General features: G+C 34.1%; 3 protein-coding genes and 4 long non-coding RNA genes across 8 annotated transcripts; 1 reads left to right on the forward strand and 6 right to left on the reverse strand.

Moving 5' to 3' along the window:
* Positions 1–1,095: 1,095 nt before the first annotated feature.
* LOC144855429 (uncharacterized) lies at positions 1,096–2,318 on the reverse strand. The gene is made up of 3 exons (XR_013614812.1): positions 2,200–2,318; positions 1,885–1,955; positions 1,096–1,175 (listed from the first exon to the last, which is right to left on the reverse strand). It is a non-coding gene; the product is annotated as an uncharacterized LOC144855429 (long non-coding RNA).
* A 21,561-nt stretch (positions 2,319–23,879) lies between these two features.
* LOC144856263 (uncharacterized) lies at positions 23,880–24,633 on the reverse strand. The gene is made up of 2 exons (XR_013614910.1): positions 24,266–24,633; positions 23,880–24,157 (listed from the first exon to the last, which is right to left on the reverse strand). It is a non-coding gene; the product is annotated as an uncharacterized LOC144856263 (long non-coding RNA).
* Positions 24,634–25,778: 1,145 nt separating this feature from the next.
* On the reverse strand, positions 25,779–26,447 carry LOC144856156 (uncharacterized). The gene is made up of 2 exons (XR_013614905.1): positions 26,165–26,447; positions 25,779–26,056 (listed from the first exon to the last, which is right to left on the reverse strand). It is a non-coding gene; the product is annotated as an uncharacterized LOC144856156 (long non-coding RNA).
* A 14,193-nt stretch (positions 26,448–40,640) lies between these two features.
* On the reverse strand, positions 40,641–43,063 carry LOC144856040 (uncharacterized). Its single transcript, XR_013614899.1, has 2 exons — positions 42,357–43,063; positions 40,641–40,913 (listed from the first exon to the last, which is right to left on the reverse strand). It is a non-coding gene; the product is annotated as an uncharacterized LOC144856040 (long non-coding RNA).
* A 6,015-nt stretch (positions 43,064–49,078) lies between these two features.
* On the reverse strand, positions 49,079–62,130 carry LOC144855869 (uncharacterized). Of its 2 annotated transcripts, XM_078713821.1 has the most exons (4): positions 61,894–62,130; positions 51,331–51,474; positions 50,780–50,882; positions 49,079–50,536 (listed from the first exon to the last, which is right to left on the reverse strand). In XM_078713821.1, the coding sequence occupies exons 2-3, from the start codon at positions 51,469–51,471 to the stop codon at positions 50,787–50,789; spliced, it is 237 nt and encodes a 78-aa protein (XP_078569947.1). In that variant the 5' UTR covers positions 51,472–51,474; positions 61,894–62,130; the 3' UTR covers positions 49,079–50,536; positions 50,780–50,786. The 2 variants fall into 2 exon arrangements, with proteins under 2 accessions (XP_078569947.1, XP_078569946.1); XM_078713820.1 differs by lacking the exons at positions 51,331–51,474; positions 61,894–62,130 and having other exon boundaries at positions 50,780–50,867.
* Positions 62,131–62,550: 420 nt separating this feature from the next.
* LOC144856399 (stabilin-2-like) lies at positions 62,551–118,595 on the forward strand. The gene is made up of 62 exons (XM_078714401.1): positions 62,551–63,177; positions 64,012–64,155; positions 64,388–64,483; positions 64,825–64,947; positions 66,663–66,859; positions 67,362–67,556; positions 67,983–68,150; positions 68,789–68,938; positions 69,640–69,774; positions 70,482–70,544; positions 70,803–70,922; positions 71,064–71,117; positions 72,466–72,546; positions 73,034–73,189; positions 74,021–74,089; positions 74,466–74,558; positions 75,523–75,609; positions 75,880–75,991; positions 76,327–76,504; positions 77,035–77,128; positions 78,021–78,179; positions 78,620–78,706; positions 80,258–80,350; positions 83,295–83,342; positions 83,512–83,636; positions 84,487–84,601; positions 86,847–86,924; positions 87,618–87,734; positions 88,158–88,244; positions 88,566–88,697; positions 89,689–89,817; positions 90,050–90,106; positions 90,447–90,527; positions 92,106–92,148; positions 92,478–92,630; positions 93,113–93,208; positions 95,359–95,401; positions 95,697–95,758; positions 96,128–96,250; positions 96,929–97,002; positions 98,626–98,820; positions 99,352–99,405; positions 99,701–99,790; positions 100,328–100,471; positions 100,896–101,009; positions 102,709–102,942; positions 103,236–103,325; positions 103,700–103,843; positions 104,235–104,291; positions 104,516–104,645; positions 108,895–109,041; positions 109,586–109,798; positions 110,244–110,434; positions 110,658–110,808; positions 111,188–111,312; positions 111,544–111,645; positions 112,472–112,591; positions 112,813–112,941; positions 114,015–114,173; positions 115,329–115,445; positions 115,675–115,726; positions 117,608–118,595. Exons 1-61 carry the CDS (start codon positions 62,619–62,621, stop codon positions 115,699–115,701), a joined length of 7,509 nt encoding a protein of 2,502 aa, XP_078570527.1. The 5' UTR covers positions 62,551–62,618; the 3' UTR covers positions 115,702–115,726; positions 117,608–118,595.
* Positions 104,950–107,870, reverse strand: LOC144856401 (uncharacterized). Its single transcript, XM_078714402.1, has 2 exons — positions 107,753–107,870; positions 104,950–106,020 (listed from the first exon to the last, which is right to left on the reverse strand). Exons 1-2 carry the CDS (start codon positions 107,761–107,763, stop codon positions 105,222–105,224), a joined length of 810 nt encoding a protein of 269 aa, XP_078570528.1. The 5' UTR covers positions 107,764–107,870; the 3' UTR covers positions 104,950–105,221.
* Positions 118,596–119,678: the final 1,083 nt, after the last annotated feature.

The raw sequence follows: 119,678 nt of genomic DNA on the forward strand, positions 1-119,678 counted from the left end.
TCTCGTTTCGAATCTTTGCAAATTCATCCATTTTACTTGTCTCTACTAAACTTTCGATCAACACGACAGAAAATTTTTTGAACGGCACAAATTCGGAATATACCATTCACGGACAGGGGTGATATGTTTATCGTCACGAAAACATGTGCCTTTGTTATATCATGGATTATTATTGGTTATTCTTTCCCCCGGACTACAATGGTTGAATCTTTCAATTTCCAACGGAATTCTCACTTCATACGCCGTTTTAAAAATATAGATCGCTTAATTACCATAAAAAATACATTTTAAAACCATGTTTTATTGAATTGAACATAGGTTTGGCTCTAATTTAATACCAAAATCCACAAGATTTTTATACAAATAGTGATTGAAAACACACGTTTTGTCACAAAAATCAACATTTCATGATGATAAACCTGTCCATACAAGCCGATTTACCCATCAAATTGAAGCCCATTCAAAGCTTAATAGAATACAACAAAAATTAATCCGCTAGCTTTAATGGTAATCGTGCGATCTTGTTTTGAAAACTGATGGGGATTTTCCAAAGAGGTATTCGACTCGACTGGATTTTAGAACCGTTTTAAAATCGCATTTTCTCAGCAACTACTTCATTAATTTTAATTGTAAACACACTAAATACATAGATTAAAACAAGTACTTTCAAACAATGTAAGTATTAAGAGTGAATACGATTTATTTACCATCAAAGTCATACTACTTTTTCGAATTTTGTTAATATTTCAAAAGTGATACCCCTCTGTGCGCTTTCATTAGGATACCTACTATTATGTCTATTAATTGCTATAGTAGTAGGCCTATAGACTTAAGTTGCGTTTAGATAAGCCCTCTTCACTTCGTTTTGGTTGTTGGTCCTAGACTAATTGGTCGTTTCTGTGCTGTTATTTGTTGCGGGACAGCTGCGTCTTTAATTGGAGTACTTGCATCTCCCTCTGCCTCCGCAGCTACTCTGCCATGTCCTCTCGGGCTTCTCCATGATATGCTCGTATCTCACGCGCAATCCTATGCTTGATACGATCAAAATTATCGTTCCAGGTCTACTTCCCTTATCATACACGTAAATGGCAACATTTCAAACATGTCATTTATCTCTCCAACTACTTCCTTCTGACATGTCAGGGCAATATTCTTATCCGTCAATAGAACATATCCTGACCTGCACAAACAAAAATACATAGTCAAGATAAATTCAAAATATTAATTTCAGAACCAGAAGATATCCACTTTCTTGTATTAACAGACTTTACATTTGACTTTAAAAAATACAAATAAACGATAATTATGTGTCGTATAAGAATGAAACACCGAATATATTAATATTGTCACCAAAAAATTTAAAAAAAATCATTACAACAATACATTACTGCATTTAGGAAAAATTATCAGACGAAAACATTGAAGTTTAAGTAATTTACAAACAGACATTGTTTTAATAAATTATTATTTAGTTTTTCCATAATTCACAACATGGTACAAAAATCATATAAATAAAAGAAATACATGAATTTAAACTGCGACTATTGCTACGTAAATGATATGAGAGTACTTTTCGCTTCTTAAATTAATCTAACATGGACGGACAAAGTTTATTAATAACAAATTAAAACATAAGATGCAACTTGAACTTTGTGAATGTCACAAAATTTTAATGTATATTCAATTCTTTAAAAAAAAACGATCATAGTGGCTTATGTCAGATAACAAAGTAATAATTCATATAATTTGTTACAATAGTAAATCTTTAAAGTTTAATTAGTTGGTTTTATTGACATTAGACAGATTATCAGAGACCCATCCCAAGCAGAAAACATTCTTATGGCGTGCACATGCAGAAATATAATAACGTCAAAATATACATACTCATCTTCATCAACACCAACAATTGTAACCTTCTCTTCTTCAGGCTCTACAATGACGTCGTCTTCAGAAATCTAAAAAAAACACACTTCCTAGTTATTTCAATAATTAACAAACTAGTAAACAGACTTTCACATTAAACGATATTGTAACCATTGTTTAACACATTTCCCGACAAAACATTTATTACAATGACAATGAAAACCATGATTACAGTAATAATAACATATCTTGAAAATCCAAGTACAGTATAATATACACCTTGTCAACAATACATTTATTTAATATCGATAAATAATTTTTTTAAAAACACCTTACCTCTACTGTTGTTAAATCTGTCGACTGTAGGCATTTTACATTGTTGTAGGTATCTACCTCCACATTATTTAGTATGATCTTCCATCCAACATTTTGTTCCCCCACCTCGGAGGCGAACTCATTCCACAATTTACATTTAATATTATATTTCAATTGTTGCCAGGCTCTGGTGGAGAGATTGCAATTCTTTATCCTGTCTAGCTATCTTGCGTCTCTATGTGCTCTTCCAACTGCCATACTTTGCGTCGTAGATCATAAACGTCTGTTGATTCTTGGCGATCAAATTCGGCTACTCTCGGAGGTTGCTTTCAGTTAACCACAAAGAACTTAATGTAATTAGCATTTTGCAATTTAAATGATTGAAATCCGATTACTCATTCTGAAGTTATTATGGTTATTTAAAGTGGTAAAAAATACTCGATTTTTTGCAGTTAAAATTGGAAGCATTTTCAAAAGGTTATAACTTTTACAATAATCAGTTAAAAGTTTTGATTTTAAACCTATAGATATCACAGAGTTGTACAACTCAATTTTTTTTGGAGTCTCAACGAAACCTATTTTTAAAATTATTGGTCCGCAAAGTTGGTCCGAAAGCATTTTGCGCCCATTTTTGCTGGAATTCCCTAAAAAATGAAAAAACTGCAATTTTTCAATGATCTGTAACTTTTGAACTACTGTACTAATTCATTTAATTTTTTTTTGTACTTGTTAGAATGTAGTGTATATTTCATTAATAAATATATTTGATATGTGTAATATGAAAAAAAAAAATTAAAAAGTATGTTAAAAACTGTGTGTACTGTTTCCTTTCTTTCACACTAAGTTTACATGAATAGTATATATAACATTATAAAAATGGTTTTCTTTTCGTATTTCTAACCGCAAGTACGTTATTAAATTGAAATACGGAGCTAAAGTTTAGGCCAAGTAACGGCTTACTCGCGATCAGCAGTCGCTCCCGTAAAAGTATTTCGGTCGCAGTTAATGACTTTCGGCCGCCGTATACAGAGTCAAATGTAATGTTGGTAAATTAGCTTAATAAATTTGCATTTGCATTGTATACTTGCATAATAAATCTTCTGCACATTACACCAATTTTAAGTTGTTAAATTAATGCGTAAAACCAGATATTCTACGACGGAAAAGGACATGTCAATCTCCGACATCGCTGCTGTCACACATCTCGCGTCGATCTTGCCAAGAGAAAGCAATAGGCATAGGCTGAACAGAATTAACTGGTCAATTTGTGGAGTAAAAATACTTACGACATTTGTACTTTCCTAAACACAGCCTAAAAAGAGAAGCATTATATATGCACTCAAATGCTAGAGTTTGGCAGGTAGTGATCACACGACTTTTACCAAACCCTCCTGGTTCTGATAATTTTTCTAAAGCCAAAAAAAAAAAGCTCATGTGTTTCTAGTTAATGGACATTGTATAAGATAAACATTTATATATACCTGTGTGAAGTGAAACAAACAGCCTGATATTTCTATATTAGGCATTACAGATCTAAATGATTGCCAAATGGAGGCTTTATAATCGGCAAACACTTTCTGGACATCATGGTTAGGAACTACTTCCAAAACCGCTCTCAAGACAGCTAAGTAAACGAGGATGCTACATGCCTACATCAATACAAACAAAAGTGGAACCTGTTTCATAGATGTTCCTGATTTCACAAAACCATGTACACTAAATAGTTGTTGGAAAGGCTTTTTGACCAGTTTGAACGTAGCATCAACATACCTACGTCAGAACGATAAAATTAAGATAGATAAATTCAGGTGAATGAACGTGAAGTAACATTATTATACACAAGAATTGATAATCAGACACCTACCAAACTGTTAAAAGATTTAACATTTTCTCTGTTGCAAACACAAGGTGTCTCTGGCCGTTTACTTGTATGTCCTTTTGCCCAAATGACCAATTCAATATCTATAGTTCTAGAATCTTAAAAAACAAATAAAATCAAAGTGAAGTGCTTCATACAGGAACCATTCAAATAGGCTGTAATCGACTGCTGGTTTGTTTAGAGCATTTTAATACTTCATTATGATCACTTTTGACATGTAACAGCATTTGGTTATGGTTGCTTCAGGTAGAAACCATACTTGAAGCACATCAATTTTTAACATTTTGTCCCAAAAGCATCAAATTTTGCCAGTATAGATCAAAATATTTTTTCTAGGGCCAAATTGTATAATATTTAAGTAAATTGTTTGTGTTAAGTGTGTTGTGACTATCTTCTGAAACCTGTGCACTAAATTGTAGTCATGACTTAGATCATCACTTAACATGACACAGCTTTCCGTTACTGGTTTGCAGCATATATTACACTTGTAATATATGTTACAATTGGGTGGACAGTTGCCAAGTCATGCGAATAGTAGGCACTCTGTACCTCACGCTGGTAGGCTCTGCATTTGAAATTCTTAGCAAAGTCGAACACACCCAAAACTTCATACTCATTCAACTTTCCCCTCAGCTCGCATTCCTGTTGGTGTTGCCAATCTTGATTGAGCTCAGCAAATGGAGTCAGTTCCTTCTTCAGATGGTGGATGCTTTGTTAACAAAGGTCCAGTGATGTTGTGATGCAATGGGATTTCCTTCTGGGCAAAGATTTGCGTGCACGATGCAGAGCCTGTTGTTTCGCTGCATTGGTCCTAAGTTCAAGATCATGTCCACTTGGAAGAAGGTTGTTTTTCATTATAGCAATCAAATGCAGATTTTCCCTCCTTGTTTTTTTACTGCAAAACACACACAAAAGTATTCTTGTGTTCTTCATAAGGAAGGTTTGCTTTAGACATAGCAGTGTCTCCATTTTTGTTTTCGTGATTTAAGTCATCATGTTTGGCCAATGCTATGCAGCATGCAGTATGACCGAAGCTAGCAGCTACCAAGAGTGGTGTATTTCCTTTCTTAGTGAAAAAAGGAGGCAAAGAGTATTTACTCGTAGAGGCTGCCTCCTCTCATAGTGTTTATGTGTGTGTCATATTTTTGCTTGAAAGTGTTAAGTGTTGGGCTTTAAACAATGTGAAATGGTAATGAGTTCCATATGTTAATGATATGTAAATCAAAGAAAGAAGCTCTTCTAAAGGTATTAAACCGAGGTTTACACAACTTAAAAAGATGACCTCGTGTAAAATGGCCAGCGGAAAGTAAAAAAGTCGGAAAAACAAGCATTTTCGAGACCATGAACAATCTTATAAGTTTCACCTCTACTATGTCTATCTTCGAGTGATGATAGACCCAACCTAGAAAGCCGTTCTTGTTCAGAAAGATTTTGGAGTTCTGGCACTAACTTAGTTGCACGATTTTGAACCTTCTCAAGTTTCTAATGTCCTTCTTTAGATGCGGTGACCATGATTGAACAGAAAACTCCAAAATAGGACAAACAAAGTTTTGTATAAGGTAAGAAACATTTCGGAATCCATAAAAGTAAAGGCGGGCATTTTCCGTTTTGGGGGAGATACAGATCTGCACCGCCTTTCATTTAACCGGACGATCCTGTGTTTGGCACTTCTTGGCCTCGCCCTTTCTGATTATTTCTTTGTATTTAAGACCATGTACCCTGATGGAATTATTTTGCTATTTTCGAAAGGGAAGTCATGATTAAGGTAATCTGGTTGATCGTCCACTGGGTAATACATAGACTGTATTATATTAAATTATTATTACTGTACATGGATTTCTCAAACTATGCAGACCATATTATACTACCCATACAGATAGAGATTTCTCAATATTATATCTCCATTTAACGGCAATTCTAAGAGCAGTAGTAACAATAGACCTTTGAAAGGGTGAAAGTACATGTTACCAAAGCACCTGCCATCGCCATCCTCATCATGATTCATGATGATGATGATCGCATTTCCCTACTACGGCCTAATTTCACACAGAAATTCTTAAATATCTTTCTAAATAAAATACAATCAGTACAGATTGTATCTGTACTATTATATAAATATATAAACTGTAAAAACACTCACAGAAGTACTTGTCGGGTCCATAACAAAACGCATCTTCCAGGCAACGCCAAATCAGCCGAATCCTGTCTCGCGATAAGCAGGCCGAATGAATTGGCTTTGCTCCCACATGCGCAGTAGGATTTCACGGTCTGTTGCATCTCGATAATCGCTGCGTCGTGTGTTTCGAAAGCTGCCTAATAACTGTACAACTCCAGGCGAGTTTTCACCCGCAGAGTCCCCTCAGCTCGCATTCCTTTATTGAACAAGTGCTCAGCAAATGGAGTCAGTTCCTTCTTCAGATGGGAGATGCTTTGTTAACAAAGGTCCAGTGATGTTGTGATGCAATGGAATTTCCTTCTGGGCAAAGATTTGCGTGCACGATGCAGAGCCTGTTGTTTCGCTGCATTGGTCCTAAGGTCCAGATCATGTCCACTTGGAAGAAGGTTGTTTTTCATTATAGCAATCAAATGCAGTTTCTAATGTCCTTCTTGTTTTTACTGCAAAACACACACAAAAGTATTCTTGTGTTCTTCATAAGGAAGGTTTGCTTTAGCACATAAATGCATAGCAGTGTCTCCATTTTTGTTTTCGTGATTTAAGTCATCATGTTTGGCCAATGCTAAGCAGCATGCAGTATGACCGAAGCTAGCAGCTACCAAGAAAGTAAATACTCTTTGTCTCCTTATTTCACTAAGAAAGGAAATACACCAAAGAGTATTTACTCGTAGAGGCTGCCTCCTCTCTCATAGTGTTTATGTGTGTGTCATATTTTTGCTTGAAAGTGTTAAGTGTTGTTTTAATGTGAAAGGGTAATGAGTTCCATGTGTTAATGATATGTAAATCAAATAAAGAAGCTCTTCTAAAGGTATTAAACCGAGGTTTACACAACTTAAAAAGATGACCTCGTGTAAAATGGCCAGCAGAATTTTGGAAAGTAAAAAAGTTGAAAAAACAAGCATTTTCGAGACCATGAACAATCTTATAAGTTTCAATCATGTCACCTCTACTATGTCTATCTTCGAGTGATGATAGACCCAACCTAGAAAGCCGTTCCTGTGCAGAAAGATTTTGGAGTTCTGGCACTAACTTAGTTGCACGATTTTCAACCTTCTCTAGTTTAATAATGTCCTTCTTTAGATGCGGTGACCATGATTGAACAGAAAACTCCAAAATAGGACAAACAAAGTTTTGTATAAGGCAAGAAACATTTCGGAATCCATAAAAGTAAAGGCGGGCGTTTTGGGGAAGATACAGATCTGCACCGCCTTTCATTTTCCCGGACGATCCTGTGTTCGGCACTTCTTGGCCTCGCCCGTTCTGATGATTTCTTTGTATTTAAGACCATGTACCCTGATGGAATTATTTTGCTATTTTCGAAAGGGAAGTCATGATTAAGGTAATCTGGTTGATCGTCCACTGGGTAATACATAGACTGTATTATATTAAATTATTATTACTGTACATGGATTTCTCAAACTATGCAGACCATATTATACTACCCATACAGATAGAGATTTCTCAATATTATATCTCCATTTAACAGCAATTCTAAGAGCAGTAGTAACAATAGACCTTTGAAAGGGTGAAAGTACATGTTACCAAAGCACCTGCCATCGCCATCCTCATCATGATTCATAATGATGATGATCGCATTTCCCTACTAGGGTCTAGGCCTAATTTCACACAGAAATTCTTAAATATCTTTCTAAATAAAATACAATCAGTACAGATTGTATCTGTACTATTATATAAATATATAAACTGTAAAAACACTCACAGAAGTACTTGTCGGGTCCATAACAAATCGCATCTTCCAGGCAACGCCAAATCAGCCGAATCCTGTCTTGCGATAAGCAGGCCGAATGAATTGGCTTTGCTCCCACATGCGCAGTAGGATTTCACGGTCTGTTGCATCTCGATAATCGCCGCGTCGTGTGTTTCGAAAGCTGCCTAATAACTGTACAACTCCAGGTGAGTTTTCACCCGCAGAGTCCCCTCAGCTCGCATTCCTTTATTGAACAAGTGCTCAGCAAATGGAGTCAGTTCCTTCTTCAGATGGGAGATGCTTTGTTAACAAAGGTCCAGTGATGTTGTGATGCAATGGAATTTCCTTCTGGGCAAAGATTTGCGTGCACGATGCAGAGCCTATTGTTTCGCTGCATTGGTCCTAAGGTCCAGATCATGTCCACTTGGAAGAAGCTTGTTTTTCATTATAGCAATCAAATGCAGATTTTCCCTCCTTGTTTTTACTGCAAAACACACACAAAAGTATTCTTGTGTTCTTCATAAGGAAGGTTTGCTTTAGCACATAAATGCATAGCATTGTCTCCATTTTTGTTTTCGTGATTTAAGTCATCATGTTTGGCCAATGCTATGCAGCATGCAGTATGACCGAAGCTAGCAGCTACCAAGAAAATAAATACTCTTTGCCTCCTTATTTCACTAAGAAAGGAAATACACCAAAGAGTATTTACTCGTAGAGGCTGCCTCCTCTCATAGTGTTTATGTGTGTGTCATATTTTTGCTTGAAAGTGTTAAGTGTTGGGCTTGAAACAATGTGAAAGGGTAATGAGTTCCATGTGTTAATGATATGTAAATCAAATAAAGAAGCTCTTCTAAAGGTATTAAACCGAGGTTTACACAACTTAAAAAGATGACCTCGTGTAAAATGGCCAGCAGAATTTTGGAAAGTAAAAAAGTCGGAAAAACAAGCATTTTCGAGACCATGAACAATCTTATAAGTTTCAATCATGTCACCTCTACTATGTCTATCTTCGAGTGATGATAGACCCAACCTAGAAAGCCGTTCTTGTGCAGAAAGATTTTGGAGTTCTGGCACTAACTTAGTTGCACGATTTTGAACCTTCTCAAGTTTCTAATGTCCTCCTTTAGATGCGGTGACCATGATTGAACAGAAAACTCCAAAATAGGGCAAGAAACATTTCGGAATCCATAAAAGTAAAGGCGGGCATTTTCCGTTTTGGGGGAGATACAGATCTGCACCGCCTTTCATTTTCCCGGACGATCCTGTGTTCGGCACTTCTTGGCCCTTTCTGATGATTTCTTTGTATTTAAGACCATGTACCCTGATGGAATTATTTTGCTATTTTCGAAAGGGAAGTCATGATTAAGGTAATCTGGTTGATCGTCCACTGGGTAATACATAGACTGTATTATATTAAATTATTATTACTGTACATGGATTTCTCAAACTATGCAGACCATATTATACTACCCATACAGATAGAGATTTCTCAATATTATATCTCCATTTAACGGCAATTCTAAGAGCAGTAGTAACAATAGACCTTTGAAAGGGTGAAAGTACATGTTACCAAAGCACCTGCCATCGCCATCCTCATCATGATTCATAATGATGATGATTGCATTTCCCTACTAGGGTCTAGGCCTAATTTCACACAGAAATTCTTAAATATCTTTCTAAATAAAATACAATCAGTACAGATTGTATCTGTACTAATATATAAATATATAAACTGTAAAAACACTCACAGAAGTACTTGTCGGGTCCATAACAAATCGCATCTTCCAGGCAACGCCAAATCAGCCGAATCCTGTCTTGCGATAAGCAGGCCGAATGAATTGGCTTTGCTCCCACATGCGCAGTAGGATTTCACGGTCTGTTGCATCTCGATAATCGCCGCGTCGTGTGTTTTGAAAGCTGCCTAATAACTGTACAACTCCAGGTGAGTTTTCACCTGCAGAGTCCCCTCAGCTCGCATTCCTTTATTGAACAAGTGCTCAGCAAATGGAGTCAGTTCCTTCTTCAGATGGGAGATGCTTTGTTAACAAAGGTCCAGTGATGTTGTGATGCAATGGAATTTCCTTCTGGGCAAAGATTTGCGTGCACGATGCAGAGCCTGTTGTTTCGCTGCATTGGTCCTAAGGTCCAGATCATGTCCACTTGGAAGAAGGTTGTTTTTCATTATAGCAATCAAATGCAGATTTTCCCTCCTTGTTTTTACTGCAAAACACACACAAAAGTATTCTTGTGTTCTTCATAAGGAAGGTTTGCTTTAGCACATAAATGCATAGCATTGTCTCCATTTTTGTTTTCGTGATTTAAGTCATCATGTTTGGCCAATGCTATGCAGCATGCAGTATGACCGAAGCTAGCAGCTACCAAGAGTGGTGTATTTCCTTTCTTAGTGAAATAAGAAGGCAAAGAGTATTTACTCGTAGAGGCTGCCTCCTCTCATAGTGTTTATGTGTGTCATATTTTTGCTTGAAAGTGTTGGGCTTGAAACAATGTGAAAGGGTAATGAGTTCCATGTGTTAATGATATGTAAATCAAAGAAAGAGGCTCTACTAAAGGTATTAAACCTCGTGTAAAATGGCCAGCAGAATTTTGGAAAGTAAAAAAGTAAAAAAAAAACAAACATTGTCGACACCATGAACAATCTTATAAGTTTCAATCATGTCACCTCTACTATGTCTATCTTCGAGTGATGATAGACCCAACCTAGAAAGCCGTTCCTGTGCAGAAAGATTTTGGAGTTCTGGCACTAACTTAGTTGCACGATTTTGAACCTTCTCAAGTTTAATAATCCTTCTTTAGATGCGGTGACCATGATTGAACAGAAAACTCCAAAATAGGACAAACAAAGTTTTGTATAAGGCAAGAAACATTTCGGAATCCATAAAAGTAAAGGCGGGCATTTTCCGTTTTGGGGGAGATACAGATCTGCACCGCCTTTCATTTAACCGGATGATCCTGTGTTCGGCACTTCTTGGCCTTGCCCTTTCTGATTATTTCTTTGTATTTAAGACCATGTACCCTGATGGAATTATTTTGCTATTTTCGAAAGGGAAGTCATGATTAAGGTAATCTGGTTGATCGTCCACTGGGTAATACATAGACTGTATTATATTAAATTATTATTACTGTACATGGATTTCTCAAACTATGCAGACCATATTATACTACCCATACAGATCGAGATTTCTCAATATTATATCTCCATTTAACAGCAATTCTAAGAGCAGTAGTAACAATAGACCTTTGAAAGGGTGAAAGTACATGTTACCAAAGCACCTGCCATCGCCATCCTCATCATGATTCATGATGATGATGTTCGCATTTCCCTACTACGGCCTAGGTCTAGGCCTATTTCACACAGAAATTCTTAAATATCTTTCTAAATAAAATACAATCAGTACAGATTGTATCTGTACTAATATATAAATATATAAACTGTAAAAACACTCACAGAAGTACTTGTCGGGTTCATAACAAATCGCATTTTCCAGGCAACGCCAAATCAGCCGAATCCTGTCTCGCGATAAGCAGGCCGAATGAATTGGCTTTGCTCCCACATGCGTAGTAGGATTTCACGATCTGTTGCATCTCGATAATCGCCGCGTCATGTGTTGCGAAAGCTGCCTAATAACTGTACAACTCCAGGCGAGTTGTCACCCGCAGAGTCCCCTCTGCTCGCATTCCTTTATTGAACAAGTGCTCAGCAAATGGAGTCAGTTCCTTCTTCAGATGGGAGATGCTTTGTTAACAAAGGTCCAGTGATGTTGTGTTGCAATGGAATTTCCTTCTGGGCAAAGATTTGCGTGCACGATGCAGAGCCTGTTGTTTCGCTGCATTGGTCCTAAGGTCCAGATCATGTCCACTTAGAAGAAGGTTGTTTTTCATTATAGCAATTAAATGCAGACTTTCCCTCCTTGTTTTTACTGCAAAACACACACAAAAGTATTCTTGTGTTCTTCATAAGGAAGGTTTGCTTCAGCACATAAATGCATAGCAGTGTCTTCATTTTTGTTTTCGTGATTTAAGTCATCATGTTTGGCCAATGCTATGCAGCATGCAGTATGACCGAAGCTAGCAGCTACCAAGAAAATACTCTTTGCCTCCTTATTTCACTAGGTAATACCGTGAATTCTGGTGATATCTACTCACAGCAACATTTACCTTGTTTTTGTCATCGCACGACAACCGCAAACATTCATCATCAAAAAAGGCACACGCCTCGGACAACATAGAACATTGCGAGCGACAAAAATGATGGTCCGGATGCTTGCTCTTAGTTGCGTTGTTTGATGTTGGCGGGACTCTAGCTTTTACAAGCCCTTTATAACTTACACTGTTCCTAGATTTAGATTTTGGCGGCATCATCAAATGGTGCACCGTAGTTTTACTAATGCCTGCCTCCTTCAAATCCGGAACTGTTCGGAGCAAATAGTTTTTTACATCATCAAGTCTCGCGCCTGAGCTCATCTCTACCTCGGTCCTTCTCCTCTCCTGCGCAGCAAACCCGTGTACCTGGAGACAATTCCTGGCTTCGTCGACAATAGTCGGAAATTGCCGATGTTTTGCTGGCCGTCCAATTTTCGCCTTCTTTTTCAATACTTGGGGTTCCTTCGGTTCCAACTCTTGCAACAAATCGTGGAGTTCATTTTAGAGAAAGATTAAACAAACTAAATTTAGGTATTACTTACAAATACTCCATCATTAAAGGGAGGGAGCGGTTGGGCACATAATATCTACCACTACTATTACTTCATGAAATAGGGATCAAACTTAAGGTAAGTTCTCGTTTGCATGTCTGTGAGAAAGGGGCGTAATAAACAAAAAAACGAATTGTTATTACAGAACTCTATCCATACGAAACAGGTCTTTTTCTATTTGGGACCAATACCACCCTACTATCATTTGCAATATTAAATCCTACATATTTTTACATCAAAACAACAATAGATTTCTCATACCTGGAGTACTTTTTGGTACTTTTTCTGTGAATACAAGATGGAAATAATTTCATTAAAAAAAAATACAATCAGTACAGATTGTATCTGTACTATTATATAAATATATAAACTGTAAAAACACTCACAGAAGTACTTGTCGGGTCCATAACAAATCGCATCTTCCAGGCAAGGCTAAATCAGCCGAATCCTGTCTCGCGATAAGCAGGCCGAATGAATTGGCGCAGTAGGATTTCACGGTCTGTTGCATCTCGATAATCGCCGCGTCGTGTGTTTCGAAAGCTGCCTAATAACTGTACAACTACAGGTGAGTTTTCACCCGCAGAGTCCCCACAGCTCGCATTCCTTTATTGAACAAGTGCTCAGCAAATGGAGTCAGTTCCTTCTTCAGATGGGAGATGCTTTGTTAACAAAGGTCCAGTGATGTTGTGATGCAATGGAATTTCCTTCTGGGCAAAGATTTGCGTGCACGATGCAGAGCCTGTTGTTTCGCTGCATTGGTCCTAAGGTCCAGATCATGTCCACTTGGAAGAAGGTTGTTTTTCATTATAGCAATTAAATGCAGATTTTCCCTCCTTGTTTTTACTGCAAAACACACACAAAAGTATTCTTGTGTTCTTCATAAGGAAGGTTTGCTTTAGCACATAAATGCATAGCAGTGTCTCCATTTTTGTTTTCGTGATTTAAGTCATCATGTTTGGCCAAAGCTATGCAGCATGCAGTATGACCGAAGCTAGCAGCTACCAAGAAAGTAAATACTCTTTGCCTCCTTATTTCACTAAGAAAGGAAATACACCAAAGAGTATTTACTCGTAGAGGCTGCCTCCTCTCATAGTGTTTATGTGTGTGTCATATTTTTGCTTGAAAGTGTTAAGTGTTGGGCTTGAAACAATGTGAAAGGGTAATGAGTTCCATGTGTTAATGATATGTAAATCAAATAAAGAAGCTCTTCTAAAGGTATTAAACCGAGGTTTACACAACTTAAAAAGATGAACTCGTGTAAAATGGCCAGCAGAATTTTGGAAAGTAAAAAAGTCGGAATGTTGGAAATGTTGGAAGAATTTCATCTGGTTGTGGAATAGGTATTAAATAAAATTTCTTTTGAACAACCAAAAATAGTATAAGCGAACTTACAGTACGTTTCGAAACCTATCAGGTTTCATTCTCAACTGGCGTTTCATCGTCTAGCGTTGTTAATTCCATGACGACGATGAGTTGGTATAGCGCCACCAATAGGTCCAAAAGGACGTGCCCCCTTCTCCTTCTTCAATAGTTGATCATAAATGTGTGATTACCACATCAGACAGGCTTTGAAGAAATGCGACTACCCAGATTGGACATTCAAGAAGGTAGAAAAACAACGACTCCAAAAACAGCAACGACAGCTTGATCAAAATCGCAGCAAAGGGACAACATCTACTAAAGAAAAGTCACGTTGTAACATCGGGATCCCATACACAAAAGGTCTGTCTGAACGCATAAAAAGAGTATCAACCAACATCAAATTGACACCTTTTTCATCCCATCTAATAAGATCAGGCAAAACCTCGTTCATCCGAAAGACCGCATCGAAAAAGACCAAGTATGCGGTTGCATCTACAACCTACAATGTTTGAACTGTCCACAAGCTTACATAGGGGAAACAGGGAGGGCTTTAAAAACACGCATAAAAGAACATCGCACAGGCACAGAAAACAACACGGGAGGGATTTTAACTAGGGCTCAAAGATCGTCTACATCTTCAATCATACATAAATCTGCAATAACAGATCATGCACTACAACACAATCACCTCATTGATTGGAACGCTGCTATCCTTGAGAAAGAATGCAACACTCAAAAAAGGCAAATAAAAGAGTCGATCAACATCAGAAAACATGGAAAAATCATGAACAGAGATGAAGGAGCCCACGGGGGGCACGTCCTTTTGGACCTATTGGTGGCGCTATACCAACTCATCGTCGTCATGGAATTAACAACGCTAGACGATGAAACGCCAGTTGAGAATGAAACCTTGGCTGAATGGCCCATGCTGTCACACCTCCCATCTCCACCAACGATCACCTATTCATCACGAGAAGCATTTTTCTTGTGCATTTTTTCACACATTCGTTATAGCGGGAATAAGGTACAGACGTTGATGCCCGAAATAAGTATGCCTTTCATACGTCTTTACACCCCAGAAACGAAGAACTTTTAGCACTTTGCTTGGAAGTAGGTATCCCAATGAATGCGCGATACGTTGTGACAGTTTTGAAAAATTCACGAAATTCTATAAAGTGATATGACTTTGATGTTAAAATTACTACACTAATTTTGATTGTATTTTAATACAAATTAAATATATTGAAAGAGTGTGTTTTATTGTTCACTTACATGTGTTATTTATTAAAATTGATCAAGTATTTCCAGCGAAAACTTCATTTCAAAATTAGTCTAAAACGGAAACCAGCGAATTTTCGCGCGATAAAAAATATTCGGAAAACCCCTAGCCTGTTTTCAAAATACGATCGCTTGATGGCCGTCAGAGCTAGCGGAGTGATTTCTTTTGTATGTTATCAGATTTTGAATAAGCTTTAATTTGATACGTAAAAAGGCTGATACGGACAGGTTTATCAGTCTGAAATATCAATTTTCGTGTGAAAAGTTGTATTTTGACCCATTGCGCATGATCAAAAAATATCGAATTCGGTAATAATTTGAAGCGAAATCATTATTTTATTCGATAAAACATCGTTTATTAATGTATTTCCTATGGTCGTCAAGCGATCTACATTTTTAAACTGGTGCATGAGGCGTAAATCCCGTTCGGAATTTTAAAGATTCAACCATTATAATCCGGTGAATATTGTAGTGAGTAAAATATTGTACTGTAAAATATGCGCGCGTTTGTTGTGGTGTTTTCCGTTAAAAACATTAATGAACCCTATCAGCGAATGGTACGTTCCATATTTTCAACACGTCGTTTTAGTTTTCCTCGCTCGAGTTCGGCCGGCTCGACGCAAGATGTGTGACAGCAGCGATGTCGGAGCTTGACATGTCCTTTTCTATCGTAGAATATCTGATTTTAGACATTAATTTAACAACTTTAAATTGGTGTAATGTGCGGAAGATTTATTATGCAAGTATACAATGCAAATGCGTTAGGTATAAATGTACCGAAGACATTTATTAAGCTAATTTACCAACGTTACATTTGACTCTGTATACGGCGGTCGAAAGTCATTAACTGCGACCAAAATACATTGACGGGAGCTACTGCTGATCGCGAGTAAGCCGTTACTTGGCCTAAACTTTAGCTCCGTATTTCAATTTAATAACATACTTACGGTTAGAAATACGAAAAGAAAACCATTTTTATAATGTTATATATACTATTCAGGTAAACAATTAATTGTTTTAATTAACATTGATTATTTTAAATGAGTTTATTTTGACCCATTGTGTGTTTGCCTAAAAGAGCATATCTTAGCCCGGCTTAGATTTGGTGTCATAATCATACGGGCCTAAAATTTTGTTTTACGTATTCAAAAGTTATATATAATAGTATTTATGATTGAAATTATGAATATAAAGTACATTAAAATAATATAATAATCATACTTACCAAAAATAGAGTTGTTCAACTCTGTGATATCTATAGGTTTAACAAGATTCAAAACTTTTAACTCATTATTGTAAAAGTTATAACCTTTTAAAAATGCTTCCAATTTTAATTGCAAAAAAACATATATTTTTACCACTTTAAATAACCATAACTTTAGAACGGGTAATCGGATTTCAATCATTTAAATTGCAAAATGCTAATTACATTAAGTCCTTTATGGTTAACTGAAAGAAAAAGTAGCAGTAGATTTCCCGCAGGAATTGAGCTGATGTACGGTTGGCTCATCCAACGATAACTTCCTCCACATAGTCGACAAGACTGGTTAACAATCAGCGAAGTGCCTATGCAGGTTGTCGTTGCCCTTGCATATTTTTGTCAACCTAGTTAGGAAGCCTAGGCTAAGTTTGTTATTATCATTGGACAATATGAATACAATCACTTAGAATTTCGAAGCATTCTTATATGTAATAATTGAAAAATTGTTTTAACATACCCACTACCAAATCCAAGCTGACCTTTGACGGCATTGTCAAGGAATTGGTCGCAATTCTAGTATAGCACTATCATTTTTATCCATTTTCTACTTGATTAAGTAGTTTGGACGTACATCCATTATTGCTTTGCAAGTCTATACTCTGCGTGCGATATTTTTTTCTTATTTAAGTGAGCACTTGCCAGTAATCTTTGATCTTTAAGGAATGAGGTGTCATTCTTTTTTTTCTCATGTTTTCTGTTATTTAACTCTTGAAAATGTGAAGCCCATTTTCCTTTGTTTATACCAATGCAGCTTTTTTTTCGACTACCTGGCCCTACGCTGACGATGTCGTGCATTCTCTCGTTCTTAAAACATTTCCACTCTTCTGGATGTTTCTTTAATCTTTTTACGATTTTGAATGGACGTCAGCTCTGGAAATAGTTTTCGAGGTTGGTAGGTCCTTATCTTTCTTATCTCTTCCATATTTAACTTTAATTTTTAACACCATTCTGAAAATAGTACTTTACTTACTTATTTTCGTTTTATTACATTCCCATTTTCTGTATTCCCGTTTATTTCCATCTTTAATTTCTTAGTCGAGTTAGTTTGTACTGAAGCTAAGTCGTCATCAATAAATATAGCCAAAGCTGCCTCTGACTCTTCTAGCTTTCTTTCCAATTGAGATGTTTTGTTCAACGCATTTGTATATGGCTTTTGTCGACTGGTCTGAACCATTCGTAGTACAGTTTGCAGCGTTCTAATATTGAATTGTTGAATGTATGTGGCATTTGTGTGATCGATAATCTGTATAGCACTGAGATAAAATAGTAGCTTAATTTTTTTATTTTCTGTACTTGTTTTTAAAACATATTTTTTGAGTATTATATTTTCTGTTAGCACTTTCAGCACAAGCTCTGCTTTTTTAAATCTGTGCCTCCTTTAGTTTGTATATTATATTAGAAATTATATTTGTTTGTTTATGAACGAAGTAAATAATGTTTTTTTGATTTTTGATCTATCTTGAAATCTGTCATTGTTGTAAAGCAGCAATTAATATAGTAGCCAAGCATCTTAACCACAAATCTAAATCCACTACAAAATGTAAAACATTATAATTTTTTGATTCTTACCAGAAAAATATACAGTGACCAGCTGATTTAAAATATTATCAAGCGGGCAGTTTTGTTTAACTCTTAGATTTTTTAGTTGACCAATGAACATGTTTTACAAGATTGTTGCAAGGACTTCCTTACTTTGGTGGTTAATGTGTTCCGGTTCATCTACAGCTCTGACCCACTAATGGTCGCCATATTCTGTTGGTCTACTAGGGTCGATACGTTGTAAATTATGACCCGGGTCACTGTGAAATCCAGATTTGAAGTATGAGGTTCCTTATACCATGTATCTGCTCAATATTGCTAATGGCAGAATCTTCCCATGGTGGGACTCCATTTCTTTCTTTTTTTACATCTCTTCTGTCTAGATTGATATCGATTGTTACACCTTCACAGTCCAACAAACTCTGCAAACTCCAAATCTGATCCATGTTTTATCTTCTTGTTTTTTTTTTTTTCTTTTTGTTTTATTGGCTTCTGTGGGTCCAAATTGGTGTGGGAACCAGTTGTAACGGTGGTATTTTAGTGTATACGTTACTATATCATATAGTCTCAGCGGCAGGATTTCACACAGTCACAAAATGTACCAACAGCAAATATGGTTTATGGTCAGATACAGTTTTATTTAAATATGCAATGTAATACAGTCTGTCCTGGCTATATTACATACGTTTCCTTCTCTCTATTATAAACGTTTTACTCTATCAAGTTCTCTTTTTCTTCTCTCTCTCCTCTTACCAGTACATCCATATTTTAAGAAACGGTCCTAATTAATATGCATGTACTGGGAGGGGACTATTTAGTAAAGGGAACATTCCTTGATGATGAGGAAACAGTAATTGATTAAGGATGTGGGTTATAGGATAGTGAACAAAGGGTACCTAGGGATAGGAAGAAACCACTAGGAATGTTAATAGATGGAGTAGGGAGAAATAGTGAAAAAGGGTTGTTGACCTGATGGTCAGAGTGTTACACTAGGTTCAATTCCTTATTTCCAAGAGATTAGAGCTTTAGTGCTTTAACACCTTGTAATTCTACTTTTACTGAACTTGCTGTTCACCAAACATGTTAACTGCTGTGGTGCTGTACTGTTTTTACATTTTTTTCAAAATTGAGATTTTTGTCTTTTGTCGATTAATCAAAAGTAGCATTTTGTAGATAAGCCCATTTCTCAAAGTAGGGCAGTGCACATAACTTGATGTATTACATGGTTGCTTTTCAATCCCAAAATTGTGTTTGATGCCTCTCAGAATATCCATTCTGGTAAAAAAAAAAAACAATTCCACTTCTTTTAATCCCGTTTCTACTGACATGTTATGGCACTTTTCACCTAACTTATTCCAATTTGTGAATACTTTTTATAGTTTTACAATTACAAATTACAAGTGGGAGTGGATGGTTGTTTGTTTTGGTTTTTTATTTTTGGTTCAGCCAACCTTTACCAAATAGATGGCAGCAAATACTATTTGGTATCTTGCATCATTATTATTATTTTTATAACCAGAATCAAACAAATTATCTACTATATTCCTGAGTATAATGTCGTCTTGCTCATAATCATCCTCCTTATCTGAATCATCTGGCTCATCTATCAATACAGGAATAAGATCATTTTGCATAAAGAGTACGCTGACAAACTAGCTTTCCATTTTCAATACACAAATGGTATCTTGTCCTTTGGTAGAACCACAAGTGCTGTTAAGAGCTTGATATGAAGAGGGTGTTTAGATTCTCATTAGGTGCTATGCATTTGGGCACTATAATAGCAACATGTGACTGAATACTTGTGAAAATAATCAAGTCAACATTCAAGGACTGACTGGATCCAATGAGATGGCTCCACTACTAGCACAGACTGATTTACTGTACTGAGTACATTTGGAAAGCTAACAGAGTTCTTGACTTTCTGACAAATGTACATATACTCCACTGGCCATCAATTTCAATGGACTGCACAAAGGATTTTCCAAATACCATCTAAGCAGACCAAAGTTATACAAGACTGGAAAGATTTTCCTTCCAACAATAAAAATGTCCATCTTAATGAATGGAAAAAGTATGTACTAAAGCTTAATGGAAGACAAGTTGTATTCAACTATAAGAACATGGATAATTCTGATGGTGATGATGCTCAAGAAACCACAAACAAGACATTTCAGAAGTTATAAACATAGGAAGAAAGTGAGCCACAATGTAAGCAAATTGAAATACAATCACAGCAAGATTACACTTCATTATGAACACTATTGTCTTCATTCTGCTGCTCCAAAACACCAAGAAACTGAATCAAATAACATTGTTTCACGCTGTTATAAATGTGCACATAAGCTCAGTTGTTAATGATATCAACAATTTATAACATCAACAATTTCCAGATTTGTGTAAAGGCAAGGTGTGTTGCTTTCAAATTATGATGACATCCTTCCGACTTGCAGAATTGAAAATGCATACAAATAAAGTGAATTATATCAAGCACTATCTGTGTATCCGGTAGATTATGCCGTGCCAAATATAAAGCAACCAGATGGCCATTTGATGTATTGAAAATAGAAAGATAGGTGTTCTTCCCACATTCACAATTTTGGCTATGATTGAACATGCTATGAATTACACATGTTCATGGTCAATGGTCATCGTAGTGAATCGTAAAGTACTGTAATTTACAAAGGAGATAATTGAGATATATTAGCCAGAGGTTTCGGATTAAAGGAGGAGCTGATGATAAACTGGGCAGACATTTAATACCATATTTGATGATTCATTTCGGCACACATTTATGCATCTTAATGTGGTTCATCTAGTTCCTATTGCTGCTTTCTATTTTTTATAGGGGTAATTGCTGTCTGAATATTTAACTCTCTAATTATCTCAAATTTCTTGTTGTGGGCATACAGCGTCTTCATTGATCTTCCTTTAAATTATGAGTATATTATTAATGTATTATTACTGTTTGTCTCAGAGATCAAAGGTCAGAAATTTGATTTCTACATAATTGAAAAAATAGCGTACATGCTTGATGATTTCATGAAAATAAGCCAATTAAAAAGGTTATTCATTTACCACACAGCACTAATTTCAAATTTATTTGTTAAATAAGATGTTCCTTCAGGATAAACGGAAAGAAGTTATCCAGCTTTATTAGATTATGAAGTACAAGTTATATATCAGAATTTAATACTACCATTTGTCACTTTCCATTTTAAAAGTCTCTGATATAGTCTTTGCCTTTGAAGGTGATTTATTGACTAATAATGTAATAATCTATTTTCTTATTTTCTCTTTAGATATTCTCGTTCTTTAATTATGTTTTGTAATTCAATTTACAAAACAGACAATAACACATACATCACACATGCTAGACCCGGGGGATAACGAACTCAATCAATCGATGGGACGTCCCAGCCTGCACAAATGAATTAAATAACTTGCTTAAGACCAAACATTTGTTACAAATCAGATCAAATATATATATAATATAATACTCATATAAGATCATAATAAATACATTAAATTAGATTAAATAAAAAGATAAGCAACCATTTTGTCTCGTAACAATTTAAAGTTTTCTTTCATAGATTACTTAATTAAGGTGAACAGAAAAAGCCTAACATCTAGTCCTGGACATCTGACGGGATTAGTCCCAGATTCGAGGGAATCTAATGAACGTACTGTTAAAGAAAGCATTAGTTCTATATCTTTGGTGTATGAATTTTAGGTGATATGAGTTTCTATGGCTGGGTTCTGGAAGTTTTGATGATGGAACAATGGTGAACAGATTATAGAGGTATTTTTACAACAACCATAATATAAATAGGTTTCCTGCTCCATGTAATTTGCATAATCTTACATTTTTTACTATTTAGTGCCATGTTATTTTTAATTCCCCACTTAACAACAACATTTAAATCATATGTCCATATTTCTCTTTGTGACGTTATAATTGGTTAAATTAATACAGATCAAGGTAGAAAGAGCTACAAAGCTATCAACCGTACTGTTCCATATCAGGCTATATTAGATACATTCCAGGCCGGGTACGTACAAAGGCTTGCTTCCATTTAGCGTCTCTGGTTACCACGGTTAGCGCTCCTGGTTACCAGTTTGTAAAAAAAATGTTGATAGTTGCATCAAGGGCCTAGCTGCCAAAGATGTAAGAGGCAGCAGTACCTCAGGTATTTATTCATAAAATAAACTACTGTACTGTATGTATTTTTATACGGCAGTGAACACTCATGTTTCCAAAGTTAAAATAAACTACAGTAGAGCCTTCGTTTTACGTACGGTACGGGACCAAAATCGATATCTGTTTCTTTTTTTTAATATATTTTTTTATTTTCTCTTTCTCTCCGACTTGTTTGTTTGTTTTCTTCGTCTGATTCAATGACGCTGCTCTCATTTGTGCAGCTTCTCTCCACCGACGAATCTGTCTTACATGACATGGATCTTTCTGCATTTGCTCAAACCACTCTACCACAACTCCCTGTTCTGGCTTCACTCGTCAAATATTTGCACCTTGCTTCTCTTCTCCTTCTTCGTCCTCCACTTTCACGTTTTATGTTATGTTTGTATTGTCTTTACTGAAAGGAATAAAATAAAATAAAATACCGATGCCAAATTCATCAACAATTTCTTCATCTGTTAACCACTGGTGTTCAGGATCTTCAGTATCTTCGGCTAACCACTCATCATGTTTTCAGAGGCTCCCAGTTCTTGAAACATAGTTTCGAAAATGTCCCTATCCTCTACTTCGTCTGTAGCTGTTTGATCATCTGCTTGATCATCTGCTTCATTGTTCTGTTTTCATTTACTTGTTCCACGGTCGCTTTAGGTTTTCTTCAGTTGCCGATTCCCACGCATCAGCAATCCAATATACCGCATCTTTTATAGTCGGTTGTTTGACTGCCTCAGGAATTGGAGTGTCTGGTGTAAAAGATTACATTGCAAGCCTCGTCCTACCTTGGGATATGCAGATTTTGATAAGTATGATTTCTCCAAAAACAGACTGGGTAACTCACATTTCGAAAACAGAGTTTTCTATTTCGTAACGTTTTGCCCAGATAGTGGATACAGTCGACTTGGGTAGGCCAAACTGAGTTGCTACCACAACATTCGAAAGACCTTTTCTTTGTGCTGCAATAATTTTTAATTTAGTATCAATAGAGACACTTTGACATTATCGCGTTGGAGCCATGATTATGGATGAATTTAAGAGTTTAAAACGGTCTTATAAACAAAAAAGAATGATAAGATTGATTATTATTTGCGGCATAATATTGTGTCGGCATCAGCGCTGTACAGGAAGTTTGTTATCGCCGCTGTTAGACGCACAGCTACTCTGTGTAGGCAGCGATTTGTTGATGTCGAACAGCGTGTCAAAAAGAATGTTACCAGATAAACAAGAAAAGAATGGTGATCGTTTTGAGATCTAATTAGCACTGTTAAATGACTCATAATAAGTGAAACACAAGGATTAAAACATAAAAATGTTTAATGAATAGAAAATACATTTAAAGCAGCATGCTACTAGGACCTATAATGTATCACATTATTTTAAAATTATGACGTCATCAGTAATTTTTTTGCATATCGTTACCCTCATAACAAAAATGCCTAAGTCATTTTTTGTAGTTTTGAGAAAAAGACAAAAAACCTCATAAATTCTTTAAAAACAAATATTTATTCTTTTTTTTTTCTATAAATATAGATAGATGCAAACACATCACTACTCAAATCGCCAAAGCAGGGTTAAGTATTTGAATAATAATGAAGAGATGCTATTTGCATAGCATTATACATTGTTAGAGTTTTGTAAAAGTTACATGCTTTTTTTCGTTATACCTGTACGAGGTCTATGAGGATTATCTGCCTTTGGTGCGTCTTGGTCGTTGTTTAGCCAATTAACAACAGTTCTCTGCAAAAGGCCAAGGGTGGATGCAAACATCGACTTGCAAACCTGGACAGATGTACCATCATTCAGCTGAAGTCTGTATGAAAATGAACACTTTCTTCTTGACTGATTTACTGGAACTTTCTTTTGTTTTATGTCAACCTGTATTAAAGAAAAGAAAATTGAATAAATAGTCTCTATAGTCTGATTCATTACAGCTCCACAATTTCACCCTCTTAAATTTCCTTTGTATAATTTATTTGAAATTACCTTAGAAACTAATGTCCGAACATATAAACGGCGTTCATTCCATGATTTCATTTTTAAAAAATTTTGAATTTTGATTGGCAATCTCTTAATTTTGATTTCCTACAGAAGTTTAAGTCGCATCCTTTGCCCATCTTTTTCTCAAGTTTTTCAATCCCTTTTCTGTTTTTATAGGCTTTTCCTTCTAGACGTCCTCTTTTGCAGATATTCTGGTTCCAAGTGTCGGTTGCTGGCCGTTTATGACACTTAATCACAGTTACATTCTAAAAAATATATTACAGTTATTATATTAGTAAAAAAGTACAAAAAAAATTACCACTGGCAAAATAATAAATAGAAACTGTTTTTAATTTTGAAATAGACTCGCATTATCATCTTCCTGTGTATCATCCTCTTGCTCGGATTGGTCGTCGTCTTTTTTGTTTTCATCTCCAACATCCTCCTGCTCTGGTTGGTCTTTCTCTCCATTATCTTCCTGCTCTGGTCCGTCTTCTATTTTGCTTTTTTGCTTTCATCTCCAACATCCTCCTTCTCTGGTCGATCTTCTTCATTAGATGGTGTTGACACATCATTGGGATTAGCATTAGGGACAAAGTCTGGATCCATATCTGAATCATCAGGTTCTTCAAATAAAAAAAAAAGTAAATATTGTATTTTCAATTTAATGTAGGCCTAGGCTCAGGGCCTAGCTATATAATATAGCGGAATTGTTAATACCGATAACGCAACTTTACTCAAAATTGGGAGTTTCCCTTTAAATTAAAAATTCTTCTTCCAGTTCATCCATGGTACGCGGGTCGTTAATCAGATCTTTATGAATGTGCTCAAGTAATGCTAAAACATGTTCAACGTGATCCATTCTTTGAAGGAAGTCAATGAAAACTTTTCATTAATGGGTCATCAAGTGGAAGCCACTTAGCGCAGTATTGGAATGCTGTACTATAGAAGCTTCTCACGCCATCATAAAAAGCGTCAACTTGTCTGACATCGATGTCTCCATCCGCCAAAAGCCGTCTTAGTTTCACTTTTGTCACAAGGCCGATAGAAAGACTTTCGTCTGGCTTCTGATTTTCAAATGAAAATTTCAAAGTTCCAAACTCTTCCCTGTGCTTCATAACCTCCTCGGGCTTTACAAATTTAACTGCCAGCTTATTCATAAAATTTTCTAATCTAATTAGCACTGTTAAATGACTCATAATAAGTGAAACACAAGGATTAAAACATAAAAATGTTTAATGAATAGAAAATACATATAAAGCAGCATGCTACTAGGACCTATAATGTATCACATTATTTTAAAATTATGACGTCATCAGTAATTTTTTTGCATATCGTTACCCTCATAACAAAAGTGCCTAAGTCATTTTTTGTAGTTTTGAGAAAAAGACAAAAAACCTCATAAATTCTTAAAAAACAAATATTTATTCTTTATTTTTTCTATAAATATAGATAGATGCAAACACATCACTACTCAAATCGCCAAAGCAGGATTAAGTATTTGAATAATAATGAAGAGATGCTATTTGCATAGCATTATACATTGTTAGAGTTTTGTAAAAGTCACATGCTGTTTTTCGTTATACCTGTACGAGGTCTATGCAGATTGTCTGCCTTAGGTGCGTCTTGGTCGTTGTTTAGCCAATCAACAACAGTTCTCTGCGAAAGGCCAAGGGTGGATGCAAACATCGACTTGCAAACCTGGACAGATGTACCATCATTCAGCTGAAGTCTGTATGAAAATGAACACTTTCTTCTTGACTGATTTACTGGAACTTTCTTTTGTTTTATGTCAACCTGTATTAAAGAAAAGAAAATTGAATAAATAGTCTCTATAGTTTGATTCATTACAGCTCCACAATTTCACCCTCTTAAATTTCCTTTGTATAATTTATTTGAAATTACCTTAGAAACTAATGTCCGAACATATAAACGGCGTTCATTCCATGATTTCATTTTTAAAAAATTTTGAATTTAATATCCATTCCCGTTTTTCTTCATCCAAAGATTGGCAATCTCTTAATTTTGATTTCCTACAGAAGTTTAAGTCGCATCCTTTGCCCATCTTTTTCTCAGGTTTTTCAATCCCTTTTCTGTTTTTATAGGCTTTTCCTTCTAGACGTCCTCTTTTGCAGATATTCTGGTTCCAAGTGTCGGTTGCTGGCCATTTATGACACTTAATCACAGTTACATTCTAAAAAATATATTACAGTTATTATATTAGTAAAAAAGTACCAAAAAAAGTACCACTGGCAAAATAATAAATAGACACTGTTTTTAATTTTGAAATAGACTCACATTATCATCTTCCTGTGTATCATCCTCTTGCTCGGATTGGTCGTCGTCTTCTTTTTTGTTTTCATCTCCAACATCCTCCTGCTCTGGTTGGTCTTTATCATCTTTCTCTCCATTATCTTCCTGCTCTGGTCCGTCTTCTATTTTGCTTTTTTGCTTTTTTGCTTTCATCTCCAACATCCTCCTGCTCTGGTCGATCTTCTTCATTAGATGGTGTTGACACATCATTGGGATTAGCATTAGGGACAAAGTCTGGATCCATATCTGAATCATCAGGTTCTTCAAATAAAAAAAAAAGTAAACATTGTATTTTCAATTTAATGTAGGCCTAGGCCCAGGGCCTAGCTATATAATATAGCGGAATTGTTAATACCGATAACGCAACTTTACTCAAAATTGGGAGTTTCCCTTTAAATTAAAAATTCTTCTTCCAGTTCATCCATGGTACGCGGGTCGTTAATCAGATCTTTATGAATGTGCTCAAGTAATGCTAAAACATGTTCAACGTGATCCATTCTTTGAAGGAAGTCAATGAAAACTTTTCATTAATGGGTCATCAAGTGGAAGCCACTTAGCGCAGTATTGGAATGCTGTACTATAGAAGCTTCTCACGCCATCATAAAAAGCATCAACTTGTCTGACATCGATGTCTCCATCCGCCAAAAGCCGTCTTAGTTTCACTTTTGTCACAAGGCCGATAGAAAGACTTTCGTCTGGCTTCTGATTTTCAAGTGAAAATTTCAAAGTTCCAAACTCTTCCCTGTGCTTCATAACCTCCTCGGGCTTTACAAATTTAACTGCCAGCTTATTCATAAAATTTTCCATCTGCTCATGCAGGAGATATATCAGCGGGTCTTCTCTTTGAAGAAACCGATTAAACTTAGTAAACATAGCTATTGTAGACTGAAAAAACCTCACTGATCGGCTTACTGAATGCAGATTTTAATCGCTGAAATCTGCCATCACGTTCGCTTTCTGATAAAAAGTATGACTTAACACCATCAAACTTCTTAAGTTCTCTGTTTAAGCAACGCTCCAAAGAAAGCCACCTAACAGAAATATACTTCATTACCTCATCATACTCCATGTCACAAAATTCAAAATATTCTTTTAGAGCTCCTTTTCTTTTGGTTGACTTGTCAAACCAGTAAAACAGATCAACACAATGATCCTCGACGTCAAATTTGGTTGCAACGGCGAAGGCACTTGATGCTTTGCCTGCTGCATTGTGTACCATATGACATGGGCATCCCGCAATGACAATAGTTGGTTCTTTTTCCAACACACGACTTATAATTGAATTGTGTTCTCCGATATTAGTATTGGTGTTGTCAACACCAAGTCCGGTGACCGAACTCCAATTAAGTCCCTCTCTCTGAAACAGAGCGTCTATGTGCTCGAAGATTGTTGCAGCTGTAGCACTTGTACGACCTTCTATCAGATTGATATCCAGGAACTTGGTCATTACTCTGCCAAATTCAGGATCGAAGATACGTACGGTTATAGGGTACATTTTTGCAATGCCTGTGTCGTTGCTACCATCAATCATTATACTGAATGGTTGCTTTTTCATTTCAGTAACAAGCTGTGTTCTTAGCTCAACACCAATGCAATTAACAATTGCGGACGTTTTTGTTCGTCCGCACGCAAACTGCTCGGCTGCAGCGCTGCCACGAAACTCATGATTTATAATTTTTGTTAGGTGATCAGAAATATTGAAGAAAGTATTATGATGAACTATCATCAATGTCATCTTTACCTCAGCCTGAATAGAAGGGTGAACAGTTGGCTGATCAATTGGTCGTTGTTTTAAAAACCGTCGCATTGAAGTATTTCTGATCGATTTTTCATTCAAATTGTGCTTCTGAGTTCCTTTAGTAAGATAACACAAAAAAGGAACTTAATTGATGATGATATATTTAAACCTTATATTTTACTAACTTTAATAATAATTATGTTTGTAAGGCCTAAGTATTATTTATTGCATTAATAAAAGTGAACTATTGGCTGATTGCTTTTTGAAAACTATCGTAATAAATAAAGTGCCTTTTCTGATTGATTTTGCAGTTACGTTTTGCTTTGAGTTGAGAGATACAGTAATACAAACAAAAAGAAAAGAACTTGTTTGGTGATTATAAATCAAACTTTATTTACTAACTTTATATTGTTGTATACACTTAAATAAAAAACCATTCACAGTACAAATCAAATCTGTACTTAGTTGTATTAATTAATTAACAAAAATACAAATTAAAACAAACAACTTACTGGAGTGTACAGCAACATCGTTGATTCCTCCCTGTGAGCATGACAAATTCATGTTACAAATATTGCAAAAAAACTTGTATTCACTCTCGGTAACGTGTTGATTACTCGCACTAACAAACGGAAACGTATTTTTCCATTCATTAGAAAATCTAGTCTTATATTTTTTCTTTTTACAACTTTCTTTAGTCTCTAAAACTACGCTACTACTTTTTTCCGACATACTGTAAAACCAGAAAATTTCACGAGTGATTGCAATTCGCGAAAGTATGTACGCAAAATACAGTACTACAAGTACTTTCCCGGTACATGCGCAGTGAGAATATATACAGTACTGTACGATGGTACGATCGATGCCTGGGCATTGGAATTGGGTCAAAGAACTTGTAACTAGCAATTTCAGTACTACTGATACTGTAGATTCATCGCGTACTGTCGGTAAACACAAAGGACGTCGCATAGCACTACTACTACTACACTGACGATGATGCCTTCCCTGGGCATGGGAATTGGGTCAAACTTGTAACCAGGAAAAAGTTTCAGTACACGTGCGCCTACTCTACTGATGAAGCGATACTGTAGCGTACTGTCGGTAAACACAAAGGACGTCGCCTTACAGTATGCTATACAATCTTTACATACATTACATGTTCGTTGTATCATACGGGGTGGTACGTACGACGTGTGAGATTAAATTAATTTGTAATATTAACTTTCGTGGGAAGATAGATTTTAATTTTAAACGTAAAATCAGGGTACGTAAAATGTAGGTTCTACTGTACTGTAAATACTGTACATAGATTTGTATTTATGTGACTGATGACTTAAAGCTTGTGTTAATTTATAAAATAAACTAAACACATAGAGATACTGTAGTATTCGTCTTCATCCAATCGAGGATATTTAAATCCTGTTAATTTTCCCCAGGGTCAGGAAAAGCTTCTCTTATTTAATTATTACACAGGATGTAATTGTGAAATGCCTGCCTCGTCCGAGATACCTCCAACACCAAAACTGTCAGTAAGCTGTATACCTGTACAAACAAAAATTAACTTTTAGAAAATAATTTTATAAATAAAAATAAAGGCAAAGCAGTTACAAATTTAACTATTCTGCAAAAATAATGTGTTTACCTTTCTGTTCTTCCTTCCACAACGAGTTTGTCATATTGAGACGCATACTGCCAATATGCAATTTGGAGAGTTGCTGGATTTAGAATTGCAGCTTAGAACCAGGGATGGGTGGTGATGCATCCATTATGTGCATTTTCAATATCCATTATCTTCTCTACCTGCTTATGTAAAAAATGGTCATAATTTCACTAATGGAATCTGTTTGCTATCATAATATACAAAATGTATGACAGTTTTAACATTTTTATTTTCAATAAAATTTTATTTAATTAATACATAATTTAACACTGCTTACTTCTTGACAACAATATCTATTTTCCCACATCTCTTCTACAACACAGTTTCCACACCCACACCTGTAGAAAAAAAGAAGGGATGATTATTTAACCCAAGGCCCAAATATAATTTTATTGTTTAAAAAAAATATTTAGTTTTTATTACTTATTACACATCATTAATCAGTTCCATATGTTAATTTGGGTTTAATATTAGACAACAAAATCATTTTTTTAAACAGCGAAATATTTATTTACATTTCCAAAAAAAGATCAGAAAATCACATCATAAACTTCAGTAAAAGGATTTATAAATTTTCTGTTTGAAGCAGCACCGTCACAAACTATATTGGTCTAACTTGGAAGCCCAGAATTTCCATTGTCTGAATAGCATCCCAAACAATTGGATAGAGTGAACAGCTTGCAATATACCTTCAGTACCTTCGAAATTCCCCTAACCATCAAAATAAGTACATGGGTAGCTAGACTAGCATCATTCTTTTCTTTTGACCATTTCAGTTCAAAGTCATTTATCTCATTAGCTATCTCCCCAACATCTGTGAATCCAACCAATTGTCCAGAACGAGACATTACGCTGGCAACATAAGTCTCAATGATTCCGGGAGTTGGGGAAGTAAAGTGCGCGTGTACTTTTGTAAAGTTTTAACATGTGGAAGTTTTAAAAATCCACTATTTCTGAGAACTTCATACCCTGACGTAGACTTGCAATACACCATCTCAGAACAGCTGGGTGCCATCGCATCTGTTTATTTTTTTAAAATAATTATTATTATCAAACATGATTAAGCAAACAATATATGTATGCATTAAACAACGTACAGCACACTGAGGGCTGTCTAAATTGACATCTGTCATGAATGTATACAATACATAGTTCTATCTACTTAGACGTTAATGATCAGAGTGATTTAAACGCAGAAAAAGAAAATCTTGTTCTATAGTGTATTTTAAATAGTGAAGATTTTTAACAAAAACTAACTTTCTCAGCAAACTTGCATCAAATAAATTGTTGTAGTTGCCATTACACAATTTGTTCATTTCTGTCACAGCCTGATTAGTTTGTTTGCTAGAATAATTCCTCGTTGTAAGTAAAATCATTTTATGTAATTTGTTTACAGTAACTACAAGTACAATCTTATTTTAAGTTTTAACTCATACCTCTGGTGTTTTTTTCTTGTCATAATTTGAATATTTTATATATTCCTTGCTGCCAGTCTATTCCAAAAATAAAAAAAAATATTTGTTGTGAAAGCTCAAATGTTCAATGATAAAATACATATTAAATGTCTAACACTAAATGATTACTTTTTAGTAAGAAAATTATTTAGACCATAAGTTATTCTTGCTACCAAAACTATTAAGTGGGCAAAAAATCCTGTTTTAGCTTATGTTCTATCCTTCCTCACAAGAAGAACTACAATTAGCACTTATTTTTTTAGTATTAAAAAAAATTATCTCAAAACTATGCACCTTTTTTAGGTGCTTATCCAGTCTCATGATATATGCATTGCACGTGTACCCCACATTTCTTTAAATTGTTTTTAGTTGGGTTAGCTTCTCTCTTTCTATAATTATAAATAAATTACCATTACCAATAATTTACAAAAAAAGGTAGTTTGTAAGATAAATCAAGCTAAAGTCTGTATGTCCTCATTATTAGATGGGTTTATATTCTACAAGTTACAAACAAATTATTTACAGGGTGGTTATGTTTTACATAAAATTAGTTTGTCTTACTTTTTTTTCATTGCTGACAAAAATGCCTTTCTGCAAACGTCACTCACTCTTTTATGAACTTGTTTGATATGTCTGGATGTGTCAAGCATTTTCTTTCCGCATAAAGGGCAAGACTATTCAAGAATTAAAACACAAAATAAGCAACATTTTTAAAAGTTAAAAACAAAAGGAATGCAAAAGAATTATGCATTACAGTATATACCTGTTTTTTTAGGCCCTTTTCTTCTTTTTTTCCTAGTTTATTTTTACCCTCTATGTCACTGTCCTGTACTTCACTGGCCTCTTTACACTCTTCTACTTCTTCACTGCCCTTTTTCCATGCATCTTCTTCTTCACTGCCCTCAAGGCATTGGAATGTTGCTCGTTGTGTCTGAACACCATGGATATCGTACGCCTTGCGTTAGATAACAAACCCAACGTCTGGACATACCATTAGTCCATTGTAAAATATTAAGAAAAAGATTACCGTTGTAAATAATATATTCTCGTCTTGCTTTGACCACATTGAGTTTCTTCAAAATCTGATATTGCATCTGTATCTGACTCTGGATTCTGTGAAAATTAAATTTCGGACACAAATTGTTTGAGCCACAGCGACCCATAACTAAGCAGGCATTAGTAAAGTAGCAGACCTCCCAACTGGGAAAATGAGATATTGGGATTGGGGTTTGTATGAAATCCCAATATCTCAAAGATATTGGCATGTCAGGTGTCAAAAGTAGAAAATGTGGTGCAAACTCGTTATTTCTTTGTTGATTAAAAACATCTTACAGACTGATGTTTTCTATTCTGTTATCAAAATCATAACTTTAGCATTTTAACAGTAAATGAATCAAAATATCAGGAGACTCCTGAATTGGTTGAGTTTGGAGGTAAAGTAGTCATTTTCTTAAGGTTTGACTATATGTATGCCACAATCTGTAGTTATCAGAACCAAACATTTGAACTAATAAATAAAACAATATACGCATTACATGAATACACAATAAAGTATCAGGCAAGTGGTAATATGTAACATGTTAAAATGTTTAGCTATAAAAAGGGTTACCTTTTGTGTTGTAAAAATGTAGATTCTGGTTTTTCGAGGGATTTCCGTGAGTCATAATTATCACACAACATTATTATTATTCACTTTTATTTCTTTTATTTCAAATATCAAAAAATTGACCAAAATTACAACTCGTGGCTAAGAGCCAAATTGCTTGTAAAATACATGTCATATCAAAAATATAAATATATATATAAAATATGAAATAAAAAAAAAACAACAAAGAGGGGAGAGCAGTCGCAAGCTTGCAGGGGAGAAAATTAAGAATTTAGTAATTTGATGAAGTAGGGTATAGGGCTATTGGTAAATCTGGATGTTTTAGACGCTAGCTGGGTAATTTTGTTTTTATTTCTCAAATTCCTACCATGACAGCTATGTCTGGTCGGTGGGATTAAATCAGCTGTTTGTTTAATTTTGGGGAGATACTCAGCGAACTTGCGACAATGCTCCACCCTTCTTTGAGCCAAAGTCTCTAATTTAAGAAATTCAAGGGCACCAGAGTAGTTGGTACGTCCCCAAAAAATAGCTCTTTGGCAACATCCAAAGTTGACGCGGAGTAGTGGACATTGCAATAGCCACCTGAAGTGTTCCTCCTCCATTCTGCTTTCTAACTTCTTTAAAATTTCCTGTAATTGAGCATTTATTAAAGCCAACCCACATCAATTCATCTCTCAGCTCTCCGAGCATTGGCAGCATTTGTATTTCCTTTTAGACGTACTGTTGTCAGTTTCTAAGTCACTGCTTGTGCTTTTCTCTTTTTAATTTAAGTTTTTTCGAAGCCTACATAATATAGTTTGACTAAAGTACTAACCAAATTGTGAGGAAATTTTGTCTGTAATGGAGGTAACAGGTGATGTCATAATGTATTAATTAGCTTGTGAAGAACCATCCGTTTTGGTTAAAGTTAACATACTTTTAACAAGTTCTTTTTGGTAAACAGCTTAAAAACAAAAAGTTTAAAAAGAACAAACATCCATTATGTTTTACTATTTTAAGGCCTTGAGGACCGACTCTGCTCTTGATAGGTATGCAGTTTCCTGCTGCATAGTTATCATTTCGGCTATAGGAAATCACAAAAAGATAACCTTTTTATTTTGCGTGGCTAGTTTTTTAGTAAATAATTCAAATAAAATCAAAAATGTAATTACAATGTTTAACAAAATGAATATAATTTACTGTTTATGGCAGCTTTCTTCCTTTCACGTTGGAATGAGATATGCCCTTCGCTAAAGATTTTATCAAAATCTTTAGGATTTTTTCGCTTCTTGGAATTTTGTTGATATTTATATCAGGTTTTTCAAAGGAGCAGAACTCCAGGTACACAAAGGCACTTGTAGTGCCTTATTGTACTAGGTGTTTTTCCAATTGATAATTCATTCACTCTCCTATGTTTAAAAATAAAAGAAGAAAACATTAGCTAACTTTGTTTTAAAATATTTGACATTTGAAATAATAGACATTTACATAATGAATGGTTAATATTGATTTTAACAGGTAGTGGAAAAGATCATAAGAAAATCTTGTTCTATAGTGTATTTTAAATAGTGAAGATTTTTAACACTTATAGAATAATTTAAAAAAAACTAACTTCCTCAGCAAACTTGCATCAAATAAATTGTTGTAGTTGCCATTACACAATTTGTTCATTTCTGTCACAGCCTGATTAGTTTGTTTGCTAGAATAATTCCTTGTTGTAAGTAAAAAACTGGTAAATGGGTCCATTTCTAATAAAAGCATAATTATGAAAATTCTTACTTTTTTGACAGATTAATAAAGCAGAAGGCTGGCTGTGCTAAAATCATTTTATGTAAGCCAATTTGTTTAATATGCAGAATTATTTAATTTGTTAATTATTTAGACCATAAGTTATTCTTGCTACCAAAACTATTAAGTGGGCAAAAAATCCTGTTTTAGCTTATGTTTCATCCTTCCTCACAAGAAGAACTACAATTAGCACTTATTTTTTTAGTTTTAAAACAAATTACCTAAAAACTATGCACCTTTTTTAGGTGCTTATCCAGTCTCATGATATATGCATTGCACACCCCACATTTCTTTAAATTATTTTTAGTTGGGTTAGCTTCTCTCTTTCTATAATTATAAATAAATTACCATGTTGTGTAAATAATTTACAAAAAAAGTAGTTTGTTAGATAAATCAAGCTAACGTCTGTATGTTCTCATTATTAGATGGGTTTATATTCTACAGGTTGGCAAACATAATCTCAGTTACAAACAAATTATTTACAGGGTGGTTATGTTTTACATAAAATTAGTTTGTCTTCTTCTTCACTCTCTTCTACTTCTTCACTGCCCTTTTTCCATGCATCTTCTTCTTCACTGTTGTCTTGTTACTTTCTTCACTTGATTTCCCACTGACCTCACTAAAAAGTTCAACAGATGAATCACATTCACTAAAAAAAGAAAACACATATAATAATACATTTATTTAAAGGCATGTTAATCTGACCAACAATGAAGAAAATAAAATTAAACTTACCCATCTTCTATGCTCTTCAAATATTGTACAGCTTTGTTCACACTTACAGAATAATTTAAAAAAAACTAACTTTCTCAGCAAACTTGCATCAAATAAATTGTTGTAGTTGCCATTACACAATTTGTTCATTTCTGTCACAGCCTGATTAGTTTGTTTGCTAGAATAATTCCTCACTGTAAGTAAAAAACTGGTAAATGGGTCCATTTCTAATAAAATCATAATTATGAAAATCCTTACTTTTTTGACAGATTAATAAAGCAGAAGACTGGCTGTGCTAAAATCATTTTATGTAAGCCAATTTGTTTAATATGCAGAATTATTTAATTTGTTAATTATTTAGACCATAAGTTATTCTTGCTACCAAAACTATTAAGTGGGCAAAAAATCCTGTTTTAGCTTATGTTCTATCCTTCCTCACAAGAAGAACTACAATTAGCACTTGTTTTTTTAGTATTAAAACAAATTACCTAAAAACTATGCACCTTTTTTAGGTGCTTATCCAGTCTCATGATATATGCATTGCACACCCCACATTTCTTTAAATTATTTTTAGTTGGGTTAGCTTCTCTCTTTCTATAATTATAAATAAATTACCATGTTGTGTAAATAATTTACAAAAAAAGGTAGTTTGTAAGATAAATCAAGCTAACGTCTGTATGTTCTCATTATTAGATGGGTTTATATTCTACAGGTTGGCAAACATAATCTCAGTTACAAACAAATTATTTACAGGGTGGTTATGTTTTACATAAAATTAGTTTGTCTTACTTTTTTTTAATTGCTGACAAAAATGCCTTTCTGCAAACGTCACTCACTCTTTTATGAACTTGTTGTTCCTCACAAGAAGAACTACAATTAGCACTTATTTTTTTAGTATTAAAACAAATTACCTAAAAACTATGCACCTTTTTTAGGTGCTTATCCAGTCTCATGATATATGCATTGCACACCCCACATTTCTTTAAATTGTTTTTAGTTGGGTTAGCTTCTCTCTTTCTATAATTATAAATAAATTACCAATAATTTACAAAAAAAGTAGTTTGTTAGATAAATCAAGCTAACGTCTGTATGTCCTCATTATTAGATGGGTTTATATTCTACAGGTTGGCGAACATAATCTCAGTTACAAACAAATTATTTACAGGGTGGTTATGTTTTACATAAAATTAGTTTGTCTTCTTCTTCACTCTCTTCTACTTCTTCACTGCCCTTTTTCCATGCATCTTCTTCTTCACTGTTGTCTTGTTACTTTCTTCACTTGATTTCCCACTGACCTCACTAAAAAGTTCAACAGATGAATCACATTCACTAAAAAAAGAAAACACATATAATAATACATTTATTTAAAGGCATGTTAATCTGACCAACAATGAAGAAAATAAAACTGAAAACAAAAATATACAAATACTCAAAAGTACATAAAAAACGTACAAGTATAGTTTACTGAAGTGTGTCTCTTTTATTTATTAGTGAAGAGAAAAAAGTAAAGTGTAAACAAACTACATTTTATTTATTTTGTTGTGGTTAATAACAATTCTACTTTCTTACCTGCTTATCTGTAAAATCAGACATCTTTATTGCTTTAAAAAAAGTTAATACATTGAATGTTATACATGTTTTTGTTTTAAATGAGATAAAAATTTTGAATAAATGTAAATTTACTCAATTTTCCATCATTACCCTATCGAAGTAGTGTAATCTTAACCTAATCAAGAAACAAAATATGAATGATACTATGCTGTATATTGTTTAGATATACTGGATTTAGTTTTCTATCTTTTAAAAGTTTGAATTATTGACTAATTATTGATAAAATATGTTAACTTTCTTTGAATATTGAATTAATTTTGTATTCCAGACACTGCAGTCAAAAAAACACTGGCAATCAATAGAGCAAGCTCTTGGTGGCGATATGAAACGAAAAAGATCAAGGTACAACAAAAATTAAAAGAAAAGTAATAGCCAACCGAAAGTGTGATGTCAGACAATGATTATTTGGGTAGTATAATGTAAACGTTTCTGTCATTTTTATTATCGTTATACTTTGTGGGGTTTTTTTTAAGCCATTTTGAATAACTGTTTATCATTTTTCAATAATCCAATCACAGCATTCAATTAACCAAAAAATGGAAACCCTTGAGAATGTGTGGCTTTCAATACATTTTATTGGTAGAGTTAACTAGTAGAATATTCTATGAAAAAGAACTACAAACAAAACTAAGATAAATACAAATATGTAATTTATTATGTTAGGGCATGTAAAAAATAATGTTTCTCGTCCGGGTTTTGAAAAAAAAGGAGGATAAGGAGCTTTTTACTTTTTATTTTTCAAAATGGGCGCCATTTTAGATTTTTTAACAATTCCTGGTGTTTTTAGGGCAACATAAAATATTAAATATAGAAAATAACAGACATTCACACAAGAACTGAACTTTATGATGTTTTATTTGTATATTCGGTAACTTGTATTTAGCAACAACATAAAAAAGATATACAGTATATCAGTAAAAGATTCTACCAAAATGTTATATCTGACCATGTAGAATAGAACACTGTATGATGCAAACAGTTTCACTTCCACAGTAAAAACACAAGGGATCATTAAAGATGACGTAGTACGGTGCTTCGATTGGGGAGTCACATATTAGTTCGTTCATTGACAAATACAACATCGAAGATGGAATCATTCTCATCATCATCATTTGCTACATCAAGGAAACAGGTACCACATGAGTACAAAATAAAGTCCCACAATGGTCCAACTCACTCCCAATCAAATTAATTTGACGGATCCATTAAAACCTTTTCCACTGTAATGACGGTACTGTAATGACAGTACTGTCCGTCTTCTCTGGTTCATAATTGCTGTTAGCAAGTTAGCATACACAAAATAAAACTGTTATTCCAATACCTAATGTTAACTTGATGAAACATTAGTTTTTGCAGAACAGTATGTTACAGCTAATTTAGTGACCTACCATCTTTGCATTATTTGATCGATGTGATGATGGAGAGAAGGGCATTTTGTGGCATTGGGCAGCACGATGTATCTTAGACGGAACATGCAATTCTACAGCAGGGGACACTTCTTCTTTGCCATACACATCTATTTTCATATGAAACAATAATACAGAGAACTAATACAATACATTGTTTGAATAAATCTGTAGAAGCACTTGTTAAGACTGTGAAAGCTTGTCTGTGTATCTAAATGATATTAATAAATCCAATAAAGGTAAAACATGTTGAGAAGCAATAATCGAATGAAAGATGTTTAATCTTAAAAATGATGAATGTTTGCATGGCGAAGTAATATTATATAAATCTTGCATTACACCACATGGATAGTTCTGTAAAGAACTGAGAGTTTCTCGATGTTTCGATCAATATACTTTGATCGTTCTCGGGAGTAAGCGAGTAAATTTCTCACTCCTGAGGACGATCAAAGTATATTGATCAAAACATTGAAAAAAACTCTCAGTTCTTGACAGAACTATCCATGTGGTGTAACGCAAGATTTATTTATATAATAATGATGGTCTTACCTTAAAATGTTTGTACTTCTCATAAGAAACTGGAAAGGGGAGGTGATGTAGCTGATTAAACACATCTGGGGTGGTCCTTGGCACACCACACACACAGCCAACTAGTCCACACTTCTTAACCTGAAAGTTTCGTCCCTTCAACTGTAGCCTTGAAAATACATTGCCAAGAAGTATCTTAAGACTGTCCAGGCATACCACCCTTTTATGATTGAATGCTGTGTTCGTATCGCTATGCACACGAAAACCATTGTTGTTGACGTGCGTGCCTAGATTTCAAAAGCACTGCAGCACCTGATTTCCACTCGATCACCACATGGCCACATGCAAAACAAAAATCTACGTGCTTGATGCAGGTTGAGTGCCCTCTCGCTAAAGGATCCAGAGCAGACAATGGCCTAAGAAGTGGGTTTTTTAAGGGCAGCTTTGCTTGAAGGTTCACCCCACATTTATGATGTATTGTCCCCCAAAAACATGAGAAATGAAGATTAATTAAATCAGACTTTGAATGGGTTATTTTGTAGTTTTAATAAACTTCTGTAGAAAAAAAAACCAAAACAAATTGTTTTCACTTAAATTCAACCAAAAACCCATTGGCTGGCAGCCAATTTTTCCAGTTAAATAATTTATTTATAAATTCTAATAAAAAAAAAAAAATATGGCATATTCAACAACAAAAATGTTTACTAATACGACAGGGAATGTTCTTGTCTGCTGTTGACCCAGTAAACATATCAGCATGGCTCAAATGTTTTGCTTTGTCTGTAATGTTCAGCTGGTCAGGATCTGCGAATTCACGCCTCGTCTCCGTTGTCAGACATACCTATGAGGTGATCCTGAACTGTCCTATGCTAAATACATCATCTCTGTCACGGTCAGCTCCGTCACATTTCCCAATGTTTCGTTGTGACGGCTATGACTTTTTGTTATTGCCAGGGCCTTTTTTGTTGTACATTTTGTTTTGTATATCTTTATTATGTTATTACATTGTATATATCTATGTGACTCTGGTCAAAAACATATTCAAATCATATCTTGAAGTAATTTCCGTCACATGATTTTTGAGGTTCGTCATATCCGTCACGGTTTCATCTAAGTCACATGGATATTTTATCCTTTTAAATCCTAAAATATTTCAGTAATAAACGCAAGTATGTGGTATAATTGAAATATATACAATATTCTTCTACTATGTCAATAGTTAGTAATATTAGTTCATCAGTGACAGTCATACTATTTTCTGAAAATTATTATTTTTTGGAATAGTAAATGGTTTTGAACATATGAAATCATACTAATAAATGTTATAACAATCATTTTTTTTTAATCGAGAAAAAAATACTGTATAGTATAAAAGAATTAATAATGGAAATCATTTTATAATTCCTACAGTAACCCGTTATTTTTTCTATATTTGTATATTCCATAAATGTGACGGATATATTTAAATCATATTCATAAAACGTGTTCCTCCTCTCTCCAGAAGTCTTGTTTTTGTTATTTACTTTAAAAAAACTGTGCCTTGAGAGCCTTTAGTCTATATACCACCTATTGGCGCGTTTTGTCCACACCAAATTCGTGGCATAAAAAATAAAATTACTAGGCCTAAGGTAGGTATGTTAAAGAAAAATAAATGTTAGTTGGATTTCAATCATTTTTATGTCATTTAAATATTCCAGCTTTCGGCGTCCTCATCGTATGTTTCGCCTGGACCCCAATATTGAATACGATATTGTGATTTTCCTCTCAAAAACTTCTTGCCTCTCCCAGAATAGACAGTAATATCTTTTGTGCTTTCTTCATACCATGCATGCTGTAGAAAGCCTTTGAGTTCACCAGCTAGGATGATAACAAGAAATTACAACAATACATAAAACAAAATACTGTGTAACATATAACGAACACAGTATATCAACATAAAACAAATCAACAATTAGGAAAGCATTATAATATTAACCAATAAGTAATCAGGTTAATATGAATGGACAATCAATAAATTCAACACAAAAAATAACACCGAGCCTAAACCCAGAAACAATGCAAACAATTTTACCTCAAATCCTTACTATTTACAAGAGGTTATTAACTTTTTTAATATAATGCATTTAACAATCTTACCCCAACTCTATCAAACCTTTAAATTAAAAGGAAAAACATGTAATATTACTCTTTTTTTGGCCATCAATTCTTAACTATTTACAATGGGGTATTTTACTTGATTTGTTTCAATATAGTGTATTATTTCCAGCACTTAAATGCAGCCACTATAAACAAAATAATGAATCTAATACTAGTGTCAAAACAACTGGCGAAGTATTAAGCATTGAAAGAAAATATTGACTGTTATTCTTTTTTGACCATCAATGGGGTCATTTATTCTTTTCAAAAACAAATCTGTACTATAATGGACACACAGTCGTAGTAGGCAAATCTAACCGTAGGCTGAAATTTTGTCGAGTAACATTTTATTAAAAATATTCGGCAGATGGTCTGCTGTCCTGTTCCTTTATGGCTTTAGTGTTACGCTAGCGACCGGACAGGACAACAAACAAACACAGATAAACCATCATTGGATGGAAATGTCATTTATTAAAATGACGAATATTAAATCGTGTATATTGGTAAAACATAGATGACATATCACTTCTAGTATAAAACTTAATTATATTACATAATATAAGTTATGTCATCTGAAACCATAAATCAAATACTGCATAACGGATATCAGTAATCAGAATATTTAAACAAAGTATTAAACATGGAATTGGCTGTATACAAGACATGAGTCTGGGTGTCAGCGCCAAAAACCCAGCCTTGGATGGGTTCCCACCCAGACCAAACGAAAACCACGGACCTGACCCTTTGGCCTTATGAACTGAACGATAGCTTTAGCATCAGTTCGGTGTGCAGTACCTCCCACTTCAAGGAGCGTCCTTGACGGGCTCTTCTGAATTGTTCATCGTATGCTCGCCATGCATTGTTCTGTGCGGTAATTGACAACTCCAAAATGTTGTTCGCATATTTTAAAATGTTAAAACATTTGGGAATTTTTCCAAGAAAATGGCTGCATAGATGTGGAACGCCTGTTGCCATTCTAAAACCGTGAGCGGTTTCCGTTTTTGGTCGCTCTCGACTCGCACTTGGTTTCGCATTGGTTGGGGAGCAGAGACCTTATTTCGATATATTGATCGTTCCAAATTTTAGTTTTGGTGGGAAGCGGAATGTCCGACCCCAAGGCAATAGTGTCCATCATTGTCAATTGACACCCAGTTGACGGCTCACCTTGGAGAAGGTCGCTGATTAAAGGGGTAACCGCTTCTTCCATCGCCGATCTCCCTCTGGTGAATTAGTAGCAGGAGGCGCGTCGGTCGGTTTCTTCATCTGTTTTGCTACGGCCTCTGCCAATTTTTCATAGTCGATATTAGCTGTTAGTTGTTCCGTTGTGGTTGGTTTTGGTGCCGCTGACCGGCGGGTGGACTTTGATTTCGGCATTTTACCTAGATAATAGTAATTAAAGAACAAAAAAAATATATATATATAAAGTAGTTGCGGGTTTATATCCCGTGGCAACATGTATGATTCACCCATCGATTTGCAAGTAACCTGGCGGCACAGCATAGCTGGTAATTACCCAGGTAAACATCCAAACATGGGTGAGCCAACCAAATAGAAATATAATTAACATGGTATAAAAAGCTATATAAGCATAGTATGGTCGTCCCCACCACTTGGCCTGGAGGCACAGCATAAAACTGCTGGAAGTTACCCAGGACCGATAGTTGGTGGCTACGTTATTATAAATAAAAATACATTCGGCGGAGAGTAAAAAACTGCCAATCGATATGGCATAGTATAACACCAACCGAAGATAAAATGGCCGACCATAAGATAAAAAGCCTGGAGGCACAGCTAAAATAGCTGGAAATTACCCAGGAAAACCATGTAAGTTGGTGGTTAGGTACCGTAATCATAGGTAGTAGACTACTAAGTAATAGTAGAAGAATGATAATTATATAGTATAAAATAATATATCTATATATATATATATAATATATATATAATAGTAGTAGCAGTATTATTGCATATTCTTATAAAAAATATCATCAATAATTTTTTTTATATTTACTATGTAGCGATTATCTCGGTCAGCTAGGTCGTTTTCTCCAAGTTATATAATTACAACATCAGGCGACACAGGCCAAGCATATAATAAAGATGGGTATTGATGAAGTTTAAGACCCCTTCTACATCTGTAGCCAATAACAAAGTTGTGCCCGAAAAGGCATACCGTAATTGGCATGATACCTTTATAAATTAAAACAGTTACTTACAGAAACGAGGGAGAATGCGTAAAATACAGTTGAATTCTGAAGAAATCACGAATAGTTAGGATGTGATACGAAAAATTACTCTCCAAATATATAATGACAACGATGAAATGGAATTTGAAAATTGAGTTTTGACGCAGGACGTAGGTTTAGTCTTAATTAAAACAAAGGAGAGGATTAAACCACATGCGCCGCCGCTTATAAAGCCCCTCCAGCGATATGTTATGCATGACTTGGCAAATGAAACACCCTCTATCAGGAATTACAATTATACCTGTCTGCTAAGTGACACAAAACTATTTTCCTATATGCTTCGGAAAATTCTCTTCTTTCCCCACATTATGAAAACTGGACCATGAACTGATCGATCCTCAATACATTCAAGCATAATATAGGAATGTATCATCTCATGAACAAGTGTGTTATGGAGAGTCCCCATGTTATGTTATCTGGGCTACTATTTATTGTAAGATCAAGCTGAATGAATGAGGAGATGCCTTCAGAATCTTTTCTGCAATGTAAAGCTTGTGTCACTCCATAACACGCCCGCTTACCCTTAATTGGTGCAACAAACAGATGGTCTTCTGGTGGGGGTAACTTTCCAAAAAACACAGTAGTGTTGACATAGTTGTACAGTTCATACAAGCACTTCAAAAGTTCTACACTCTGCTTGTTTGATTCCATTCTAGCTCGTTTTCTTGGAACTTCAGCCAGCTCTTCAAGTTCAATGCGTTTTCTTTATTTTTTTTGACAAGCATCACACAACCACTTTGCTTGAGTTTCCACATAATCCTTTGCACAGTCAAGATGACATTTTCTGTTGCAGATGTTGCACACAACCATACTATGAGTATCCGTCCTTCTACAGTGGCAGTGAACTGGCATTTGCCACATCTTTGCAAACTTGGGAATGGATCTCTCTGCTTAAACAGCAAACTGATGTAGATTTTTGTTGACCAAAGCATTCACCAGATTCTCCCTTAGTACCATGTCATTGGCTTCAAATGTAATGTCCTCTGGATTCTGACCACTACACAATGCAGATGCAAATATATAATAGCATATGGCCTAGCTCCCACACCTCTCCAGTGTAGGATAGCTGTTAAAAGTAAGTAACGAAGCTTTATAGGCATGTGGTTTGGTGGTTTTTATTAGATTAATTATTATATAGGCCTATAAGCCTAGGCCTAAAACTTAAAAATGATAGCTAAATAAATAACTAGGCGGCCTCTACTACTAGCTAGGCCTAGGTTAGGCCTAAAGTAGGGCAGTCTAGAGGCCTAGGCTACTTGGCCTACAGTAGCCTCTCGGGCGGGGGCTAGTCCTAGACCATGCCTAGCCTACTTACCTGGGCCTAGCTAGTAGGTTAGGCATAGGCCTAGGCTTATAATTAATATAGGCCTAGCTAGGCAGGCTAGGGGCCTAGCCCTAGTTTTTATTATTAGTTATTACAGTAGCTGGGTATTATTTAGGCCTACCCTAGTAGTAGGCCTATAATATTAAATTCTTACTCATTATTTTTAATTATAGTTACAGCCTACATGATGTCATGGAGGGATAAAATAAGTATAAACATGAAAGAGCACCTCTGCTCTGATCAGCAGCAATGAAGATGTTCAGAAAAGGAGAAAGAAATGTGACCACATGTACCGTAATACTCTAGTAGTATATATAGGGCCTACTATATTACAAGCTGAGGAAAGGGAGAGGAACATACTTTAAAGTATGTGAAGCATGTGGACAAGGTAATTTGAATGTCAATAATGTATTGTATGTTTCTCTTCCTATTTCATACTTTTTAAGATAATCAGGTGAAAATGTTCGGAAAAGGTGAACCAGACATCAAGAACACTGTTTCAGATATATGGGGATAAGAAGAGAATACTGTCAAAGATGTCATCATTAGATACTTTTAGCAACAGGCCTATTGTTGGTTTGAGAAGAGATGGCCACATTCTATTTAAGGTGCAGAGACTCAGAATTCAGCAGTTGAATTGAATAATGTAATGTTTTAAAGTTGAATAAAATTATACCAAGCCTAATCAATATTTTTTGTATTTTAGTGATTTTTATTTGTGCACCTTTTTAACAGAAATTTGAATCTTAGAAGAGCATTATTGAACCTTTTATTAGGGTGTAAAGTTGCACCTTTATTTAGAGGTTGAATTTTGCTCCTTTGGGGAGCTGCTATTGTTGCATTTCGTTTGCACCTTTTAGGGTGGAAAATTACACCTTATATGGTGCAAATGTGAACTCCAAAGGAGCATTATAGCACCCTTTATCAGGGTTCAAAATTGCACCTTCCGTCAAAGGTGTAGTTGTGCACCTTAAAGGGAGCTGCTATTGTTGCATCGGTTTGCACCTTTTTAGGTAGAGATTTGCACCTTTTTTTTTTAGTGTGTAGGCCTAGTAGTACGTACTTCTCAGATGCCTGTTTACTCATATACTAGTAGTCCGAGTTCAAGTCCTTTTTTACACAAAGCAATATTTATAACAATATTATTAAGATGGTGGTGTATGATAAAAACATTTTAATATGCACAAAATAGTTTTCCCATTGTGTCTGGAGAGACCAAAATAATAATAATAATATATAGGCCTAGGCCTAGTAAAGCTTAGTACCAAAGGCCTAGTATCAAATAGGCGGAGGGAGGCGGCCTACGTAGGATACGCACGGGGGCGGGGTGTGGTAGGCTAGACTGATGAGGAAGGAGGAGGAGGAGGTAGGCTAGGCAGGCTATAATACTGTACCTTTTTGACTTGCAATGCTACACAAATATGAAATATTTCAACTAAAGGAGCTACTATGATAGGGTATAACAAAGGTGTAATTAATAAATATTAATCACAACGAATAACTCTATGAATTTATCAAGAACACCTACGGTTTGAATGCGTTGTACGTCGCCGTTAGCCGGGCGGCCTAGAATTGCTGTAGTCTGGTTACAAATTTAAATCAAGGCGGGAAAGAGATGCGTTAATTGTCACGCGCACGCAAGTTCCCATGGCGCGCTGCGTGCTATTTGCACAAGCACGTTTAATTACTAATTACAGGCCATACTAACGTGTCTAATTACAACTCCCTGGTGTGATTCTGTTACTCTGGAGTACTAATCTTAGGCCTATGTCAAAATAATATAAACAAAATAGTAATTTTAAGGGTTTTTAAGGAAAAAATCCCATTCCATAAAACAATGAATGCTTAAAGCTGTCGTCAAGACAACCACTTTCCGCTAGAACTTCCCACGCCTAAAGAGTCGAGTCAGTTTCTAAATATAGATCTTGGTACCTGCTCTACAGTTTACACAAAGAGATGCCGACAATTAAAAAGCCGTCCGACAAGCAAGACCACGTGACTGTGTCAATAAACTGAACGAGGAGACTGCTGAATTCCTTTCTATGTTGACACTTTCAGGCTTATTCCATAAAACAATGAATGCTTAAAGCTGTCGTCAAGACAACCACTTTCCGCTAGAACTTTCTACGCCTAAAGAGTCGAGTCAGTTTCTAAATATAGATCTTGGTACCTGCTCTACAGTCTACACAAAAGAGATGCCGACAATTAAAGCCGTCCGGCAAGCAAGACCACGTGACTGTGTCAATGAACTGAACGAGGAGACTTTCTATGCTGACACTTTTAGGCTTATAATTAATATTCGAATAAAATCAATAGCCTAATTTTGCAGGAGGGGTGTTTACTCAACGGAAGCGTTTATTTTTTTGGTGTAATAATATCAAGAAGTGATAAAACGCAGTAAAACTTGTATCAATATGCTTGGTAAATTGTAGATGAATGATTCTACTACAAATAGAAATGTGTTGTAATATACAGATATTGCCTGCTTAGAGGTGAAATATATATATATATAATTCCCCGAGAACATAATATCATCCCGAGGGGATGTTAAATCTTATATTTTACCGATATAAAAGGCGATATCTGTTATATTATATAGCCAAGAACAAGTCTGCTGGGTTGGGTGAAGCTAGGCTAGGCCTCCTATTCTATAGTATTTGTATTGTATGTAAACAAGCCTCCTGCCTAGACACCTTACCTTGCGAAGAATAATATACAGATAATTACTAATTAATGATTCCTTGGCAATAAAATATTCACTTAGGCCTAGGTCGTTTAAATTAACAGAAGAATTTCCATCAATAAGCCTATTAATAATAATATTATAATCAGGTAGGCCGAATAAACAATTCATCGTCTTCTCTTCGAGGAGCCGAATCACCGGATGTTCAGCGCGTACTAGTTACTAGGTTACTACCGTGAGTATTGACCAATCACAAACGGTGTTTCATCACATTTAGGGAGGACTAATAACAAATGAGGGCGCTATGTATGCATAGTTTAAATAGTTTAGATGAATAATTTCTTGAAGCAACTTCCGTGGCGCAGCGGTGGAAGCGTTGTCTTGCGATGGAGTGACAATTCCACCCGAGTTCAAATCCAGTAGTATTACTGAAGATGAGGTGTTAAATAATGATATAATAATGTGATTAACTATAACGATCAAAGTAGCCGTGGCGGCGCAGCAAAAGGTGTGGTAGGCCTACATAGTATTTAGTAAACTGTCTTTAGAATTAATACTATTGTAAAAAAAGATGCACGGCTGGTTTGATCATTAGTACATATTGTATTTAAAACAAAAATAACTCAATTCAAAGCAAAAACAACATTACACCTAATAAAATAATAACTTGCCGTCTGTTACGAATTACTGTATTACACCCAATGAAATTAATACACTGTCGATTTCGAAATTAAGACGCACCAATGTTACGCTAAATATTAAGTTTGTGAAAGAGAAGTCCAAATCCCGTCTCAATCCTAAATTGATGGTTTCGATTACAAGGACAAATCCCACTAATCGATGGAATCACCAAACAAATCCCCGCCATGATAGCGCTACATGAATTCATGCTGAGCCGATGATGGGGACACCAAATTCTGCCTATCCTTATCCCGTCGTAGCGGCGGGATCCCGAACCAAAAAATCCCGGTTGAGCCACAAACCAAATGACCGAATCCCGCCATCCCGAATTTGCGATATTTTCCCGATCCCGACGGGATGGCCGATTCTCACCGGGATCCTGTGATATCCCGAATTTGCGATCTTTTCCCGATCCCGGGTTGATGGCTGATTCTCACCGGGATCCCGTGATATCCCGATTTTGCGATTTTTTCCCGATCCCGGCGGGATGGCCGATTCTCACCGGGATCCCGTGATATCCCGAATTTGCGATCTTTTCCCGATCCCGGCGGGATCCCGAAGTTATTTTTTATGGGGGTACGTGTCACGAAGAGCGAGGCATCTCTCCACTGTTGCCTTAGTAAATGCTCTGAAGGATCCATCTTCAGATAGATTTTCAACTACATGATCTTCCAAAAAATATGCATGTTCTGAACAATTTGAACGAAAGTGTGAAATGAAGATTTGAAATATCCTGATCACCAATAAATAGTAAAGAATCCCATGTTTCATATTACCATAGTAGTAGTGTGCTACGACCTTTATGGGTCACCGTCTCGAAATAACATATCACGGGTATACCATTGACAGATGCAAGATACAGATATAAAACTACAGAGGTAAGTCGAATGTATTTATCTATTTTATTAAACTGCCTGAACTTAGAAAGTTTAACACTAACAATTATGAATGCTATTCTTTTTTTCCCAAAAATCATGAAATAAACACTTTCGGAATCCATTCTTACAAATCGAAACATATTAATTTTTAATCAAAATTGTTTACTAAGTTTTTATATAATTTCAACCAATCACACCACTATATATTTAATTAAAAGCATACCATTAATTTTATTTTAGAAAAAATCTTCTTTAATGATCGTCATAGATGTGTGACAGCTCGTATGCTCCTTCGTCTCTGTTCATGGTGTTTCTTTCTTCTGATCCAAATGGATCAAATGGATACTCTGGCTGACTCTTTGTCTAAGATCTTTGTATTGTCCCAATCTGGTATATGGTTGTTGATTACCATGTGATCCGTAATAGCAGACTTGTGGATCGTTGCAGATGTTGAAGCACGGGCTGCTCTGGTACGGACACCTCCTGCTGTGTTTGTGATGATGTCTGTTTTGTGTTCCGATAGTCTGGTTTGAAATGGCCTGCCTGTTTCTCCTACATATATTGCACTGCAATTACTGCATCCGACCTGGTACACCACTCCGCTTGTCTCCTCTTTCCTGATTTTATCCTTTGGGTGGACCAGCATCTCCCGAATTTTGTTGAAAGGCTTGTAGTAGGCATTAATGCGATGCTTTTTGTATGGTGTTCATTTCTGTTCTCTTTTTCGGTGGTAACAACGTTTTCACATCTCAATGTACGGACCACACTTAATTTATGTTGTAATGAGTGATGAGAGTTGAAATTAAGGTATTGATTAGTGTGAGTGACTTTTCTATAAACAGATGTAGTGATGTTGCCTTGTTCATGTACTGTGATGAGCGTGTCTAGAAATGGTATAGTATTGTCTGTCATGAGTTCGTGAGTGAATTTAATGTTACCCGAGGGGTCTATGTTGTTGATGTGATGGTTCATAGCATTGACGGTGCCTTTGGGGATGATTGCTTCTCCAGAAGCGAGGCTTGATGTCAGGTGTGGCACTCGAGATAGCTTTCTCCTCCACACATTCCATGTATATATTAGCGACCAGAGGTGACACAGGACTGCCCATAGCCATACCAAATTTCTGTCTGAAGACGATATTGTTAAAAGAAAAGTATGTGGTGGTTAGGACAAATTCTAATAACTCTATGATGTTGTCAACGTTCAAGTTTGTTCTTTCTTTTAGACCTCCATCCACAGACAATCTTCTTCTTATAATGGTCAGCGCCTCCTTCACAGGTGTTTTTGTGAATAATGATGTAACATCAAAAGAAACAAATGTTTTGTTTGGGTTCAGCTGAATATCTTTGATGTTATTAACCAATTGCTTGGAGTTTTCTACATGGTGTTCTGTATTTCCCACCATGGGTATTAGTAGATCTGCCAAACCACGGGACAGGTTATAGCAAATAGACCCTGTGTAGTCTATGATCGGACGCAGGGGCCAATTAGGCTTATGTATTTTGGGAGTACAGTACAATCTGGGGTAACCTCCGCTGTGGGGAATAATAGATAATAGATCAAAATGAATGCAAAAATAAAATGTGTGTATAAACAAATAAACAAACCGATTGTAAGACATGCAACATCAATATATTTACAGCAAGAATATTGCCACATGTCCTCTTTATTAATTTACCTGTGTATAATAAATTAACCTCGAAGCCAAAAGTAAAAGGAAATAAACATGTTGAACTGTGAAAAGTAGTATAGTATGTAAAATACAACTTTAAATTTACGCTTCTTTCATTTTGCTCCAGTCTTCTTGCACACATCATTTGGATCATCGATGCGATCATCTTCACTAAACCAAGTTGGAAAATCCTTGTAAAAGTCCACACCCTGAAATGGAAAATAACCAGTTACAGTAATTTGACAGCGATATTTCTTTTCGTACATAAGTTGGAGACCCTTCATGAAACGTCACAAAATAAACATGAATATCCATTAATCATATCGATGGTGTGACGTAAGAATTGAGCTAACTACAATTCGCTAATGCAAACGTTTTCTATCGAACCGTTTATATACATGTCGATGTATGGTGTTCGAATCTCATGAGCAACTTCTTTTTACTTTAGAGAGAGAGAGAATATTTAGATGGTTATGTTTAGTTATTTAGGAATTAGTTTGGCTACCTTTCACATAAGGTGTCCCCAACTTATGTACGAAAAAAAAATCGCAGCCGAGCCCTACAGTACACCAAAAACAATGTTCAGTTTTTGACTGATACTGTGATTTTGTCTCAATATACCGAAATAAAATTAAAATAAACAAAATAACATCTTACAGAAATGTGATTGTAATCCCGATCTCTGCAGTAGTTGTTACGTTTTCCATTGTAGGATACATTGTTTAAGCCCCCTCTTAATACGACAGGATCCATTTCTGATAACCTGGCGTATATACACTCAGCGCAGTTGTGCATCATTTACTATAAATAAGAGAACAATATTATGACAATCATAATAATAATTCGTATTGCCTTTTTGGCATATATAAATCTTTCAGTAAAAATGTACCCAGAAATTTAGCCGAATTGTGAAAATGGAAAGAATTTTTGTTCAGCAATTTTTTTTGGGGAGGTGTATAGGAGCTATATTTTTTCTGAATTGGTTCATCTCACTAAATCCATAGCCAAAAAAAGGTATCCTAAAATTAGTCACGAATCTCATGAAAATGACTACTATATTTTAAATTTAACAGAACAACATTCGACATGCAATTTATCAAACAGCATTGCAACAAATACTGGTATGTGACAAATTACAATGTATCTATAAGAAAATTATTGTTATAAATTATTGTTATTAGTACTTACAACATCTTATATATATTACAAACGTTTATATTTAAAAAATATTATTGCCACTTATACAAGAACAACGAGTGATTCCTGGAGCATTTACAAATTGTATAAAATGAAACAAAAGCACTGAGAAATCTTGAATGTCAAATTTAATCCGCGATAATATAATTCCTAATTGTCAGCGTAAATACACATCGCAAAAAATGTATTATGTCGTGAGATTTTCTCGTAGTTTAGGCCTAATAATAATAAATATAAATGAGAAATAAGTAGAATGCGTGTTACTATACTGTTTCTACTACTAAACTCCTACATAACATTTTCGCTGTTGGTAAAATGTATATAACATTTCACATAGTAAAATGTGAAGGTTGTAATTAAGTTCACTCTGTGATGCAAAGATTTCAACTGGGTAAAATATTGCGTCATGTTGGAAATGTAACTCATTATTTACTCGTGTAAATATCAATTGAAAAATTGTATTTAAAAAGGTTCAGATATAACATTTTCTGTTTAATATTTGTTCATATAATATGAGAAAGTCAGCCTAGATTTTGAATGTTTGGACTTGTAACATTGCCCACGGGTAATGTTTTGTTGGAATTTATGTTCTATTATCAATAGAGATATTTATTTAACAAAATAAAAGTATGTTACCGGATTTTTGAAATTTAAAAGTCAACTGATGAATAACTGAATGAAATTTTGAATTTATTTGCATAGTATTAGTGTTGTATTTTGCAATTATTATTTAATTGGTATTTAAATGGGGTTCTTTCTTTTATAAGCATTTGCTTCTTTTCTTTGTTTAAACCAGTTATTTTTAATTTGTTGTCATATTGAAATTTTCATCGCTCAAAGGAAATGAAAGAAGTTGTCATTGTCTTGTTTCTTGAATCCATGGTTGTAAAGGTACTTTGTTAACAATAAAAATCAAGGTGTTTGCGGCAATTAAATAATAGGAACTTAACTTACAGACAAATAGGATTGACCATTGCTGACCCATCCAACCACTATATCAGATCCAGGCATTCCACCATTAGGAGAAAAACCAATCGTCACATAACCCGACGTATAAGCACTGATTTCAATGAAAATATCATCTTTATGAATTCGTCATTTTAGCTTAAACTCATACTCGGCATTCATAACAACCTGATGATCCTCTTTGATGGAGTATTCAGTATTTACTGCCGCAAAGTACATACAAATACAAACGATTGTTTTTACACCAATCCCATACATAGTTAGGTCTAGTTTAGAAATAAACTTCAGAATTGAAGCATTCACTCTGTGAACTCACTCGCAAAAATGTCATTCGTTGTAAGAACATTAGTGTGATGGTGTAAACTATTTTAATATGAATAGTGTACTATTGGAATTCTATTATCAAGATCTGAATATTATTGAAGATATTCAGACAATGCAACTGTTGAGTGCAGACGTGTTGTAAAACCGCTCCCGTCCTTCTCGGCGCCAAGCTAGTTTTTATTATTTGTCACTATTTAAGCTTATTTAAGCTTTGGCAATTTATTAAAGAAGACATAATGAATGACAAAAAGGATAAAAAGCCTGAAAGAAAGTCTATGCAAATTAAGTAAGCTGGACAGCATAGAAGAACTTTTACAAGGTATTGCAACCAGGCTGTCTACTATAGAAGAAAAACAAAAGCAATTGGAAAAGGATCAGAATGAAATCAAGGATATTACTAACCAACTCGAGGTAGGAGTTAACACTTTAATAAGCGATCTAGATGAAACTAAAAGTAAAGTTGAAAATTGTGTCAACAAGGATACGCTACTGAAGCTAGAAAAAAGGTTAGATGATTTGGAAAACAGATCTAGGCGAAATAATATTGTTCTATGGGGTGTGTGTGAAGGCTTGGAAAACTCTTTGGACTGTACTGAAGTATTTTTAGATATAGTTAAATCGATTTTAAAAATTGATAAAGAAATAGAAGTTGAACGAGCGCATCGTAGCCCCATGGGAAAATTAGCCTCTGCTGCAGCCGCTACCAGATCATCGCCACGCCCTATACATGTAAAACTCCTTCGGTACACGGACAGGGAACTAGTTCTTCGCTCAGCGCCGAAAGCATTGAAAGGTAAATATTACCATGAAAACACGGTGTTTATTACCGACGATGTATCCGCTTCAGTTAGAGCGGATAGGGCAAAACTAAGAGCTGATTTAATTAAAATACGAAAAAGAGGACAGTTTGCTATAATCCCATTTACTGTTCCAGCATACATGTTAATAAAGGGTACTGATGGTAAACTAAAGAGAGTGTACCCTAATGAAGTAAGTGAGACCAAGAAGTAGACTTAACTTATACTGTACTGAGATTAATTTTTGTTGGCGGTGAGAGGACTACCGTGTTTCCACTCTTTGTATTGAAGAAATAAACTTTGTTTTTTCTTATAATGACGTTTTTGAAAAAATGTTTGTATTTGTGTATTTATTTTAGTCTTTGTCTCAGTTGGGCTTACGTTACTTTAGTTAAATATGCCAGTAACCTGGTATGCAGGATTTTATAGATTCCTATCTTGAGGAGGACCTTTACATTAATTTAAATAACAAAAGTGTGAAAAATGCAGTAACACCGTCTGCATTTAATGCGTCTTACAGCACTGTGTTCAATCATGTATTCACTGTAACACACATAAACGCTCGTTCCCTTAAAAAAAAATTTGAAGAAACTCGTTTGCTCTATGAAGACACACTGATAGGCAAATTTAAAATTATTGGAGTTTCAGAGACATGGAAAATAGACAACCCAGAATTATTCCATTTAAATTCTTATTCTCTTGAATATAACTGTCGGGAAAATAGTAGAGGCGGCGGGGTTGCTGCATATATTCACTCTTCAATTAAATATAAAGTTCTTCCCTATACTGTTCCAAATACTGAATCTTTGTGGTTAGAGGTTTCAGATGGTAATAACTTTATTATTGTAAGTGTTATTTATAGAAAGCCAAACACTAGTATACATGAATTTCACAACGGGTTAATAAATGTTCTTAATTCTATTAAAATAGATAAACATCAATGTAATCTGCTAGGAGACTTTAATATTGATCTGTCCAAATCGGACGATGATAAGTCGATAGATGCATTTTCTACAGCCTTAACTTGTATTAATTTAAATCAAATCATAACCGTTCCTACTAGGATTACGAAAACGTCATCGACAATTATAGATCATATCTATACTAATGTTGTTAGCAATTCAATACATTCTGGTACAATCGCATGCGATATTTCAGATCATTTACCTACATTTGCAATATTTGCTAACACTAAGTATACAGGAAACGTTAAGGGTAAAATTAAGTATAGAAACTACAAATATTTTGATGAACAAAGATTTATTGATGAACTATCTCTTATTTCTTGGGATGCAATTTACTCTTGTAATGAGGTTGATGAAGCATACGAGTTATTTGTTTCATTATTTAGTGATTATTGTAATATTCATGCTCCAATGGTAGAAAGATTTTCAAAAACAAAAAACAAACCATGGATTACCAAATCAATTAAAAAATCAATTAATAAAAAATATAAGTTGTATTCAAAGGTGATTAAATGAGGACATGAAATTAGTAAAGTATCCATATATAAGAAGTATAGAAATACGTTAACAAAAGTACTTAGATTAGCTAAAAGAAATTACTATACTACTTTACTTTTACACAACCAGAATAATTCCTCGAAAACATGGCAAACTATCAATAATCTTCTTGGAAAAAACAAATCTAATCATAACCTACCGGAAAAATTAATAATTAAACACGATAATGGTAATGAAATAGTTCAGGATACTCCCGAACAAATTGTAAATACCTTTAATCAGTATTTCACTAACATCGGTCCCAACCTTGCAGAGAAAATTGCATCTACATCAATGTATTCTGATTTCTTGACAAATGTTTCAGACAAATCTTTCTTTTTAAACCCTACATGTTATGACGAAGTTCTTCACTTATTAAAAGGTATTGATATTAGAAAATCAGCGGGATATGATGATTTACCGGCTAAATTGATTGTTATAGCTGCAAACGTCATTGCAATGCCGCTATCCTACATTATTAATTTATCATTTACACATAGTCGTTTCCCCACTGCTTTGAAAGTAGCAAAAGTAATACCTCTATTTAAGAAAGGTAATACAGATAACCCCGGTAATTATCGTCCAATTTCCATTTAAACACCAGTACGGTTTTCGTGAAAAATATAGTACAAAATTATCCCTAATTAATCTAATTAATAATTTTCTTTACCAAGTTGATAATAAGTCTTCACTAGGTATATTTATTGATTTTTCTAAAGCCTTCGATACAATTAATCACCAAATTTTGTTATCCAAATTATATTATTATGGTATTAGAGGGCAACCGTTACTTTTGTTTACCGATTATTTAAAAAATAGATCCCAATTTGTTTTTTCGAACGGTCAAAGCTCCGATCAATTATCAATTCAATGCGGTGTTCCGCAAGGCTCGGTTCTTGGACCCACTCTTTTTCTAATCTATATTAATGATTTACCAAATTCTTCCAGTTTTTTTGAATATCGTTTATTTGCTGACGACACTACCTTATATCACAATTTTGCAGGCAGTAATATTAATTTGTCTATGGTAAATCATCATTTAAAAAAAATATCAAACTGGTGTGACGCTAATAAATTAACTGTTAATTTAGTTAAAACTAATTATATTATTTTTTGTAACCGATTTAAAACTATTAATAAATCAAACAATATTTATTACAAACATGTTATGATTAAAGAAGTCAATGAAATTCAGTTTTTAGGTGTTAAATTAGATAAACACATCACATGGAAGAGCCATATAAACTTTATTAAAAATAGGATAAAAAAGAAATCTGGAATTCTGTTTAGTTTACGCCATACTGTACCCCGTAATATTTTACTTATGCTTTATAAATCATTTATTCAATCAAATATTACTTATGGTTTAGAAGTCTGGGGTAGCACGTATAAGTCGCATCTATATCCTATTTTACTTGTCCAAAAAATGTGTCTTAGATGTATAACTTTCTCTGATTTTATGGCTCCATCTTCTCCATTATTTAAAGATCTGGGTATTTTAGACGTTTTTAAGTTGTTTGAATTAAGTATAGTTAAGTTTGTTCACGACCAAATTAACGGCAAAACACCACATCAAACAATAGAATACTTTTATTTAATTACACATAATGCTAGTACCAGATTTAGTAATAGATATAATTTTGCAATTCCGAAAGCTCGCACAGATGCTGGTAAATTTAGAATTTCTTTTAATGGAGCTCAACTTTGGAATAATTTACCCTTAGTTATAAAATGTACCTCTTCTAGATTTAAATTCATAAATGAAGTTAAATGTTTACTTTTACAAAAATATTAATGTTAGCCCTTGTTTACGTTATTTCTTTTATATAGTTGCTGTTTCTTTCTTATTGAATTATTGTTGATAGATGAAAATGTATGCATTATGACTAATTTATTTTTTGTGACAGGAGTCAAACCTTGATTAGCGAAAGCTATTTTTGGCTCCTTTTCACACACACATACATATTGTATTGTATTGTACTATTTATGTATGATGTGAATAAAGTTGGTATTATTATGTTATGTAAATATCATTTTTGAACGTTATTCCGAACATTCTTATAACGTTAGGTAAATGTTCTTATTAATGTCGTATAAACATTATACATGAAATGTTATTATGAACGTTCTTATAACGTTAAGTAAATGTTATCAATAATGTTATGTAAACACCATATATTGAATGTTATTGCGAACGTTCTTATAACGTTAGGTAAATGTTCTTATTAATGTCGTATAAACATTATACATGAAATGTTATTATGAACGTTCTTATAACGTTAAGTAAATGTTATCAATAATGTTATGTAAACACCATATATTGAATGTTATTCCGAACATTCTTATAACGTTAGGTAAATGTTCTTATTAATGTCGTATAAACATTATACATGAAATGTTATTATGAACGTTCTTATAACGTTAAGTAAATGTTATCAATAATGTTATGTAAACACCATATATTGAATGTTATTCCGAACGTTCTTATAACGTTAGGTAAATGTTCTTATTAATGTCGTATAAACATTATACATGAAATGTTATTATGAACGTTCTTATAACGTTAAGTAAATGTTATCAATAATGTTATGTAAACACCATATATTGAATGTTATTCCGAACGTTCTTATAACGTTAGGTAAATGTTATTTGATGTTATGTAAACATTATACTTGGAACGTTATTTTGAACGTCCATGTAACGTTAGGTAGATGTTATCAATAACGTTATGTAAATAAAAAATTTTAAACGTTATTTTGAACGTTCTTATAACGTTAGGAAAATGTTATAATGTTATGTAGGCCTAAATAACATATTTTTAATGTTGTTCCGAACGTTCCTATAACGATATGTAGATGTTATCATTAACGTTATGTAAATATAATTCTTAACGTTATTTTGAATGTTCTTATAACGTTAGGACAATTTTATCGATAATGTTATGTAAATAACATTTTTGAATGTTTGCCAAACGTTTTTATAACGTTAGGTAGATGTTATAAAACGTTATGTAAATATCATGTTAACGTTATTTTAAACGTTCTTATAACGTTAGGAAAATGTTATCAATAATTTTATGTAAATAACATATTTTGAATGTTATTCCGAACGTTCTTATAACGTTAGGTAGATGTTATCAATAACGTTATGTAAATATAATTTTTAACGTTATTTTGAATGTTCTTATAACGTTAGGAAAATGTCAATAATGTTATGTAAATAACATTTTGAATGTTTTTCCAAAGTACGGACCGTGGACCTAACATGAGGTTTCACGGTATCCTTAACCTTACTCTTACGTTTACTATATAGCCCCCTATAACTATCATATTTTTCAAACTCCCTAATAGCTCTGGGAATAGTTGAACAGTGCTTGTGCATGACGTGCCTACCTACTTCTGCGTCCCTGCACCCAATACAAAACCTAACTACGGCCTGCTCCTGGATCCACTCCTTGGGCAAATCCTTAAACGCCTTTCTAGTCAGGGTTAGCACTCTATCTCCCTATTCCTCTATAGTCTCTCCCTCATTTTAGCAGTCTCTAATTTAGCTTGGAGGACTGCGGGGAGCTCGTCCTCATTAAAGCGTCGGTTGAAAGCTTTAATGATCTGCCTAAAGCCCATATCAGCGTCCATTTCTATTAGATTCACATAGAACTCAGCCGCCGCTCCGTCTAAACACCAAGTAAGGACGTCCTTACTTTCATGGTTTGTGAGTTCCTGTTCATCTATAAATGAAGCCAATCGGCGCTTAAAAAAGGACCAGTTGTCTCCCCTCCCCCTAAACGTTAGAGACCTACTAGGTATATCTTTTTTACGCATCCTCCTACGTTCTAAAAGACACTGCCGGCCTTCATAGTGCCTGTCTATGTCTATCAGACTCTCTACTCCTGCTACTATCAGTATCAGGACCATCTCTACTAAGGTCACTATCGCTGGTCGATGGGGATCGACGGCGAGCCCTAGTTTTAGACCTAGCGTTTTTAGATAGTCTCCTGGGGAGTCTTTCCTCCTCGTCCTCCCTAGAGCTAAAACACGAGTCTAATGTTATTGGAGATGGCTTTTTGATGTAGCTCCTACGTTGTGTTGACCTACTCTTACTTCTATCCGGGTCAGAACGCCCAGCGGAGGTGGACGGCATATAAGCCCTAAGCCCACCTTCGAGATGACGAGGATCACTAGCAGGTCCTGCAGTATGATACGTACCTGGTACGTCTAATAAAGGAGTAGCCTGGGGCGATGAGAGGACGTGGTATCGACCACTATGGCCCCCGTCATTTTGTACCCTGTATGCCCCTTCTATATCTACAGGTTGTGCGACCTGCGACCCCCTTCTGGCCGATCTATTTTGTTTTTCCACTAGAGGTGACACATTATCAATCATCTGGCCTACGCCTCCACCTAAACTCGGATTCGGTTGAAAATCCAGGTAGTCAACTAACCTGGCAGTACCGGCTATTCCGTGTATCTGGTGAATATTAGAGGACGTAATGTTGCCATGGGTAGCCCGCCATTTATTTATTCTAGTTGCTCGTTTCTTCCCTACATTAGGGACTCCATGAAGGTCTTGCACTGGGCAAAAGTTAACCTTAACCTTATTAGACATGATCTAAAAATTGCCTCTCTTCTATTAAGTTGTTATGCTCCTAAATCTAGTTACAGTGTATGACAGATGTTATTAAGCAAAGAGTACGATACAAATTAAAATACCGCCAGACGTAATAAAAATTACAGGCCCAACAGTAGAATCAAATATCGTCAATGCAGTAACACACACACAATATTGCAAAATGGCTGTTGGAGATGCAAATATAATAAAATATTTCACCAGCAAACCTGCAATGAAAAGCAACTAGATTATTCAAAAAGACGTCGATACAGTTAACAACACTTACCACTAAACCTTCCCCCGATGCAAAGAAAGGAGAGCGATAATGCCACTGTGAGGTTAACACAATATAATACGCACAGCCAGTATAATTTCTCAAGATGAAAAACCTGACTGACGGACGAAAAAAGATGTTATCAAAAAAAAACAATCAAGGTTAAAAATTAGTGGTGCCACTCAGTTCAACGGCCACGCCTAGTACCCCACCAGGTGATACGGCCTAATAAACTGCCCACTAATACTTCAACTATAGCAACAAAAATACAACTCCCGGTACGTATCGACTACCCCGTCGATACGCTAATCAGCAAGTATCCAAATGCCACAATACTGCGTGATTAACTTTACCGGTATGTTATACCTTCAATAAATATACCAACTTCAATAAACTAACAAATGCACCGTAAGCACAAAAAGTTAATATGTTTCGGAGGACGAAATACTTCGCGATCAACCCGATCACGTTAAGAATGCTACGGACTTCACTAAGGCCTTTGATCGAATTGAACACAACACCTCAATCAATAAAATCATCGACATTGGAGTCCGTGGGTCAATCGTCCCTTGGATTTGCAGCTTCCTCAGCTGCAGAGAACAATGTGTAAAATATAACAACTCCCTATCAAGTGCTATCACGTTAAAAGCTGGTGTCCCCCAGGGGACTAAACTTGGTCCCATTGCATTTCAAATCATGATCAATGATGCTGTTAAGGGTGCTAAAACGAATGCTTTAAAATACGTTGATGACCTATCTGTTTATGAAAATCGTAAGATAACACAACCAGGTCACTTGCAGCATGATCTTAATGAGTTTCATGATTGGTGTAAAAGGAATGTTATGGACCTGAACCCTGCTAAATGCCAGGCACTACAAATATGTTTTAGTAAAAGGAATATTCCTGAAAATAAAATTTATATCGGGGGTAACGAACTAGCATTTGTCACCCATGCTAAAATACTTGGAGTCACGTTACAAAATAACTTAAAATTTTAGTTCGTATGACAAAGCTCTCAAGGTCTGTAACATCTCATCCCTCACGGATAGGAGAATAGCTCACAGTCTCAGATTTGCCAAGGGAATATCTGAGACTGTTCATTCTGCTGATCTTTTACCGGTGACACGGTTTGAAAGTCATGGGAGGTTGCTCCGTAATAGTAATAACATTTCACAATTACCATCCAGAACCGCCCGTTTTAGTAACAGTCCAATCCCTTATTTTATCCGCCTGCTTAACGCCTGATCTTCACTCATTTTTGTATCATTTTTTTTTTGTATGTTACAAATTTTGTATATTTTTATTGGTCTATGTACATGCATGTAAAAGTTACCCACAATCTGGCCTTTGGCCACTAGTGGTAACTTGTGGCATGGTGGCGTTTTTTTGATGTTTTATATGAAATAAAGAATAAAGAAAGAAAGAAAGAAAGAAGAAGCAATCAAGGTTCCCGCCTCTCCAAAAAAAATATATATTCCGAGCTTTTGCTCGCAGCGCCAATGTTGTGATTTTAGGTTGGTGCTGGAATGGCCTGAAAGCTACTAGGCTTACCTTAGTCAGTCCCGCTTGTCCTAAATCACACAAGATCCGAAAGCAGTAAATCCAAATATATTGGTCAATTCCGGTTACGTCCGTTTCTCCTTGGTTCCTGCTTCGAATAGACCGGTTCGGGCGGCGTCGAGGTCCCACGTTAACATTTGCATACCCCCTGTATGCAAATCAAGCTATCGGGGCGACGGCCTCGTTCGGTCGGAGGGGTGGTCTGTTTACCCAGCGGGCGCCGTTCACAACACTTCGTCCTCTTGAATTATAACTGACTGAATACGCCGCGCGAAAAATAAATAAATATAGACCTATAAATATTTAATAATAACAATAAATAATATTGATGTATCCCCAAATGGCTTAGAAACTAATGTAAGACATTTGATTCGGCATTTAGATTATTAACAAAAGGGCCTTCTGAACAATGTAAACAATATACTACAGTACTGTATATTGTCATAGGTAAGGAATTTCTGTTACACGTGACAACAACAATTGAGTCACCACAGTACAGTACTACCTTTATAATCGCCACCGCAGTAGTAGCCAGGCTCTTAAACTTAGATTAAAACATTCATTATTTGCGAATTAATATTGGTGACAAAGAAATGCAGATGGCATTCTAAATTAACTGTTAAAAAGGTTTTTCATTATAAATAATTACACGTAATAACTTACTGTAGAGTCGTTTGTTTAGTGCGATCAGGACCAATGAGGACCAGACTCAGACAATGATCGTTGCCGATAAGTATGCCTCGCACCTGGACGCCACTGGAGGTAGTGGTGAGTGGCCTAGGCCTAGACTGAAATTTGGAAACGGATCATGTTGTAAATCGGTAAAATTATTCTTATTACCCGAAAATTCTACTTTTTATTGTTTTTTTATCATATACCTGCTGGCAAACTTAAATACTGTAGATTCAAGCACAATTATAGAAAAACAGTTTACTCTGAAATCTGAATACACAAATACAAACACAAACAGGTTAGCAAAAGTGCAAAAGAGATATGCTGGACATATTTCAGACATATTTGACAGACAGAAGAGAACGGTTAATTCAAGATGTGACCGTAGTGGTATACAACAGTTCATGTCTGAATGTCAGCCATGCGATACATCAGTTGTTGAGCCCTGTGTAAATGGTGACATAGCTGAGAATAGTACATCATTATGTGATTTCCAAGTAGAGGGGTATGGCAGACTGGAAGGATGTCGTTTTGTTTGTGAAAATCCTATTAATTTAATCAACTGTTGCGATGGATTTTATCTCGTTGGAAATACCTGCTATGGTTAGTATCTTCCATTCCAATTACAAGAAAATAATCACTGTGACATACGATACTTACCATAGACTATCTTATTGCTTCTGGTTGCCAAAAGGTACAGTAAGAGAATCAGTCCTCTTATTCAAGCCTCTGGCCCTTGAAACCTACACTGTAAAAAATAATCCATCACTCTAAGCAATAATGCAAGCAAGTAATGGTGAGTTTATAGAGGTAACGATGGGTACCAATGTTTTTAGCAGGGCCAGAAGCTACGGTACTGTAATCTCTAGACATACAAAAAAAATTAAATGCTATAGAGGAAGATTTAAAAAATACCTAATATCTTAGATTATAAAGCAGAAGCTAAATTACTTTAAGGCTATTTAGAATGCTATGCTTAGACCATGGAAAATGATAATACATGTATTTTATATATTGTTAGTGTGTAGGCGAGTGCACTGTAGAGAACTATGGTAAATTCAATCCAGGATCAGTTTTAATAATATACTAACAAACATGATGATTCGTTCAACATCATCTTTGTACAATATATTGAACTCTGGTGTCAATTGGCTGTTTACTATAGGCCACATGGTTCTCAAATGTCTCAAATGGGTCAGGTTGATACATTACCAACCGTACTGGTGGCTACGGCCCTGTCTGATATACCTCCAAAGTAACTTAAACTCACAGATAGATTTCAGAAGTCAGGGATACAGGTATATCAGATGTCTAACTGATGTATTATGTACGTTTGAATGCCAAACATACTAAACCACAATGTAACTCTCTGCAATTAAACTCCAGTAAAGAAAAGAAGTAGTAAGAAAGTAAGCTTATATATATATTTTTTTTCAGAATGTCCTGGAGGTTATAGTTCACCATGCAATAACAATGGTATTTGCAATGTATCAACTGGTTTCTGTCATTGCCATGGAAACTTCAGTGGACTTGCATGTGAATTGTGTGATGATGGTTACTATGGCAATACATGTTCTGGAGGTAGACCTTTTCACATGAAAAATAAAAAGTTTGGATTTTATGAAAACAGAGGCCTTAAAAAGAGATATATGTGGGTCTCCATTGTATGTTCTCTTCTGTGAACCTTTCTTTGAAATACTGTAGTCCTCACTATTCTGTGCCCCAGTATGTTTTATTCATCAAAAAAACTATAATCTTCAGATGTACTGCCTACAGTACAGTACATTAAAAAAAATGATATTATTGTTTTTAGAATGTAGTTGTATTCAGGGAGTATGTGATGCAGGTATTGATGGGACTGGTGTCTGCTCTTGTTTTCCACACTATCAAGGGATAAACTGTTCTGAGAGTATGTATATAGGCTCTTAGGCTTTTAAATTACACTACATACAATACACATATTTAAAGTTATAATTACTGTAATTATTTTAAAAATGTATTCTGTCAATTAAAATACTGTATAAGAAATGCCAAAAATAAGAAATTTGGTTTTCTATGTTACAGAAGATAAACCAAGATACAGTATGCATTTATATTTGTTAAGTCTACAAAAGTTTCAATGGCCATTGAAGAGATTGTACATTTTTGGGAAGAAATATATGGTGATTGAAAGGGGAAAAAACAAAATTCATTTAATGTTGTATTTTGATCATGGTGATTCAATTATGAATTATAATCATATCTTTTAAGGAACTGAATCTTGCATTGCTGCTGGTTGCCATGCCAATGCAAGTTGTAGACCAATACAAGGGAGCATTGAAATAAACTGCACATGTAACCATGGTTACATTGGAGATGGCTATAATTGTCAAGGTATGTATATTCTCACTGGATTTGTTGATCCCGTACGATTTGTTTATTTTCTCACATTTTTAAAACGGTTAAATGTACATACTGAGACTTTAACTGTTCACATACAGAGGCCTTAACTAATACAGGACCTTAATTGTTTACCTCAGAGGCCTTAACTAATACAGGACCTTAACTGTTTACCTCAGAGGCCTTAACTAATACAGGACCTTAACTGTTTACATACAGAGGCCTTAACTAATACAGGACCTTAACTGTTTACCTCAGAGGCCTTAACTAATACAGGACCTTAACTGTTCACATACAGAGGCCTTAACTAATACAGGACCTTAACTGTTTACCTCAGAGGCCTTAACTAATACAGGACCTTAACTGTTTACCTCAGAGGCCTTAACTAATACAGGACCTTCACTGTTTACATACAGAGGCCTTAACTAATACAGGACCTTCACTGTTCACATACAGAGGCCTTAACTAATACAGGACCTTCACTGTTTACATACAGAGGCCTTAACTAATACAGGACCTTCACTGTTCACATACAGAGGCCTTAACTAATACAGGACCTTCGCTGTTCACATGCAGAGGCCTTAACTAATACAGGACCTTCACTGTTCACATACAGAGGCCTTAACTAATACAGGACCTTAACTGTTCACATACAGAGGCCTTAACTAATACAGGACCTTAACTGTTCACATACAGAGGCCTTAACTAATACAAGACCTTCACTGTTCACATACAGAGGCCTTAACTAATACAGGACCTTAACTGTTCACATACAGAGGCCTTAACTAATACAGGACCTTCAATGTTCACACATACAGAGCCCTTAACTAATACAGGACCTTAACTGTTCACATACAGAGGCCTTAACTAATACAGGACCTTCAATGTTCACACATACAGAGGCCTTAACTAATACAGGACCTTCGCTGTTCACATGCAGAGGCCTTAACTAATACAGGACCTTAACTGTTCACATACAGAGGCCTTAACTAATACAGGACCTTCAATGTTCACACATACAGAGGCCCTTACTAATACAGGACCTTCGCTGTTCACATGCAGAGGCCTTAACTAATACAGGACCTTAACTGTTCACATACAGAGGCCTTAACTAATACAGGACCTTAACTGTTCACATACAGAGGCCTTAACTAATACAGGACCTTCACTGTTCACATACAGAGGCCTTAACTAGGACAGAACCTTCACACCTCCTCAAGTGTAGACTATTTTCCTTCGGGTAAATCAGTTTATTACCTTCCAGGTGATTTAATAACTTAGCTATAATAAGATGTTGGCTAAAAGAAAATGGCATGTTTTTTGTTTAGTAATATAGGCCTACAATGAAACGTCTATTTTAGATACCCCACGGTATAGAGGGTTAATCGTAAATTAAAAACAATTTTGCTGTAGCGTACACGACGTAACACATCGGTAAACGTCGCCTGGAAAGAAACTATAGTACACAATTTGGTCCCTGGAACAATGTTGAACGATTCGTACAAAGGGACACCATCAGAAAATTGCATAGTGCGTTGTTTAGTTAGATCGCTGACAATAATGCATGCGTATAAAGTGTATTGGTCCTACGACGTACTCACAGTCGAAATGGAACATTTACGGTTTTTAATTCTAGGCGCTGAAACTATACGAAGTGAACACACATACAGGCCCTACTACTACTACTCTGTTTATGTTATTTCTTGTAGAGATTGATCCTTGTGTGAACCATACCTGCAGCATCAATGCAAATTGTTATGACACTGGAACGCTGCAGTACAACTGCACTTGCAAAGACAATTACAATGGTGATGGTACACTCTGTCATCCAGACAATCCATGCTCCAACAATAATGGTGGATGCCCATTGGAAACGTCTGTTTGTCATTACCTGTCTGCTGGGAAGGTACAGTAAACAATTTCTAGAAAGTTCCAATTGTAAACGAAACACTAAATAACTATTATACTATTTTATGCCACTTTCCCTTTTTTTATCCCATTCCCTTCCAAACTGAAAAATGGAACTATTACATTGTGGATGATAGATGGGTCATTATTTAGAATGATCACTCATTGTCTATATTATAATTTCAACAAACAAACAATTATAGCCTCACTCATTTAAAATGCTGAAACACCCCTTATAGATTGTCAATATGTAAATGTTATTTAGCCTGATCCTTTCTTCCTATGACTTTCTGTAGTTTGCAAACAATTTTGAAACATTTGTAATTTTAGTATACTGTACTGACATTGAACAACAAATTGAATTTTGTTTTTAGTTATTTAGTTTGGGCCACTGTGAGGCACTTGTAATGTGAGGCTCTGTTACTATTGAAATACATTAATAGAAATGATTCTTCACCTTGACTGCGTGCAATTTTCATACAACTCACTATTTTTCACAGAGCAAGTGTGAATGCATTAAACACTATGAATTGAACGACAACAATATCTGTGAATTGGAAGACCTTTGTCTGTCAACCAATGCAAGCAGCTGTACTGCAAATACTGAATGTTATATGGTGACACCTGGCCAAATGGGATGCAGGTGCAAACCAGGCTATGTTGGTACCCACACCTGTTATGGTAATATTATGCAGGTAAAACCATAGTTTGTTTATAATGGGTTCATGCAGATGGTAGGTTATTTTTGTATTCACATGTATTCTCCCAAATCAATTTCACACAAACCTAGATACCGAATCCCAGATGTCAAATATTTTACCTACTTACCTTAATCCAGATACAGCCTCTGATTGGTCTTGTTGATTATTTTGAATGGCTAGGCCTAGCCTACCACTAAACTAGTGTTTGTTATGTTTGAATTAATTTATTATTATTTATGCTAAACCTGCTTCGGAAGAACTGCATTGTACCTTTTATGTAATTATTTGTTTTTTAGATTGTTTTGATGCACGATAGGTCTGATATACACATAGTATTAATTTAATGCGTTTAATATGAAAACAATAATTATTATAAGGTTACAGTTGTAGCTAAAATAACCTACTTAGCATTCTTTTCAGCGTTTACGTGAATTAAACATCAACACAGAGGGCACCCTTTATGGCCAGTTAACCACCTGCATGGAATTACTAGAGATTGCTGATCTTGGGGTGACGTTGAGCAGCTTGGATTTATACTTTACGCTACTTATTCCAAATGAGGATGCGTTTAACAGAATGGATCAACAGGTATTCATTTGCCTATTTACATCATTTAAAATGGAAATGAAAAATAAAATATGTTTTTTTTCCATCATTTTTTACTATCATTATCATATTTTGGTGTATTAAAAACAAATATAATCAACTCTCCCAATGCTATACTTCCTGAAAACCGGAAACACTCCCAAAACCAGACTTTTCATGAGATCCAAAAGGTCCCAAATTCATTTTTTCTATTAAAAACATTCCGAATACCAGACTTTCCAGAAAACTAGATATTTTAGTCCAGCCCAAGGGTGTCCAGTATGGGAAGAGTTGACTGTAGTAATAACAAATTATGATGCAAAAATAAATGTTTACCTCATACTATACTATATATTTATATATACTTTATATCTCACTCAGGAAGCAGATTTGTAACAGTTCAGTCATAGTAGTACATTCAATTGCAGAAACAGACATTCAGTATACTAGGTGTGGTTCCCTAGGTTAATCATTGTATACATCTCAGTTCGAGTTTGTGCTGTCTTTTGTATAATTAAGCAAAAGTCATCTTTTAAAGAATTGCACAAATATTGATTGAAAAACAATTTTTTATTTTAAAATACTGTATAAAAAGGCAAAAAAAATTATGAATGAGAAACATTGTCAAATTTGTTTTTCAGATTTTAGAGATGGCCAGAAATGATCGTGAGTTTGCAGGCTACTTGATGAAACTGTTAATAATTCCAATTCATCTAGACCAACATAATCTGATTATTGCTAATCATGTTTATAACTTGATGGGCTATCAGGCAGAGGTTAAGCAAGATCAGGTAATATAATGTTTCTTACAAAGTGAGCCTGTTGCCCAATAATGGAAAACATTACTTGCTTGTTATATTATTGATTTTACTGAAGAATAGTAAACTAAATTTTTTACATACAGACTTCAACTCTCCGATTATGGCGGGAGTCTCTCGATATTTCAAGTTATCTTCCGCTCTCCTTCTAAAATGATGCCAATATCTTTAGGTTTTTTCATAGATATGGTTTGATAATATTACTATAGCACCCTCTATAGTTTCATAAAATCTCCATTTTTCCAAGTTAGGAGGTCTGCACATGGTTGTTACGACTTTTATAGAATATTTTATATGTCAAATTTGGTGTTTAAAATTGTTATGCATCCATATTTATTCCGTAAAGCCTAGTCTATATAATTGCGCTGGCACGTGTTGCAGTGACTAACACAGATGCAGTTTATGATGTATGCCTTACTACACATTACATCAAGCTGCTAGTATAGTTAGATACTGCATATGGATGTTCGCATTGGAGGATGTACATCCATGCGCATGTTATTGTATCTTGCATCTAGATAGGCGATATTTAGTACTCACTACCTGTGTACAACATGAAAGCTATCTAAGGAATGCAAATATATAACATTACAAAAAACATTCATTCAAACAATATAAAATTACAATGTTTTTCTCACTTTAGCAAACAAAAATGATAATATTTTATTTTAAAGGAAAATGTGTTACAATATAATCTTGAGTCAAACATAGGCCAGCTGGTAAATATAGATTTGGTTGCTTCAAATGGATATATACATGTATTGGATGAAGTGGTATTTACTACTGTACATGTTAACAGCAATACATCCGTAAGATTTATTTTACAATTATTTTTATACAATATTGATAATTCTCTGCATGATTTTTTGATGGTTGTAGACAGACAATCATAACAGTTATGAACAATGATGCACATAGCACTGGGGAATACATGTGATAGTGTGGTATGCCTGGCAACTGTCTCAATTTACAAAGTCAAAAACACCCAACAAGATGCAGACCATAAACAAGGAATGAAGTATTTATTTAAGAGGATACAGTAACAGTTCCGATACAGATATATAGAGTACTTTACGCACCAGGATGGGAAGTGCTTGATGACTGCAATTTACAATGTCCTGCCTACTTTTAGACTGCATGCTGCATCTCCCACCAAAAATTGTCTAGGAGCAATGAACTACATATTTGCCGTTGTCTCAAGACATCAAGATCACTCCTTAAAACACTGCAATACAATTCTAATTTGAATAGCGTCTACTAAGGTGTACATAAATAACAAAATGATGAGAGCAAGAGGATAACCCTATAAGCTCAAAAGCTTTTTTCCATAGGGGTACTTGACATAATAAGAATAAACGAACATCATCCAAAATATTTATAATAATAAGTAAATCTTTATTAAATAATAAATTATGTTTTTTCAAATATGTTTTTGAAGTGTGTTTATAAACAATTATGTTTTTCATTCTATTTTGACCTATTAAGACATGTTCAAATGTTTTTCTTCTTTTTTTAGATTTCATTATATAAAAAAATAAGTGAAGAAGATAATTACCAGATATTTAAGAAGTGTTTGGATGTGAGTTTAATTTACTTTTTAATATTTAATCAATTCTTATAATTATATTATATCTGTATTTTAACTTGAACAAACTGGTACCATTTCAAACCATATTTTGTTGTGTACACGAAAAATAATAAAAAAATATTTAAAATTTGTTTTTTTTTTATTCGTATAATGATTATTACTAAAAAATAATGATAATAAATACAGAGTAACATAGCTATTTTCACTTCTATAATTTATAAAATGTTTCTTATTTGTTTGTATTTTCAGCTTTTTGAGTATTTTAAGTTCTTGGATGAGTCTGTCGGTCCATACACTGTTTTTGTACCAGTCAATCATGCATTTGAAAACCTCACTAATGAAGAACATGATTTTCTTCTTTCAGACCAGGTAAGAATATTAATATTTAACATTTTACCTTTAAGTGAATTTAAATACTATTTTTATGAACTCTTTGTTAGTCAATGTCAAATATCATTTGAATAAAATATTAGGATTATGATGTATATATTCTTTTAAAATATTTTCCAGGGACGTGACAAATTAAAAGGAATACTTGAAAATCACATTGTACCAAATGCACAGGTATTTATTTATGTTATTGAATGACAAACAACAGCAGACACTCGGCTAATATACCCATTTCACACGTAGAACAAATGTAAAAAGTTTGTTATAACGATAATGGATAATCTCTTTACAACGGTTAAAATGACAAATTCAACAGTTGAGGACGTAATTTATATTAATTTTCTATCTCAAGTTTCCCGTTTACTATTTTAAATTAGGCTTAATAAAGTCTACAGTTCTCTATTACGAATTAAAAGACGTTTACTATATAATTTCAATATAAAATTTAATGACAAAAATAGAGATCGACGTTTCGGTACCATCATAGAACCATTTTCAAGATCAAGTGAATACAAAACAATAATAATTATGTGCACTAAGCACCAAAGTTGGTGACAGGAAATGCTAATTGAGGGCTAATTAAGTAATTAGCTCCTCCTACTGAGTTAGATAAACAATTTAGCTTTGATGGAATCCGATTGTTTATTGAGTGTAGGTTTTATCTCTAGTTCTCTATTCTTCTAAAAAGAACCAATTTCATGGAATAGACGTAGCACTGTAGATAGGACCGGCTCCCTTTTTACCAAGACTGATGTGTTCACATGCATGAACTTGTAATAAAAAAGTGTACATTGTGAAATGGGTATTAGTTTATGGTTAAGAATAGGAAATTTTATAAATTTTAATCTTGAATAATTTTATTATTATAAAATACAACTGCATCCACATTGATGACAAATCCTTGTGTTTTTACTTTTTTTTTTTTTTGATTGTATCATCATCATCACATGGCATCTTTGTAACAAAGTTGACCACCATAGCATTTTCATTGCTATTCTGTAGCATTATTTGTAAAAATAAATGAAAGAAAATACCATCATTATGGCAAATGTAAATACACAGTCAATAAACAACATAATTTAATTATTACCATAAATCTGGGTTATTATTCTTTGATTGTTTTTTAGGGTTGGTTACTATTAGAGTAGTGGGTTACTATTACTAATCTTAAATTAGGCACCTGAAAATAGTAGCCCACCCCCAACTTTTCCAGTCAGCAAATCATAGCAACAAATTTGATTGAACTGTAACTTTATTTTATAAACTTAAAAACACTGAATCCTCCCCCACTCCCGAGAGCAACATACATTATCTCCTTATTTTCAAAATACGGCTGCATCAAAAGTTTTTGTGACTCTAATAGTAACCCCCATGGGTAGAGGGTAGAGTAGTAGGTTATTATTATAGATTGACTTATAAGGTGGGTTACTATTAGAGTGTGAGTTACTATTAGAAGATTTACGGTATTATTATTACTAGTATTATTATTATTTGTTATTATTATTATTACTTGTTATCTTAGGTACCAATTGATACATATCTTACTCAACGTCATTTAATTTCCTTATATGGTACAAACTTGGATCTTTTTGTATCCAGTAGAGTAAGTACTTGTATCTTTCACCTCTTAATTCTGTATTTCATAATACTACAACAACAAATGTTTTAACAAGGCAAAGAAGTATATTACTTTGTTTGATAACGTCAACAATTTTCAACTTATCTTCATGATTTCCATCCTGACATTAATATTATTGATTTTCAGGAAGATCGATACATTGGTGTCACAAAACCTTATTAAAATGTCAATATAGCTGTATCTTCAATATGGCTGAAATATTAAATTAAACTGCACGCTCCTAATCCCACTGAATATTACAAGAATAGGCAAAAGAAATTTGAACTCATAACTTCTGCTTTGGAAAAACAACAGACCTTATACTGAGCTGGCGAGTAGGCCACAGTGTGTGTTTTAAAATTTGACATGCCTGAATGATCATCACAATAGTTTAAGTAATAACGGCCAGTTTCAGAATGATTAATTTTGGTTACATTGTTCTCAATTTTTTGACCACTCACAAATATTTCAGGGAGAGTTTGAGATTTCATCTCAATCAGTTATTACACATACGGATATACTTGCAAGAAATGGTATCATGTATGAAGTGTCTAACCTAATAATACCTGATGATTTACAGCCACTTGTACATGTATGGTGCAACACAACAACATATGAAACCATTCAGGTAGTATATAATTTAATACACATACTACATGGTATATCCATGGACCTATAAATCAATTTAATTTATAGGTCACTTCTATAATACTAGGATCCAAATAAAATTATTTCAAGATTTTGTATCTATTCAATTCAATACCACCTTACATTACATAACCTATGTAAATACGAGAACGTGATTGGTCGAAATGTCTACTACTGCTTCATCTATCCAAATTTTAAAATGGGATGACCGTACATGCATGCTATGCCAACTAGATTGACCTAATGACAACATTGTGAAGGCAGGCATACAGTAAATACTTTAAAAGTTGTGAAATCAACTAGGTTTAAATCTTATAATGTGTTCACAATTTGTTGTGAATTTATCCATATTGTCTTCACTGAATATTGTCAAGCCAAGGTCATCCTTTGCTGAGGCGAGAAGGAGAGCAAGCAATGATAATGTACTACAGTAACATTTTGTATTAAGGATATTTACATTTATGTAAACATAAATATAATGATTTGGAATGATATTTTTCTTCTCTCATGACTGTTTCATGTTCCCTTGGAGTATATCAAATGTTATATTAAAGCAGGTAATATCTGTATAATCACACAATTTAAATTGTGTGATTATACAGATACTGCATTCTTGCATTCTTTGTATACAACATTGTAGCCAGCTCAATTCAACACCACCTTATATTAAACAATTCATAAATACCCACACTCTTACTACATGGTATAAATAAGCACCACCACATATCAAACCATTCAGGTAATATACAATACACTCTTACTTGGTAGTTTTTGGGGAAAAATAACTTTAGTTTTTAAATGTTGACTTTAGGGAAATTGTGGAAGTTGTATTGAACCAGAAAGAATAGTGTGTCCAGTTGGAACGGTCAGAACCACCAATGTGAGTAATTAAAACATCACAAATACACTAAATAATATAATAAGTATTTCAACAATTTTATCATAAATAGTAGCGTTACGTTAAGTGGGCCATGCTATCAGAAGGGCGGGTCCCATGCCTCACAAATCTGTCTTTTGCTTTGATCTCTGGCTAAAAACGCCATACTATCTTTTTTAGCGCGTATAACGCGACTCTACAGCTCACTATGTCGGTCGGTAAGCACTAACTCAAATTTGAGCATGCGACTGCAGCCATGTATATGGCCTTGTTCTTGATATTTGTTTATTACACAATCTAAAGTATTTAAAGTTTGTCTTCGTTCCTAACGTTCCTAATCTGCAATCATAATCATGTTATTGCTAACTTGTATTTGTAGGAAACATTCAGAGGTTGTCTGTTCAATTACAAGTATGGAGATATTGATGTACAGCAGGAAGGATGCTCCCTTCTGTGCAGTCAAACTGTTGTTGTAAGTTATATTACTTGTTAAAGATAAATATCAATCTTTGTAAACAGTGTCGCAATACTTTTTAATGGACGTCACTAGTGCAAAAAATGTTTACATATGGAGACTTTATAGTATTTTTGATACTAATAAAATACATATTAGAGGAACCATACATACCCCTTATATCTGAATTAATAGTTGTAAAGCAGATTTGGTTATTTGTAATAAGATGAAGTCAAATTCATAGTGTTAAATATCCCGTTTGAAAAAACTTCAATAAAGCTCACAATTGGTTGAGAAAATTGAGAAATATAAATTGTGGATGACATTCAGAAAGGTTATAAGGTGTAAATTTGTTTTATGTTCCCTGCAATATTCAGTGTAAACTGAAAGAAAGTGACCTGCTCACAATTGGTTCGGAAAATTTAGAAATATAAATTGTGGATGACATTCAGAAAGGTTATAAGGTGTAAATTTGTTTTATGTTCCCTGCAATATTCAGTGTAAACTGAAAGAAAGTGACCTGCTCACAATTGGTTGAGAAAATTTAGAAATATAAATTGTGGATGACATTCAGAAAGGTTATAAGGTGTAAATTTGTTTTATGTTCCCTGCAATATTCAGTGTAAACTGAAAGAAAGTGACCTGCTCACAATTGGTTGAGAAAATTTAGAAATATAAATTGTGGATGACATTAGTTATAAGGTGTAAATTTGTTTTATGTTCCCTGCAATATTCAGTGTAAACTGAAAGAAAGTGACCTGCGATACATTTACATTTTTTATTTTTGAACAATAAAACATTTTATAAGAGGGAAGGAGAAATGGTCATTGGATATGGAGACTTTGTTTTTAAGGTGATGATGAAAGGGTGATGGTTGACATGAATGTCTACTTGTCCTTTATCTTTATTTAAATGACGATTAAAAGTGATGATGATATGTAGTATAACTAATAATTTAATTGCAATATCTTATTTGAATCAGACTCCAGCTTGCTGTGAAGGTTTTTATGGTGCAAATTGTCTACCATGTCCTGGAGGATTTCTCCAACCTTGTCTCAATAATGGCCAGGTAAGTGTACATTTCTCTATAATAACTCTCCATAAATATTTTGTTTTAATTGTTATAAAAATATTGGTAATTAAGTCATAAGAAATAAGTTTGTGGCTAAAGTGTATCTGGTTATGTAAGTCACAGTGTTCTGCATTGTATTTTTAATTTTTATAAGTATTTAATATTGTATTGATATTTATGTTGGTCAAATACATAAACGAAACAAGGCGGAATATTAAATTAGTTTACTATGCATTAACACTATTAAATTGCATGAACTTTCTTTAGTGCTCTGATGGTATATCTGGTAATGGCTCTTGTAAATGTAAAGCACAGTTTACTGGAACATCTTGTGAACTTTGTGCCGATAACAATACATATGGTGCCAACTGCAAGCAAGGTTTGTATTTCCATTAAAAAACTACTTATATCTAAACAACATCTAATCCACCAGTGAATATAGACTTTGTTTATACAGAACTATATCGGAGAAAAAATTAAAATATCATTCCTTTGTTGCACCCTCTCTTTGGAATAAACTCCCACCTTTTGTCAAATATTCAGCCACTTTTGATTCATTTGTTTTTAAACTGCTTTATTTTGCAAATTTCAGGATAGACATTTTTTTTAATTGGTGCAATATGAATGTTTGATTTTATATAATATACATTGTATAATATTGTGATAAATAGAGCATTTCCTTATACCATCAGTTATTTGTATTTTTGTTTTTAGAATGCACTTGTTTACATGGTGTATGTGACAATGGTATCCATGGAAATGGACATTGCAAAGGACACTGCTTTGCAGGTTACCAAGGACAAGATTGTCAATATCAGGTTCAGACATGTGGTAATGAGTACTGCCATTCAAATGCTGAGTGTGAACAGGACCCTGATGGTGGTGTTATCAGGTGCGAACAGAGTGTAGATTGTCAAATCAGGGACTTTAAAATAGGTTGTAGATTAATTGAATTGTAATGAGCGTCTGTGAGGACGTATAGCTCTACATGTGTATGAATGGTGTGCACTGCATACACACTTACACTTCACCGGCTTATTAAAGTTGTCAGTTTCACAGAAGCCCATTTCTCCTTTATGCATTCTATGAAAACAATTCGCAGAGAGAAAAAACATTGGATACACTTGACTGCACAAGAAGACAAGACAGGGTTTTGCATTGCGGGGAATATTCCTTGAGCAGGTCTGGTTGATGCTGGCACGGTGTCAGCTTGACCCAATCCAACAATGATTGAATATTCCCTGCACACAGTTCTGTGAGAAAAGGGCTAATGGGTAATTCAGCACATATATGCCATTGGCCGGTCAGTCTATTTACCGAAAACATTGGGTACAAAATATATCTGTATTCATAGAATGAGATAATATGAATTCCTAATATGTATTCAAAATTTTAATATTATTATTATTTTTATAATTTTAGATGTGTTTGCCTTTATGGTTATGAAGAAGTAGGACCTGATTGCATTTCTATGAATTACTGTAGCAAACCTACACAACACCATTGCAGTCCTCAGGTAGATCATTATTGTATATAGGAATTTATCAATGTTTTAAGATATTCCCTAATATTTGTCTTCATTGGTTAGATTGTTATATCATCATCACAGTGACATGTCAATAGAGAGGTTTCGCAACCTTACGAATACGATAACGAAAACGGATACGTCACACATTTGTGAAACTTTTGAGCTGATCCCCATTTCATATTCGTAAAGCGTATTCGTGTTGACGAATATCACCAGTCATATTCGTAACTACAAAACGATTATAGTTTTTGATCTATTTTGCACATTTTACATTTGAATCAGGAAATGATTCATGATTATAATATAATTATAGATTTATTTAAAGTAATTTATTAAAGTAATTTACTAAAATGCCAGGTCAATTTTGATAAATAGCAGTTTTTAAAGTCCTCACTCGCTTTGATGTTACGCTAGGCCTAGGCAGCCAAGCACCAAGTTCGCTCACATTTACCGCAGTCATATTTTGGACGGCGCCCTCAATATTTCGTTGCCATGCGAAACAGATTTTTACTGGCTTACGAAAACGAATACGTGTACGTGACGTATCCGTTTTCGTTATCGTATTCGTAAGATTGCGAAACCTCCCTATTATCACTGTATCAACTACATCAATAGTACCATTCTCCTCTTCAGCATCACATTGTCATTATCATTCATTGTCATCTAGTATGACCTTGACCTTTCCAATTCATTACCTGTCATTGTCTACATAAAGTTATGATTCTTTTAAATAAAAACAAATAATAATTAATCAATAATGGTTGTCTTTAGCACTTTACACAAAAAAGTCCATGAAATCCTAAAATAACCAAAAGAAAATTGAAAATGATACAAATGGTACAATGTGAGAATAAAATAAACATTTTGTGAATTGTATTAGGCTGAGTGTGTGTATGATGGTCCTGGTAGATACCATTGTGAATGTGAAGAAGATTATGCTGGTGATGGCTCTGAGTGTTCACCTATTGACCCCTGTACTCTAGAATCTAGGGGTAACTGCCACCAACATGCACTCTGTGTCTACACTGCCCCTGGACAGGTAATATAATATTTTAATTATATCCTTTTTTATGATTTTAATATCCATTCATTACCAAGTCTATTAAAATGAGATTTAACTAATTAGGATGAAGACAACCGTGCATATTTTATTTTAATATGTAACTTAGATGGTAAGCAGTGCTATATGTACACCACTTTGAATTGCTTGTCAGAGCCGAAAGTTCATTGTTTAAAAAAAAAAATGGCCCAATATCAGGGTCGTACGCAGTGGGGGTGCGACGAGTGCGTAGGCACCCCCCTCCTTGGGAGGTCTTGTGTTTTTCCAATGAAAAGTATTCTAATATAGACATTCGGTTTCTGTCTTTAGGAGGGCCCTGCATCATTAAAAATATGCCATGATAGATCTGGCACTCGCAATACTCACTTGCACTTCGCAATTATAGTATGTTAAAATATATTATGGTGATATATTTTCAGAATATTTGTGAATGTGCAGAAGGTTACATTGGGAATGGTTATGATTGCTCGCAATCAACAACCTGCACAGATGCCTGCCATCCTCAGGTAATGGTTGAATTAATATACACTCATTTTAATGAGGTTAAAAGTTGTTAATCTGATGGGTAGTTTAAAGATGTATTGTCCCTTGAAACACAAAAAAATGAAAAAAAAAATATTCTAAATTTAAATTGGCCATATCAAAGTAATATTAAAGTTATTCACTTTAAGTCGAAAATTTGAGCCAAAAACAACAAGTTTACGTAATTAACAGGTAAATTAATTTGATTACATTTCGTCTGGAAAATCGACACAAATGAAAGTAAACAAAGATTTCAAACCACGAGTATGCATTATGCATGATGCTAATTGGGATTGTTTACAACTCGTCACGGTTGAGAAGGTGTTTTCACACAGATCGCGAGGAAGTTTTATGATTATGCATACAGAGTAGCCAAACAAACGCGTTGCATTATGAGATATGTTTTGATCGAAAACTTTGACTGGAAGTCAAAGTTATTTTTTGAACAAAAAAACGTCTGTATTTCGGTTAAATTATTTTTTTTTGGACTAATTTTTGTGAAAGTTTACAACTATTATGATACTTTAAAATGACTCACTTTTTTTTTGAAATATTAAAAAAAAAATTTTTTTGGAATTAGTCAAAGGGACAATACATCTTTAAAGATGTCAGGTAAAGAGGCATTCATTTAAGTTAAAGTAAGAAGCCATACTTAAATTAATTGGTTTTTTTTTTTATCTCAACACTTGCACTGTATATATTTTATTAACATTGTTATTTTTATGTATCCAAACCTCTTCTATGAAAAGTGTTCTACTGTTATAAAAGAGTGTTCCAATAAATTATTATAAGTAAGAAGGCATCTTTCTCCTGTAATTATTCAACCTCAGTTCATTCATTCCTTTTTTTAACACTTTATTTCAAACATACTTAGGCCTCTGATATTTACAAAAGTCATAAATTAATTAATTCCTACATTTGTTGCTTACAACAACTTTCTCCTTTCTTGAACAAAAAGTTGTTGTTGGTCATTAGTAGTTTGAACATAATTAGGAAATGTACAATAAAACTAGGTAGCAGGTGTCTAGTCATTCTTGGATATTTAGGTATTTAGTCACTTTCCTGTATTTTGTTATCCATATGTATCAATAATATGATAATAATATCCTAGATTTATAAAGCATGTGATGTTGTGAAACCTCTAAGCGCTGTACATATATTATTACTCCATTCATTTTTTGGATCAAACATGTATGGAAAACTTCCATAATGCAGCCAGTAATCAGCGCAAAGTTGTGTCTTAACCTTACCAGGTACCCATTTGTACACTTTGGTGGAGAGAGGCAAACATAAGTAAAGTGTCTTGCCCAATGATACATGCAATACGACAAGTATTGGATTCGAACCCGCAATCTCACAATCAGTAGTCCAATTTCAAACACACTGCACCACATGCCCTTACAAGTATTAAAAGTCATCTTTAGGTTCTACAACATCCTTGGGGTAAGGAAGGTAGGTCGTCCTCATTGTCAGCAGATTGCATACACCATGTAAAAATTAAAAGTATTTAGGTAATTAATTTTGATTTATTACAGGCAATATGTGAAGATGTAGAGGGTGTGCCACATTGTGTGTGTCATAATGGTTACCATGGTGATGGAATTGTCTGCTACAGCAACATTGCTATTGTAAGTTTCAACAAATATGTAGATCAATATTATCAGCAAATTGATTTGGTAGGTATAGACTGCACTCCGAGAGTATAGTATAATTATATTTTTCAATGGATTGAATGTGTGATACTTGGGGTGCCAGTTTCTGTAAGTGACTTTGGTTAAGCTCGTCCACTAAGCGCATCCGTTGGGTAAAGTGGGCTGGACTTAAAGATTTTTCGTGATTTCAAAATGATAATGTCATCTTTGGTACAGTTACTTGTCCTGACTCGCATCAGCAGCCGTGCAAAATCTTGATCTCTTTTTTGCCTCATGCAAATTTCAAAAGTTTTCTTGCCATAGCCTGGCATAGCTGCAATGAATTTAAGAAGAAAGTATTATACTACTAGAAGTGATCCATTATTTTTTGGGGGTCACAATTATGGACATTAGTGATTATTTCGCACATCATATACCAAGATGTTGACATTGTAGTGACACATATTTGTCTCCAAACACATTTGGCTGGAGTTGATACAAGTTACCAACAGCCGGAATGCTGATGCCATACCTTCCTGTGATGTCTTCTAGTTGGTGAATGTGGTTTTGTTTTGTATTATTTATTTATACTGGGTGACCTCTTCAGTCAAGGACTGGTCTCCCAGAGGGCCCAGTTTTGATCAGTGGCTGTGTACTAGTATACCGATTAACCCCTACTTGCCTCGAAACATGTACTAGGTTCTTTAAAGTGCACATGAGCTAAATGTGTACACTGAACCTAAAGATGGTCAGCACCTACCATGTATACCTCACCAATGATAAGTAACTTTAACTTCCCTAACCTTGACTAGAGAGGTGTGTGGGAGGGGTTATTAGTTGAATTTGGCTTGAAATATTTATTAAATTATTTATTTATTATTAATTAGAAAAGCAGAGCCAACCTTTATTATTAATTATAAATATCTTTCGTACCTGATGATACAGTGTTTTTTTATCACTCCCTGGCCATTTTTTAAAAGTGTCATAGTATGTGGGTAACTGTTGGCATTCGGTTCATCTTTGCCTTAATCATCATCACTAACTCCAAGTAAGTGTATTTAAGCTTCAGCAAAGACACCCTCTTGTCTTTTGGAGCTGTGTTGATGAAGACAACTTTTCGGTTGCTTGTTTTAGAGGCATTGACAACAAAATATATGCTAGTCATCCTGAGTGCTTTCTTCTCGGGTTTAGAAAAGCAGAGCCAACCTTTATTTCGTTCTGTGTGTCATCGCCCCTGCTGTCTTCAGCAACCCGTTTGAGTTTTCACTTTTTAGTATACTGGTCACATATATGATTCAGGAATAAGGATCTACAATGAACTGTAGGTCCATATTTGCATGCTAAGTCTTCAGGACATGCGGATTGTATCCATAGAGATACTTGAGGGATCGGCAAACTCTTCAAAGTGCTCGTCAAGTAGAAAAGCCAGCGTTCTCTGGTGTTCTCATGGAGCAAGAAAATATGTTGTCATCTTGGGATAACTGTTTGGTTGCAACAGTGTGTCATAAGATACACCTCGCAATTTCGTACTCTGCTCAAATGCCAGCTTATCTTGTTATTCTTAATGTTCTTGTCTTGGAATCTGGACAAATGTTTCTGCATTAGTACTTTCCTCAACTCTGTCTAAGGCAACATAGTGAATTTCTCCCATCAGGCCAAGGGTGATTTAATGACACTTCTCCGCACACTTGGTTCTATGTCATGAATCCAGTCAGATGTTATTGTGTTGATGGCCTGAATATTGATATTAGGCATATCAGCAACACCCTGAACTGCAAGGTTGTCGGCCCATTCTCCACACTGTAACTGATGGATATAGGCTTTGAATTGCTCGAGCTGCGTATTTACAGTTCTGGATGATGATGTGCTGTTACTTGCCCGTAAATAGGCAACTGAAGAAAAGCAGCATAATCTTCAGGAATGTCCATTGAAGAAATATATCAGGCGTTCTCTTAGTTCAGCTCCACTGAGTGGATGTATCACGGCAGCAGGGAAAAAAAGAGGTGGGGTGAAAAAAACAGATTCTATAACCAGGAATGTCTCATATATATCATCTTATAACCAAGGAATTTGATAATAATTTTCTACTGGAAGTCGTGATACTGGTGTGTGTGTAGTGAAATGATCTGTGCCATCAGATGAAACATTAAAGGTTTCTTCATTCTCCATGTCTCCAACACACATTTCTGTAATTGCTTCCTCATTTGCTGCGTCTTCCTTTGTTTATGTTGCTCAATGTTTCTGTACACTTTCCTTGTCTGCAGCATACCAATTTGCTGTGTCTTCTAGTGTTTCTGTTGCTCAACGTTTCTGTACACCTTCCTTGGCTGCAGCATGCCAATTTGCTGCGTCTTCTGGTGTTTCTGTTGCTCAATTTTTCTGTACAACTTCCTTGGCTGCAGCATGCCAATTTGCTGCGTCTTCTGGTGTTTCTGTTGCTCAATGTTTCTGTACACCTTCCTTGGCTGCAGCATGCCAATTTGCTGCGTCTTCTGGTGTTTCTGTTGCTCAATGTTTCTGTACACCTTCCTTGGCTGCAGCATGCCAATTTGCTGCGTCTTCTGGTGTTTCTGTTGCTCAATTTTTCTGCACAACTTCCTTGGCTGCAGCATGCCAATTTGCTGTGTCTTCTGGTGTTTCTGTTGCTCAACATTTCTGCACACCATCCTTGGCTGCAGCATGCCAATTTTCTGTGTCTTCTGGTGTTTTTGTTGCTCCACGTTTCTGCACACCATCCTTGGCTGCAGCATGCCAATTTTACTGTGTCTTCTGGTGTTTCTGTTGATCAACGTTGTACACCTTCCTTAGTTGCAGTATGCCGATCTGCTGTGTCTTCAGGTCTTTCTACTGCTAATCCAGCTTTAAAATGTATACCAACAGCATGGCATGTCCACTTTATCTGGTGCTGCTTTTTGATATACCTTTTCATTTTTTTTTACAGGAAATTGCTGGAAATCCTCTGCTTAATAATTTCAATGAGCTGTTAACAGTAAGTCAAAAACAATTAATGTTTTATTTTGTAAAACCACGTACACATGCTCTTTTCTATTCCACAAAGGGGAATTTGTAATTAGTTTGTCTCCTTGTTACAGTTCCTTGTTGACGCATGAACAGTTCTTGATTGTAGAGCATTTCTCTCCATTTATCTTTTGTAATAGAAATCGAGTGTTCAACATGAATTGGCTGGCATTGTTAACTACACTGTGTTTGCAGCTGAAGACGATGCATTCCAAGATATTCACGTTGATTTATTGCATCAGTCTGCTATTGATGACATCATCAGGTAAATTGTAGTCTGTTTTGTGTTATGTTCATTATATGTGATTCTCAGCTGCTTCCTTGCGCTCAATAACCCTAGCCATCAGCACAGCTCAGTGGTCTAGAGGTATGAATGGCAGGATAGTCATCTGAACATTGTGGGTTTAAGTCCCATCTGAGAATTACCTGCAAATTTTATTTTCAGAGTATGGCAAAAATTGACAAACTAACATAAGTTGTGATTTTTGTAAATAAAAAATATAAAATAAATAATAAAAAATAAAATGTTTTAAATTTGCATGATTTGTTTTTGTAATATTGTAATTATATAATATAAAAATAATATAATATATTATGTATTTACAATAAACGTACCCTCATTCGTAATATTGTAATTGTTTGCCATCCATATAAAAAAAAAAGTAGACAGATCAAACAATTTGTACAACAATAATACAAGAAAAATAAGTTACATATATGGAATAGCAGAGGATAACCCTTTAAGCTCAAGAGCTTGTTTCAGAAGGGGTCCTCAACATAAAAACTAAAAATTCAAATATAAAGTATGATAATTATAATTTAGATATTATACATATATTTTATAAGTAGAAGGTTTTAGAGAAAATATAAATTTGTAAATTAGGTTTTTGCTCCTAACTTTGTCATGCAATATAAATACATACATTTTTCCCAGATTTTAATTTTAATGGAGGCCTGATTAACATGGCAAAATTACACATAAGCATGTATATTAAAATAACTTCAACCTAACGGTTGCTTATTTTATCATAAGAAAGTTATTTTAAATGTAATGTGAATAGGTTTTTTTGTGCTGTATGTTATTTATAGTAATTTTTTTTGTATGTTATTTATAGTAACCATGTTGTGCGCGGTCTTTACCATTATTCTGATGTCAAAGATCTTGCAATTCAAGAACAATCTCTTGTTTCTCTAAATAATAGAAACATCAGTTTAAGATACAGTAATATGGTAAGTTCTGACTGTGAACTGAATTGTATTCAACATGCACTTTTTTTATGGAAAGGACCATGCTATTTGAATTGTCATGTTTCTCATGATAAAAAAATATGTGTGATGAATGAAGATGAAAAAAATGTCCGGAGAGTAAAATTTAAGTACAGTATTTACAAAAATGTTTGGGGTCAGTTGGATTATAATGTGCAGGGCAAACTGGAGAATTGAAAAACCCCTGTACTGTACAGTGTCTCGCCAAAGATTCCAATCTTGTCTGGCTTCCCCTGTCGGCCCTGTTTTGCTCATCACAGTTTCATTGGAATACCTTACAGTTGTTTATAAGTTGAATGAGGAGAATATTTTTATGAGTTCAAATAAGGACACTCCTAGTCAATGATTACGGTTTAAATGAATGAAATTCTCCACTTTTACTATTTGTTTTATAGCAGACCTACTTTTCTAAATTAAACTTCAGCCCTTCCATCTGTTGAGCAGAGCCGTTATAGATGGCACACTATACCCACCTGTAGAATGCTTGTCTATTCTCATCGCGTAATAATTCAAGCCTATTCAAGCTAAAAGCTAAAAATATACCATGACACATGGTACAAAATTAACCATCAAATGGCAGGATACACTTCGGTTATAACAGTAAATATTAGGACAATTATATCAAACTAGATGGTTCGCTCGCGTACCATCTAGGTCGTGCCCACAGATGGTTCTCGAATACATAGTAATTTTAGCGTTAAAAAATTGGCGACTTCAAATGTACATGCAGGACAATAATACATGTCGTTTACAGGAACGAATAAATAGACACGGTGATTTATGTACTCAACTAAAATTAGCACCCTGGGAATTACTTCCGAAAGAGAAACTTGTCAATTGTTTTGAAACTAACTGAATTTGTGTTTTGTATGCAACATGAGGGATGAGGGATGGGGAAGAGGATGGGTGCAAAGACGAACAATTTTTAAATATATTCTTTATCCATTTAGTAACGAAATATTAATTGTTTTCATGTTTTACAAATAATATACCACTAAACCATGGAGGTATTTATACCTCCATGACTAAACACAGTAAAACATTGCTATTTAATACTTTGTTGAAACTGTCACCGTACAGTCGATTGAAATAGTACAGTACATGTAACGATACATCACTAATACGACGTTTATATTTTTTTGTACAGTTATTACATTATTAATTAATATAAACGTTCAGAAGGAACTGTCAGTAATAAAGTAAACACCTCTATTCGGGGAAAATCGTAAATTCGCTTTGATCGTCAATGAATAATTATCTAACTTAACCTGATGATTTTCAATTGTTTCTTAGAGCCAATTCATACTTAAGTTGGTTCCTAACCACTAAAGTTGTTCTGCGTTTAGGGCATGTGATCCTTTGTACTGTAGGCCTGTCCTCTACTGGCTTTACAACGCTACTCATGCCAGTGAGGGGAGGGTGGTGGTGTGGGTGGTGGTTTAACTGCAATAATAAAGATGATTGTACATAATAGACGGCGACTGGAAAGGCTAGCTCATATCCGTTAAAAAAAATACCTCTGCAGCACAGATTGGATAAAATAGGTCGAATTTCTGTTATGACTGTACAGTACTTGTCTTTACGACGCCTGAGGGAATAGACACTTGTGGAACAGAGATTGGAATGTTCCATTTATCGCAGATCAAAACAGTTGTATAAAATGTATATTAAATCTATCAAAATAGTATTTTTTAAAGAAAATCGGCCTGTCTTCAACATTATGATGCTATACTCGAGCTGTTCAACCGGTTTTCAGCTATTAAAAACAATTATCGTAGGAGGAGATAGGAAAATGCGAAGCATACTCGTATTATTGTGTGCGGGTATTTTTCCATGGACATTCATTAGACAGTGTATACCACGATTGGAAAACACCCCTATTTGGGGCAAATCGTTGAACCTAAATTCGTTTTAATCGTCAATAATTAATTACCTAACTCAATTTAATTAGTAAACAGGGTTACATCAGATGGTTAAAATCAGTACCGAAAGTATGAACCAACTTTATATACCATCGAGTAAAAATTCTAGAAATAAACCGAGATTTATCAAATTTTGCCCTTACGTAAATTTATATATAGATGAAGCTCTGTATTTTTCAATTAAATATAATTAATATGGCCAGACAAGGATAAAACTTAATTCCTAATCAGTACAGTAGTTAGATAACATCTCTTGTATTATTTAGTCTTTCTCTATTTCTTGCTAGAGTGTGTATGTGAATGAAGCAAAGATAGTAATCAACAATGAGCCTGCAGTTAATGGAATCATTCATATAATCAACCAGGTTTGTTTAATTCAAAACATTGTATGATGTTACAGAAACTTTCACGAGATAAAGAATGTCCTTTGTCACAAAAGATTTGTGTTTTGTCTCCACGAAAAAAAAAATTGATGAATAATTTCACATGATTATTCACTTTCACAAAAAATTGAATTATTTATCCAATAAACCGTAATTTAAGGGAAATGTCAACTGGAAACAAAATATCTAGAAGAGGCTTAACCATTATTTATAACAAGTTATTAATCTGTTCCTTTGCAGAATGAATGAATAAAATGACCTATTTTATTCATATGTATTCTTCATGTTTTAGGGGACAATGCATTTTAAAGAAATATTTATAATATAAAAGCTAATAATTTTAATAAAACCCATTTGCAAAAAATTAATTTCTAGTATATCATTCGGAAGTTTAGATTTAGTTATTTCTTTCCTAAAACCATCCAAAGTGTGTGACATGAGTATGGATCAAACCTTAAAATTCAAAATAAAAATCACATTCAACATACATTTATTTCATCAAATGCCATACAAGTTTCAGTTGGCCTTTAACATTACAAATAAAATACTTAAAAATATTTTTAAAGATTCCCACCTAACAGCATATTTTATAGATACTAGATTTGGTAAAAAAATGCTGGTATTACAGTGTTTGCATTATAGTGTCAATAATATTTATGATTTAAATTTGTTTAGGTTTTTATAAGTTCAACTATGTTTGAGCCAACACCTGTTACACAAACCGCACCAGGCAACATCTTACATGTGCTTTCACATTATCCAAAGTACTCAAGAATTAGGCAGATGCTAAATGTAAGTATTTACACATACTCTACTATACAATAATACATAACAATATTTATCAAGTAAAGATAGGTTTGCAGTACAACATGTGTTTCCAAAAAGAATTTCTTGACGTACTTCTGAAGAACACGGTTGTAGCAGCAACAACAACCGTGTTCATCAGAATTATTTATCAATTTTATTTAAATGTTGAATCATATTCCTTGTTTTTACACTTCTAAAGCCTCATTGTGCTCAGTCATTATTTAATTCAGTTGTAAGAACTTTGCATTATGGGATTCCATGCATGTGTATGCATTTAAGGAATCCATTTTATTCATTTTTCATTTTATATTGACAAAAATATTTCTTTCAGAAATTGTTTTTGTGTTTTGTCATTTTCTGCAACTCAAAGAATCAATGTTTCATCGACTATTATTATTGATTTTTTAGGAGACTGGAATTTCTGAGAGTTTACAAGAATTGGATTCCTACACAATGTTTATCCCAAGCAATAGTGCCCTCATGGAAATCAATTTGGTATGTTCATGTTAAGTTTAGTTTCAGTTTTTAAAAATGTTAAATAAATTATCCATACTATTTTTTTATCTAATTTAAGGTCACAAACTATGAAAAATAATTGACTTATAATAATTTATGTGGCATCGTGCCCGCATTGATATTCTTGTTTTTCTTCTGTGTGCCCACTTTTATTGCAATAGTTGATTGTGAATAATATGGAAGAACTGTCAACTCACCTGCAAAAATACCGGTTCATCCCTGATTTGTATTATACGATAGATGAGCCATTGCAAACTGTGTACAAGTCTCAATTATTTGTTGAATGTTTTTATCGTGTAGAGTGAGGCTGATCTGAAATACTCAACCATTGGTCATAAATTACATTTTGTACAACTTGTGGATGGTTTACAATTGGAAACATTGCTTGGACACAATTATGATGTTGTTATTAGTGTCATTAACAGTAGCATGGTAAGTGCAAGAATTTCATTCATTTTGGAAAATCAAGAGTTTTTGATATTTTGCCTACATAAGACTCCTTTCACACTTCCTTCTTTATGTGTGAAATGAGCAAGTCACTTATGAGTCAATCCATCTAGATTCTAAAAGAAAATAATATGAAAATGTAAAAAAAGAAATGCAAATATGTGCAATTAAGTTTGAACTACTACTGTTTATGTATTCAAATAACAGTACTTTTGCAATTTAATTAATAAACAATTAAGAAAATAAATACACATATTTAATAATGATACATATTTTGGTCTTTAAATGTTTACAATACAATTCACTTTGTTTGTACTCTATTTACATTTGAAATATGAAATATTGAAAAGAAACAGAAATTTAGGAGATACAACAAAGTCAAAATGCCTGAAAAATAAAATGAGGATAGGAGAGCAACACAACAAAAACAAAACTATGAATTGTTGAAAAAAGGATGCCTATTTCATTTACCTTACACATCGTTCTGCAAGACTGGTATTCGGTGTACCATGGGGTACCACTTCCAAGTGATAGCACAGTGTAGCTCATTAAACATTTTTAAATCCTGTCTAAAAACTCATTTATTTAATTAATAAAGCTTTGTTTTATTAAAATGAATGTTTTGTCTCAGCTGTACCCAGCATAATGTAAAGCGCTGTGACAACTATTATTTGTTTATCATTGCTATATATAGACAAGTGTAATATTATTATCACTCATACTATATTAATACCACTTTTGAGGGAATTGCAGTTCAAAATTTTGGTTAAATGGCCTACATGTGTGAACTAGTCAGTAAGTACAATAGTAAACGTACTAATCTCGCGTCTGAACGCGACATTACTAAACTTTATGTTCCTCATGTTCACTGGTGGACATTCATTTTCAAAGCTATAAATGATACACAATTCAAAGTACTTTGATCATTGTAAAAGGCACTATATAAATGACAATCTTTGTTATGTTATCTTTTTAGGTATTGGTAAATAGAATAGCAATAACTGAAGTAAATATTGAGACTGATAAAGGAGTACTACACGGTGTGGAAGCTGCCATTCCAATCTACAGAAGTAGATGTGATACACCAATAAGCATCACTACAAAAGTAAAATCTTTTTTTGTTGTCTGTAAAAGTAAAATTATCACATAAAGAATGAGTTTTGTCATAAATAACAATGATCAATTTCTTCATTCATTTTTTTCTTACCTATTTTACGAATTAAAGTTTAATTACAGTGTGAAATACAATTCGCACATTTCATTTAAAATACAAATGATGCATTAAGCATTTAATTTAAAGAAGAATTAGTCATCTTTTCTACCTTTTCTTTATATAGACCCAATGTTCCAATTGTTCTCAACTGGACGCTTGTCCTGAAGGCACTGAGAATGGAGTAAGTTCATTATGTTATTTATTTCTGACCAATCAGGATTTGACCAATCGTGATGCCATAGATCATCCAAATTGTCACTTGTGGTTAACTTGCTTGCATTGTGTCAAGTGAGGACTAAAATAGAATAGTACAAACGGTACATCAACTAGTTGTTAACTTAAGTTAACTATATAAAGAAATTGACTAATTGAATGGACAATAAAAAGACATTTTTTTTTTGCTCAATAAAATATACTAACATTGCTAAATCAAGCAACGTAACTTTTATTTTATATTGTTTACTTTTTATTATTTAATTTTTGTTTCCTTGTTTTATAACATTTTTTTATGCTATTTATAGACTATAAGTGAATGCACGTATGCAGATGAAAATCTACGGTATGTAACAGGATGCGAAAGTGAATGTATTCAACATAAAGAGGTAAAAATAACAATATATTATATTTATTTGTTCATTGTTTTCAAGTACTTATGTTGTATCTAGACCAGTTTGATTGATTAGTCATTTAATGTAACAATTAATTTAACATTCTTAAATGCGCTTTACCAACTTTCTCTGATATAATGTGTATTTATATAGCGCGTGTAAACTATTACCCCTTTCACACCACTTAGCATAGCTCTGGATTTTACCTACACCATCGTCTCTATGGTGTGTGTAGAGAGATTATTTAGAGGGTTAGGTTAAGTTATATTCAGGAAGTAGTTTGAATATGTTTCACATGGGAGTCCCCAACTTATGTACAAAAATAATCGCCACCAGGTGATACACATCTACATACATAACATGCTCCAATTGTCTATAAGATTCACCTCCCCTAAAAAATCAAATATCCATGCAGTAAAAGTAAGTAATGTAAATTCCCTACTGATTTTAAAATGATACGTGTATGATTAACTAGTGCTCAACAGAACAACAGCCATTCATAGAAGCACTAATGAAGAAAGCCTATCTAGTGTTAATTGTAAAATGGTCTCAAAACAATGTTTAACCACTATTGTAAATGTATATGAATCACAATATAACAATATATCTTCCAAGAAAAATTTCAAGAAAAATCAAAGTAATTATACAGGCGCTCATTCATCTAAAGCTCTGTCTACACTATCAAACTTGATGTGACAAAAAATGTGATGTGCCCATATACTTTTTTGTCAAACTAGTTTGATTGACATGTGGACAGAGCTTAATACCCACTGGCACTCCCTACTCATCACAAAGCATTTCCTGTATTTTTTTCTACAGCATATAATATGCAACTTGTCTGAGAAAATTCCTTAAAGACCCCTTCCCTACAATTTGTGATGTTTTGTAAAAATAATACATATATATTACTTTAAAACCATTAAACCAGGTCATTCCTTGTCTTAAATGTACGTTTTATGGTAAATTATGATAAAAAGTGAGAAACAATGCACTACCTAAGTAGCTCGCGGCGAGCGACCTCTCGTGGACGTTCTTTAGGCCTAGCCTACCTAGGCTTTGTTTTGTAGGCCTAGCTGGTAAACATCGGTAACGTACGAACATCGTACGCTAGCTATATACCTAGCCTGATGTTGTATAGTTGCTGTATTAATTGTCTTTGTATTTTTGCCAGACTCCATTGATACAAATTGGGGAAAACCTGGTATTTTTGCCTAAAAGTTAGGAGTCTTCCATTTGTTTTGACGATCGATCGAAAAGTGGGTGAATTACAGAAGAAAAACAAGAATATCAATCCGCGCTCAATGCATTTTGGGATTTATAGCGGGCTGCTATAATTATTAGAATCGACTTATTTTTCACATTTTTAACCGCAATAAGACCATATAGTATTATTTTTACATTAAATATAGTCTGTGATTTTAAATTAGATCTAAAAAACTGCTTTGCCATTGACTCACTAAAACTTACATTTAAGTAATGATTTACTTTCTGCAATAAAAGATTGGCCTTGGCCTCAAAATATTTTTTTCATAAATTACAGATTTACTATTATATTGTTTATTATATCTATAGATACTAGCCTGTTGCAGTGGTTTCTATGGTGAAAGTTGTAATGGTAAGAACTGTTGTACATATACCCACCCAGTATCTTGTGCTTGAGTATAATTCCACCCCTTAATTTAGGGACATTAATGTTGGGTGTCTCTTATATGGTGGTATGCTGTTTTTATTTTGTCCACTCTTTTAAAAGCAATTTTTTATAAATGGATGGCCCATATTACATGTAATAATAAATAACTAAATACTACTGTATGCATATTAACATTAAATTAAAACTAAATATATTAATAAACGAAGTAAATACAATGTGATAATGTGTGCAACCATGGGAGTTGGTTTGGTTTCTGTTGTTGCTGAACTATCTCTCTCTCTTTGTATAATTAGAATGTCCAGGTGGATGGGCTATGCCATGTAGTAACCATGGTAATTGTTCCCAAGACATCATGGGTACAGGTGAATGTAATTGTGAAGTTGGTTTCCATGGTTTTGCATGTGAACTTTGTGAAGACAATTTATTTGGTGAAAATTGCAATCAAGGTAAAATGTATCAATTAATGTTTCTCATTAGTTATTTTGTTATGTTGTATGTATGTTCATTAAAAAGCTTTTAGGGTGTTTCAGTGGTTTCATATTGCCCCTGTTGGACATAGATGATCGGTGCCTTTATATGACTGCCATTGATGTTACTATTAATGTTGAAACATACAGCCTAACATTCTTCCATTTTTTTACTTTTCCAACTATTTCATTACCTTTTACTTTCACGATTTGATCTTTCGTGCCGAGTGTATTTCAATCAATTCTCCACATTGCCACACTTCTTGATCGCTGAGAAATTACCTCATTGAGTGGCGAGGTGCAGGCTGAGTAAGGCCTAGCATTTTCAAATGCTGCCTGTAAGAAAAACATCTGCCACTTAATCATTAAAACTCAAATATTTTATAATAAATACATAATAGAAATATTAAATTTAGTTTAAAATGTAAGTTTAAAAGTGGTTTGTTTAATCATTTTCTTAGTGTGTAACTGCAGCCATGGAGAATGCAGTAGTGGACGTGAAGGGGATGGTCAGTGTATATGCTATGCTGGATGGACTGGTCCAAATTGTGACAATGGTATTGTTGCATTGGTTGTTATGATTGCAATTTATATGATAATGAGCATGGTTTACTGAAATAATGTAGTCTATGCCAAAAGGGACATCTTCAGAATGGCCTAAAAATCTTATTAAATATCCATGAACCACGATTTTGAAATCATGACAAACAGTCTTAGTAGATATAGCTCTATATTTATTAGCCTTATAAGCTATCACCTTACAGGCCCGTAACCAGGGGGGGATCGGGGGGATCGTACGATCCCCCCCGCTGAACAGCGAGTTCCGCTTGGCCTCCCACTTTTTTTTTGCTGGGCATACTAACACAACACGACGATTGTTCACTACAGGCCTAGTCAAGCATTAATAAATTTAATTAATATATATATATATATTTTAACTAAAATATAAAAACCTAACACTAAAATTTACAAGATAAGTTCTATTTGATAACTGCTGAACATCGTGGTTCTGGAGCTAGCGAGCTGTACACAGAGCATAGTTGTTTGCTTGACATAACAGGGTATTCCCCTACACAGGTCTCCGCGTGCGTGTGACGTGCCCAGCCAGCTGCTTGATAGAGAAAGCATGCAGCTCACACGCAAGTGCAAGATGCAACGGTTGAGTGAATTCAGAGATCATCTTAATTCCATGGTTTTTTACCTAAACACCACATGATGGTGAATATGCCTGTTAAAGTCTCAATGATACGATCCCTAATGTACCATGTTGTTGCTAGGAGGCTTGAAAGGAGGAGGGATCTAGCCTAATTTCGGTCGGCAAGAGAATGCCGTCCTCTGACAATATAAGGTCGGCAATTGAAATTTGTGGGCTGGTAATTACACCAACTTATAGTTCATAAACAAAAGAGAATAGCCGGAAATGCGATTTGCGGCCATAGGCCTATAGAGAAAAAAAAATCGAGGGTATGGTTCCAGTGGCGGATCTAGCGGGGGCGTATGGGGCGTAAAGTACAGGCAAGTTGTTAGCTTGCATTTAAATATCAGCTGCATGTTCCACATGTCGTAATTTGCGAGCTTTAGAGTGTTTGGTAAATGACATTATGAGATGTTTGTAAATCGTTTTAAACGACTTACAATGCGCTAGAACGTAAAAACTGGACCCCGACCGGGGGCCCTTGGCGGCCCCCTGGCCCCCAGCCAATGTTTGCTCGCTTCGCTCGCAAAGCTACGCCACCCCTATTTCAATATCCTGGATCCGCCCCTGGGTTCCACTAAAGAACTTAACGATCCACCCCGCCGTCAAACCTGGTTACGGCCCTGCCTTAATAGATATACTGTAGCTCTATTGCCTATTAAGCACCTACTAATAAGTAGATTTCAGGTAGATTTTATTTAATTCCTAATAGGTTTTTACCTCACTAGCATAATTCAAAACCCACTAATAGATTTTTCACTATTTAAAATCTATGAGTAACACTATTTATTTATTGTCTACTTATAATACCTATAAAATTGCTACCAGTAACCTATTAATAGACTACTGTATTAACAAACTGACAATAGCCAGTAACTATTAATAAACTATCTGTTTTATATTGCTGGGAAGTAGTTATACCATTTTAGTTAAAATCCTTAGTAGGTGAGCTGAAAAGGTCTACTAAAAAACTAGTAAGGCTACTAAGAATAGAGCTATATCTGCCTAAATCTACTTTAAAATTTTGTAGCGGAAATTATTAAATTTAAAATTCATTCATTTAATTTATTTTTTAAAGTATCTGATCCAACCTCAGACTCTGACGTCACACACCTTAAATCTCACACTTTTTCACAAATCTCATTCTTTATTTTATTAAACAATTCTTTACTAAACACTTCAACATGCTGTTGTTTTATTCATAGAATCACAACAAGCAACGTAAAAATCAACTTGGAGAGTATAACGAATCAGGGTCGATTTTTCTCCAAGTTTACATTTTGACTCATTCCCACTTTTGGCAAATGATGGGGTGGGGTCACAGTTGGATTTTAATTAGGTTCAATTCAAGTTTTCTAGCTTAATTGTTTTTGTGTCAAATACTCATTACTAATGTAAAAAGTGTTAGTGTCTTCTTTTACAATAATTGAGCATTATATTATATCTCGGGACAAACAAATCCATGATGTTTTTTTTTAAACTATTAAAGTTGAGCATTCATTGTACTTTCAGCTGATATTAATGGAACATGTACACATTGTCACACCTCAGCTTAGTAAGTATTTATTATTCATTGTCATGATTATGACTTGGTGGTTGATAATGTTTGTATCTGTGGTACTTGTTGTCATGGCTAAATCATCGCCATGGCTTCAAACATTTTCTAGTTATATATGTTAGGTATTGTTAGAAATGTTTGTTCACTATTTAGGAGGTGTCCATATTTGCTGCCGAACTTATTTTGGTTATTATTTGAATGGGTGATCAATTAGAATTTCGCATTTAATTAATTCACCACACAACTTCTTTCATACAAATGTTATTTATATTTTTTGGTTATTGTTTTTCAGTTGTAATGTTTCACAGTGTGTTTGTTCTGTGGGTTTTTCCGGCAATGGCACTTATTGTGAAGGTTAGAAAACATTTACCTTTCTTTATCTAATTTACATATCATATTACATGTTCATATACTCATTCAACAAAGAGTCAAATATTGCTCATTTTTCGATTTACATTTAGATTTAGTTTTAAAAAATTGGTAAATTATGTATGCCACTTTGATTTGATATAAATGACATGCTATATCCCTACCACTAGAAATTGTGAACCGTGTTAATCCGAGATATCATTCTACATCCTTTATTTTTTCCTTAGCAGAAACCATTAGTTTTGCCATGGAAAAAAAATGTTTAAATCCCTCATATTCACTAGGCACACAATAGTTGCAGCATTAAAGGTGTTAAAATATTCTTACAAAAAGCACAATTTTGTCTTTGGTCAGCTGTCAGTTTATGCGATGTTGATAATGACTGTTCTCAGAATGCAATATGTATGTCTTTACCACAAGGCGGCCGTAACTGTAGTTGCATTGATGGTTACAATGGTGATGGTATAGTCTGTCAAGGTATTGTATATAACCACACCTAGTACCAAATGTTCATTTTGCATGAATTTAATTTGCATATTATTATATTATTATATTATTCCAGAAATTATTAAATTTATTAAAAATGCATCCATTTGATTCATTTTTTGTTTTTTTTTTGACATTGACATATTATTATTGTTTTATTTACAATCTCGCTCAGTTGTGTTTATATAATCATTTATCATTGTTGACTTGTATCTTCACAAAACATAATTTTAAAGGACGTTTTTTGTATTTTTTTGTAATAATTGGAAATCTACCACATATTCCAATCAAATATACCAAATAATTAATAAATTTTTTAAATATGGGGTTTTTTTGTATTGTGAATCTTTTCACATTTTTAAAATGAATTTCTACAAATTCACCTTGATTTTGGTTTCAAAACCTTGTATGAGAATAACATTTCTGTTTGAAAAAAAGAGCATTCTGATTGCTGCTGTTACTCTAAACACGTTGCAATTATTTGCACGATACCCCTGACAACACATTGGCTACAATAACTGAATTTCAGAAAAAAAAAAATGGGAATATATGTGTACCATATCCATATTTTACTCAAAATATTCACTTTTTAAGTTTAGTAAAGCCATATAATTATTTTTCACTCATTCTAATTCATTGTTTTTGTTTTGATTTCATAATAACGTTTAGAAATTAATCCATGTTTGCATGATCATGGGGGTTGTCATCAAAATGCCGATTGTATTCACACTGGTCCAAATAAAGTAAGTTCAATCCACTGATTGTATTCACACTGGTCCAAATAATGTAAGTTCAATCCACTGATTGTATTCACACTGATCCAAATAAAGTAAGTTCAATCCACTGATTGTATTCACACTGGTCCAAATAAAGTAAGTTCAATCCACTGATTGTATTCACACTGGTCCAAATAAAGTAAGTTCAATCCACTGATTGTATTCACACTGGTCCAAATAAAGTAAGTTCAATCCACTGATTGTATTCACACTGGTCCAAATAATGTAAGTTCAATCCACTGATTGTATTCACACTGGTCCAAATAATGTAAGTTCAATCCACTGATTGTATTCACACTGGTCCAAATAAAGTAAGTTCAATCCACTAATTGTATTCACACTGGTCCAAATAAAGTAAGTTCAATCCACTGATTGTATTCACACTGATCCAAATAAAGTAAGTTCAATCCACTAATTGTATTCACACTGGTCCAAATAAAGTAAGTTCAATCCACTGATTGTATTCACACTGGTCCAAATAAAGTAAGTTCAATCCACTGATTGTATTCACACTGGTCCAAATAAAGTAAGTTCAATCCACTGATTGTATTCACACTGGTCCAAATAAAGTAAGTTCAATCCACTGATTGTATTCACACTGGTCCAAATAAAGTAAGTTCAATCCACTGATTGTATTTACACTGGTCCAAATAATGTAAGTTCAATCCCAATTCACTCAAATCAATACAAAATAATGCAACCTTCAAAATAAAACTTAAAGAATATTTTAATAATGAACAGCTTGGAATTTCAGTTTAATTAAGCTATTTTTAATATTGTTTTTTTGATGTTTTCTTGTCTTGTATGTATTTTCTTGTTTTTTCATTTTTACTGAGTCATACTTAACGATAATTGTACTAGGCCCAACCACTCACTTTTCAGTCATTACGGATTGGACCCCATTGGAAATAAGTTTACTTTTTTGTCGACTTAATGGGTTATCCAGGTATTCTTTTTATACATTGTATATTTTAACTTTTATGTATGAATATCAAATAAAATCAATCAATCAATCACTGATTGTATTCACACTGGTCAAAATAATGTAAGTTCAATCCACTGATTGTATTTACCCTGGTCCAAATAATGTAAATTCAATCCACTGATTGTATTCACACTAGTCCAATACATTAAATAAACAATACAACTAGTGTTTGTTTTCATTGCTACTGTACCTGCCAACCCTCATCCATAAATCATGAGTCTGGCCAAGTGCTTCCTCATTTTACACCTCATTTTACACCTCATGCGTTCATACACACCATTACACCACCTCACTTTTTTCTCCATAATACTGTATGTTCTGTGGCTACCTGTAGCATGGCTATGTTTATGTGTGCCTATAATAACAAAATAACAATCATTTATTAACACCACTTATTTGTAGGTGCCAAATAAGTATAGTAACTTGCCAATGTAATGAATTGTAGAATATTTTTATAAAGTTTGTGAAGGGGGAAATTTAGACATGCTTTGAGAGATCTAGATAACCAGAGAGACTTGTCAAATCGTATATTTATATACATACACAACTCAACTTGAATATTTGTAAACAAAACTAATTTGGCATATATATATATGTTCTTCCAGAATATCTGCAACTGCAAAACAAATTTTACTGGAGATGGCATCAATTCTTGCCCCTGGCAGAATGCGTGTTCATCCAACAATGGTAACTGTAGTATACGTGCAACGTGTCAGTTGACTGGGCCTAACATGAGGACGTGTACATGCTTCGAAGGGCACGTGGGTGATGGCTTCAATTGTATTGGTAATGTTGCTGAGGTAAAATTAAATTTACTATGTGATATGCTAATAATAATAGTATTGATTTTAATAGGGGCATTTCATTTTTTATATATTGACTTCTTTACTATACTTTAACCGCCAATGTGCTCTTTAATGTATTAATATTTTACCCGAAAGCTCTGTAATTTTGTTCTGACTGTTTTACTTTATCGTTGTGATTTAGCTTTTTATTATTTTTATTTGTATCTCCATTAGGATCCGGCCCTTATACCCACAGCATTGATATATTAATATTTTTAACGCATAAAATTCCTTTTTCATGCCCAAACCAAGATGTAAGGAACTATTAACAATTGTTTTTCCACTCAACATTCCATGCAAAGTTTAAAACAATAAAAACTTTTTTCATAGTAAAAAAACAAAGCAAAAATATTTAACAGATAAATTATCTTTGAATGCATTTTATTGTTGCCATTTTAGATAGCTTTGTACAGTATGTATCTAGTTTATACACTGTGTTTTATTGTGAATTTGCGTGTGTTAATATTCAAAATATTTTATTTTTAGGAATTGGCATTAAATTCACATCTCAGTACTTTTAATAGGATTATACAAACAAATGTAAGCATTCATATTTATTATAATGTACTTCTTTATTACATGGACCTTGTACTGTATGTATGTACTGTATTTATGTATGTACTGTATTTTTTCTGAAATAATATGAATATTTCCACTGGATTGATGGAGAAGGTTCAAGCCAAAAACTATACTACATAATACAAGTAACCTTTGGATAACTGAGAACTACTTTATATTTTTCTACCTACACTTAACTTTTTTAACATCTTATTCCCTTGACTTCTCTAGTTACATCTCTGTACTTAAAACATTGCTTTATTGTTTTACCTTGTAGGCATTGCATCATCTCTGGTTATCTGTTGAGGGATCATACACCATTCTAGCTCCACATAACTCTGCATTTGATAAATTGCATAGTGATCAGGTAAGATCTATTAATTGGTATGGGATGAGAAAGCAATCTTTATTTTTGTTTTGTCATCAGACAGTTCTGAATAAACTGAAATGGGTAAGATGACACACACCCGCTAAAATGGTAAATTATTTCTTGTGTCACTTATACCCTTTAAACTCTGTATCTTATACCCTTTTACACTGTGTATCTTATACTGTACCCATTTACACTGTGTATAAGTGAACCTTGTGAAGTCTTGGGAGATAGTTAAGTTGGGCTGCAATTACTTTTTTTTAGACCTTGTATAGAATGTCTATAGAGTTTTTAATAGAATTTGTATAAAGTTTTTTATAGGCCTCTTGCTAGTGGTTCCTTAAAAAATGCCTTCACACTATGTAAATCTGGTTAACATTTTGCAGATATTAAATGGTAGTTGATTAGTTCATTGCTAAAACAACATAAACAATTTAGATTAAATAATTTAGGTTTCTTTTAACTGATGTTTTTGTTGCATTCAGTTACTTCAAATCTATTATAAATTTATACCTTTTTTGTCTTGACTATCAGGTGGAAATTTGGCAAGAAAATGACCAGATTGCTGACATTGTGGACTACCTTACTATTGGATGTGCTGCCCTCAATGTTAGTCAACTGGAGAAGATGACGCAGATCACAACAACTAATGGGCAGAAGTTAAAAATGGCATTAATTGTTAGTATGCAGAATAAGATAAAGATTGTGGTTATACTTACAGTCTTTCTGACTTCTGTTTGTTTGGTTATTGAGGCTCATTGAAAAGCTTAGCCTGCGTGATTCCAATATCTAAGGAGTTCCATCACACTGAGAATGTGTGATTTCAAAAACCTCCTTTCATTTATAGGGGCGGATCCAATGCAAGGAGGCCCCCAGCCGGCCCGGGCCTGCCTAAATTTTGCATATTGTAATGCAAGGGATAGGACATCAAATTAAGCTCAGCCCTTCACTTCACCATTTTTAGGCCCTTAGCGCGATATATGTAGAGATATGTATACTGTCAGACTTTGTTTAAATTGGAAAAAAATATACTAGAAAATAATATGTGATAAAAACAGAATTATCTTATGCCTAACGATATACATTCTTTTACATTTTATAGAATTCAGGTTTGCTTTTAAATGACATTGGAAAAGTGATTTCAAGTATAGAAGCAACTAATGGTATAATACACATCATAGACACTGTACTGACACCTGAATATGCTGACATGCAGGTAAGAATAACCAACTAATGGTATAATACACATCATAGACACTGTACTGACACCTGAATATGCTGACATGCCGGTAAGAATAACCAACTAGTGGTATAATACACATCATAGACACTGTACTGACACCTGAATATGCTGACATGCAGGTAAGAATAACCAACTAATGGTATAATACACATCATAGACACTGTACTGACACCTGAATATGCTGACATGCAGGTAAGAATAACCAACTAATGGTATAATACACATCATAGACACTGTACTGACACCTGAATATGCTGACATGCAGGTAAGAATAACCAACTAATGGTATAATACACATCATAGACACTGTACTGACACCTGAATATGCTGACATGCAGGTAAGAATAACCAACTAATGGTATAATACACATCATAGACACTGTACTGACACCTGAATATGCTGACATGCAGGTAAGAATAACCAACTAATGGTATAATACACATCATAGATACTGTACTAACACCTGAATATGCTGACATGCAGGTAAGAATAACCAACTAGTGGTATAATACACATCATAGACAGTGTACTGACATCTGAATATGCTGACATGCCGGTAAGAATAACCAACTAATGGTATAATACACATCATAGACACTGTACTGACACCTGAATATGCTGACATGCAGGTAAGAATAACCAACTAATGGTATAATACACATCATAGACACTGTACTGACACCTGAATATGCTGACATGCAGGTAAGAATAACCAACTAATGGTATAATACACATCATAGACACTGTACTGACACCTGAATATGCTGACATGCAGGTAAGAATAACCAACTAATGGTATAATACACATCATAGACACTACTGACACCTGAATATGCTGACATGCAGGTAAGAATAACCAACTAATGGTATAATACACATCATTGACACTGTACTGACACCTGAATATGCTGACATGCAGGTAAGAATAACCAACTAATGGTATAATACACATCATTGACACTGTACTGACACCTGAATATGCTGACATGCAGGTAAGAATAACCAACTAATGGTATATTATACACATCATTGACACTGTACTGACACCTGAATATGCTGACATGCAGGTAAGAATAACCAACTAATGGTATAATACACATCATAGATACTGTACTGACACCTGAATATGCTGACATGCAGGTAAGAATAACCAACTAATGGTATAATACACATCATAGACACTGTACTGACACCTGAATATGCTGACATGTAGGTAAGAATAACCAACTAATGGTATAATACACATCATAGACACTGTACTGACACCTGAATATGCTGATATGCAGGTAAGAATAACCAACTAATGGTATAATACACATCATAGACACTGTACTGACACCTGAATATGCTGACATGCAGGTAAGAATAACCCTTCTTTTTACTTTCTTTGGTTATATTCGTTTTTAATTCATCTTTAAGAAGAATTTCTATTATTATTTTATATGATAATGGACAAATAAAGTTATTCAGTATTCAGTATCCTATTCATTCTTGGGATAAAATTCCAGTTGATGCGTGACCAGTAACAAAATTACATGAATATTCCCCTTTGTTTGTCTGTGTCAGTTTACTTTACTTGGTCATCATTTTTTTCATTTTTGTTCCTTGTTTAGTGGAATATCTAACTTTAATTTATTTTGTACATAATGGCAGAGATTGCTCTGATTTCAGAATTCAACACTAAGAGAACGTTTATTGTGGAACAATTACACAACTCTGATTGAAATGATGAATTTAGCTGGGATGTTTGAAACATTAGAAAACCCCCTCTACAAACCCTTCACTCTATTTGCTCCAACCAACCAAGCTTTCAACAACCTCCCAGCAGACAAAAAGCACCAACTTGAAAATAATGTTGAAATTCTTGGTGAATATCTGCGATTCCATGTACTTGCTGATAAGAAGGTGAGAATCAGCAATGAAATTTCTGAAACCATTTTATTTACTTGTCTCCTCATTTGCATTTGCTGACTTACCACCTAATGCTTGGTTCCCACTAGAGACGCAATACAAGGAAGTTATCACAAGCAATGGATGATTCGTACTGTTTTCATTGCCTTGCGTCTATGTCCTTGCATTGTGTCTCCAGTGTTCAATAGTGTGGACAGATTTGATAGTGCGGACAGAGCTTTAAGTTAAATTCACACTTCCATTTTGAACGGAATATGTACAATACATTTATGTTTTATTGTTTGTAGATTCGTCTGTCTGAAATGATATTAAGAGATGGTAGTACTCTAGCCACACTGCAAGGCTCATCAGTTACTGCTGGATGTGGACAAGTTATTGTGAGTTTAGTAGTAGTAGTGTTTATCTATTCTCTTCAAGCAATCCTGTCAGGTAGCAACTGTATTGCAGATAGAATTGCCATTAACACAAGTGGGCTGGTCCAAAGTGTCTGACTTTCTTTAAATGCAATGCTCAAAATAGTCCGAAACATGCTGTTAATTTAGTAAAAAATTAATTGTATCCATTTTTTTTAATTGCAAGCTTGTATACGTGTGTGTTACATTTACGCTTTTTTTTCTTTTTTCTTATTCTCGTATGATGATATATGACCTGAAGTTTATGAGCCCTAAATATGGGATATTTATGATTGCATGTAAACCCTGTGTAAAAACTATTTATTGAATACCTCAAAATTGAATAGAATCTTTTGTAGGGTGACGGTTACGTAAACATGGAGGCTATGATTCTGCAGTCCAACATCATGTTTGCTGATGGTGTGGTGTTCGGTATTGATGCTGTACTTGACCCACCGAGCATCGGAGGTCGTTGCGATGATGTTACTTACAATACTGTTAAGGTATACTGCATTTGTTTTTTTTAAATATCCTGATAAATATAAATATAGTATAAGCAATTTTAATTTCTAATATTAATTGTCTCAAGATAGAAAAAGGAAATAGAAAACATACTAAATAACATGCATTGTTTAGTAAGCCTGGCATTCTCACTATTCATAGATTTTTATTTATTTTTTATTAGCACTGTGGTTTGGTGTATTTTTCCAAATTTTATAGCACCCTCTATAGTTTTGACATGCTTACATAAAACCTCCAGATATTTGATTTTTGGGAGGTCTGAAATGGGAAGTAACTCACTGATAATCTTTAGTGCAAGAAAGAAGAATAAAGTAAAGCCCAAGGCCAGAATGAATGGCTGTCAAAGTAAAATTTAAAATCTTTATTTTATAGAGTCCATGTCAAGATTGCGCTGTTCAGTTTACTTGTCCTGATGGTTATAAAGTCACTGTGAGTAGTTATCTGTAGCTTTTACAACTGATAACATGGATATAATTTGTTTTTTTTTAAATATCTCTATGCATACAGCAATTTTTCTGTCCTTCAAAAAATTTAATAATTTAAATAGAAGGAAGAGCAACCAAATATATAATAATATAGATAATTTGTTTTGATAAATTAACAACCTGTTGTTCTTTGTGTCCTTACAATTTTAATCTATTATAAATTATTAGGGCAATGTATACAGAGACTGTTATTATTCTTCTGGCTGGTACCAGACTGAACTTGGATGCCGAGTAGATTGTGTCCAGCGTTACGTCATGCATCGCTGCTGTGAAAACTTCTATGAACGTGATTGCCTTGGTATGTCTACTACTTGGCATTTTGTCGCGCATTATTCAAGCCTCTTGTGTTGCAAAAAATCCTCACTTTTCTTACAAAAAGATCAACATTCATTGGATAAAATAGTAATGACACATGATAGAAATCAATTAACTAACGAACTTAGGTGTGTAATATAGGAGAATGTGGCCAATTAGAAAAAGGTTAATTGTGCCCTCTAGTTTCTAATGGAAGTTACCAGGTGAAATATCAGCACAAGTTTTACTACATTAGTACAAAAACAACTAATGTGTAAACAGGTGAAACATCAACACAATTTCATGCTATAGGTAAGTAATTTATTAGAACTTCTACATTCAGTAGAATATACTGAACAATAAGAAATTACATATCCAAATATAGAAAGCATATGCTCAAGTGTGTTAAAACGTTTTATGCCCAACTTTATTTAATATGTTCTTATTTATAACTAAAGTTTGTTTATTTTTACTTCTTTATATTCTTTTTGATGATATTTTATTTTATTTCATCAAAACCAACAGCAACGAAAGTTGCCACTTAAATATATGATCATTTAACCTTCTTTAGACAGTTATTTTATGTTGCGTAAAGCAGAAAACCTGAGAATGACATATATCTATCACCATCACTGTAGTAATAGTTATAGGTTGAACCAGGGTGTGGCTGAGTCCATACTTCATCACCTAATACCAGATCAAGTATCACCATTGTGCTGGCAGAATAAGAAGTCATATACACAGATACTTGTTTATCCCCATTTTTCATGATTTTTGTAAGAGTCTTACCATTTGAAGCCCTTGATGTGACCTGAAATGCATAAATGCCTGGAATAGCACAGACAAATTTGCCTGTTTCTTTGTTATAGTCATTTCCTACGTTTGTAATTATTGTGTCATACTTTAATGGACCAGTAGCACGACCTGGGTCTGATGTAAAAACTGCTGTAAAGGCAGATTTATTCTGGCTATTAGTAATATTAGCCTTTTCACCCTTTTGCCCTTTTACACCATTTGCACCTGGTAGCCCAATGAGACCTTGAGGTCCCTTTGGTCCTAATTTACCAGGAACCCCATCTAATCCATCCCTTCCATTGTCTCCTTTCATTCCTTGTTCTCCTTTCATTCCTTGTTCTCCTTTCATTCCTTGTTTTCCTTTTATTCCCTGTTCTCCTTTTATTCCTTGTTCTCCATAGTCTCCTTTCATTCCCTTTTCTCCATTTACTCCTTGTTGTCCTGATGCACCTGGATTTCCATGTTGTCCTGGAATGCCAGGAATTCCAGCTGTACAACAGCTATTACATGCCTCAGATGCAGTTTGAGCCGAATTTGCTTGGATGACAACAACTTGTATGGCAATTATAAACAATATGTTGAATCTGAAATCCAATAATTGTTGTATCACTAATCAACCATTGCTAACTAATCCTATAGCATATAAATTGTGCAGCCTTTAACATCATTTGATTACATTAAAAAACAAAAGCAAATTTAATAGTGATGGCTGATGATGCTTATAACATATCCTCCCAGGACACCCTCACCTCTCTTTCTTTACCTGCACCTTTCTTTCTTTCCCTCTCGCTCTGTCTCTCTCCCCTCTTCCTCAAAACCATTATACAATTTTTGTATTTGTATTTTGACTCGCTATAAATTTTACTGCAGAAATTAATTTGTAACATTTTTTAAAAAAGCTATATTGAAGACTACAATTTTAATTACAGTATGTTTGACTCTTAAATTGAATTTTATTAAATAATTGAATTTTATGTTGATATATATATATGTATCTTAGTCTTCTGCTTGATTACACACCAGGTATTACATTGTATATACTGTACAGGGCCGTAGCCAGGATCTGTCAAGTGGGGTTCGGACACTAAGTATTTGGGACACTGAAACGACATTTTTTATGTCCGTCGGAAGGCTATACCGTAAATCTTCTAATAGTAACCCACACTTTAATAGTAACCCTCCTTCTAATAGTAACCCACTTTATAAGTCAATCTATAATAATAATCCACTATTCTAATAGTAACCCACATGGGGTTAATATTAGAGTCACAAAAACTATTGACAAAATTACATTATGAATTGAAGACTGGTCGTTTATGATGCAGCCATATTTTGAAAATAAGGAGATAATGCATGTTGATCTCGGGAGTGGGGTGGATTGAGTGTTTTTGAGTTTATAAAATAAAGTTCAGTTCAAACAAATATTCGTACTGTTTTATTATTTTGCTATGATTTGCTGACCGGAATAGTTGAGGTGGGTTACTATTTTCAGGTGCCTAATTTAAGATGAGTAATAGTAACCCACTACTCTAATAGTAATCCCCCTTCTAATAGTTACCCACCCTTAAAAAACAATCAAAGAATAATAACCCAGGGTTACAATTAGAAGATTTACAGAATAGGCCTACTTTATGCATGCTGCTGACTGCCGTGATCTAAACAATAGGTACGCGTTTGTCTGGCGGTGTCCTTTGTACGAATCGTTCGTGCACCAGCTCACTGTATCAGTACGATACACGCGTCAATATTATGTTACATCCAGGGATTTCAAGGTTCAGACCTGCTTTCGTATTGTACGCGGCGTACAACTCCATAGGTCTGAACCAGGATGGCAATTCATTTGCAACTCTTGGAAATTTACAGACACGTATCGCTCGACGTACGCTCATACAGCGAAGAATGTATCGAGTTATTCAAGAACGAGTTTACGAATTTTTCAATTTACGAATAACCTTTTGTACTGTGTGGTGCACGTATTTGGAGGGTTCAGAGATGAGGGTGAGGTATTGGGCATGTCGGGGATGGGGGTTCGCAGTCGGTTTAGGGGGGTTCGCTGTATAGGGGGGTTCACCCGAACCATAAAAACCCCCTCTGGCTACGGGCCTGCTGTATGTATTATCATTATTACACATGCAAGGCAAAATATGAAAATTAATTGCAAATACCGAACAATATGCCACCAACATAAAGATATAATCCAAGATACTAAGTCGTTACATAAAAAGAAATTAACTTTGGTATTCACAGTACAGGGACAATGACTGGAAAGATAAAATATACAGATACTCATCTAAAATAGTATGTAAATTTACCTACCTAAAATACATGATTATTTTCTGAATGTCTTATATTTTTGTTTGGTCAGTAAAGTTGTAGTTGTTTCCCCTTTGTCAGCTGTTGCATTAGTAAAGACAATTTTATTTTTCTCTGATACTTATGTCTTCCAACCAGCATTGTTCTTTTATGACCATGATACGAGATATTTTATTCTTTATTAGTTTGTTGACATACCGCGAAAATATACATTTATTGAGTTCACTACGATTTTGTTACTTGTTAAAATGTTTCTTGTTACAGCAGATAACAATAACAAGACTAACTTCTCATGATATAATAACAATGAAAAATTCCAGTTCTACTTATCCATGGTATACCATCTGAAGTTTGATATCTGAAGATTTCTGCTGTTTCCACTCTATTATGTATAAACGTTTACATTTTATGTACGGTATATATATATATATGGTGTATAACTGCCTGGTGATAATTTACAAATAATGAACATTTCATCTTTCAGCAAATTAAATTACTTGTTCCATTGCACGAATACAAAACAATCATTATTTTTCTACCTTTATAAGACAACCTAGGCCAAAGTTTAAACCATTAAAAAATATATATAAATAATAACAATTTTGTTTCAACTACAGGTTGACTACACATGCTGCCATTCAACAGCCTTGTGTTGTGCATCGTTGTTACTCATTGTAATAAGAATGAATGCGCAATATAACCAAATTCAATGGACAATCACATATGGGTTCAATGGAGCATTTTTTTAATATGTGAAAATGTGACCCACAACATCCAACAAATGACAAGAATCTACTGTGTTATGTGATAGTACAAGTCATGTTTCTTATATTGAATTCAATTCAAATTTAAGAGTCAAATACCCCACTCTTCTCTTCTCTTCTACTCACAGTGTAATGCTAATTTAAACAATCTGGGCTCCTAGACTAAATCCAATATATATATATATAATATCACAATTTCAAAATATATAAAATCTGGTCAGTATCTTGATATCTGCACACCTCTAGTTTATGCATTGTATGTATCTTGGTTTATGTCATATACTGTATGCCATTGTAGGCATTCTTAATGTGCATCTCTGTTTATGTTGTGCTTAAGCATGTATGTTTGCAAAATATAAATTTTGTTTTGTTGTACTGTAGGTTGTCCAGGTGGCAGTACACCATGCAATAACCATGGAGAATGTAATGATGGTATTGAAAGCAATGGAACATGCAATTGCTATGACAACTATCGCGGTGATGCCTGTCAATCATGTCAGCCAGAACACTATGGCCCACAATGCACAGGTACGTCGAGAAGTAACGACCTCCCAAAACAAAACATGTTGCCTTGTCAAGTGTATTTCATTTCGAATATTTGTTACACACGTAACCATTACACAATCCATATAAGAGTGAATATAACATTACTCTTGCAGGGAGCCTCCTCTAAAGACATATTTTTAATAAGTTGATCTTGTGTGTATAATGTTGGTATTATAAAATCATTTATAATAAGATCAGCTGTGAATATGAAGGCATGTGGTATAATAAACCCACTTTTGTTGCTAAAAAAATAAAAGTGAATTTAGACCCAACCTGGCCAGATTTCTTCTTTAGTCTGTGTGTGTGGCAGTGTACTCTATGACACCCTATGTTGCAGGCGGCTATACTAGTTTGTAACTAAGCAGAACAGAGGAACTACTATGAAATGTTTTGCCAACATTTTAAAAGATGAACAATTGTGGCATTGTAGAAATATCAACAATTAACATCTATAATTCCACAGTTATTCATTAAAAAAAATGAAGAAAAGAAAATTTCAGTTTCATGATTTATTTACTAATTGCAGTGTGTGCATGTTCAGTTCATGGTATTTGTGAAGACGGAATACTTGGTTCTGGGAGCTGTTTTTGTCTGGAAGGATGGACAGGTACTGTTTGTAATCACCAACTGCAACCTACACCTGTCTGTAACCCTCCATGCCATAACTATGCAGTTTGTCGTTATGATGACAAATGTGTCTGTTTGCCACAATATGATGGTAATGGAAGAGAGTGTACAGGTAAACCTACAAAACTTGCTTACTTACCACATGGAGAAATAAGTTACTTATTTCTACATGCTTACTATTAACAAAATTGGAGCAGGCTGCAGAAAAGTGTATACAATTTTAAAATAGTGCATTTTAGTATTCAGTATAAATTAAATTATAATTAACTAAATTTGAACTTGTCACTATGGACAAGTTAGGTCACGCAAAAAAATTATGTTTTTAACGCTATGTGCGCACCACGTGCCTTACAATTTTGCACGCGCATAGGAATTTTTACATGCTTAAAATGACATAAAATGTGTAAAAAGTTGATTAGAAATTGATTTTTCATGATTGTATTGAGCATGGCCATAAACAAAGAATGATTGTTCTAATTTTCCTTAGTACACCCTCTAGTGTAGTATGTAATATCTATGGTTTATCAGTATTGCTATAATATTTAAATTGTTTACAGAAAAAGATACATGTTCATATTTGAATGGAGGGTGTAGTTCCTTTGCAACATGTTTACAGAGTGAAGGGCAAGTTGTTTGTACATGTGTAGCAAACTATGAAGGCAATGGGTGGACATGTAATCCTGTCAATCCGTGTTCAACTGATAATGGTGGGTGCCACAAAGAGGGTCAATGCACACACACAGCTGCGGTAAGTCACATGTCCAGCACATATCTGGACAACTAGTTGTCCTTCTCAAAATACATTTTTTGTGTCTTTTATTGGAGTTAGAACGACTGTAATCTTATCTCTGTAAGTTGTTAAATAACAAAATTAAATTAAATGTTACAATCACAATATTAATTACATCCTAAAGCTTTAGGAGAGTCATGTGCAAATGCTTATTATGTTATAACTGAAATTTGGTTCTTAGAATCAGCGAACTTGTTCCTGTATCTTACCGTATCTTGGTGATGGTTTCATTTGTGAAATATCTACAAGTACACCATCAAACAGAGGGCGGTGTTCTAGTGATAATGGAGGATGCTCCGAAAATGCTGATTGCCATGAAATTCCACCAACAGGTTGGTTTTGTCAATTACACATGTCATGAATTTTCTTAGACTTTTATCACTGATTGTTTTTCGGGGTGGGGGTGGGGAAGTGGTATGATTCCTCAAACTGTATTTATATTAAACTGGGCTTTGTATCATATTTTTATTGTCTCATACAGCCGGGGTTTTTTTTTTTATTGTAAATTATTACACTTTGGAATAAGGGTTGGCATGCTAATGAATTTATTTTCAAGATATACTCGGACCATTAAAATGTAGCACGTTCATAGAAAGACCCTAACACTTATCTTAACTTTTACAGCTATGAGCATGCTCATGTCTTCATTTTGACGGTCCAAATATATCTCATAATAGGTATTTCTATTGTTTAATGTATATTATGTTTTAGAAAGCAATCCATATGGCAGTAGGCAGTGTATATGTCGAGATGGTTATGTTGGTAATGGTACACTTTGTAATGGAAACGTGTATGACACATTAGCAACTATCCCAGAATTCTCTCAGTTCTATCGGGTAAGTTAGTAAGTCTAGAAAATTAAGAAGCATTTGTGATGAGACTGATTCTAAATGTCAGCTGTTGACATTTAATAGTATAAAATGTTGTTTGGTCACTTCCCATAAACAGATGCTATTTCTGGACCTAAGTGTCAGAATGTTCAAATATAGTTAAAATGGTCCATATACATTCTTCGATGCTCATAGTGCTATCATATTTAACTTAATGTGTTTTTTAAATTGTTTAAGGCTGTTGTTGATTATGGCATGCCAGGTGTGCAAAAACTACTGGTGAACTCTCAAAGTAAAGTCACTGTTTTTGTACCAATCAACTCTAATTCATTTTCTTCGGTAAGACCAATACTTTGATTTTGTAATAGTGCAATTGTGATAGAGGGGATGAACCACTTTGTTTCAAGAACCAGGAAAGGGAAATAAGATGTTCTCGATACCAAACATTAACGTTCTAATCTAAATGATTTTAATGCACCAATTATAAGCTCATATAAAATACTCAATTTCTAAGGCATTGATTTTATATCACAAACTTCTATTATTTCCTCCCATTTCAACAGTCAAGCTTGTTTCACACTTGATGTTGGCGCAATGCAATTGAGTTAACCAATCACAAGAGAGAGTTTGGGTGACTCATTATGCTGTGATTGGTCAAATTACTTGCCATGCAAGCTTCATGTTACAATTTTGAGATTATTGTGCAATGCTTTTAACATATGTAGACTGCGCTGTCTATAATTTTTCTGCTCTGGTCCAACTTTTTGCGTAGTTTAGCATTTGACAATCAATTCAAGATTTAAACGGTAGATCATGGAGCTATAAATGTAATTAATTTTATAGCTCCATGGGTAGATTAAGTGAATAAAACATGGAGCTATAATAGCTCCATGAATAAAAGCTTAATTTACAAAAGTCATGTGTGTTATAAAACAAACAATGGATGTTTTGTATCCATTTTTTAAAAGATTGATTTTTGTATTTAACAATAACAATTCAAGAACACATTCTTTCCATTTAACTGTTAAGCATAACATTCAATATTTGTGTAACTAGACTGATCAGTTGCATACATTCTTGAATCAAATATCATTGTGACTGTTGTTAAGTTGTTTCAGTAGAGACACATTTATTAATCTCTAAAACTGATATAATACATTTTTAGGAGCAGTTGAACGATGGTAATCATGTTGTGTCTGGCATCTTATTGACCTCTGACCTTCTAGCTGCCACACAGACTGTCAATGCATACTCTGGCCTAACATTAAATATCAACTTTAAAACAGTAGGTCTACCATCTTGATGAATGCATTTTGCTTTGTATGAAACATTTACAGTAACTATTCGTTATTTTCGGTTTTTGAGTTGTATTGACTTAGCAATACAGCTTTATTGTTTGTGTATTAGCATCTTGTAGTTATGGTATATTGATGATCAACAAGACAGTTACACAATTTGTATTTATATCTTTATGAATAGAAAATTAAATATTGGTTTTTTTTTCAGGAAGAGAAAACTGTGAACAATGTTATCGTAAAAGAGGTTGATATTCCAGCAACAAATGGTGTCTTGCATGTAATAATGCTCCCACTAACAACATCTGTTAAAACAACGACGCAGACTTACCAAGAAACGGTATGTAGCACAAAGTATTAGAAAAGTCACAGTAATGGTTTCCAAACAGCACACCTGATTGTATTATTGCAATTTAATTGGTTAATTACAGTACGCATCACATGTCATTTGGAATTATAGACCAACCTAACAGAAAATTGATATATACTCGCTCTAATGCACTTTATCTTTCTGTAAAAATTTTGAGAATTTTTGTCTGATCGCGTTTGAACATCAACTTGTTATGTGCACTGTCTATAACTGCTCTAATCTGCCTTTTTAAATGGTCTAGCTTCCTGGCCTAGCATTTACCATGGATGGTCTAGCTTCCTGGCCTAGCATTTACCATGGATGGTCTAGCTTCCTGGCCTAGCATTTACCATGGATGGTCTAACCCTCCTGGCCTAGCATTTACAATGGATAAATTGAATAAAAGTAGGTTTTATAAAACAAAAAAATTAATTGTTTGTATTTGTTGAATGAAGAGAATATTTATTTTCAACTCACCTCTTCTGTTGAAAATAGAGCAGTGAATTTTTTAACTCATGAAATATTTTCACCATAAACATTTATTATTGATATGTATGATACACCTGTCTATATCATTCTAATTTCCTTGGTTAATTTAGTATTACTTTTATTGCACGGTAAAAGTTTTACCAAATGGTTCTATTACATGGCAGCTTTTTGGAAACATTTTGCACCATCTATTTTAAATTGTACTCCACTGCCAAAATCAAAGCGATGCCTTTTTAAATCGCCTAGATTTGAGTATTGATTAAAAACGACGGCAGCGGATTAACTGAATAAAAGTTTAATATACAATAGTAGGTGTGTTGCTGAAATATAATCTTTCATCATTCACCAAATGCCATTATTTGTACCGTTACACGAATATAAAACATTCATTATTTGTTTTATATTACATCTAAATAATTCCTGTCATTTGAATCAGATTGATTAAATCACAATAAAAGATAGGCCTACAATTGATTCACATTGAACTTTTGTAACATACTTTACATAGCAAAACAATTATATATGTTTGGTTTTTATAATATATTAACTGTTATATTTATTTTGATTTCCGATAGAGCGTGACTGACGGCGGCATGAGTAGTAGTCGTTTGTTTGCAGGGATCCTCATTTCATTCACCGTTATCTGCGTGATTGGAATCACATCTCTGCTTGTTATGCGAAACAACCATCTTAAAAAAGTAGATGGCGGTTTTACTGTCAGTAAATTTAAAAAGGTTTGTGTCATTTAATATATAAACAAATCAGGCAAAGAACATTAATTCTAAACTGCCCGGTGATATACTGAAATTTAATTAATTAATTTGAAACGATAAAGATGAGGAAATCTGTGAGAATGAGAAAAGTCGCCCCAACCGAGACTCGAACTCGGACCGTCTGCTTGATATGCAGTTGTCCTAACCATTAGACCACTGGGGCTTTCATGGTATTGTTCGAACTCGATTGGATAGCGACTCTTTAACATTCTCGGCGTGGTCATTTAATATATATATATATATATATAAATCCAAAGGCAAATTACTGAAAAAATGACAATGATATATATATATTGTCATTGATTATACCAAAAATGGATTTGTCCATCGTTTATTTCTTGTTTTTAATGACATTTGTAATCATAATGTTGCTATTGATATTTTTAATCAAATTCCTAAGTTCTTTTAAGAGCATTGTTTCCTATGTAATGTCTATGATTATGCATGCTCTGTTTGTACACTTTTTAACTTTCTATATATTTTGTATATATGATATTTTATATTTTTTTTTTGTATTTCTGCTTTGTTGTTTATATTATAAGGCATCCTGTAATAGGCTTCTAGCTACTTTTTCCGGTCAATAGACAAGTCTGGCAAAGAGCGAAAATTTCTAGTAAACACACTTTTTAAATAAATCGTAAACTAATATTAATATTGAATTTTGTTAATTCATGAGGGACCACATTTCCATGTAATTTTATGGAAACACTAATGCAGCAACTTCAACCAAGGCCACCAACCAGCCAGGCAGCTCACCTTAATGTGATCATTAAACTACTGTAAAGTACTTTATAATATAACTGAATGAAAGGATTCCCGCCAACTGTGTTTATATTCAGCATCATAGACATTCTGATGACCGCCTCTAGTAAAAAAAAAATTGATGCATGATGTTAAGTAAATTAATTATGTGTGATGCGCAAATCAATTCCGAACATAATTATTTCTCAAGAAAATACAATGAAACTTGTATAATAACAATGTCCAAAAACTTATCCTCGGGAAAAGGCACCTTACTGTAAGCAAAACTTTAATTGTGGAGTCCAAGCAACACACAAAGATCAAATATTTAGTGAATTCATTATACTTATTGAATAACTTTTTTTTTATCAATAGAAAAATAATGCTGATGGCGGTGTAGTTTATTTTTCTAATACAAGGAGTGCTGAGGACAATGCTTTTGTTAACCCATCCTTCTCAGAAGTTGGCGAAGAGTCTTTGAATATTGGCAAAGTGAGCATATCATCTTTTATTTTAGTCCCTCTCTTCTACATATTGGAAACAAATGGGAAATGGTGCAGAATATAAAACAATAAATACTGGTCATTAATTGCAAAATTGATTTATCACTGTATAGATAGATAATTAAATTATATAATATACTGTATATGTTTATATTTAAATCTTGCTATGTTTTAATTATTATTATTATATTGTTCTTTTTTTTCATCAATAAAATCAGTCTTTAGGTACAGTGTCAGATGCCTAGGCACAAGAAAGTCATTACCTATTAGGTAGGATGGAGTGTTTCTAACCTCAATTTGTGAAGCTTTTGTTGGTTCTAACATCATAACCCTTTCACTGTGTATACCCAGTGCTACTGTGTATAAACAAATATTGTTAAACTGTGTATATCCTGTACCTTTCTATAGTTTATCTCTCAATTTTATGTTATTTTAAATGTCTTTATCTGAAGTTTATGCACACACAATAATGTTTATTTATCAATTTTTAATAATAAGATATGGTACTTATAAGGCGCCCTTTCAAAGTGCCATACATATATCAAAAACATAAAATGTTAAATCTTAAAATTACAAGAATTAAAACTTACAATTAAAATAACTACAACATCTCCTCACCAGAAGTGGGATACTCAGCGGAGGTGAGATACTCACTGTGCAGTGAAAGGGTTAATGCAATCCTTGTATTATAAAAAATAATTCTTAAATATTACATATACACACATTGTATGGTTCAATATTTGATTATTATGATTCATTGACTTCACATTGGCTTTTGGTTGTTGGTATTTTGTATGTTGCACATTTTGCTTATGTACCATTATCTTTCAATCTATGTATTCTACAGAATTCTTTTCCTTCTAATTTATTTGGAAATCCTTTTTGTGCAATTAGTATTTTTTATAATACATTTTATTTGTAACCAACTTTAATGTATGCTTTATGCCAAATATAAGTCAATGGTGGTGGTGCTGTAAGTTGGTGGTGGTAGTTGTACAGTAAGTTAGTGGTAGTGGTACTGTAAGTTAGTGGTGCTGTAAATTGGTGGTAGTGGTACTGTAAGTTAGTGGTAGTGGTGCTGTAAGTTGGTGGTAGTGGCATTGTAATTTTGTATGTACTTGAAAACTAATATTACATTGTCAGTTGGTGGTACAGTAGTTGTACTGTAAGTTGGTGGTAGTGGTACTGTAAGTAGTCTGTAGTACAACAAATGGTACCATGTCTACCAATCTCAAAGACACTACTAAATGGTACCATGTCTACCAATCTCAAAGACACTACTAAATGGTACCATGTCTACCAATCTCAAAGACACTACTAAATGGTACCATGTCTACCAATCTCAAAGACACTACTAAATGGTACCATGTCTACCAATCTCAAAGACACTACTAAATGGTACCATGTCTACCAATCTCAAAGACACTACTAAATGGTACCATGTCTACCAATCTCAAAGACACTACTAAATGGTACCATGTCTACCAATATCAAAGACACTACTAAATGGTGCCATGTCTACCAATCTCAAAAACACTACTAAATGGTACCATGTCTACCAATCTCAAAGACACTACTAAATGGTACCATGTCTACCAATCTCAAAGACACTACTAAATAGTACCATGTCTACCAATCTCAAAGACACTACTAATGGTACCATGTCTACCAATCTCAAAGACACTACTAAATGGTACCATGTCTACCAATCTCAAAGACACTACTAAATTGTACCATGTCTACCAATCTCAAAGACACTACTAGATGGTACCATGTCTACCAATCTCAAAGACACTACTAAATGGTACCATGTCTACCAATCTCAAAGACACTACTAAATAGTACCATGTCTACCAATCTCAAAGACACTACTAATGGTACCATGTCTACCAATCTCAAAGACACTACTAAATGGTACCATGTCTACCAATCTCAAAAACACTACTAAATGGTACCATGTCTACCAATCTCAAAAACACTACTAAATGGTACCATGTCTACCAATCTCAAAGACACTACTAAATAGTACCATGTCTACCAATCTCAAAGACACTACTAAATGGTACCATGTCTACCAATCCCGAAGCAAACTGTCTCTATCTATGTTTTCATGATTGCTTACTATTAATATAATTATTTTTTATCTTACAGGAACAAAGTATTATGTTGAATGATGGTGACTGCAGGCTGACAATCAAGACTTAGTAACATAGTGAGAATACGTTGTAGATTTTAGAAGATCTACACTTCGAATGCTCTCATTTTTCTCCATAGTTTAATTCTAATGTTTATAACAATATTGTATCAAGGGTATCAAAAGGATCTTCCATTCCACTAACATTGACACTAACTGCATAGTATTTGATTTTTTTTAAACATATAAAATATTAGCTTTAAGAAATTTTCATTTTTTATTATTATACCTGGGCTAGAGTGTAATTATAATAATAAGGACACTGGTGTATCTTTGTGGAAACACAACATATATTTCACATTAATGTCACTTGTGGAATTATAATAATATTAGCCCAAGCCTTTGAGGTTGAACTATGACATGATGCTTAGTGGAGGAATATACAGTATAGTCTCAAGAAATATATGGATATCTGAATCATTTCACAATAAAACCGCCATTCATTTTTGTTTATATACTGAATACCACCACTTCCAGCCATTAGCAAACTCCACAAGCCCAGCAATTTAGCCATAGTTCAGGATAGATTATGCCGATCTTGTATTTTTTCATATCCGTGCATGCATGCAATAAAAAGGCTTTTATAGGGCAATGGTTTGAAGTTTCTACCATTATTACCAACCACATGTCGTCAACTTTCTTATGCAGTAGTATTAGATTAATTGTCATCCTGCTGAATCAGGCCATTGCACACAAAAATTTGTTAAAATGTGTGCAATTGCTCACAATTTAAATATGTTATTGAAAGCATACATTTATTCTTTACTTCAAGAGACTGTATGTTTGCAAAAATTGAATGCAATATAAATTACATCTTGAAATACTTACCTTGATATTTTGCAGAATGTAGACTTTAGTATTCTTTCATTTAGTAATTATGTTGAATAAAGATGTTTATATTTTTTATACAACTTTTATATTTATTAGAAGAATAGTAACTTATAACTTAATATATATTTTCAACTGATATATAAGAATAACATAAAGTTGACTTTATTTTACTGAAGAGTTTGCATAATAAAAATAAGCTTGATCTCAAATGTGTTGTATTTGTTGTATGATGTACATACATAAGGAACTTGCAGAGATGCAAAAAGATATATAAATATTTGGAATTTTCTATCCATTGTAAAAAAAGGGAAGATATATATTTCCCCAAATGACATTTTTTTTTGTTGAATATGCAATTTTAATGTTACATAATAGTTATTCACTTTTACCCAAAAAAATTGTTACCTTAAAAACTGTAATTTAAAGCATAAAATTGGCTGCTGTTGGCTCTTTTCTTTTCTATTCAAATTCTGATTTTATAAATCTTCATTTTTCATGTTTTGGGGGGAACAATAATGATTAGTGACTAAGTAGTAGTAGTAATGAATATCCTGTAAGATTTTCCCTATGGCATCTGTTATTTTAAATTGTTTGCTGTGATGCTTCTGTCGACTGCAATTAAATTCAACTTTGTATACAACATAAACAAATTCACTGCGTGTGTATTAAATAATCTTTATTTTGGTCTGGATCCGCATTCTCAGCAATAACAATTCTGGCCCAGCTATGCCACTCAGTTTATATTTTGCGCTAAGACTAAGACACAAATTGGTAGGCCTGTATTAGGCTACTTATTGATGATGTTACGACAATATAAACAAAATAAATTGTTTTGTAGATTTAGAACAGTTAAATTAAGATTAATAAAATCAGACTTTGAATAGACCATTTTGGTGACAGTGATTTCACTCGCTTTCAAAAAGACAAAATGAATGATTAAATTTAACCAAAAATCATTGTATACTGTTTTTTTGCTTTCAATTACAGGTAAGTCATTTGTTTTCTATCCAATTTTTTGTGAAACTATTAATAATGTGTCATTGAAATGGCATTTCCAAATAAAAAATATGTACAAATTATTTTTTTTAGGGACAATATATCATTAAAAATCATATTACAAGCATATTATTTACAGGTATTAAAATGTGTTTGTGGTTTTTCATACAAGGTAATTGTGAACTAGCTAGATTATTGCAC

The sequence above is a fragment of the Antedon bifida genome, chromosome 11 (genome assembly GCF_963402885.1).
Source record: "Antedon bifida chromosome 11, ecAntBifi1.1, whole genome shotgun sequence".
NCBI classification, from domain to species: domain Eukaryota; kingdom Metazoa; phylum Echinodermata; class Crinoidea; order Comatulida; family Antedonidae; genus Antedon; species Antedon bifida.

Coding starts and splice junctions, on each gene's coding strand:
- LOC144856399 (XM_078714401.1), top strand. CDS start 62,619: ATGATCGTTGCCGATAAGTATGCCTCGCACCTGGACGCCACTGGAGGT. Junction 90,107..90,446: donor CTGAAGGCACTGAGAATGGA/GTAAGTTCATTA, acceptor TGCTATTTATAG/ACTATAAGTGAATGCACGTA. Junction 98,821..99,351: donor GTATTGGTAATGTTGCTGAG/GTAAAATTAAAT, acceptor TTTTATTTTTAG/GAATTGGCATTAAATTCACA.